This window comes from Salmo salar, chromosome 22 (genome assembly GCF_965601325.2).
Source record: "Salmo salar chromosome 22, fSalSal1, whole genome shotgun sequence".
Lineage (NCBI taxonomy): Eukaryota > Metazoa > Chordata > Actinopteri > Salmoniformes > Salmonidae > Salmo > Salmo salar.
In genome coordinates, this window is record NC_138312.1 from 34,737,524 (window position 1) to 34,881,702 (window position 144,179).

A 144,179-nucleotide genomic window follows, 5' to 3' on the forward strand; every position below is an offset into this window, starting at 1 on the left:
GATTAAGATGGGCAAAAGAACACAGACACTGGACAAAGGAACTCTGTCTAGAAGGCCAGTATCCCGGAATCGCCTCTTCACTGTTGACGTTGAGTCGTGTTTTCAGACCCCTTGACTTTTCCCCCATATTGTTACGTTACAGCCTGCCATTGACTATGTACAGAACCAGCTTGCGACAGAGCTTCAGGAGTTGTGACCCGCCATTTTGTTGGTTGTTTTGACGCAGTTGTGTCTAGGGGTGGATATTGGGGAGGGAATGCTGTCACCTCCGTATAGGTGTTTGCCCCCCTGTGTGCTGACAGTGTCAGGTTCTTGTCCAGTTCTGGCATTTAGGTCGCCACAGACTAGTACATGTCCCTGGGCATGGAAATGGTTGATCTCCCCCTTTAGGGTGGAGAAACTGTCGTCATTAAAGTATGGGGTTCTATTGGGGGGATATAGGTAGCATACAAGAGGAAATTTTTCTCTGTTGAAATAATTTCCCTATTAATTTCTAACCACATGTAAAATGCTCCTGTTTTGATTAATTGAGAACAGTGGGTTGGGTCTGATCTATACCAAATTCACATATCCCTTCCCTGTTTAAATCCTGGCAGTTTGGTGGATAGGACTACCCGCTCTCTTTAACCTAGAGGGCAACCAGTGGCTCCATCTCTTCTATACCATGTTTCTTGTAGAATAGGAATGTCTGTATTTCTGATTTCTTTGGTGAAGTCTGGGTTCCTGTTCTTTAGGCCAAAGGCAGATTACCTCAGACTATTCTAGCATGCGATGGTAAAGCCTTTGTGTTCCATAGTGTCCAGTGTTATTTGTGTGGTTTAGTATTGGACAATTACTTGTGAGCAGAGCATGCTGACCATCTGGTGAATGCCTCTTAGGTCATTGGATGGGGCTTGGTTAGGTCGTTGGATGGGGCTTTGTGTTACAAGGTGGGATTAAAATGGATTTAATTGTCATTTTTTGTTAACGATCTACACAAAGTACTCTGTGACTCTAACATTTGTAAAAAATGTATGATTAGATAAGTATTCAACCCCCTGAGTCAATACATGTTAGAATCACCTTGGACAGTGATTACTTCTGTGAGTCTTTCTGGGTAAGTCTCTAAAAGCTTTGTACACCTGGATTGTTCAACAAAATTCTTCAAGCTCTGTCAAGTTAGTTGTTGATCATTGCAAGACAGCCATTTTCAAGTCTTGCCATAGATTTTTAAGCTAATTTCAGTAAAAATTGTATCTAGACAACTCAGGAACATTCAATGTAATCTTGGTAAGCAACTCCAGTGTATTTTTGGCCTTGTGATTTAAGTTATTGTCCTGCGGAAAGGTGAATTTATCTCCCAGTGTCTGTTGGAGGGCAGACAGAACCAGGTTTTCCTCTAGGATTTTACCTGTCCTTAGCTCTATTCCGTTTCTTTTTATCCCCCAAAAAACTCCCTTGCCAATGAAAAGCATACCCATAACATGATGCAGAAAACATGAAGAGTGGTACTCAGTGATGTGTTTTGTTGGATTTTCCCCAATGTAACACTTTGTATTCAGGACATACAATTCATTTCTTTGCTAAATTTTTTTCAGTTTTACTTTGGTGCCTCATTGCGAACAGGATGCATGTTTAGGAATATTTGTATTCTGTACAGGCTTCCTTCTTTTCACTCTGTCAAATAGGTTAGTATTGTAGAGTAACTACAATGTTGTTGATCCAGGTCTTACAGGTCTGCTCATCGCTTTGTTGCTCCTGTGTAAGGTGCAGGGGCTACGGTTGAGTGCGATGTCTCTCTCTCTCATTATTATCAAGACACTATTCACTTTATCTCAGGGGATATCTCAGAGGGTTGCATGTGTTCCTCCTGTGTGTTTCTCCTGTATGTTCTTCCTGTGTGATCCTCCTGTGTGTTCTTCCTGTGTGATCCTCCTCTGTGTTCTTCCTGTGTGATTCTCCTGTGTGTTCTTCCTGTGTGTTCGTTCATGTAAACTGTGCTGGCAATGGATTACGCAATGACCATTGTTGAAATGGTACAAGATAAGGTGTCATGGCAGATAGGACATGGCAGATAGAAAGATGCAATACTGCAAAGGGCTTTTCAATTTAAGTGCTCCACCCTCCATAGTAGTGTGTGTTGGGAATTAGGGTGCCACCAACCTCGATTTGCATACTGTCATGTGATTGGACCTTGGGAGTTCAGGGCTTCCCTGTCAGAATTTAGCAGTAATATGGACAGCATAATCAACCTGGGTTGCCGAGGGAACAGCATTCAAAAGACACTGTGGGGTTGCTGGATACTGTCACAAACCTGAGATTAATTCATTCACAAGAAGATTGAGTTGACATCAAGTCTGGGAGAGGCAGAGTTCCTAGGGAAATATAATTTTCAGAATCAAGATTACCTCAATTCAAGGGCAATGTCCACTAATCTGATTTTAACCAAGAACAGCATAAACATAATCCATATTTCTTTAAACATAATCTGCCTTTGTATTAATCTTAATCTGAGCTATTTCTGTTTTTTATTTTTAATAAATCAACAAAAATATCTAAAAACCTGTTTTCGCTTTGTCATTATGGGGTTTTGTGTGTAGATTGCTGAGGATTTAACGTAACAAAATGTGGAAAAAGTCAAGGGTTCGGAATACTTCCCGAAGGTATCAGGTTTCAGGTATGACCTAGATGCAGACAGTATCAAAGAAACAAAAGTTTATTTCTAGTACAGGGGCAGGCAAAAGACAGGTCAAATGCAGGTAGAGGTCAGTAATCCAGACAGGGTGCAAAAGGTCCAGAATGGCAGGCAGTCTCAGGGTCAGCGCAGGCGTCAATAATCCAGTGAGGTGGGGCAAGGTAAAGAGGCTCAGGGTCAGGGCGGGCAGGCAGAACGGTCAAAACTGGGAAGGACTAGAAAACAGGAGCAAGACCAGACAGGAGCAGGGAAACAAACACTGGTAGGTTTCACAAAACAAAATTAACTGGCAACAGACAAACAGAGAACACAGGTATAAATACACAGGGTATAATGGGGAAGATGGGCGACACGTGGAGGGGGGTGGAGACAAGCACAAAGACAGGTGAAACAGATCAGGGTGTGAGAGAAGGCACTGTATAGAATTGTTTTAAGATGGTCATACCATGGATCATTTACCTTGTTGATTTTGAATTTTAGGACCTCCGTAGGCATAAAAAAATCTCTCTATATACTACCGGTCAAAAGTTTTAGGACACCGACCAAAAAAGTGTTAAAAACATATCAAAATACATTTTATATTTGAGATTCTTCAAATAGCCACCCTTTACCTTGATGACAGCTTTGCACACTCTTGGCATTCTCTCAACCAGCTTCACCTGGAATGCTTTTCCAACAGTCTTGAAGGAGTTCCCACATATGCTGAGCACTTGTTGGCTGCTTTTCCTTCACTCTGCGGTCCGACTCATCCCAAACCATCTCATTTTGGTTGAGGTCGGGGGATTGTGGAGGCCAGGTCATCTGATGCAGCACTCCATCACTCTCCTTCTTGGTAAAATAGCCCTTACACAGCCTGGAGGTGTGTTGGGTCATTGTCCTGTTGAAAAAACAAATGATAGTCCCACTAAGCCCAAACCAGATGGGATGGTGTATCGCTGCAGAATGCTGTGGTTGCCATGCTGGTTCAGTGTGCCTTGAATTCTAAATAAATCACGACAGTGTCACCAGCAAAGCACCCCCACACCATAACACTTCCTCCTCCATGCTTCACGGTGGGAAATACACATGCAGAGATCATCCGTTCACCCACACTGCATCTCACAAAGACACAGCGTTTGGAACCAAAAATCTCCAATTTGGACTCCAGACCAAAGGACAGATTTCCACTGGTCTAATGTCCATTGCTCGTGTTTCTTGGCCCAAGCAAGTCTTTTCTTATTATTGGTGTCTTTTAGAAGTGGTTTCTTTCCAGCAATTTGACCATGAAGGCCTGACAGACATATTCTCCACTGAACAGTTGATGTTGAGATGTGTCTGTTACATGAACTCTGTGAAGCATTTATTTGGGCTGCAATTTCTGAGGCTGAACTTATCCTCTGCAGCAGAGGTAACTCTGGATCTTCCATTCCTGTGGCGGTCCTCATGAGAGCCAGTCTCATCATAGCGCTTGATGGTTTTTGCGACTGCACTTGAAGAAACTTTCAAAGTTCTTGAAATGTTCCATATTGACTGACCTTCATGTCTTAGAGTAATGATGAACTGTCATTTCTCTTTGCTTATTTGAGCTGTTCTTGCCATAATATGGACTTGGTATTTTACCCCTACTGTGTCACAACACAACTGATTGGCTCAAACGCATTAAGAAGGACAAAAATTCCACACATGAACTTTTAGGAAGGCACACCTGTTATTTGAAATGCATTCCAGGTGTCTACCTCATAAAGCTGGTTGAGAGAATGCCAAGAGTGTGCAAAGCTGTCATCAAGGCAAAGGTTGGCTATTTGAAGAATCTCAAATATAAAATACTTATTTGGTTACTACATGATTCCATATGTGATATTTCATAGTTTTGATGTCTTCACTATTATTCTACAATGTAGAAAATAGTAAAAATAAAGAAAAACCCTTGAATGAGTAAGTGTTCTAAAACTTTTGACCGGTAGTGTATATATTTGATAAAATATAGAATTTGGGCTTTACTAATATAGCCTTTTTTTGTTGGCACAAAACATCCTCCATATGCTTTTTAAACAGGTACCGGGCTACCTTCAGACATATGTTAGTAGGCCAAACCGTTCCTATGCTACAGATGTTTTTATGAGAAAACCTATTTTAGGGATGTCTCCTGCTCATACAAACACCTGTAGTTCTTCCCCAGGCGGATGCTGTGGATTGAGATGCAGCCCATGTAAAGAAACTGATATATCTAGCTTAAACTGACAGATTTTGATGGGAATGTTTTTATTATGTTCATTAGTGCGTCAATAGACTCTTAGGACTTAACCAACAAATTATCTCGCTCTACTAAATTCGAGTTAGCAACAGCATTAGCATGTAGCAGAGTTTCTGTGTGTTTTACAGAGGTGGCTGTGCTGATAACACATAAGGAATGCCAAGCATGCACAAACAGCCCTTCCCCCATCTGCCCCACTCCATATCCCTCCTTCCCGCCCTTCCTTATCCTCCCTTCTCCTTCCTTCCCCCAGCCCTCATCCCCATGCCCTCCTCTCCCTTTCCCTCGCTTTCTCTTTCTCCCTCTCTTCAGTCTCAGAAATCTGTTCCTCAAATGACTTCCATCTGAAGAGTAGAGTAAATACTTAGCTCTGGTGATTCTGGACTCTAGTAAAGAAAAAAGAGAAAGAAAACAGTGTCATAAGTCTAGAACACTGCGTATACAGTAAAGCGCTCCCAAATGCTGGGTGATTTTAACCCACCGGACTCTTCAGGAAAACCTGCTGTCTGGGAAGTTGTGTGTAGAGAAGGAGAGTAGACAGTCTGAATTAGATAGATACTGGTCCCCAAGATCACTAAGCTTGACTCTCATTAGGCTTGACTCTTAAAATCTATGGCAAGACTTGAAAATGGCTGTCTAGCAATAATCAACAACCAACTCGACAGAGCTTGAAGAATTTTTTTAATAATAATGTGCAAATATTGTACAATTCAAGTCTGCAAAGCTCTTAGAGACTTACCAAGAATACTCACAGCTGTAATCACTGCCAAAGGTGATTCTAAAATGTATTCACTTAGGGGTGTGAATACTTATGTAAATTAGGTATTTCTGTATTTCATTTTTATAAATTTGCTAAAATTTATAAAACTCTGTTTTCACTTTGTCATTATTGGGTATCGTGTAGGTGAGAATTATTATTTTGTATTCCTTTTGAATTCAGGCTGTAGCACAACAAAATGTGTAATAAATCAAGTGGTATTAAGATACTTCCGGTTTGGAGCGAGCAGTCGCACCACGCTTCGCTCCACAGGTAATATTACACTTCACTACATTACAACGGCTTGATTTGTTTGATCTGAGCAATTCTTCTTAGCTAGCTACATAGCCGTCTTTGTATCAAAGATAATTGTGTAGTTTAGAGTAATTGAGTAATTATCGAGGCTAGCTATCTTCGTCCTCCTAACGTAGTCAACACTGCTAGCTGCTAGCTAGCTAGTCATCACTGCTAGCTAGCCAACTTCTACCGACTAGCAGCACTGCAGAAACTATTACATTACAACGTAACGACTTGATTAGTGTGGTGTTAGTGTTAGTTAGCCAGCTACATAGTTGTCTTTGCTGTCTCTGTATCTAAGATAATTGCGTAGTTTGAGTAATTATCGAGGTGAGCTAGCCAGCCGCGACGTGGCGCCAGACTTAGTCAACACACCTAGTCATCATTAACCCACTGCCAGCTAGCCAACTGTTACCGACTAGCAGCGCTGTAGATACTAATACTTTACAACGGAACGATTTGACTAGTGCAGTGTTACCTAGCTAGCTACTTAGTTGTCTTTGTCATAGCTTGATAATTGTTAGCTAGCCAGCCATCGAGGTTAGCTAGCCAGCTATTTCCGTCCCCCGCGACGCCATTTTTCCTAACCCAGCCAACTATTACCGACGAGCAGCATTGTAGAAACTAAATACATTACAAGGAACGTCTTGATTAGTGTTATGTTAGCTAGCTAGCTACAAAGTTGCTTTGTATCATGACAAGGTGTAGTACTGAAACTATCGATGTTACCTAGCCAGCTACACGTTCAAAGTCAACAACGCAGCCACTGCTAGCTAGCCTACTCCACCAGCCAGCAGTACTGTATCATTTTAGTCAATAAGATTTTTTGCAACGTAAGCTTAACTTCCTGAACATTCGAGACGTGTAGTCCATTTGTCATTCCAATCTCCTTTGCATTAGCGTAGCCTCTTCTGTAGCTTGTCTACTATGTGTCTGTCTATCCCTGTTCTCTCTCCTCTGCACAGGCCATACAAACGCTCCACACCGCGTGGCCGCTGCCACTCTAACCTGGTGGTCCCAGCGCGCACGACCCACGTGGAGTTCCAGGTCTCCGGCAGCCTCTGGAACTGCCGGTCTGCGGCCAACAAGGCTGAGTTCATCTCAGCCTATGCTACCCTCCAGTCCCTAGACTTCCTGGCGCTGACGGAAACATGGATTACCACAGATAACACTGCTACTCCTACTGCTCTCTCCTCGTCTGACTACGTGTTCTCGCATACCCCTAGAGCATCGAGCCAGCGGGGTGGTGGCACTGGAATCCTCATCTCTCCCAAGTGGACATTCTCTCTTTCTCCCCTGACCCATCTGTCTATCTCCTCATTTGAATTCCATGCTGTCACAGTTACCAGCCCTTTCAAGCTTAACATCCTTATCATTTATCGCCCTCCAGGTTCCCTTGGAGAGTTCATCAATGAGCTTGACGCCTTGATAAGTTCCTTTCCTGAGGATGGCTCACCTCTCACAGTTCTGGGTGACTTTAACCTCCCCACGTCTACCTTCGACTCATTCCTCTCTGCCTCCTTCTTTCCACTCCTCTCCTCTTTCGACCTCACCCTCTCACCTTCCCCCCCTACTCACAAGGCAGGCAATACGCTTGACCTCATCTTTACTAGATGCTGTTCTTCCACTAATCTCATTGCAACTCCCCTCCAAGTCTCCGACCACTACCTTGTATCATTTTCCCTCTCGCTCTCATCCAACACTTCTCACTCTGCCCCTACTCGGATGGTATTGCGCCGTCCCAACCTTCGCTCTCTCTCTCCCGCTACTCTCTCCTCTTCCATCCTATCATCTCTTCCCTCTGCTCAAACCTTCTCCAACCTATCTCCTGATTCTGCCTCCTCAACCCTCCTCTCCTCCCTCTCTGCATCCTTTGATTTCCTCTGTCTCCTATCCTCCAGGCCGGCTCGGTCCTCCCCTCCTGCTCCGTGGCTCGACGACTCACTGCGAGCTCACAGAACAGGGCTCCGGGCAGCCGAGCGGAAATGGAGGAAAACTCGCCTCCTTGCGGACTTGGCATCCTTTCACTCCCTCCTCTCTACATTTTCCTCTTCTGTCTCTGCTGCTAAAGCCACTTTCTACCACTCTAAACTCCAAGCATCTGCCTCTAACCCTAGGAAGCTCTTTGCTACCTTCTCCTCCCTCCTGAATCCTCCTCCCCCTCCCCCCCCTCCTCCCTCTCTGCGGATGACTTCGTCAACCATTTTGAAAAGAAGGTTGACGACATCCGATCCTCGTTTGCTAAGTCAAACGACACTGCTGGTCCTGCTCACACTGCCCTACCCTGTGCTTTGACCTCTTTCTCCCCTCTCTCTCCAGATGAAATCTCGCGTCTTGTGACGGCCGGCCGCCCAACAACCTGCCCACTTGACCCTATCCCCTCCTCTCTTCTCCAGACCATTTCCGGAGACCTTCTCCCATACCTCACCTCGCTCATCAATTCATCCTTGACCGCTGGCTACGTCCCTTCCGTCTTCAAGAGAGCGAGAGTTGCACCCCTTCTGAAAAAACCTACACTCGATCCCTCCGATGTCAACAACTACAGACCAGTATCCCTTCTTTCCTTTCTCTCCAAAACTCTTGAACGTGCCGTCCTTGGCCAGCTCTCTTGCTATCTCTCTCAGAATGACCTTCTTGATCCTAATCAGTCAGGTTTCAAGACTGGGCATTCAACTGAGACTGCTCTTCTCTGTGTCACGGAGGCTCTCCGCACTGCTAAAGCTAACTCTCTCTCCTCTGCTCTCATCCTTCTAGACCTATCTGCTGCCTTTGATACCGTGAACCATCAGATCCTCCTCTCCACCCTCTCCGAGCTGGGCATCTCCGGCGCGGCCCACGCTTGGATTGCGTCCTACCTGACTGGTCGCTCCTACCAGGTGGCGTGGCGAGAATCTGTCTCCGCACCACGTGCTCTCACCACTGGTGTCCCCCAGGGCTCTGTTCTTGGCCCACTCCTATTCTCGCTATACACCAAGTCACTTGGCTCTGTCATATCCTCACATGGTCTCTCATATCATTGCTATGCAGATGACACACAATTAATCTTCTCCTTTCCCCCTTCTGACAACCAGGTGGCGAATCGCATCTCTGCATGTCTGGCAGACATATCAGTGTGGATGACGGATCACCACCTCAAGCTGAACCTCGGCAAGACGGAGCTGCTCTTCCTCCCGGGGAAGGACTGCCCGTTCCATGATCTCGCCATCACGGTTGACAACTCCCTTGTGTCCTCCTCCCAGAGTGCTAAGAGCCTTGGCGTGACCCTGGACAACACCCTGTCGTTCTCCACCAACATCAAGGCGGTGACCCGATCCTGTAGGTTCATGCTCTACAACATTCGCAGAGTACGACCCTGCCTCACACAGGAAGCGGCGCAGGTCCTAATCCAGGCACTTGTCATCTCCCGTCTGGATTATTGCAACTCGCTGTTGGCTGGGCTCCCTGCCTGTGCCATTAAACCCCTACAACTCATCCAGAACGCCGCAGCCCGTCTGGTGTTCAACCTTCCCAAGTTCTCTCACGTCACCCCGCTCCTCCGCTCTCTCCACTGGCTTCCAGTCGAAGCTCGCATCCGCTACAAGACCATGGTGCTTGCCTACGGAGCTGTGAGGGGAACGGCACCTCCGTACCTTCAGGCTCTGATCAGGCCCTACACCCAAACAAGGGCACTCCGTTCATCCACCTCTGGCCTGCTCGCCTCCCTACCTCTGAGGAAGCACAGTTCCCGCTCAGCTCAGTCAAAACTGTTCGCTGCTCTGGCACCCCAATGGTGGAACAAGCTCCCTCACGACGCCAGGTCAGCGGAGTCAATCACCACCTTCCGGAGACACCTGAAACCCCACCTCTTTAAGGAATACCTGGGATAGGATAAAGTAATCCTTCTAACCCCCCCCTTAAAAGATTTAGATGCACTATTGTAAAGTGGTTATTCCACTGGATATTATAAGGTGAATGCACCAATTTGTAAGTCGCTCTGGATAAGAGCGTCTGCTAAATGATTTAAATGTAAATGTAAATTAATATTTTCTGAAGGCACTGTAATTGTCACATAATGACTTATCTAATTACTTAATTGAAGGAACAACAAACAACCTACTTGGGTAACACTTTACTTAATGTGGCTTTTTATGAAGCGTTGCATTGCCTTAACAACATGTACAACACCTTACAGACAGTATTAATGCATCAACAAACTGTATAACAGTACATTAAGGCATGAAAGCTGTAATATTATTAGCTGTAATGTAATACATTCACAATATATCATGGCATCTCTCGCCTCTCTCACGTTACTTCATAAGAAGCTGTTTCAAGAAAGTGTTACCAAAAATGTAAACAGGGTGTTCATTTGACAGTAGGTGCATTCTAGACAGTGATGATTAACATTATGGGACCACAACAAGTCTATAGTCACACCCATTTTAACACAGAAAATCTCTTCAGCGTCAAGAAAAACGTAATATGGATGTCTACATTATTCCACAAACTAGTAATAGTCTATGAACCAGTAATTAACACTATTAACTACTTACAAGCCTTTTATAAACCCTTTATAAATGATATGTTCATTTAAATTGGTACTGAAATATAGTATGTGAATGTTGTGACTAGCCGTTTCAAAACATATGCACCTGCTCAGATGAAAACAACAACATTCCCACTGAGCATACATAAAGAGGTGTGGTTGGCTGTACCTACCTAAATGACAGGACAGGCTTTATACAACTGCTGCCTCTAAAGATAGGGTGCATTTTTAATTCAGACAATGGAAGCGGGAATCCAGAGGAGAGAAGGTTACCATGGTGCAAACTGCAACTTTTTGATGTATGCTCTCACTCTTTGCTTATGTTCCTCTCTTACATTTTCATTAGGATAATATAATACACGGGAATGCATTTACAACACATTAATATGAACCATCTGAATGAACAGCTACAGGGTATATACAGTTGAAGTCAGAAGTTTACGTACACCTTAGCCAAATACATTTAAACTCAGTTTTTCACAATTCCTGACATTTAATCCTAGTGTCACGTCCTGACCAGTAAAAGGGGTTATTTGTTATTGTAGTTTGGTCAGGGCGTGGCAGGGGGTGTTTGTTTTGTGTGTTTCGGGGTTTTTGATTTATGTTCTATATTTTCTATTTCTATGTTTATTCTAGTTTTCTATTTCTATGTTGTGTTTTTCAATGACCTCCAATTAGAGTCAGCTGGTTGTTGTTGTCTCTAATTGGAGGCCATATTTAAGTGTGTTTGTTTTTCACTTGTGTTTGTGGGTGGTTGTTCCTAGTATAGTCTGTGCACCTTACTGGACTGTTTTCGTCGTTTGTTTTGTTTAAGTGTCTTCTCTTTATTAAAATAAAGAAGATGATCAATATACCCACTGCATTTTCGTCCACTCCTTACGACGCCTGTGACAGAACCACCCACCAAAAGAGGACCAAGCAGCAGAAGAAGGAGCAGCAGGATAAATATTTGGAGTCGTGGACATGGGAGGAAATATTAGATGGAAAGGTACCCTGGAGGCAGGCTGGGGAGTACCGGCGACCGAAGGAGGAATTGGAGGCAGCAAAGGCAGAACGACGGAGGTATGAGGCATTATATCCTCCATTTCAGGAGGTGAGGAGGCAGCCCCAAAATATATTTTTTTGGAGGTCCACACGGGGAGTTGGGGTAAGTCAGGCAATAGACCTGAGCCAACTCCTCGTGCTTATTATGGGGAGCGTTTGGCGTGGAGAACACCGTGCTATGCGGCAGTGCGGACGGTCTCGCCCATCCGCACGCACAGTCCGGTGCGGTCGATACCAGCCCCCCGCAAGTGCCGTGCTAGAGTGGGCATCCAGCCAGGAAGGAGTATGCCTGCTCAGCATATCTGGCCACCAGTGTGTCTCCTAGGCCCAGGCTACCCTGCGCCTGCTCTATGCATGGCAGCCATCATTCCTCAGCACAGCCCAGTTCGCCCTGTGCCAGCACTCCGCCCGTGCAGGGCTACAGTGACAACTCAGCCAGGATGGGTTGTGCAGGCTGTGCGCTCCAGACCTCCAGTGCGTTTTCAAGACCCAGTGTATCCTGTTCCTGCTCCTCGCACTAGCCCTGTGGTGCGTGTTACTGTTCTGGCGCCTCCAAAGCCAGCCCCCACGCATCAGGCCTCTAGTGCGGCCTGCCCAGTCCAGTACGTCCTGTTCCTGCTCCTCGCACTAGCCCTGAGGTGCGTGTCACTAGTCTGGAGACCCCACTTGTTTTACTGTGGATATAGATACTTTGTACCTGTTTCCTCCACCATCTTCACAAGGTCCTTTGCTATTGCTCTGGGATTGATTTGCACTTTTCGCACCAAAGTATGTTCATCTCTAGGAGACAGAATGCGTCTCCTTCCTGAGCGGTATGACGACTGCGTGGTCCCATGGTGTTTATACTTGCGTACTATTGTTTGTACAGATGCACGTGGTACCTTCAGGCATTTGGAAATAGCTCCCAGGGATGAACCAGACTTGTGGAGGTCTACAATTGTTTTCTGAGGTCTTGGCTGATTTCTTTAGATTTTCCCATGATGTCAAGCAAAGAGGCACTGAGTTTGAAGGTAGGCCTTGAAATACATCCACAGGAACACCTCCAATTGACTCAAATGATGTCATTAGCCTATCAGAAACTTCTAAAGCCATGACATAATTTTCTGGAATTTTCCAAGCTGTTTAAATGCACAGTCAAGTTAGTGTATGTAAACTTTGTGATACAGTGAATTATAAGTGAAATAATCTGTCTGTAAACAATTGTTGGAAAAATTACTTGTGTCATGCACAAAGTAGATGTCCTAACCGACTTGCCAAAACTATAGTTTGTTAACAAGAAATTTGTGGAGCAGTTGAAAAACAAGTTTTAATGACTCCAACCTAAGTGTATGTAAACTTCCGACTTCAACTGTAGTTCCTTCTACACCATACACAACGCATTCTTAAAGCTGTAAAACACTGCTTGTGGAAGACTATGGTTGGTTGTGTTTAGAGTGATTTCCCAGTGCTGGTGCAGACATAATGCCATCTCTGTCTTCATTTGACATATAAATCACTATCATGTATTCTGAGAACAGCCAGTCTTTTTTGGTCCTCTAAAACATATCTTTGTGCCTAAATGAGCAGCATCTGTGTTCTGTTATTGAGACACTACTCACAAACTCGTCTCCCATATTCAAACACACACACACGCACACACGCACGCACGCACACACACACACGCACACACACACACACAACCATGCATATAATCAACAATGCCCATATGAGTGTTGTTTTTCCTCTGTTAATGACTAAGGGGGGCTTGTGCACCAATTACCCACCTTCCCTTTAACCCTCTACAAAGCCCCAATCCTCCTCTTTCACACACTTTGACAAACACATTCCAGCCCTCAGGAACAGAACTGACTGACTGATGTTGTCTGTGTTTGTGTGTGTGGTCTCTTCTGGAGACGATCACTTTCATCTGGAGTCCCCAATACACATGTTGTCTCAGTCTTTGAAATTCTCTCTGTGCATGTGTCTAGACTCAATTTCTGCTCAATTAAAATGTGCTTAATTTTTTCTGCTTCTCTACCCGTTTCTTCCCTCTCCACCTTTTCTCCATAATTTCCCCCGTTTTCTCTGTCCCTCTATCCTCTCTTTTGGCTTCCCTCTTTCTCTCACTCTGTAGTCAAGGTGCCTGTGTTATGACCGCTTCTCTGCTCTTTCTCCTATTGCTCTGTCCACATTCTGATCTTGATGACAGTCTCAATGACTCAACCCCCTAACCCCTTCCCTCCCCCTCACACACCGACACACATGAACCCCCTGAACCCTGTACTACTGCCATTCACAGCGACGCCACATGCTCCTTCCCTCCCCTTCCTCCCACATCCACCCACTTTAAGGTTGGTGCACACTGTTCATTCCCACAAAAGTGTTGCTTTGAGCTTGGCGTATAGATGTATGGGGGATATGGGGTTCTCCCTGCATGCAAGGAGGGGGTGGTGGAGGTTTTTATCCTGCTTGAGTTGAATTGTTGTCAGAAGCGATAAAGTGTAAATAGTTTAAAATAATCCCTTTCTACATTGTGAAGTCACATAATAAGTAAAGGAGGTTGATCAAAATCAATAAGTTTGAATAAATAAAGATAGTTCATGGCTGTTAGCTGGCACATAAGATATGATCTTAGTTAGATGTATCAGTGGTTTGACCCAGATCCTGACCTGGAAACAACTTTAAGTTCCCTGTCCTGACTGGTGAGACCCAGAGTTCACTCCTTCAAGTGATGAGGCTTTTCTAAACTGTGTTTAGGAGGGTCACAAAACAGTAAGAATTAATGCCACACCCACACTCAAATGCATACACACATGCAAATAGTCTCAAACTACTCTGAAACACACTTAGATAATTCCTTTGATGATGCAGTAATAGCTATACATGGTTATAGCATATACAGGAAAGATATAAATGCAAATTGTGGAGGTGTTGCTATATAAGTCTTGAGTAATATTCCTGTTAGACTGAGGGAGGATCTCATGTCAGATGATGTTGAAGTAATAAGGCTACAGTCATGGCCAAAGGTTTTGAGAATGACACAAATATTAATTTCCACAAAGTTTGCAGCTTCATTGTCTTTAGATATTTTTGTCAGATGTTACTATGGAATACTGAAGTATAATTACAAGCATTTCATAAGTGTCAAAGGCTTTTATTGACAATTACATTAAGTTTAGGCAAAGAGTCAATATTTGCAGTGTTGACCCTTCTTTTTCAAGACCTCTGCAATTCGCCCTGGCATGCTGTCAATTAACTTCTGGGCCACATCCTGACTGATGGCAGCCCATTCTTGCATAATCAATGCTTGGAGTTTGTCAGAATTTGTAGGTTTTTGTTTGTCCACCTGCCTCTTGAGGATTGACCATACGTTCTCAATGGAAGGTCTGGGGAGTTTCCTGGCCATGGACCCAAAATATCAATGTTTTGTTCCCCGAGCCACTTAGTTATCACTTTTGCCTTATGGGAAGGTGCTCCATCATGCTGGAAAAGGCATTGTTCGTCACCAAACTGTTCCTGGATGGTTGGATTATGTGTTGGTACCATTCTTTATTCATGGCTGTGTTCTTAGGCAAAATTATGAGTGAGCCCACTGCCTTCGCTGGGAAGCAACCCCACACATGAATGGTGTCAGGATGCTTTACTGTTTGCATGACACAGGACTGATGGTAGCGCTCACCTTGTCTTCTCCGGACAAGCTTTTTCCGGATGCCCCAAACAATCGGAAAGGGGATTCTTCAGAGAAAACGACTTTACCCCAGTCCTCAGCAGTCCAATCCCTGTACCTTTTGCAGAATATCAGTCTGTCCCTGATGTTTTTTTCTGGAGAGAAGTGGCTTCTTTGCTGCCCTTCTTGAAACCAGGCCATCCTCCAAAAGTCTTCGCCTCACTGTGCGTGCAGATGCACTCACACCTACCTGCTACCATTCCTGAGCAAGCTTTGTACTGGTGGTGCCCCGATCCCGCAGCTGAATCAACTTTAGGAGATGGTCCTGGCGCATGCTAGACTTTCTTGGGCGCCCTGAAGCCTTCTTCACAACAATTGAACTGCTCTCCTTGAAGTTCTTGATGATCCGATAAATGGTTGATTTTGGTGCAATCTTACTGGCAGCAATATCCTTGCCTGTGAAGCCCTTTTTGTGCAAAGCAATAATGACGGCACGTGTTTCCTTGAGGTAACCATGGTTGACAGAGGAAGAACAATGATTCCAAGCACCACCCTCCTTTTGAAGCTTCCAGTCTGTTATTCGAACTCAATCAGCATGACAGAGTGATCTCCAGCCTTGTCCTCATCAACACTCACATCTGTGTTAACGAGAGAATCACTGACATGATGTCAGCTGGTCCTTTTGTGGCAGGGCTGAAATGCAGTGGAAATGTTTTTTGGGGATTCAGTTCATTTGCATGGCAAAGAGGGACTTTACAATTAATTGCAATTCATCTGACCACTCTTCATAACTTTCTGGAGTATATGCAAACTGCCATCATACAAACTGAGGCAGCAGACTTTGTGAAAATTAATATTTGTGTCATTCTCAAAACTTTTGGCCACGACTGTACATGTTCCTCTGCCTCACCTAAAGCCTATTCACGTAGGAAGTGAATCTTGTTTCTCATGGTCTGAGAGTCTTTACGTGCCTTTTGTCAAACTCCAAGCAGGCTGTCATGTGCCTTTTACTCAGAAGTGGCGTCCGTCTGGCCACTCTACCATAAATACCTGATTGGTGGAGTGCTGCAGAGATGGTTATCCTTCTAGAAGGTTCTCCTATCTCCACAGGGGAAGTCTGGAGCTCTATCAGTGACCGTCGGGTTCTTGGTCACCTCCCTGGCCAAGGCCCTTCTCCCACGATTGCTCAGTTTGGCAAGGAGGCCAGCTTTAGGAAGAGTCTTGGTGGTTACAAACTTCTTCCATTTAAGAATGATGGAGGCCATTGTGTTCTTGGGGACCTTCAATGCTGCAGAAATGTTTTAGTACCCTTCCCCAGATATGTGCCTCGACAAAATCCTGTCTCGGAGCTCTACAGACAATTCCTTCCACCTCATGGTTTGGTTTTTGCTCTGACATGCACTGTCAACTGTGGGAGCTTATATAGACAGGTGTGTGCCTTCCAAATCATGTCTAATCAATTGAATTTAACACAGGTGGACTCCAATCAAGTTGTTGGAACATCTCAAGGATGATCAGTGGAAACAGGATGCACCTAAGCTCAATTTCGAGTCTCATAGCACAGGGTCTGAATACTTATGTAAATAAGGTATTTCAGTGTTTTGTTTTAATAAATTAGCAAACATTTCTAAAAACCTGTTTTCATGTGGAAAAAGTCAAGGGGTCTGAATACATTCCAAAGACACTGTATGTGTGAAATGCTCAATAATGCATGTGATATCAACTGAGAGGTATATTTTCTTGGTGACCTAAATATTGCCTGGTTGTCATCAAGCTGTCCACTCAAAAAGAATGAATTAACTTCATGCTGTAACCAATGCCTGCAATCTGGTTCAGGTTATCCGTCAACTTCCAGGGTATTTACAAACAGAACAGAAACTAAATCAACCACATGTATTGATCAGCTTTAGTAATGCGTCAGAAATCTGCTCTACAGCAGTATCCACACCCATCGGATGTAGTGATCACAGGGGCGAAAATCTGATATCAACTTTGGAGGGGACAATTACATGACATTTTCTCAAGAGCAATTCCTGAGGGGGACACCAAAAGTAGTGCTGTAACACATAGCCTACATTGTAATATGGTAAATGTATATTGCGGAACCAAAGAAATAAGGTGTTTGCCGTACTCCTAACTACCGGTACCCAAAACTACTAAACTAATCACAACAGCAATACCATTGCCTTTAACAAATCTTAGTTCAGTCACCAGTTTAATTTGAGAGTGGGGGTATCCATGGCATTTTCCAATTATGTTCCTATTTTACAAGTAAAAAAAATTGAGAACCTTTCATAATGTTGCCAAACAATGACTCAACAAACTTACCTGAGACTCCCTGTCTCTGCCAGTCTGTCCCTGCATATCTGTCCCCAACTCTGCTGTCTGTGTGCCATCTGTTGCCTGCTCTGCCTAATGACATCATTGTGAAACATTTCCATTAGAATTTCATTTCTTTCTTATGAACATTTTATCAACTAGTCTTTGAGATATTAGGCTACTAGGGTTCTTACTTTGTGTTTTGGTGTACTGAAAAATACTCTGATGTCCGTCTTTTATTTTTCTGCCATTTTTCTACCTGGCTGGCTGGCTGGCTGGCTGGTTGGCTACACACACACACACAGTGTGTAGGTTATTTACAGTAGGAGATGGGTTTCTATCATCTTATCTTTTATCATTCTATTTGGGCTTCGATCTAAAAGGTAGCTAGCAAATGTGAAACGGATTAAAATGACAAGAGTTGACAGCTGTATGAGTTCACCATTTACCCAACATATGCTGCAACCTTTTGTAATTTTAATAGTTTGTTTCATATTGGCTGTCTTCCAACAATAGCTGAATTTGCAAAGCTAGCGAGCACCAATTCCGTTTCAGTGGTGTTTGCTATAATCTTTGCTACCCGGGTTAAATAAAGGTGAAATAAAATAAATAAATAAAAGTTCCCTTGCGACAATTTAGCTTTTGCAACGAGACCATTAAATATATTTAAGACAATGGTAGAAGAGAGTGTAGTTCTGTTCAGTTTGGACTTCAGTTTATTTGAGAACTTGTTCTCAACTTGCCTACCTGGTTAAATAAAGGTGAAATAAATAAAATAAAATATCGCTAACCTTATCACAGGGACTTTGAAGCACTAACTTACATCATCTGCGTGCTGATCTTGGAATAAATTGACGATAGCATAGATTCCATCTTTGACGAGGCCACATAAATGGAATAGGTACTAGCTAGCTTAATTGTTAATATTTGCGCGCTAGCTCTGAATATACAGCTAGTGTGTGTGCGCGATTGACTGGATTGACCTCACGTCAGTTACGTTCATTGAGTGCCTTTCAGACAGTGGATACGACCCCTCTGTTACCTTGCCAACTAAGGAACTGGCAGTGGATCAAACCATTGTGAGGCAAAGGGTGGGGGGGGGTCGCAATCTTTTGAAACTTAAAAACGCGCTATTAAGTGTCTATAATCAGCACAATTGCTTTCATTGCGTATTATTAATATTATTTAAATTACATAGTTATATTTCAGTGATATATTGGGGGGGACAAATCATATTTTTCCAGGATGGGGGGGTCGTGTCCCCCCCGTCCCCCCCGGGATTTCCGCCCCTGAGTGATCATAATATACCGCTCAAAAAAATAAAGGGAACACTTAAACAACACATCCTAGATCTGAATGAAAGAAATAATCTTATTAAATACTTTTTTCTTTACATAGTTGAATGTGCTGACAACAAAATCACACAAAAATAATCAATGGAAATCCAATTTATCAACCCATGGAGGTCTGGATTTGGAGTCACACTCAAAATTAAAGTGGAAAACCACACTACAGGCGAATCCAACTTTGATGTAATGTTCTTAAAACAAGTCAAAATGAGGCTCAGTAGTGTGTGTGGCCTCCACGTGCCTGTATGACCTCCCTACAACGCCTGGGCATGCTCCTGATGAGGTGGCGGATGGTCTCCTGAGGGATCTCCTCCCAGACCTAGACTAAAGCATCCGCCAACTCCTGGACAGTCTGTGGTGCAACGTGGCGTTGGTGGATGGAGCGAGACATGATGTCCCAGATGTGCTCAATTGGATTCAGGTCTGGGGAACGGGCGGGCCAGTCCATAGCATCAATGCCTTCCTCTTGCAGGAACTGCTGACACACGCCAGCCACATGAGGTCTAGCATTGTCTTGCATTAGGAGGAACCCAGGGCCAACAGCACCAGCATATGGTCTCACAAGGGGTCTGAGGATCTCATCTCGGTACCTAATCGCAGCCAGGCTACCTCTGGCGAGCACATGGAGGGCTGTGCGGCCCCCCAAAGAAATGCCACCCCACACCATGACTGGCCCACCGCCAAACCGGTCATGCTGGAGGATGTTGCAGGCAGCAGAACGTTCTCCACGGCATCTCCAGACTGTCACGTCTGTCACGTGCTCAGTGTGAACCTGCTTTCATCTGTGAATAGCACAGGGCGCCAGTGGCGAATTTGCCAATCTTGGTGTTCTCTGGCAAATGCCAAACGTCCTGCACGGTGTTGGGCTGTAAGCACAACCCCCACCTGTGGACGTCGGGCCCTCATACCACCCTCATGGAGTCTGTTTCTGACCGTTTGAGCAGACACATGCACATTTGTGGCTTGCTGGAGGTCATTTTGCAGGGCTCTCGCAGTGCTCCTCCTGCTCCTCCTTGCACAAAGGCGGAGGTAGCGGTCCTGCTGCTGGGTTGTTGCCCTCCTCCGGCCTCCTCCACGTCTCCTGATGTACTGGCCTGTCTCCTGGTAGCGCCTCCATGCTCTGGACACTACGCTGACAGACACAGCAAACCTTCTTGCCACAGCTCGCATTGATGTGCCATCCTGGATGAGCTGCACTACCTGAGCCACTTGTGTGGGTTGTAGACTCCATGTCATGCTACCACTAGAGTGAAAGCACCGCCAGCATTCAAAAGTGACCAAAACATCAGCCAGGAAGCATAGGAACTGAGAAGTGGTCTGTGGTCCCCACCTGCAGAACCACTGCTTTATTGGGGGTGTCTTGCTAATTGCCTATAATTTCCACCTGTTGTCTATTCCATTTGCACAACAGCATTTGACATTTATTGTCAATCAGTGTTACTTCCTAAGTGGACAGTTTGATTTCACAGAAGTGTGATTGACTTGGAGTTACATTGTGTTGTTTAAGTGTTCCCTTTATTTTTTTGAGCAGTGTATAATAGCCATATCGAAGAAAAACAAGATTCCAAAGACTGGACCTAAAATTGTGTATAAGCGATCATACAATAGGTTTTACAATGATTCCCATGTCAAAGATGTGAATAATATTTGTTGGTCTCATGTATGTAATGAGGAACATGTCACGACTACTGCCGAAGGTAGTTCCTCTCCCTGTTCGGGTGGCGCTCGGCGGTCGTCGTCACCGGCCTACTAGCTGCCATCGATCCCCTTTTCGTTTTTCTGTTAGTCATGTCTTTACTAGTTACACCTGTGTTCTGTTAGTTAATTAGTGATATTATTTAAGCCCGCCTCTCCACCTGTTCTGTGTGCGGGCTTGTTACGTGTTTTCACTGTGTTCGTGTTGTGTATCGTGTTGGACTTTGGATTTGTTACGCCCTGTTGTGTTTGGGCATTTTTCCTCTTTTGTGGTACTTATTAAATATATATATATAATATATATATATATATATTGTACCAAACATTTTTCTGCCTCCTGCGCCTGACTCCACACCCACGACGTCCAAGCGTTACAGAACAACCTGACGATGCACTTGAAGTGTTTATGAAATTGCTTTATCCGGTTACTGATAGGCCTGCGCCCATCAAGAAACTGACTGTTAGAACTGCCAAATCCCCATGGATAGATGATGAATTGGAAAACTGTATGGCTGAGAGTGATGAGGCAAAGGGAATAGCAAATAAGTCTGAGAACACAGCAGATTGGCAAACATACAGTAAACTGAGAAATCATGTAACTTAACAAAAAGAAGAAGAAACTAAACCATGGAACAAAGATACATGATATAAAGAATGATAGTAAAAAACTCTGGAGTACCTTAAATGAAATTCTACGCAAAAAAGCTAAGCTCCATCCTTCATTGAGACAGATGGGTTGTTCATTAGTGGGGGTGTGGGTCAGCTGTTTGTTCACCCGCACCCACCCGCAAATGCTAATAACCCATCCGCAACCACCCGACTATATGTGATGAAGTGAAAATCTGAGGCCTGCACCCAACCCTATCCTGCAAATCTAGAAAATGCAGTATAGGCTAAAGTAAAAGACAGCAGAACGATTTTTTGACAGGGGGTGCAGGATTTTTTTGTTGCTGCCTGATTTAGATATGTCTCTCTTTTGTCATTATATGTTGCCCTAGAAGACTAAATAAACCCTTGCTCAACAGAATATGTCAAGGTTGTGCGGTACTGGTACAAAGTCAGTTGCAGGAGAGCAGTGAGTTGTGATCAGGCACACTTTATTTGGCAGAGGCATAAAAGACAGACGTAATTGCGTCCAAAAACCTCCTGCCACAGGTAAAAGTAAACAAGCGCGAAAACACTCACAAATATACAAATGTATGACAAATACATACAACGGGTCAAAATACGATACCCGGGGGAAAACCAGTCTAGCGCATCACACTAAACACGTAACACAACAATTCCACACAAAGACATGGGGGGGGAACAGAAGAATAAATACATGCAGTGTGATTAGAGAATGTAAGCCAGGTGTGCAGGGAACAAGACAAAACAAATAGAACGATGAAAAGGTTGAGCGGCGATGGCGAGAAAGCCGGTGACGTTGACCGCCGAACGACGCCTGAACAAGGAGAGGAGCCGACTTCGGCGGAAGTCGTGACAGAATAATGTAATAGATCGATAGAATGAGAGCTTTAATTTACTTGACATCTGTAAGTTTTCTCTGTCATCTTTTGCGGAGTGAAGACATTTAGGGACTGGGGAGAAAATACAATAAAGCAACAACAACAAAAAACTGAAAAGATTTTCTGTGCAAAATGTCTGAATGACATCAGTTTGACCGGTTGTAAGGAAAAAGAAAGCTGTGAAAACGACCCAATATGTTTCTGATGAGATTTCAGTTGGGCTTCCATGCATATTTTATGTGGTTGAAGTACTATCAGCTTTTATGATGAAGACAGCACCTCTACAGATGGCATCTAACTGAGCAGTGCATTCTCTGAAGATGCAGAAAGAAATAAACCATATTTGTCCACTCCTTTTCTCAAGTCCAAATGTTGTGTATCATTTTACTGCAAGAAATGCTTAATTCTGCAGGAGTTATTATTATGGCTATGTGAGAAGTTATAGACCTTCAGTCAGTGTCCAGATTTCAGTTTCCACTTAACCCATCTAAACAGTAGGCTACAGTTCCCTTGACATGCCATGGGCCTGTTTGAAGTCCCATCTTGTGACTGTCGAATTTGTACAGCACCTCACAAGGCCTCCCGGACTGGCGCAGTGGTCTAAGGCACTGTATCTCAGTGCTAGAGGCATCACTACAGACCCAGGTTTGATTCCAGGCTGTATCACAACCGGTTGTAATTGGGATTCCCATAGGGTGGCACACAATTCGTCTGGGTTTGGCCGGTGTAGGCGGTCATAGTAAATAAGCATTTGTTCTTAATTAACTGACTTGCCTAGTTAAATAAAGGTAAACTACACATAGCCAGCACTGCTTTTATCACTTCACCAAATATTTTCCAAACATTACTTTTCTGGGTATCTGTTCTCTTTATTGTCAACTCTGCTTTCGCAACTTTTGTATTATTTAATTAAACTTCGACAATGTCCATTTTGCCTCTGTGGCTTCCCAATGCCCATTCCCAGAAGCATTATTTGGCGATTGGCTGTGTTGGTTATTTGGCGCACGTACAGTTAAGCCCTAAAGCTTAGGCTTATGCATCAATGTAGCCTATATGAATTGCACAAGAATGATACATTTATGGATTTTTAAAGTTATTGTTTCTCTTTATTTAATGTCCCTAAACCCGTCCGGCCCGCAGATATAACCGTGGGAACTGAGGGTTATGAGTCAACCAGCACATTACTATTGTTCATAACAAAATCCTTCAATATTGCCAACCACATGAATCCCTTTTTTATTGACAAGATTAGCAAACTTAGGCATGACATCCAAACAACAAACCCTGAGCCTTCATGTCCATGTATAACTGTCACGTCCTGACCATAGTAAGATGTTATTTTCTGTGGTAGAGTAGGTCAGGGCATGACAGGGGGTGTTGTGTTTTTTTCTATGTTTTGTATATCTATGTATAGGTTCTAGTTTTCTATTTCTATGTTGTTTTTTGGGTGGATGATCTCCAATTAGAGGCAGCTGGTTCTCGTTGTCTCTAATTGGAGATCATACTTAAGTAGGGTTTTTTTTTCCCATCTGTGTTTGTGGGTAGTTGTCTTCTGTTTAGTTTTCTGTACCTGACAGAACTGTGCGCTTTCGTTTTCTCTTTGTTATTTTTTCTTTAGTGTTCTGAGTTAAAATAAATATTCATCATGACTAATCAACACGCTGTGAGCAATCAACACGCTGTGCTTTGGTCCCCTCTCTACGACAGCCGTTACAATAATGGACCAAATAATGAAAGACATGCACTGTAATGCACTGTACGCTGATGAGACTCAACTGTATACAAAACAGCTATGACAGTAAAATAAATAACTGGCACCCTTAACATAGAGCTCCAGTCAGTTTTACAATGGGTAACTAGCAGTAGGCTGGTGCTAAATATCTCAAACTAAAAACATTGTTTTTGGGACATATCACTCACTCAACCTTAAACGTCATCTAGATCTATTACTGAATAATGTGGCGATTGAGCAAGCTGAGGAGACTGCTGGGTGTAACCCTGGATAGCAAGCTGTCGTGGTCAAACCATATAGACTCAATGGTTGCTAAATGAGGAAGAAGTCAATCCATGATAAGGTGTTGCTCAACTTTCTTCACATCTAAATCCACCAGGCAGGTTCTACAGGCCCTAGTTTTGTCGCACCTGGACTACTGCCTTGTTGTGTGGTCATGTGTGGCAAAGAAGGACATAGGAAAACTGCACTTGGTCCAGAACAGAGCAGCAGGTATTGCACTTGGATGTACATGGAGAGTGAATGTCAGTGGTTTGCATGTCAGTCTCTCCTGGCTCAAAGTTGAGAAGAGATTGACTGCTCACTATTGGTCTTTGTGCGAGGTGTTGATGGATTAAAGGTACCAAACTGTCTGTTCAAGCAGTTAGCACACAGTTCGGATACTCATCAGTACCACACAAGACATTTAGCCTCTTCACAGTCCCCAGTTCCAGAACAAAGTCTGGGAAACACAGTATTAAATAAAGTCATGACTAAATGGAACTTTTCCACCCCAGGAAACTCAAGCTAGCAATAAAAATAGATTAAAAACGAACAGATAAAAGAACACCTTATGGCACGACGAGGACTGTGAAGAGATAGACATTTGTATACAGTTTGTATTTGTATTTTGCATTGTATTGTATTATGTAGTGTTATGTATATTATGCATTGTATGTATTTTATTTGTTGTGTTTTGTTTCCTGTTTGGACCCCAGAATCCTTATAAAATACTAAATAATACAAATGTATCTCTCACTTGTGCACACACTTTCATAAACACACACACATACACATATACACTATACAAACACACAGACAATACTTGGGCACCTTAGATGTAATCAGTTTGGATTTACGAGCAAAACACTGGGATAGGAGGGGGTTTCTTAGCAACGGGCCTGTTGCTGTCCAAACAATGTTAGCATCGTCAAAACGACTGGCTGTGCCAGACCGGGGTTTTGCTGAGTGCAACAATGTCACTTGTGTTGTGAGTCCCTGTCTGCAGCCAGTCAGTGGTATGCTCCAACCCAACAGCTGTCAGGCAGACAGACAGCCTACATCTCTGAGACACAGACACAGTGACACACTCTCGCTCACACACACTAGGCTATGCATGCACTCATACACACATGCAAGCATATTTTTTAAAAGGGGTGTTATACTGAGACCAATGTCTCTTTTACAGATGAGCCCTGAATTACATAAATTACATAAAATACACACATGAAAATATAAATACAAAATGCAAGCAGGAAGAACAACACGGTCATAAAAAAACATATTCATCAGTAATAAGGTCCCTAATCAGCTTTCTGAATTGCCTGAGATAATCAGCCCAAGATAATTGCCACGGCTACGGGAAGATGGTGCTGTATTATTCTTCTCTGCTCTGCTGACCAGCATTTTGCACTAATTTGGTAGGATTAAAAAATATATATATTATACTTTTTTTCTCTGATTTAGCCATCCCCATCCCATACTTAGCCCTAAACTATATTTTCAGTTTTTATTTTACCTTTATTTAACTAGGCAAGTCGGTTAAGAACAAATTCTTATTTTCAATGACAGCCTAGGAACAGTGGGTTAACTGCCTTGTTTGGGGTAGAATGACAGATTTGTACCTTGTCTGCTCGGGGATTCGATCTTGCAACCTTCCAGTTACTAGTCCAACGCTCTAACCACTAGGCAACCTGCCGCCCCAACATAGCAATTGCTTCCCCAACATAGCCCTACAGTCTTTATGTTTCGTTCATTCAGTAACCGTTCCATCTTATGTTTCGTTTATCAGTAACCGTTCCATAGACTGTTGATATTGGCGCGCTAGGACCCAGACGTGTGAAAAAGCACCGCTTGGCCGCGACAGCAGCATTGGCGGCAGCGGGACTTGCATCGCTCCCAAGCTTCCCGAGCTGCTGACGTCAGCTGGCAGCCTGGGCTGTACTCGCCGCACTGGACATAGCGCCGAGAAAATGCTGCTCTCTGTACCGCCAAGGGCAGATATCAATCCATACATCGGCTATAACAGCAGAAACAGCAAAAAGGTAAACCCATTCAGGATTTTCTGTTTTTCTTGCGCTCTCGGTCACCCAGTAGGGCATTACGCCACTGTATCAGTTGCGACAGAAACCTATGTAGAGCATGACAGTAGCTTATACAGTGTCCTTGAAAAACAAAGTCTACAAAATAAACTTAAGTCTTTGTAGAGAAAATTGCTGCTCACTATTTTGCACCCCCACAGTGGTATGTGTAAAAACGGCTATTCGATGGTCTGGGCATATATGCATCCTTAATATGCATTTTTTATTTCCTATATGGGAGTTACACCATAGAGAGAAAGGATGTCGATAGGATTATGATCAGTCAGAAAAAGTCAATAGTGGATACAAACTTTTATGAGTAACTGTACCGTATTGGGACAGTGTTGAGCGAATGTGCATAAATGTGAATCCCGAATAGGTGGGGGCGGGGAGAAGAAGAGGGAGAAGGATAATGTGTTATTCAGTGTAGCCTTAACTGATTTCAGTCTCATTTTCAGCATGGTTGTCAATGAACAGTGATATATCAATAGTGTAAAATCAAGTATCTATTGTCTACGCAGCCGCGTTAGTTTGGCAAAGTATTTTTCATTTTTTTTTTAATGAAAGGCACAGTTGCCCCACCCCTTGAAAAACCCCACCATTGTGACGATGCTTACTTTTCCCATACTATGAATAGCCAAACAACACTTATATTACATTTATAATACTGAGTCGTTGTAGCCAACAATAATCAATCTGCAATTGAAACGCTACAAATCATGTCAGGGTTTGACATTATGAACCGTTGTAATATAAAATATATACATTGTACCACGAATGCAAGAGTGAAAATGTGTTTTATAGCCTAACTATTAACTAGATATTACAATGTTGTTACAACATACAGCACCAGTCAGAAGTTTGGACACACCTACTCATTCAAGGGTTTTTCTTTATTTTTACTATTTTGTACATTGTAGAATAATAGTGAAGACATCAAAACTATGAAATAACACATATGGAATCATGTATTAACCAAAAAAGTGTTAAACAAATCAAAATATATTTGAGATTCTTCAAAGTAGCCACCCTTTTCCTTGATGACAGCTTTGCACACTCTTGGCATTCTCTCAACCAGGTTCACCTGGAATGTTTTTCCAACTTGAAGGAGTTCTCACATATGCTGAGCACTTGTTGGCTGCTTTTCCTTTACTCTGAGGTCCAACTGATCCCAAACCATCTCAATTGGGTTGAGTTCAAGTGATTGTGGAGGCCAGGTCATCTGATGCAGCACTTCATCACTCTCCTTCTTGGTCAAATAGCCCTACTAGCATAAATGTTGCGTTCAAAAGAAACACAATACAAGATCAAAGCCAAAGCTATTGGGTTCTATTAATGCAACACCTAAAATATTTGATAAATGATGCTGTAGTCAGAATCGTTTCATTACAAATAGGCGAGAGAGAAATGCAATCATGTGTTTTAATAGTTGTTCTGATGAAGTGACAGGTCACCATCATTTACAGCATTTTAGTCTCTCTCTGGAATATGAATGTAGCCTATGCCTACATTAGAGCTATGCAATTAATATTAATATTAATGTCTTGACATGATTTCAAATGGAACTTGATATTGTAAGGTGTTTTATTTAACTTAACTAAATTACGATTAAGATGTACAGTGGGGTCTGAAATTATTGACAACCTTGATAAAGATGAGCAATAATGACTTACTGAAATAAATAATTCAAATACTGAGCTATATTGTATGCAAAACAAATTGGGAAATTATATTATTTTATACTAATACAATTGCACAGAGAACAAGATTTTGTTTAACAACTAATATTTTTCTTTCTAAAAAAGGTAGGGGTCAAAATTATTGACACCCCTCAAGATTCTTATAAATAAAATAGTCAAAAGTTTAGTGTTTAGTCCCATATTCCTAGCACACAATGACTACATCAAGCTTGTGACTCTACAAGCTTGTTGGATGCATTTGCAGTTTGTTTTGGTTGTGTTTCAGATTATTTTGTGCCCAATAGAAATTAATGGTAAATAATGTATTGTGTCATTTTGGAGTCACTTTTATTGTAAATAAGAATAGAATATGTTTCTAAACACTTCTACATTAATGTGGATGTTACCATGATTACGGATTATCCTGAATGAATAGTAAATCATTGAGAGTGAGAAAGTTACAGAGGGTCAAAGATCATACCCCCAAGACACGCTAATCTCCCTGTTATTGGTAATGGTAAAGAGGTTAGCATGTCTTGGGAGTATGATCTTTGATACAAATTGTTTTATTGTATTATTTTGAGCATGCGATATAACTGAGTATTTAAATTATTTTAGTTATTGCTCATCTTTATCAAGGGTGTCAAGCATTTCGGACCCCACTGTATCTCCTCAGCTTTTCAAATTCTGCACATTTCAGGGTTGGTTATGTGGCTCTTGGATGCTTTTACACATAGTCTTTTTACTGTAAAAACTAGTGATGCGCCGATATGACATTTTTGGCCGATACTGATATCTGATATTTTCCTTGCCAACAAAAAAAAACGATACCGATAACCGATATAAAAAAAAATGTTGCGGCCTTTTAAGCATTCTAGTACAGTTAAATAGTTAACACACACACATGGACTAAGGCACTGCATTTCACTACAGCCCCTGGTTCAAATCCAGGCTATATCACATCCGGCCGTGATTGGGAGTCCCATAGGGCGGCGCACAATTGGCCCAGCGTCGTCTGGATTTGGCAGGGGTAGGCTGGCATTGTAAATAAGAATTTGTTCTTAACTGACTTGTCTAGTTTAATAAAGGTTACACACATACACCACACTGACCAAAACGTTATTTTGTTGGCATTTCCGTATGTCCCCATTACCAGTAAAACATAATCAAAACCTTTTTCTTTCACTTACTTGCTGTGCTGTTTCATTGTTCATTTTTTCAGTCGTTTCATTCTCAACCAGAATTTCTTTGGAACGCCGTTTGGGTCTTTGCGTGTCAAAGAAAATACACGTAAAATAACACTATTTGATGTTTCAAATAACACTATTTGACGTGTCAGCACTATAAGACGTGTCAAATAAGCTTGTTGACCAATCAGGACCTGAATATGACTGCACGTCACATAATAAATTACGCGTTCATCCATTTTTTTACGTAGTTATTACATATAGATTACACTATCACTCGTATTTCATATGTCACAACGATTCATCGATACGTATGCTATGATGCTGGTAAAGTTGTCTCGTGCACCAACTGTGCTGGTCATAAAAAAAAAGCCAGCTAGCTCATGGATGCAAACAATGTTCTTCCCCCAAAACATAGCAACACGACATAATCTGTTTTAGTAGCTATAGTTAGCTAGCTAACTATATAGCTGGGTGTCATCATCAAAAATAACCCTAATTTATAAGACAGTTCTTATTTGATTAATGGTGGTAGGACCCATCTATGTGAAGCTAGCCACAATAAGGATTAGCCACAAGAGTGGACTTTGCGGTTAGCCTTCAAAATAAAAGTATGTCATTGACAGTGAATCAAATAAATACAAATAGTAGAATTATCCCATAATTGAATAGATCATGCTAAACGAGGTTGGAATGTTGTTATATAAAATCAACAAAAGACAATAATTTGTTCATTTGACAAAAATCTGTTGAAATCTCACTGGATGTATTATACTTTAGAATTGAATTGGGGGCATACTTATTTCACTGTACAGACTTACCTATGGATTGTGGATCAATGACATTGGCTATCAGTCTACTCAGTGACACTCAGAGAGCATTAGCATCGTAGCTCTTATTGCAAGACTCTGAAACAACTGTGAATTGAGCCACATTTATTGTCAACCTATGTGTATTGAACACTATTCCCGAGGAAAAACAATACTGCGTGGATGTTTTGGAGTCTGATAACTCTGAGGAGGACGTTGAGAAAAAATATATTTGGTATTGAGTAGACTGGTACCCCATTTCATTGATCCCCAATCCTTAGGTAAAGCTGTACAGTGAAATAGGAATGTCAATACAGACAACAGGCTGACTGGGGAGGTGATTTCACACAGTCACAGTCCCGCGATAAGAGCTACAATGCTAATATTTGTGTAAACTGTTCACAGTTATGTTTTGTGGGTGTCAACGAGTAGACTGATAGCCCATTTCATTGCTTCACATTCTAACCTTGTTTAACATTATCCAGTCTAAATATGGCATGATTCCACCAATTGTAACCTTCTGCATCATTTTCAAATAGTTACTTTTATTATGAAGGCAAACTGCAAATTCCACTATTGTGCCTAATCCTTATTGTGGCTAGCTTCACAACACATAACCCGGTCTGGTCGAGCATCAGTAGCCAGATGAAGCTAGCTGGCTGCTTATAACATTAGCTTTGGGCAACAGGGTTAAGTAGCTGGCTAGTTATTTATTTTCATGAACTGAAGTTCAATTTCAATAGGCAAACAACAAGTGGCAACCTAGCTAATACTTACTCACAAGGATTCCTAAATCATTGCTAAGAATAATGCAAATGACTGCAGTTTTTACTGGTCATTGTTTTCAGGCTGGTTATATTGGTGCTAGCTTATTATTATTATTTTAAGCGTCAAATATTGTTATTTGATGTGTATCTTTTTGGACACGCAAAAACCCAAACGACGTTCCATAGTATATATGTCTTGAAGCTAATAGCAGTCACGCTATTACTGTGTAACTCCGGTAGGGCAACATCTGAAAAATAGTGCACTTGGTAATGTCTACCGGTGCTCGACAAGGTCGACGAAAGCCAACATCATCCACGACAGAGAATGGTTGATTGTCAAGGGCAATGAATTCCATTAACTCGGCATTAATGGATTTTGCCTTTGAGTTGCCTCGCTGAAATTTTCTTACTCTTTTTAAATGACTGCTCGACTTGTTGACTGCTCAAACCACACAGCAGACATTGTGTGGGCTAGTTTAGGAGTGCTGTGTTGCACGTGTAGCGCAACATTTTACGTGGTGTGATTACGTCATGTACCTACGTTATATAGGTATGCACGTCAGCTTTGACATCGGTTTTGCACATTGGCGTTAAACTAGACATCAAATCAAATCAAACTTTATTTGCCACATGCACTGAATACAACAAGTGTAGACTTTACCGTGAAATGCTTAGTTACAAGCCCTTAACCAACAGTGCAGTTCAAGAAGAAGAAATTGTTTACCAAGTAGGCTAAAATAAAAGTAGTAATAAAAAGTAGCACAATAAGAATAACAATATCGAGGCTATATACAGGGGCACTGGTACCGAGTCAGTGTGCAGGAGTACAGGCTAGTTGAGGTAATCTGTACATGTAGGTGGGGGCAAAGTGACTATACATAGGTAACAAACAAACAGAGAGTAGCAGCAGTGTACAAGGTGGGGGGGGTCAATGTAAATTGGCCTGTGGCGATTTTTATGAATTGTTCAGCAGTCTTATGGCTTGGGGGTAGAAGTTGTTGAGGAGCCTTTTGGTCCTAGACTTGCTGCTCCAGTACCGCTTGCCGTGCGGTAGCAGAGAAAACAGTCTATAACTTGGGTGGCTGGAGTCTCTGACAATTTTATGGCCTTTCCTCAGACACCGCCTATTATATACAGTTGAATTCGGAAGTTTACATACACCTTAGCCAAGTACAGTTAAACTCAGTTTTTCACAATTCTTGACATTTAATCCTAGTAAAAATTCCCTGTGTTAGGTCAGTTAGGATCATCACTTTATTTTAAGACTGTGAAATGTCAGAATAAATGTAGAGAGAATGATTTATTTCAGCTTTTATTTCTTTCATCACATTCCCAATGGGTCAGAAGTTTACATACACTCAATTAGTATTTGGTAGCATTGCATTTAAATTGTTTAACTTGGGTCAAACGTTTCAGGTAGCCTTCCCCAAAACTTCCCACAATAAGTTGGGTGAATTTTGGCCCATTCCTCTTGACAGAGCTTGTGTAACTGAGTCAGGTTTGTAGGCCTCCTTGCTCACACACACTTTTTCAGTTCTGCCCACATATTTTCTATAGGATTGAGGTCAGGGCTTTGTGACGGCCACTCCAATACCTTGACTTTGTTGTCCTTAAGCCTTTTTGCCACAACTTTGGAAGTATGCTTGGGGTCATTGCCAATTTGGAAGACCCATTTGCGACCAAGCCTTACTTTCCTGACTGATGTCTTCGAGATGTTGCTTCAATATATCCACATAATTTCCCTGCACCAGTCCCTCCTGCAGCAAAGCACCCCCACAACATGATGCTGCCACCCCTGTGCTTCACGGTTGGGATGGTGTACTTCGGCTTGCAAGCCTCCCCCTTTTTCCTCCAAACATAACGATGGTCATTATGGCCAAACAGTACTATTTTTGTTTTATCAGACCAGAGGACATTTCTCCAAAAAGTACGATCTTTGTCCCAATGTGCAACTGCAGACTGTAGTCTGGCTTTTTTTATGGCGGTTCTTGGAGGAGAGGCTTCTTCCTACGCTTAGCGGCCTTTCAGGTTATCTCGATATAGGACTCGTTTTACTGTGGTTATAGATACTTTTGTACCTGTTTCCTCCAGCATCATCACAAGGTTCTTTGCTGTTGTTCTAGGATTGATTTGCACTTCTCGCACCAAAGTAAGTCATCTCATTTTACATTTTACACGTCTCCTTCCTGAGCGGTATGATGGCTGCGTTGTCCCATGGTGTTTATACTTGCGCACTATTATTTGTACAGATGAACTTGGTACCTTCAGGCGTTTGGAAATTACTCCCAAGGATGAACCAGACTTGTGGAGGTCTACAATTTCTTTCTGAGGTCTTGGCTGATTTCTTTTGATTTTCCCATGATGTCAAGCAAAGAGGCACTGGGTTTGAAGGTTGGCCTTGAAATACATCCACAGGTACACCTCCAAATGAATCGAATGATGTCAATTAGCATGTTCATATTCTGGAATTTTCCAAGCTGTTTAAAGGCACAACTTAGTGTATGTAAACTTCTGACCCACTGGAATTGTGATACAGTGAATTATAAGTGAAATAATCTTTCTGTAAACAATTGTTGGAAACATTACTTGTATCAGGCACAAAGTAGATATCCTAGCCGACTTGCCAAACTATAGTTTGTTAACAAGAGATTTGTGGAGTGGTTGAAAAGCGAGTTTTAATGACTCCAACCTAAGAGTATGTAAACTTCCGACTTCAATTGTAGGTCCTGGATGGCAGGAAGCTTGGCCCCAGTGATGTACTGGGCCGTTCGCACTACCCTCTGTAGCGACTTATGGTCAGATGCCCAGCAGTTTCTATACCAGGAGGTGATGCAACCGGTCAGGATGCTCTTGATGGTGCAGCTGTAGAACCGTTTGAGGATCTGGGGGCCAATGCCAAATCTTTTCAGTCTCCTGAGGTTTTGTTATGCCCTCTTCATGACTGTCTTGGTATGTTTGGACCATGATAGTTTGTTAGTGATGTGGAGACCAAGGAACTTGAAACTCTCGACCCACTCCACTACTGCCCTGTCGATGTTAATGGGGGCCTGTTCGGTCCGCCTTTTCCTGTAGTCCACGATCAGCTCCTTTGTCTTGCTCACATTGAGGGAGAGGTTGTTGTCCTGGCACCACACTGCCAGTTCTCTGACCTCCCTATAGGCCATCTCATCGTTTTTGGTGATCAGGCCTACCACTGTTGTGTCGTCAGCAAACTTAATGATGGTGTTGGAGTCGTGTTTGGCCACATGATCGTGAGTGAACAGGGAATACAGGAGGGGACTAAGTATACACCCCTGAGGGGCCCCAGTGTTAAGGATCAGCATGGCAGATGTGTTGTTGCCCACTCTTACCACCTGGGGGCGGCCCGTCAGCAAGTCCAGGATCCAGTTGCAAGGTTAGGTGTTAAGTCCCAGAGTCCTTAGCTTAGTGATGAGCTTCGTGGTCACTATGGTGTTGAAGGCTGAGCTGTAGTCAATGAGCAGCATTCTCACATAGGTGTTCCTTTTGTCCAGGTGAGAAAGGGCAGTGTGGAGTGCGATTGAGATTGCGTCATCTGTGGATCTGTTGGGGCGATATGCGAATTGGAGTGGGTCTAGGGTGTCCGGGAGGATGCTGTTGATGTGAGCCATGACCAGCCTTTCAAAGCACTTCATTGCTACCACGTGGCGGTAACCATTTAGGCAGGTTACCTTTGCTTCCTTGGGCACAGGGACTATGGTGGTCTGCTTGAAACATGTGGGTATTACAGACTTGGTCAGGGAGAGGTTGAAAATGTCAGTGAAGACACTTGACAGTTAGTCCGCGCATGCTTTGAGTACACGTCCTGGTAATCCGTCTGGCCCAGCGGCTTTGTGAATGTTGACCTGAAGCGAGCATAAAAGGCATTTAGCTCGTCTGGTAGGCTCGCGTCACTGGGCAGCTCACGCCTGGGTTTCCCTTTGTAGTCCGTAATAGTTTTCAAGCCCTGCCACATTGGGCCGATACCGATGTTGGCATTTTTAGCTAATATCTGCCGATTCTAATGTGTTCACTGATTTAAAGTGCATCCCTAGTAAAAGCACAACACAACAGGGAAAACTCACATTATTGAATTACTGATTTTATATGAATATTTTTGCAGTGTATAATGTGGCCTGTCTGTCATTCATTTGCCTGTGTTGCTTGCGTGCCAAAAGGTATTTGAGTAGTTTTTGACATCCCCTCCAAGCTTCTCTGTCCTGTTGTGCAGGTCTGTCTGTGGCTGTTGTGCTTACCTTTCCTCTATGAGAGCCTGAGGTAATTTGTATAGCTTGAAGGAGGAGGTTGTGGAGAGAGAGAGATGTTTACTGTTCATTTCAAATAATTTTTTGTTTATGTTGTTTTGTGTCTTCTCACTTTTGTTTATTGTTTATTTCACTTGCTTTGGCAATGCAAACACGTTTCCCATGCCAATAAAGCCCCTTTGAATTGAACTGAAAAAGAGAGAGAGAGATGCAGGACAGAATGAATACCACAGACTGTGATGATGCTAATTTTAGCAGTGCGTTGTCATGTTTTGACAGTGTCTTTCATTTATAGACAATCATGTCTGCTGCATCATTGCACTAAAACTGAAAGAACTAATATGTTCAGTTATCATACAATTGGCATAATTTTGTTACTGGAGTAAGAGTATTGTGATTGAGAGATTAAGTGATTGAGTTTCCCCTTCTGGACATTCTTAATGGTTCTGTTTGTCAGGAACCCATAGCACTGTCGTGATACTGGAGAACCAATGGGCAGTGTTAGAAATGGGGGGGGACCAAGGGAATTGAACCCGTGTGAACCATTGTGTATGTCAAATATATTATGATACATTTATTGAGAGATGGAATATAATGATGAGAACAAGCCATGAGCACTTCAAGGAGAAGAGAAAAAGTATTTATTCAGTGACAGTTTAAGTTCATTGATGTTGAGATTTGAAAAATAATGACGTAGAGAGAGAGGTGTTTCCCTTGTTCTTATCCCTATTGTTTATTGTCTATTGCGTTTGCTTTGACAATGTAAACATAAGTTTCCCATGCCAACAAAGCCCTTTGAATTGAATTGAATTGAAAATTGATAGCGAGAGAGAGAGAGAGAGAGAGAGAGAGAGAGAGAGAGAGAGAGAGAGAGAGAGAATGGGTAGTTGACACTTTGCATTACTTTTTTTACATATTCTCAGCACAGACAGATTTCTGTTCCCTGTACTTCATTAATACAGAGGTAGGAAGAATGCTGACACACCCACACACACAGTGTCGTGGACCTGGAGTTCACTAAGATGTCAAGTTCTCATGTGGAGAGATTTCTTACATATCATCCTCCCTCTATTCCTCTCTACTTTCCCATCCTTCTCCCTCACTCTCTCTCCGGCTCTCTCTTTTGCTTCTCTATCTCACTCTCTCTCTCCCTTCTCCCTTTCTTTCTCTCTCTCTCCCCCTCTTTCTCTCGTTCTCTACCTCTCTACCTGTCTGACGTTCCTGTATACCTGAGCGTCCAGCAGGAGTATATAAAAGACAAAGACAAAATAAAGGGTGTGCTGAGCTGAGGGGTGAAAAAAGAGCCCGTTGTGTGTGTGAGGTGATTAGCCAACCAGATGGCACCAGGGGTTTGGTTACTGTGGTGCCTCCAGATTCATCCACTCCTCCTCCCCTGCCTGCACTACTACCTAAATTCTTCTCCCAAATAAATATAATTAATGGTCAATTTGTTTTGGTCCTGTCCTGAATTTCCTGGTGGAAAATACAAAACGAGGATGCAGGTTAATCCAAAACCAAGGATCGAATGAGTTTATTCTGTTCTTTTGTATGTGCACATTTGCGTATTTCACAACCAAATTTCGTACTCAAATAATGTGACCGAATGATGATAGAATGGAAGTTGTCATTTTCAAGGCAAGGGTTAATACTGTGTATGCTGGTGTTAAGTGCTAAAACCTGTGATAAAATAAAGTATACAGAAGTCATGTTGCCTTGTCTTTGTAAGAAGACACCTTTCAGTATATACACATGGAGAAATTCTTAAGGTTATTTCTTTACGGTCTCATTTCAAGTGACTAAGTAAAAAAAAATAATATATATATATATATATATATATATATATGACTAAGTATTAGAACGCAACGTGAAAATAAACTTTAGCATAAGTATTTTGAGGGAAAGATCTGTGTGTTTCATCCTAAGATCCCCTGAGGAGGCCTGGTGGATGTGAGGCCCTGCATGCCTTTCCTTTGAATTTATCTATTTCATACTTTCACTTTCAACCCACCTAAACCTTTGAAATATCATCAACATTAAAGGATACTATCCCTAATGCAAACCAGGGCACTTATTTCCAGTTCAGTTTTGGCTTTCAAGTTTCTTTCTTTGATGCAGAGAGATCTGAGTTGGGTAGACATTTTGGAATCTAAAACAATATGCTCAACACAACAACAGGTGTTTGTTCGTATGTCTGAACTGCTCACTGTTGTGTCTCTTGTCCTGACCAGTTTGCCTTCATCCATAAAGTAATTGATTTTACTGCATGTGTAACTGGTGTGAAATGGCTACGTAGTTATGGTGCGCGCTAGTTGTGTTTCAATCAGTGACGTCACTCCCTCTGAGACCTTGAAGTAGTTGTTTCCCTTTCTCTGCAAGGGCCGCTGCTTTTGTGGAGTGATAGGTAATGATGCTTCGTGGGAGGCAGGTGTTGATGTATTCAGAGGGTCCCTGGTCCGAGCCCAGGTTGGGGCAAGGACAGGGATGGAAGACAAACTGTTACATTGATGCTGTTGACCTGGATCACTCAGTTGGGCTCTGCCCAGCTGCTGGGGTTGTTGCGGAGAAGGAAGTAGTGGTGGCTATTCAGCATGATAAATGTCCATCGGGGGCAGGGTAGATGTCTGTTGGGGGGTTCTAATGGGGGAGCAGCAGGGGTTATAGAAGCGGGGATAACTGGCCGTGGCTCGGGTGGCTGAGGTCCCTGATGATTTTCTTGGCCTTCCTGCGACACCTGGTGTTGTAGTAGGTGTCCTGGAGGGCAGGCAGTAGGCACCCAATGGTACTTTCGGCTGAGCGTGTGGATATGCCGTACCAGGCTGTGATGCAGCTCGACAGTATGCTCTTGATGATGCTCCGGAGAACACTGTGAAGGCCCTCGGGGACAGGCCAAATTTCTTCAACATCCTGAAGTTGAAGAGTCGCTGTCGTGCCTTCTTCACCACGGATTCCGTCTGGTTTGACCATTTTAGCTCCTAGGAGATGTGTACGCCGAGGAACTTGACATTTTTGACCGTCTCCACAGCGGCTCCGTTGATGAAGATGGGGGCGTGCTCAACCTGGTTCCTCCTGATGTCTACAATCAGCTCCTTTGTTTTGCTGACGTTGAGTGAGTGATAGGTAACGATGCTTCTTGAGTGACTGTTGTCGATGTTGGCAGAGGGTCCCTGGTTTGAGCCCAGGTTGGGGCAAGGATAGGGACTGAAGTGATTCTGTTTCACATGCACATAGATTCTTAGCAAATGTAGCCTAACCAAATCATCAAAATAATATTGAAGCTTAGTTATATAGTGCATTCGGAAACTATTCAGACCCCTTCCCTTTTTCTACATTTTGTTTTACGTTACAGCTTTCGATCTACAGTCGTGGCCAAAAATGTTGAGAATGACACAAATATTAATTTCCACAAAGTCTGCTGCTTCAGTGTCTTTAGATATTTTTGTCAGATGTTACTATGGAATATAATTACAAGCATTTCATAAGTGTCAAAGGCATTTATTGACAATTACATGAAGTTGATGCAGAGTCAATATTTGCAGTGTTGACCCTTCTATTTCACGACCTCTGTAATCCACCCTGGCATGCTGTCAATTAACTTCTGGGCCACATCCTAACTGATGGCAGCCCATTCTTGCATAATCAATGCTTGGAGTTTGTCAGAATTTGTGGGTTTTTGTTTGTCCACCCGCCTCTTGAGGATTGACCACAAGTTCTCAATGGGATTAAGGTCTGGGGAGTTTCCTGGCCATGGACCCAAAATATTGATGTTTTGTTCCCCTGAGCCACTTAGTTATCACTTTTGCCTTATGGCAAGGTGCTCCATCATGCTGGAAAAGGCATTGTTCGTCACCAAACTGTTCCTGGATGGTTGGGAGAAGTTGTTCTCGTAGGATGTGTTGGTACCATTCTTTATTCATGGCTGTGTTCTTAGGCAAAATTGTGAGTGAGCCCACTCCCTTGGCTGAGAAGCAACCCCATGCATGAATGGTCTCAGGATGCTTTACAGTTTGCATGACACAGGACTGATGGTAGCGCTCACCTTGTCTTCTCCGGACAAGCTTATTTCGGGATGCCCCAAACAATCGGAAAGGGGATTCATCAGAGAAAATGACTTTACCCCAGTCCTCAGCAGTCCAATCCCTGTACCTTTTGCAGAATATCAGTCTGTCCCTGATGTTTTTTCTGGAGAGAAGTGGCTTCTTTGCTGCCCTTCTTGACACCAGGCCTTCCTCCAAAAGTCTTCGCCTCACTGTGCGTGCAGATGCACTCACACCTGCCTGCTGCCATTCCTGAGCAAGCTCTGTACTGGTGGTGCCCTGATCCCGCAGCTGAATCAACTTTAGGAGATGGTCCTGGCGCTTACTGGACTTTCTTGGGCGCCCTGAAGCCTTCTTCACAACAATTGAACCGCTCTCCTTGAAGTTCTTGATGATCCGATAAATGGTTGATTTAGTTGCAATCTTACTGGCAGCAATATCCTTGCCTGTGAAACCCTTTTTGTGCAAAGCAATGATGACGGCACGTGTTTCCTTGCAGGTAACCATGATTGACAGAGGAAGAACAATGATTCCAAGCACCACCCTCCTTTTGAAGCTTCCAGTCTGTTATTCAAACTCAATCAGCATGACAGAGTGATCTCCAGCCTTGTCCTCATCAACACTCACATCTGTGTTAACGAGAGAATCACTGACATGATGTCAGCTGGTCCTTTTGTGGCAGTGGAAATGTTTTTTGGGGATTCAGTTCATTTGCATGGCAAAGAGGGACTTTGCAATTAATTGCAATTCATCTGATCACTCTTCATAATATTCTGGAGTATATGCAAACTGCCATCATACAAACTGAGGCAGCAGACTTTGTGAAAATTAATATTTGTATCATTCTCAAAACTTTTGGCCACGACTGTACACACAAAACCCCATAATGACTAAGCGAAAACAGGGGTTTAGAAATGTGTGCAGATTTATTAAATATAAAAACAGAAATACCTTATTTACATAGGTATTCAGACCCTTTGTGATGAGACTAGAAATTGAGCTCAGGTGCATCCGTTTTCCATTGATCATCCTTGAGATGTTTCATCAACTTGATTGGAGTCCACCTATGGTACATTGACTTGATTGGACTTGATTTAAGGTTCCATAGTTGACAGTGCATGTCAGACAATAACCAAGCCATGAGGTCCAAGGAATTGTCCGTAGAGCTCTAAGATAAGATTGTGTCGAGGCACAGATCTGGGAAGGGTAACAAAAAACTTCTGCAGCATCGAAGGTCCCCAAGAACACAGTGGACTCCATCATTCTTAAATGGAAGAAATTTGGAACCACCAAGACTCCTCCTAGAGCTGGCCGCACGGCCAAACTGAGCAATTGGGGGCTGAAGTGCCTTGGTCAGGGAGGTGACCAAGAACCAGGTGGTCACTCTGACAGAGCTCTAGAGTTCTTCTGTGGAGATGGGAGAACCTTCCAGAAGGACAACCATCTCTGCAGCACTCCACCAATCAGGCCTTTACGGTAGAGTGGCCAGACGGAAGCCACTACTCAGTAAATGGCACATGACACCTTGCTTGGAGTTTGCTGAAAGGCACCTAATGGACTCAGACCATGAGGAACAAGATGGAACTCTTTGGCCTGAATGCCAAGGCTGTAATCGCTGCCAAAGTTGCTTCAACAATGTACTGAGTATAGGGTTTGAATACTTATGTCAATGTGATATTTCTAAAAACCTGTTTTTGTTTTGTCATCATGAGGTTTTGTGTGTAGATTGATGAGGAAAAAAACGATTTAATCCATTTTAGAATAAGGCTGTAACGTAACAAAATGTGGAAAAGTCAAGGGGTCTGAATACTTTCCATATGCACTGTACAGTACAATACCCCATAATGACAAAGCAAAAACAGGTTTTTAGACATTTTTGCCCCCCCCCCAAAAAAAAAACGGAAATATCACATTTACGTACGTATTCAGGTCCCTTTACTAAAAACCTGTTTTTGAATTGTCATTATGGGTTATTGTGTGTAGGTTGATGAGAATTGTATGTAGAAATGATGAGATAATACAAATAAACAAAAACATTTAGAATAAGGCTGTAACATAACAAAATGTGGAAAAAGTGAAGGGGTCTGAATACTTTCCGAATGCACTGTAATTCAAGTAAACATTCCCTCTTTGGATTTTCTCATAAATAGACCATTGCAGTATGTCATTTTAAGATAATGCATGATTTTTGTTTTGTTTTTGAGGTTAACATAAATACAATTACATTGTTATAAACATGCATTTACTGTCTTCGCCGTGATATCAAATACTTCTTATTTCAACATGCAGAAATGTAACATAGATGCCTGGTTCTATACTTTTCTGATACATTGTGCTTTAGAAAGAAACATTTTCATTCTGTTTCAGCAGAAATGTATGCCTAAAATGACACCTTTCTATCTATTTCCTTCTGTTTTCCCCTCCAGTCCTGCTAACATCTATATTTAGTATCTCTGCCAGTAAATCTTCTGTTGGGTGTCTGTGCTTTGTTACAGACTTGGTATATCTGGGCTGTGTTAGATTGTCTCCTTTGTATGCCCTGTATAAAGTCACGTAAAGAAACATGTACAAACCTTTTGTCCCCCAGGGGCCTTCTCAAACATGGATACATTGCTATTTACAGCTACACCAACTACCAGGGGACATTATCAGACACTACACCTTTATGCATTGTAAGCTGGGCAGGTGTAGTAAATGGGTGGGATAGGTGCAGTAAGTTCTACTGGTGTAGTGGATGGGTGGGATAGGTGCAGTAAGTTCTACTGGTGTAGTGGATGGGTGGGATAGGTGCAATAAGTTCTACTGGTGTAGTGGATGGGTGGGACAGGTGTAGTAAGTTCTACTGGTGTAGTGGATGGGTGGGATAGGTGCAGTAAGTTCTACTGGTGTAGTGGATGGGTGGGATAGGTGCAGTAAGTTCTACTGGTGTAGTGGATGGGTGGGACAGGTGCAGTAAGTTCTACTGGTGTAGTGGATGCGTGGGATAGGTGCAGTAAGTTCTACTGGTGTAGTGGATGGGTGGGACAGGTGCAGTAAGTTCTACTGGTGTAGTGGATGGGTGGGATAGGTGCAGTAAGTTCTACTGGTGTAGTGGATGGGTGGGATAGGTGCAGTAAGTTATATTGGTGTAGTGGATGGGTGGGACAGGTGCAGTAAGTTCTACTGGTGTAGTGGATGGGTGGGATAGGTGCATTAAGTTCTATTGGTGTAGTGGATGGGTGGGACAGGTGCAGTAAGTTCTACTGGTGTAGTGGATGGGTGGGATAGGTGCAGTAAGTTCTACTGGTGTAGTGGATGGGTGGGACAGGTGAAGTAAGTTCTACTGGTGTAGTGGATGGGTGGGATAGGTGCAGTAAGTCAGTGAGTAAGATAAACTCTGCTGGTGTAGTGCCTTGACACTGGATCAACTTGGCCGGTGCAGTCTCCTTTGTCCCATTGGCTCTGCTCCCACTGTATGTTTATCTAGCTCTCTGTCATTGTTTAATGCGACAGACTTTGAAAATGGTCTCTCCCTTCATTGCCAATCGCATGAGTAGTCCAAGGAAGAGAGAGAGAAAGAGAGAGAGTCCTTGGAGAAAGCACAACTATCTGAAATATGATGCCAAGCACTGCAGTGATGCCAGGCACTGACTGCCTCACATTTTGTTAGATCTCATAAGCTGCTATGGGCCACTGTTTTAAAGGCAGGATCTGGTTCCCCCAGCCTCTGCCACCTGCCACATGCAGCTAAAACTCTGCATGTGTATATTCTGACATCAGTATGCCTACATGAACATTACGCATGTATGTGGGACAGAAAGTCTAAGAAATGGAACAGAGAGAGAGAGGAAGGAGCATGGGTGAGGGATGCAAGAGAGAGAGAGGAAAGAGAAAGAAGAAGGCGAGAACAGTAGGTGAGAGATAAAGAGGAAGTCAAGATAAAGAGATGGAGAGAGAGATAGAGAGATGAATTAAACATAAAGAGATGGAGAGAGATAAATAAAGCCCCTTTGAATTGAGAGAGAGAGAAAGACAGAGAAAGAGAGAAAGAGAGAGAGAGAGGTTTCATGGACGAGTCTGGACTGGAGCCTGGTGTCCTCCGTCACCTGGTAGAAATGTAGAGCGGCTGGTTGGCTGGCTGATGAAAATGACTGCATGATAAGACAAGGAGCAGACAGAAAAAGTATGTCCTGTCTGCCTCTGTACTCTGTACCAGCCTGCCGACTATAAACCACAGCACAGGAACGTTCAGCCAATTTTCAGAGTAACATTTGCCTGTCACCTGAGGCAAAAATACAGCCAGTTTGGCAATAATTACTTCCTTTTACTGTAATCAACCAAGCCTTTTGCTTTGTGGTTGTACCAGTGTGTTGGCTGGAGAACAGGAGAGGGAAAAACAAGTCTTTCATAAGGTGGATCGGAGAGCACAGTAGTTGAATAGATGGATTGTTATCAGATAAATTATATATTTAAATAGGTAGAATGGTTTAGTTTTAATATCAAATTGACTGATTGGGTTTAACATAGCAAAAGTGTTAAGCATTTGACTATAAGTATTTGGTCTAAATGTACTCAAATGTAGGCAATTTCATTGGATCTGAAAGAGTATTTCTAGTTTATCTAATCCCTCAACTAACCGAATTTTGTATTTTTAAAATAATTTAATCTGGACCCAACTGGAGGCTGCCTCAGTCAGACAGTTAACAAATCTGTGTGTCACTCAGTTGGTCAATCAGACAGACAGACAGACGGTCAGTCAGTGGACTCTCCTTTTGGAGGTGGGAGCAAATGCTCCAGCTATAGGATACAGGAAACTAGCCATATCCCCTGATGACAAGCCCAACAGGAGACAGAGATAGAAACAGACAGACTAGAAGCAAGACATACAGACAGACAGTAAGTAGAGAGTTAGATTTAAGGGAGAATGGGCTTGTGCGCTAGGATTTCCTTAAACTAATTAACAACAGGGAGGTCCTGGCAAGCCAATTAAATGGTCAGTGAAAAGCAGTGGCTTTTTTCACAGGCCCTTTTTCTGCCTATCATGGAGGAAGTGGGGAATATATGAATTTATTATAGGTTGTCTGATTTATGGATCGGGAAGCTGGAAGCATTTCAGTGTAGGCCTAATGCAGATTGGGTAGCCTAGTCTAAGTAGAAATTGTCAGGTTGGTAGCGGAGAAACTGTTGAAGGAAAAAATGTTGAGGCTTACTTATGGTGTTGTCCTGTGTGTGTGTGTGAATTAATGAATGAATTACATTTTATTTTTGTGTCAAATCGCCAGTTCACAACCCATCCCATAATTAATACATATGCAAACATTACAATAATTCACTGCAATAATTCAGTGATAATTATTCTGGTGTTCTGTGCAGTGTGCACCGCATATAGATTGTGTGTGTGTGTGTGTGTGTGTGTGTGTGCGTGCGTGCGTGCGTGCGTGTGTATGTGTGTGTGTGTGTGTGTGTGTGTGTGTGTGTGTGCGTTTTGTTTGTGTACAGTGAGGGAAAAAAGTATTTGATCCCCTGCTGATTTTGTACGTTTACCCACTGACAAAGAAATTATCAGTCTATAATTTTAATGGTAGGTTTATTTGAACGGTGAGAGACAGAATAACAACAAAAAAATCCAGAAAAACTCATGTCAAAAATGTTATAAATTCATTTGCATTTTAATGAGGGAAATAAGTATTTGACCCCTCTGCAAAACATGACTTAGTACTTGGTGGCAAAACCCTTGTTGGCAATCACAGAGGACAGACGTTTCTTGTAGTTGGCCACCAGATTTGCAAACATCTCAGGAGGGATGTTGTCCCACTCTTCTTTGCAGATCTTCTCCAAGTCATTAAGGTTTCGAGGCTGACGATTGGGAACTCGAACCTTCAGCTCCCTCCACAGATTTTCTATGGGATTAAGGTCTGGAGACTGGCTAGGCCACTCCAGGACCTTAATGTGCTTCTTCTTGAGCCACTCCTTTGTTGCCTTGGCCGTGTGTTTTGGGTCATTGTCATGCTGGAATACCCATCCACGGCCCATTTTAAATGCCCTGGCTGAGGGAAGGAGGTTCTCACCCAAGATTTGACGGTACATGGCCCCGTCCATCGTCCCTTTGATGCGGTGAAGTTGTCCTGTTCCCTTAGCAGAAAAACACCCCCAAAGCATAATGTTTCCACCTCCATGTTTGACGGTGGGGATGGTGTTCTTGGGGTCATAGGCAGCATTCCTCCTCCTGCAAACATGGTGAGTTGAGTTGATGCCAAAGAGCTCCATTTTGGTCTCATCTGACCACAACACTTTCACCCAGTTGTCCTCTGAATCATTCAGATGTCCATTGGCAAACTTCAGACGGGCATGTATATGTGCTTTCTTGAGCAGGGTGCTGCAGGATTTCAGTCCTTCACAGCGTAGTGTGTTACCAATTGTTTTCTTGGTGACTATGGTCCCAGCTGCCTTGATCATTGACAAGATCCTCCCGTGTAGTTCTGAGCTGATTCCTCACCGTTCTCATGATCATTGCAACTCCACGAGGTGAGATCTTGCATGGAGCCCCAGGCCGAGGGAGATTGACAGTTCTTTTGTGTTTCTTCCATTTGCGAATAATCGCACCAAATGTTGTCACCTTCTCACCAAGCTGCTTGGCGATGGTCTTGTAGCCCATTCCAGCCTTGTGTAGGTCTACAATCTTGTCCCTGACATCCTTGGAGAGCTCTTTGGTCTTGGCCATGGTGGAGAGTTTGGAATCTGATTGATTGATTGCTTCTGTGGACAGGTGTCTTTTATACAGGTAACAAGCTGAGATTATTTAAAATGTAATAAAAATGTATGCACTCTACTGTAAGTCGCTCTGGATAAGAGCATCTGCTAAATGACTAAAATGTAAAATGTAAAAATTAGGAGCACTCCCTTTAAGAGTGTGCTCCTAATCTCAGCTTGTTACCTGTGTAAAAGACACCAGGGAGCCAGAAATCTTTCTGATTGTCAAATACTTATTTCCCTCATTAAAATGCAAATCAATTTATAAAATTTTTGACATGCGTTTTTCTGGATTTTTTGGTTATTCTGTCTCTCACTGTTCAAATAAACCTACCATTAAAATTATAGACTGATCATTTCTTTGTCAGAGGGCAAACGTACAAAATCAGCAGGGGATCAAATGCTTTTTTCCCTCACTGTATGCTCTGACACCTAGAGGGGTCACAGGATAAGGCAACTACTATGAGTTAGTCTGAGGGGGCTGCATGGTCAGAGAGACATGTTTGGAATGCAGACCCACACTCAACTGTGTAAATGTAAGCAAGCACCTGTGTGGGTATTTACAGTATTCATGACAAGCAGAAAGTTACAGGCTGAGTAGCAACTAGGTTTGGTATATCGGAAGCTGCTCCAGTCCATCAAGCATCCCACATACCTGTCCTGCTGGACTCATAATCCCTAATTTTGGCAAACAGAGAGGAATGTGATTTCTCTGATCTTCCACAGCCCTAGTCTGCTGAATTAAAGGGTACTGTAGTAATCATGTGTTACTCTTACCCTGTGAGATTTCAAGTTCCTATAAAGATGTATAAATGGGCACATCATTCCTGAATTTTTTTCTTTCTCACATAGCTTAAACACACACACCCCAACATATTCAGTCATTTCTAGCGTACATACAAGCATGTAATGATTGGTATTCATGTATTCATTACAAAAAAAAGAGTGTGAAATGTATTTGCTGGAACATGATTGCACACCATTAACACCAACGTGGGTTTGCCAGTGTGTGCGTGTGTGTACCTGTGCATGTGTATGAGAGCAAGAGAGAGAGGAATACAACTCCCCCCTGTCTTATTGTGTATTAATTTGACCAGGGCATGCCTCCATGTCATCTAACATGAGCAAACAGAGAGAATCTTTTCATACTGAATCAGCATCGGAGAAAGAGGGGATTAAGCCTTGGAGAAATGAGCCTGGCAGCCTGTGCTGCAGGGGGGGTGTCTGTCGGGGTGCCAGTGGTGGCTCATATAGGGAGGGGTCAGGGGGGTGTTTGAGGGGACACAAAGGGGGACACTGTGCCTCCATGAATAGGGTTCAATTAGCGAGATTCATCCCTTGCTCTTGACTCGCCCATCTGCGTCTCAACCTCCCCCTTTGTCCCCTTGGTGCAGCTCATCCACTGGGCCTGGTTTAATTAGAACCCCTTCAGGAGAGACAGGCAGCTAACAGGAGAGGAGAGGGCCTCTATAAGAGAGCTATACTGTAGGCAGGATTCTACACAACACCCTGGAATAAGCTACTGGAGAGAGGATGGCAGGGTTGAGGAGCTTTGGGGAATGTTTCATAAATCAGACGATGACACGTGGCTGGTAGATTTTGGAAAAATGGCATTAAAACACAAAAAAAAATTCACACACACACACACACACACACACACACAAACCCCTTCACAATGACAAACACTCTCAGCCTCTACGTCACTGGTGTTAATTTGCTGTTGTAGGAATGTTTATGCGAGACTGTTAAAAGCATTGTGTAATGTTATTGCATCAATATAGTTGTTTTGGAAATTACTATATTCCTGGGAAGAACACTCATTCCAAATGTACTCAAACCATTATTACTGACAGAAAATACACTATTTCAGTCAACAGTTGTGAAATAAAAATGACTGGATTCAATTGAAGCAAAAACATTTTCTCTTGAGTCCAACTATTCCAGACTCATTCATGGGAAAATTCTGTTTTGCCTGTTGCACAATGCTCCATGTTTGTGTTTAGCGACTCACAGTGTGTTGAATAACTGATCCTCCCCATAGGCTATTGTAGCACCATCCAGAATGCTGAAGTGCTATAGGGAGAGTTTTCATAGGCTGTAGTAAAGCTGTTATAAATGCATTAAGCAGCTTGTTATAAACAGTTATAGCAGGTCAGAGAATGGTGCTGTTCTGTGCCAGGCTCAGCTGACGGGGAACTCTTCTCAAATAGTATTTTGTGAATCATCATTGGGAGCTCTCCTGTCTCCTCATTTCCCCTTTGCTGTGACATATGTAACCCCGGTGCTTATGAACATACAGACCTTGGACCTAGTGTGGACTGAGCTGACCTCATTGTTTGAATTGTTTACTTTTTTCCCCCAGGGAGTCGAGCAACAGTTAGCTATGCTGTATTGTTGAGGAGACAATTGACTGAGAGAGAGAGGAGTGAGAGGGAAATGTCTGAACAACTGAGTTAAACCTGTGGTTGTGGAGTAGAGATAAAAGACTGTAAGCCCGACCAGATGTTTGTATCGTGTTTTGAAGTGCTCTCTTTATACAGAGAGTGTGGTATGGGAGAAAAGACAGCTCATGACTTCTCACAAAGAACAAAAGGGATAAATAAATGTTGGTATATGCTGTTCTTTGAATCATTGAGTTTTGCTGTGGAAAGCAGAGGAATCTTCTGTGGTTTTCAAAGTTTTGATAGTGAAAAAAGGAGCAGTTGCCCAGTATGGAGTAAGCAGAAAAGAGGCCCATTTTACCAATATGACCTAGACAGCAAAGAGGCCCCATGTTCACTTCAGAATGCAGTATTGGTGAGTGTTGACATGAGGGCTGTGTGATATCGTTTTACGCTTCTCTCACACAATCGCCTGTCTCTTGAGCCACCATTTTGAAGCTGTGTTCGCTAAAAACCGTGGTTTGAGTTTTAGTCCTTTTGAAAGGTAACAGCTGTAACAATTCAAAGCACGCTGTGAATAATTTATGAAAATGTAAGGTACCTGAACTGAATATACTCCCACACATGTTCTTAACTGGCTAGAAAGAGAAGAATCTTCCAACTCACACTCCTACCATTTTATAAGATTCTTCCATTCCAAAATCATGACTAAATCGTTTATCATCTTCGTGGTCTACCAGAAGACCCAAGGGCGCTTTAGTGCCTTCATGACATAGCCCTTCCCAATATATGATATGTAACAGGCAAATTCAAATCAGGACCTCGTAGCCAGTTCCAATGCTGATTTTCAATCTTCCCCTCTAATCAAGGACTGATTTAGACATAGGACACCAGTGGTGTAATCATTAGTTCTAATGTTTTGAAGCTAAAACAAGAGTTTCTATTGGACAAATTCAGGTAGGTCCCTCCCCGTTTCATACCATTTGCTGCTGTTTAACATTTTGCAACAGAATCGCCGCAATGAATACCCCCCAGGTGGGTGCAAATAATTATCAGGTTAAACAGAAAACCTGCACAAGTCTGGATTTCCAGGATTGAATTTGAATACCACTGATATATAACTATCTCTCTCTCTCTCTCTCTCTCTCTCTCTCTCTCTCTCTCTCTCTCTCTCTCTCTCTCTCTCTCTCTCTCCTCTCTCCTCTCTCTCTCTCTCTCCTCTCTCTCTATAGCAGTCATATGTGTCCTCCGGCCACCAGATGGCACCCCCCAGTCCCAACACCAACAGCAGCAGCAACAGCAGTGTCGGGGGAGTGGAACAGCTGAGTAAAACTAACCTGTACATCCGCGGTCTTCACCCCGGGACGACAGACCAGGACCTGGTCAAGCTATGCCAGCCGTAGGTCTTCTTCTCCTACTTGCCCACTTTCTTTTACACGGGTAGGGTGAAGTTGCCTCTAGATGCTAATTTAAGATCAGTTTAGTATTTTCATCCTGGTGGTTAGGGTTAGGATGGGAGGGGGATAAACAAATCCTAGATCTGTGCCCACAGGTGAATTCTACCTGGAGCTCTTCAATAGGTGCTACTTTGCCACAAAGTGACTACAGTTATTACTGTCAGGTTACCTATATAAAAGTCTACCCTCAGATCAGAACTGGTTGACTTTGCTGCATTATGGTTGGCTATACAACCTACGCGTGTTGCGACAAGGGTTGTTGTGGCTGGATATTCTAAAGAGACTGGTGAGGGTCAGCAGGAGAAAACCCACACCCACCAAGTCACCATCTACAAACAACACACACTCTTACACTGGCCTCGCACACACACACACACACACACACACACACACACACACACACACACACACACACACACACACACACACACACACACACACACACCACACACCACACACACACACACAACACAACACATACAGTCAAAAAAGGCGAGCTTGCATTCACTAACCAAAAACGTAACATCCAGCCCAGACACCAGAAAAACCACACCAGGAGGGTAACAGGAGGTATGGGCTTAGGTGCTGGGGAGTATGGGAGCGTGAAACAGAAACAACAATGTGGACACACACTGAGTGTTTTCCAATAATATCTCCTTTCTCACTACTTCCAACAAATCTTAAAGCCTTAGATTGGTGGAGCCATGGGCTAGTTAGAGTTTCCACCATATTTCTTATCAAATCAGTGAAGGGAAGTGACAATTGCACACTTTGGGAAGAAGGAGAGAGAATTGGTATGCAGACATAGCCTCTGTTAATAGCATACAGTTTCGATGCTTTCTAATTATTGTTTGGATAAGTGAAGGAGTGTAGAGTGAGTGACCTAGAGAGGACTAGGAATTTTTAATTGCTGTTTAAAACAGAAAACTCAGACTTAACAGGGTAAAGCCTGGAGATTGACATCAAGTTGGAGAGGGAGGGGTGGGTTTGTGTAATATGTGTTGGAGGTGTGGGGGATTGGCGGAGAAACGAACCTTGGAGGGGAAACGCAATTGACTGGGAAAAGAATAGCATGGCATGCTGGGTAAAGAATGCCACAGGCCTGTAAGTGGGTTAGAGTTAAGACCTTCTACCCCATCCTCCCCTCCCTACTACACACACACACACACACACACACACACACACACACACACACACACACACACACACACACACACACACACACACACACACACACACACACACACACACACACACACACACAACTGTTGTTGAAGTTGAGGTAGGAGGAAGGTCAGAGAGTTACTGCCACACAACCTTTGAACTGTTCAACAGGATGCATGACTTTGTTAATGACAACACAAACTATTTCTCTCTCTCTCCATTACAAAAGAGGTCACATCCCCACCAAAAAGTTAGTGGGCATTGAGTGTTTATGTATGGCTGTGGTCATATGGCTCAAGGTAGAAATGTCCTCCTATTCACAAATCTAAAATCTGATTACCTAACTTCCAATTGTAACTTAACCAACAGAGGAATGAAAGAAGATCTGACTCTGTGTCAGAGTTTAGGGGCAACTTCATGTGTGGCCGCTAATGCTAACGGCCAGGCTTTAGGACCCAGAGGTGGAAAGAGAGTGTGAGAGCAGAGAACAGTGGAGAGTGGAGAGAGAGAGGGGACAGGAAGGGGTGAAGGATCCAGTTACACTTTACACTCCACCCCAGCACTCTGTTAGGGCCAGCCAGTGGAACACCAGCCGTCCTCGCTGACTGCATTACACAGAGACAGTGGAGGGCAGGACCTCTCTCTCTCTCTGTCTAGCAGAAGTCAGGATAGCCGAGTGGTCTAAGGCACTGCGTTCAGGCCGCAGTCTCCTCTGGAAGCGTAGGTTTGAGTCCCACTTCTGATATCCATTTTATTTCACTATCCTATACCATTGTACTGTAAAGTTACACTGCATACTACTAAGCAGTACTTTAACTTTCCTATTCTACTGCTCTTTGTTTATATTGTTGCAAATTTGGGGGGTAGCCCCGACCGGGATTCAAACCCGGGGCCAGCGACTGTCAAGCCAACACCTTAATTAACTCTATTATGTTTTGCTATATTTTTCTATACTGTCAATGATGGCTATACAGGACAGTCCGTGTCACATTAGACAGTCACTTCTCTAAAGTGCCACCATTTTGGTCGAATAGGCCTGTGTTCATAAATATTTGCTGTGTTCATAAATATTTGCTGTGTGACCTCAAATTTTTATTTGGTAGCACCAGTGCGCTTAGAAAAATATTCACCCAGATAATACATTGAACGGCAAAATTGCAGTTGTGCCTCTGGGTTTGGGAGCAAGCAAAGTTGTTACATTTGTTTGTTTCATGTCCGGTGAGCCCTGGCTGTTGTTACATTTGTATCATCATCAGAGTGGCGTGCATCTTGAGCATGTTGATATGATATATTGTATCATTTCACCTCTAACCTGTGAGAGTGAAGATTAAATTCAGCAACACTTGATGGACAGTAGAAGTTATTTGCTTCTGTATTGATAAAAGCAGGGGCGCAACTTTAGTTTTAGAAGTTTTTTTTATTTTTTATCCTGTCAGCCTACCCGACTGCTCGGAGGCATCTGCATGGTCCTAAAGCACACCGTTGCCTCGTTTTGTATCACATTCAATGATTAAACTGGGGGGGACAAAAATGCAATTTCAGAATGTGGACATGTCCCCCCCCGTCCCCAGTGAAAGTTCCGATCCTGTATAAAAGTAAATACCAATTTGTTAGTCTTCACCTGGATTTTACTACGTGAAAAACGGCGGAGGCTTTTATACGTTTCAAAATTACGTACTGCTTGCCTATTGGTCTGATTTGTGTGTGTGTGTGTGTGTGTGCGTGCGCTAGAGGTCGACCGATTATGATTTTTCACCGCCGATGCCGATTATTGGAGGACCAAAAAAGCCGATGCCGATTAATCGGCCGATTATTATTATGATTATATATATATATATCACACACACACACACACACACACACACACACACACACACACACACACACAGCTCTGAAGTGACAACGATACTGAAGAGTCTGCTTAGGAGACAAATACTCTCAACTGTTTGAATAATAAAAATAGAGTTTAAGTTACCTGTGATCAATGCTGAAAACAAAAACTGTAATTTCTATATGCAGGAAATCCTATTTTAATAATGGCCATGGTAAGAATTGACTACCAAAGTGCGAGTTATAATTCCCATGACACCTTCTAGCAAAATCTGAAAAGCGGTTCCTTCATTTATTCCATTGGATATTTTTAGATTAACTTAAAATAAGGTCTGTGTTTGGTTTAGGCTTACACCACCTTGCCAATTTTATAACTGTGTAGATATCCATAGGATATAACTCTGATCAATATAAGCGAAGATAATTTTTTTTTGTAGAGTGGATTTATGAAAATATGTTGACAAACATTACCTGGTGAGATTTACACGGGTATCAAAACGCTGAGGCGGTTTAAGCACAAAACACAGACCTTATTTGAAGTAGATCAAGACATTCTCTATGGAAGACATAATCGGTAAAATAACGAAGGAACCCCTTTCAAGTTCAGCCGCAAGTTATTACACGAATTATGACGCGTCGACTATTTCTCTCTAAACCATATACCGTAGACTATTACGAGCCTGCTGCTGCCTACCACCGCTCAGTCAGACTGCTCTATCAAATATCAAATCATAGACTTAACTATAATATAATAAAACTTAGGTCATTAATATGGTCAAATCCGCAAACTATCATCTCGAAAACATTATTCTTTCAGTGACATACGGAACCGTTGCGTATTTTATCTAACGGGTGGCATCCATAAGTCAAAATATTCCTGTTACATCACACAACCTACAATGTTATTTCATAGTTCCGTAAAATTCAGGCAAATTAGTTCGCAACGAGCCAGATTCTGTATACCCTGATTCTGCGTGCAACGAACGCAAGAGAACTGACACAATTTCACCTGGTTAATATTGCCTGCTAACCTGGATTTCTTTTACCTAAATATGCAGGTTTAAAAATATATACTTCTGTGTATTGATTTTAAGAAAGGCATTGATGTTTAAGGTTAGGTACAGTCATGCAACGATTGTGCTTTTTTCGCAAATGCGCTTTTGTTAAATCATCCCCGTTTGGCGAAGTTGGCTGTCTTTGTTAGGAAGAAATAGTCTTCACAGTTCGCAACAAGCCAGGCGGCCCAAACTGCTGCATATACCCTGACTCTGTTTGCAAGAGAAGTGACACATTTTCCTTAGTTAAAAGAAATTCATGTTAGCAGGCAATATTAATTAAATATGCAGGTTTAAAAATATATACTTGTGTATTGATTTTAAGAAAGACATTGATGTTTATGGTTAGGTACACGTCGGAGCAAAGACAGTCCTTTTTCGCGAATGCGCACCACATCGATTATATGCAAAGCAGGACAGGCTAGATAAACTAGTAATATCATCAACCATGTGTAGTTAACTAGTGTTTATGATTGATTGATTGTTTTTTTATAAGATAAGTTTAATGCTAGCTAGCAACTTACCTTGGCAACGTAAAGCAGGTGGTTAGAGCGTTGGGCTAGTTAACGTAAGGTTGCATCCCCAAGCTGACAAGGTAAAAATCTGTCGTTCTGCCCCTGAACAAGGCAGTTAACCCACCGTTCCTAGGCCGTCATTGAAAATAAGAATGTGTTCTTAACTGACTTGCCTAGTTAAATAAAGGTAAAAAAAATAATAAAAAAAATCGGCAAATCGGTGACCAAAAAGACCAATTACCGATTGTTATGAAAACTTGAAATCGGCCCTAATTAATCGGCCATTCCGATTAATCGGTCGACCTCTAGTGTGCGCATGCATAATTACCCAGCATTAGGAAGTGTTAGTGTCTAAATGTTAGGGAGGTTACACAAAATGTCAGATAGTCACCTCCTCCTCATATGGTCTGATGATGTCATGTTTATGTGTTTTTGTTTTGAAGGTATGGGAAGATTGTTTCCACCAAGGCCATCCTGGACAAAACCACCAACAAGTGCAAAGGTGAGAGTTCAGAGTTCAACAGGTTGTTTGGTTCATGGCACAGATGCCACTTACATTTAACCTGGAAAGATAGTGTTAGTGTCTAGTGTTGTGTTGTTAACTGTGTCTTCTTAAACAAGCTCATGGATTTATGGACTCAAACTCGATCACAACTGCATTCTACAATATTCGATGGTATTAGGCTATATAATATAATGTTAAAGTATTAGTCTGGTTACAGGTCTACTAATATACTGTATAAATCTATAAATCCACTAAACTTTAGTCATTTTACAGAATGTCTTTAGACTTTAAACACCTGTAGTTAATCTAACAACCATTTTGAATTCCAATCTTACTTATCAATCATGAACATTTTGTACAAATGCAAAAATGTGTGTGTATATATATGTGTTGTGTAGGCTATGGCTTTGTGGACTTTGACAGTCCGACAGCGGCCCAGAAAGCAGTGACCGCCCTGAAGTCCAGTGGTGCCCAGGCTCAAATGGCCAAGGTAAGACACACACTCATTTACATCAACTCCACAAACACACTTTATATATTCACAGTCACACATGATCTGTTATAAACTTTTCTGTTAGGAGTTCAATCACAACTTCAATGTGACTCCTTACATCCTCACTTTCTTTATTTCATTGCCAAACTCATATGAATAAATGCTATTGTATACTATGGTATAAATACTATAGTATTCACTGTAGTGTTTTTGCAGACTTTACTGTAGTATTCATTGTAGTGTATTTACTGTAGTATACTGTAGTATTTACAGTGAGCTATAGTATAAATACTGTAGTATAAGAAAACTGTAGTATATACTATAGTAATTAATGTACTGTTTTGTGGATTGTAGCATACTGTAGTATTTACTGTAGTGTTTTTGCAGACTGTAGCATACTTTAGTATTTACTGTAGTGTTTTTGCAGACATTACTGTAGTATTTACTATAGTGTTTTTGTTTTATTTTCTGTGACAAAGAAGTGGAGGCTTTCTCCTTCAGGAAACCTACTGGAGAAATACTAAAAGAGCATATTTTCCATAACCTGTATGTAGGTAGGACTGGGGTCTGAACGGATAGTTCAGCGCTTCTGCTCTTTTCTATAACTTGTAGGGAACACAATATATATAATTCTGTAGTAAGTACTGTAGAATTCTATAATAAACGGTAGTATTTTTTTATGTGGGAATGTTCAGAGAACCTGAACTTTCAAATAATTTATTTGATTTGATGGTGAATTGACAGTTAGTTCTGCCAAGTTGGCATCTATATTTAACCACAAAAAGGAGAGACAGTGTTCATGCGAACACACTCCCTCCAATATTCCCAGTGGTTACAAAGGTGAGCTCTTATACTGTATGTTGTTATGGCCTGAATGGTGATAAGTGTTCTCTTGGCACCATCTCAAGATCTTCGTTAGCTGGCAGTTGGCTGGGTGGGAGAGAGGGAGGGTGAAGAGGTCCCAGCACCTGAGGAGAACAGGAAGGCTATCAGATGGAATGGAACTGGTTGTTTCTCCTCTTCCCTCTCTTGACTCTTCCTCTCCCCTTCACCTCTATTCTCACATCTCCCCTCGCCCCTTTTCACCCATCCCTCTCTCCCTCTTTCCCTCCTCCTTTGTGTGGCTGGCAATATGTGTGTCCTGCTAAGCGGCTCCTGCTGTGGGTCTTGTCCTGAGCTCTTTGTATGGGTGTTTGCATGGGATGTCTGGGATGTCTGGTGTGAAACGCTCTCTCGAGGTCATGCAACAGCATCTCAATCGGGTTGAGGTCAAGACTGACTGGGCCACTCCAGAAGGCATATTTTCTTCTGTTGAAGCCATTCTGTTGTTGATTTATTTCTGTGTTTTGGGTCATTGTCCTGTTGCATCACCCAACTTCTATTGAGCTTCAATTGGCGGACAGATAGCTTTACATTCTCCTGCAAAATGTCTTGATAAACTTGGGAATTCATTTTTCCGTCGATGATTGCAAGCTGTCCAGGCCCTGAGGCAGCAAAGCAGCCCCAAACCATGATGCTCCCTTCACCATACTTTACAGTTGGGATGAGGTTTTAATGTTGGTGTGCTGTGCCTTTCTTTCTCCACACGTATGTTACCTTTCCTGCCTCGCCTCCAGACCGTAGTCGGGACGGCTCAGGGGAGCCTTCACTTGCTAGCTCCGGGGCCAGAGCAATTTACGGATGCTCTGGGGAAATTCCCACATTTGGGGATCTTATCCGCTACTAATGACAAGTTAGTCTGAAATTCCCCTGAAATAGTTAACTTTTATTAAAACTTGTACATCATTTGAGGTAGTCCGTATGACAAAATAAAATAGTGGTCTAACGGAGCAAAAAGAGCATTGCTCATAGTACGGCTACATCCTCATTACACAATATTGCATTCAAAACCGAACGTTAACTTACTACGTTACCCATAATGCACTTCAGTGTTTTAAAGCTCTTCCCATACTTTATCAACACATAGTGTTGTGTGTTCCTTCCAAACAACTCAACTTTAGTTTCTTCTGTCCACAGAATATTTTGCCAGTAGCGCTGTGGAACATCCAGATGCTCTTTTGCGAAGTTGAGACGTGCAGCAATGTTTTTTTAGGACAGCAGTGGCTTCTTCCGTGGTGTCCTCCCATGAACACCATTCTTGTTTAGTGTTTTACGTATCGTAGACTCACAAACAGAGATGTTAGCATGTTCCAGAGATTGCTGTAAGTCTTTAGCTGACACTCTAAGATTCTTCTTAAACTCATTGAGCATTCTGCGCTGTGCTCTTGAAGTCATCTTTGAAGGACAGCCACTCCGAGGGAGAGTAGCAACAGTGCTGAACTTTCTCCATTTATAGACAATATCTTACCATGAACTGATGAACATCAAGGCTTTTAGAGATACTTTTGTAACCCTTTCCAGCTTTATGAAAGTCAACAATTCTTAATCTTGCGTCTTCTGAGATCTCTTTTGTTCGAGGCAATGCTTCTTGTGAATAGCAAACTCACATTTTGTGAGTGTTTTTTATAGGGCAGCTCCAACCAACATCTCCAATCTCATCTCAATGATTGTACTCCAGGTTAGCTGACTCCTGACTCCAATTAGCTTTTGGAGAAGTCATTAGCCTAGGGGTTCACATACTTTTTCCAACCTACACTGTGAATGTTTAAATGATGTATTCAATATAGACAAGAAAAATACAATAATTTGTGAGTTATTAGTTTAAGCAGACTGTGTTTGTCTGTTGTTGTGACTTAGATGAAGATTGTTATGACCAATTTAGGCAGAAATCCAGATAATTCCAAAGGGTTCACATACTTTTTCTTGCTACTGTATCTGAGAAGTTGGTAGTGGCCAAAACAGTGGAGAGTGCCCTATTAGAAGTCATTTTGGGCCTGTGAGCTACAGTGAGCTACTCTGCATCATGGCCTGTCCTTCTGAACTGGGCTTATGGGTTGTTAGGTTACCTAAGTATAACTCAGTCTGTGATTAAAAGGCAAGGAGAAAACCACAGATACTGACAGTGATGACCACCCTTTTTTGTGCATCCCTGATTTAAACAGTATCTGTCTAAATCTGAAATCAGACACTAAAATATATTTGCATTAGTCAGGTTATTTCCTTGTACTGTCACTGAATGTGGGTCATGTTGTTGTCATGTTTCCAGTGTGTTGGTTCTTTAACAGTGTGGGCCATGCTGAGCATTATCATAACTCCCAGCCAGTCAGTCGTCTCTACGGAGGAGTGTCTATGGGGCTAGCTTTGGGGCTGTCTATGGAGCTGGCTATGGGGCTGGCTATGGGGCTGGCTGTGGGGCTGTCTATGGAGCTGGCTATGGGGCTGGCTGTGGGGCTGTCTATGGGGTGGCTATGGGGCAGGATATTGGGCTGGCTATGGGCTTTCTATAGGGCTGCCTATGGGGCTGGCTATGGGGCTGGCTGTGGGGCTGTCTATGGGGTGGCTATGGGGCAGGATATTGGGCTGGCTATGGGCTTTCTATAGGGCTGCCTATGGGGCTGACTATGGGGCTGTTTAGTGGCTGGCTTGTGGGCTGTCTATGGGCTGTCTATGGGCTGGCTATGGGACTGTCTTTGGGGCTGGCTATGGGGCTGGCTATGGGGCTGTTTAGTGGCTGGCTTGTGGGCTGTCTATGGGCTGGCTATGGGCTGGCTATGGGACTGTCTTTGGGGCTGGCTATGGGGCTGGCTATGGGGCTGTTTAGTGGCTGGCTTGTGGGCTGTCTATGGGCTGTCTATGGGACTGTCTTTTGGGGCTGGCTATGGGGCTGGTTATGGGCTGTCTATGGTGCTGTCTATAGGCTGACTATGGGGCTGGCTGTGGGCTTTCTATGGGGCTGCCTATGGGGCTGTCTATGGGGCAGTTTATGTGACTGTTTATGGGGCTGTTTATGGGCTGTCTTTGGGCTTGGTGGGGAGGGACAGGGAAATAATGGAAAGTGATATAAATCAACAGCTCTTTACTTTCTAGAGAGCCTTCCTTTCTGCGTACAGATGTCAGCTCACACTCACCACCAGCTCGTCGCCATAGATGCATACTGAGCAAGACTAAGGGGTTGTGTGTCACCAGGGGAGAGAGAAAATAGAGAGGGAGAGTTGGATAAAAAGAGAGAAAGAGCAATGAAGAGATTCCATTTCAGATGTGGTGTGCTTGGGTGTGGTCCAGACATAATTTGAATATCAGCATCAGAGGAACCGTTTAGGAGATGTTGCCCCCGCATGCAGAACAGGATTAGATAGATCAGTCAGTCTTATCTATATTATATGACTGGTCACAGTGCCACTGAGTTGTGTAACAAGGAAGTGTCTCCTTAACCACCAATGTGGTTTAAATCCCAGAAATTAGACTTTCCCTCACGTTGAATCCTGGTTAATTTAAGGAGATTTCTATTTATTGTGAGGACAGGCCAACACAGCGTGACATTGAGAAGTGTTTCAGGATGCTGTGTGTTGACACGCTTCAGTACCATAAATCCACCCAGGAATTCCTCATTGTCAGATCAACAAAGTGACAAGCATGGTACAACACCCAGCTCAACTCCTGCTGAACTCCCGGTGCAAACCGAGGGTGTGTCCCAAATGCACCCTGTTCCCTATGTAGCGCAATACTTTTGACCTCAAACTGAAGCTCCAGTAGGCAGCTACCTGTGTTCTTCGGCTCTCGTGTCTATTTGACTTAGGATCAAGCCGACTCTTTGCTTATGAATCAACAGAGATAAGTGTGGACTTACTGGTCTGTTGAATGAACCTATATTTTGGCTCAGTTTCTGTCCTAAAGGAGGGAGATGGAAATGGAGGGAACAGCGGGATGTAGTGTAGTCATATGGGGTGATGTCACTTGTGTGGATGGTGTTTTTGACTGGTGGTGACGAGGTGTATGTGGATCTGTAATTTAGACTTGACTGAAATGCTAGCTTTAAACACTATATCTAAACCTTAGCTCATATCCTTTCTATTCCTCCCTGGGGCATGAACCTGGTAACCTGATATTCACTGTCACATTTCATAACAAGGTGTTGTTTCCTCATGCTCTCTGAAATGTTGCATAAAAACCTTTGTGAGAGGGAAAGAGAGACTGTGGGAAAGACTGTATCAGGAGAGAGAGAGAGACTATTGCATGAGACAGGGAGAAAGACTGTACAGTCAGACATTTTTGTAGTTCCTCCCTCTATCTGCTCTCCCACTGTACCCCCCCTCTATTTTCTTTGCTTTTCAATGCTCCTCATTCCCCTAGTCTCTCCCACCCCCTCTAGTTTTCTCCTTTACCTCCTTCAGTTACAGCAGATTGTCAGATAGAAGCACAACTCCTATGAACAAACCCACTCCTCTCCCCCATCATCCAATTCTCCCCCTTTTCACTCCCTTCCTCCTGAATATTACTTGCCTTTTTCCTCTCCCCTGTTTGTTGAAGCTCCCTCTTCCATCCTTCCTCCCCTCCTTTCCCTGCAATTGGCCCAGCCCCTACTCACCCGGTTGCCAAGCTCCTGTTGTTGTGCGAACTCTAAACTTCACCCCTGGTTTCCTGTATGTTTCTACATAGTCTCACAAGGTTTCACTTTTGAGCCCTGGAATCGTAATCGTCTCTCATTCCTCTTTTATTCATTCTTCAGGTCTGGGCTCTTTTTCAGTCCTTCCACATTTCCACATACTTTTCCTGCATTATTATGCATACATTTCCTAGTAGCTGAATGTGTTTTTAAGAGGTGAAAAGTGCTCTTGTACTCACAAAAGCACTCACATACAACCCACATTCAGTCATAAACCACTGACAATACTAATTTGTTATATCGTATATCTTTCATGACCATGACGTCACAAATATATCTAACAGAATGTAAACAGTGAATGTAAAACCTCTTTGTTTGTGATTACACACTGTGAGTCTGATTTACCCTGTCTGTCTGTTTTCCTTATGCAGCAACAGGAGCAGGACCCCACCAACCTGTACATCTCCAACCTCCCTGTGTCCATGGACGAGCAGGAGCTGGAGAGCATGCTCAAGTCCTTCGGCCAGGTCATCTCCACACGCATCCTCCGCGATGCCAACGGGATCAGCCGTGGCGTTGGCTTCGCCAGGTACACACTACATGCTACACCAGTGGCATCTTTGGCAACATGTTACACCAGCAGCTAAAACTACATCTTACAATAGTAGCAGTGGTGTAGTGGAAGGTATACGCAGGAATATGGCATGTACCAACTTTTTTTTTATTGGGCATTGCGTATACTCACTTCTTAATCCCCATGATGCATATCAAAGTAGTGTAGTGGAGGTATACGTTGTATCAATGAATAAGGCCTATTGAACAGGTCAGAATGTTTAGCTTAACATTTTGATAAACTATTATTTCTTCTCATTTTAAGCACAGCAATGTGCACACGGCGTTAGGCCTACAGTACGCATGCATGTTCCAACACGTGAATATTCCAAAATGCAATCTGCGGGAAAACACTGTTCTAAAATGCACATGTAAACGGTTTCATGGACAGAGATGGAAATATTCATTTGAATATTTGAAATAGGAGAGATCTAAAGATGCAACAACTATTATGGGTTGCTAATATGACTAGGATAATGCTTTTGGCTGCTAGACAATAAAGAAAGTCGATTGACAACCAATAGAACAGGAGAGTGAAAATTATACTGATGCTAATGATAGGCCTAACCATCTTCTGATAGATAGAAAGGCTTTCCCAAAAACCTTCGCTATTAAATGTTAACTAGCTACAAAGTAGTCTACCTGGCAGAATGATATGATTATTTCCATCAATCCAGTGGCCATTTGTTCTACAAACTCCATCTCATGTGAGCTCTATGAAACACCGCCCACCAAACAACAGTGCTAGGTGCCTACACACTTTAATTAAAGGGTAACTACACTTAAAAATATATATATATTTTTTTTCTTGTCATATCTGCAATTTTGTTGCAATTTTGTTGTTTTTCTATAAAACAAACTGTGAATTTATCTAGGTTTCAATCCAATTGCCGAAAGATTTTAATGCGAATATTCTAAAATCAGTATAATATAAACAACATGTGTATTTTCCCACCAGAGATGTTCTTCCATCAAACTGACTTGTGGGTAAAAGGCTATGTGTGATGACGTAGTACACATGAACATTTATTTTGCGGTTAAATTCTGATCATGTACCAAATAATTAATCGTAACTTACTTCATCTGTAGCCTGATAAACTGCATACTTTCCTGAGTCTAAGTGGGAGTACCACACAACATGTCATCGTGTGACTCCAAGTTTACTTCAATATGATAGTTGCTATATCTATATTTGCGCCTAAAAGTGTGTCCACCACCATTTCTCGCATAATTCATTTTACAGACACAAAACGACACACATTGTCTAGCGTATTTTGTTTTTGTCGACATTTGGTGAGTTTACAGACGAATTTGCGGTTTCAGTCAGGCCTGTTGTGCAATTTTTTTTATCCAACATGTTATATACTGGAATAAAAAGGTTGGATGGTAACCTGGTTTTAGAGAGCGCAATAAAATAATTAAGGACAAATCAGAAACCTGTGAATTTCTGACTCAGTTGACAGGCTCATTCATCTAGTTCAATAATAGGCCTAATATTAACCTACTTGCACAGTACACATTTTTTTCCAAATAAGAGTATACCCACTTCTCCAGGCACCACTACACCACTGATTAGCAGAGAGCTAAGTTGAACCTAAGGGGTAAGTTTAGCCACCCTTGTATCTAGGAAACCATAACCAAAATTAATCAAGTGACCAAATATTTTGGAAGAGGTCATTATTTCAAGGAGTCAGTGAAGGAAGAAACCACATGGAAAAATGCTTAGTGTCAAGGTATGCGTGAAGGGCTGTAGGAAGTCAGGCGCAGGAGAGCAGATATTTGGTAGCAAAACGGAGCCTTTTATTTGGCGAAGCAAAAGCACACGTCACAAACAAACACGAAATACAAATACGGGTTGAACATAACCCAGCGCAACCAGCCTAACGTGCGCATACATGAAAACAGATAAACAATACCACACAAAGACATGAGGGAAACAGAGGGTAAATACACAACACATAATGAGGGAAATGAGAACCAGGTGTATGGGAAAACGAGACAAAACAAATGGAAAATGAAAAATTGATTGGCGATGGCTAGAAGACCAGCGACGTCGACGTCGACCGCCGAACACCGCCTGAACAAGGAGAGGCACCGACTTCGGCAAAAGTCGTGACAGTTAGGTCCAAAAAACAGATTTTCACCAAGTCAAATGAATGTATACTGTTAGAGGTTTCATGATGCTTGTATCTAAACCAAAGTAAATCATTTTAAGATTGTTCTATAAATCAGTTGGGGTCTCGATAAGCTTCAATATGAGGTCCTAAACAGAATGAAAGTGCATCCTTGTAGCCAAGGCTATAAATAAGCATTTTTCATTGGTAACACTGTTCTTCCCAACTTTAAAAAGTTAGGAGCACCACATGACATTGAGATACAACCTGTATTGGTCCTACATGAATTCTAGCTACTTTTGAAGAACATGGTGTGCACTAGAAACGAATATCTGACACTGTAAAGACATTCATTTATTATAAAAGCTAAAATGTTGATACAAATACCTGTCATTGAAATGATTAAGTAATTTGTGGAATATTAGGTTTCTACATTGTGTAAAAGAACAATTTTCCGAAGGAGATGCATTACATTGACAATTGTACACTGTCGCTTTAAAAATGTCAGGCTTGTGATGATGACATGCAAGAGATCTCTCATTCATTCATTGCTATGATTATTGATCTCCTGAAGAAGCTAACCATCACACTACCATCGCCATGCTTGACCGTTGGTATGAGGTTGTTACCGTGGAATGTTGTGTTTGGTTTTCGCCAGGCATATGGGACCCATGTCGTCCAAAAAGTTATACTTTTGACTCATCTGTCCATAGAACATTCTTCCAAGAGTCTTGATGATCATCCAGGTGCTTCCAGGTGCTTTTTGGCAAACTTTTTGGATGACATGGGTCCTAATGCTCCCAATGTTTTGTACACTCAGTGTATTTGTTAGAAAGAATACTACATTTCCCCTGGCGGAGTGATGCTGAATGTAAAAATGTGTTCAATTTACCCATCTCTTCCCTACATGCTATATCAGCAACAACAAGGGTCACACCGGGGTCTCTCTGAGTAATGGACTTGAATGTTTGACTTTGTTTCAGGATGGAGTCCACAGAGAAGTGTGAAGCCATTATTCAACATTTTAATGGCAAATTCATTAAGACTCCACCAGGAGTTCCAGGTGAGCAGATCTCTCTACCTGTCTCATCTATGTGTTCTCCACAAAGCCCAGATGTTATGATACCACCTCAGTCATTCACTTCAGATGGCAAATCAAGAGCTGTGTCCAGAAACAATCACTATCCCCTACCCCCTAGAAATGTGTGGAGATCTGAGAGGATTGGACAGATATAAGCAATATGGCAAAACTTCAATCTAGCCTACACTATAAAAAAATCTAGTTGTTTCAACTAAATATTATTAAGTAACTAGTTCCACTGTATTTTTTTTGTTTACTAAACATTTCAGTCAAAATGTTACCTGAATTTAACATTTTCAGTTGGCCCAAACTTAGCTTCAACATATGAAAACATAGGCAAAAATTCTGTCAACTTAAAATGTGTTTATTCAATTTGTCTACAAATTATTATTTTGGAATGTTACCCCAAAAATGACTGTGGACCTAGTTACACACAGACAGTGCTTATAACATACAATGTTTTCAATGTACATTTTTTTATACACGTTGACACAGTCTTACCTTTAGGTAAGATGTCAAAAATGATCATTTCTAGTTTACTCCTTTCTCAATTGAAAATCATTCCCCCCCTCCTCAATCAATCAATCAATCAATCAAATGTATTTATAAAGCCTTTTGTTTACATCAGCTGAGATCAAAGTCCTATACAGAAACCCAGCCTAAAACTCCAAACAGCAAGCAATGCAGATGTAGAAGCACGGTGGCTAGGAAAAACTCCTTAGAAAGGCAGGAACCTAGGAAGAAACCTAGAGATGAACCAGGCTCTGAGGGGTGGCCAGTCCTCTTCTGGCTGTGCCGGGTGGAGATTATAACAGTACATGGCCAAGATGTACAAAAGTTCATAGATGACCAGCAGGGTCAAATAATAATAATCACAGTGGTTGTAGAGGGTGCAACAGGTCAGCACCTCAGGAGTACATGTCAGTTGGCTTTTCATAGCCGATCATTCAGAGTTAGAGACAGCAGGTGCGGTAGAGAGAGAGAGTCGAAAACAGCAGGTCCGGGACAAGGTAGAACGTCCGGTGAACAGGTCAGGGTTCCATAGCCACAGGCAGAACAGTTGAAACTGGAGCAGCAGCACGACCAGGTGGACTGGGGACAGCAAGGAGTCATCAGGCCGAGGCATGGTCCTAGGGCTCAGGTCCTCCGAGAGAAGAGAAAGAGAGAGAGAGAGAGAGAGAGAGAGAGAGAGAGAGAGAAAGAAAGAGAGAACGAGAGAGAGAGAATTAGAGGGAGCATACTTAAATTCACACAGGATAAATACTCCAGATATAACAGACTGACCCTAGCCCCCGACACATAAACTATTGCAGCATAATTACTGGAGGCTGAGACAGGAGGGGTCAGGAGACACGGTTGCCCCGTCCGACTACAGGGCCAACCAGGCAGGATATAACCCCACCCACTTTGCCAAAGCACAGCCCCCACACCACTAGAAGGATATCTTCAAACACCAACTTACTACCCTGAGACAAGGCCGAGTATAGCCCACAAAGATCTCCCCCACGGCACGAACCTGAGGGGGGCGCCAACCCGGACAGGAAGATCACGTCAGAGACTCACCCACTCAAGTGACGCACCCTTCCTAGGGACGGCATGGAAGAGCACCAGTAAGCCAGTGACTCAGCCCCCGTAATAGGGTTAGAGGCAGAGAATCCCAGTAGAGAGAGGGGAACCGGCCAGGCAGAGACAACAAGGATGGTTCACCGCTCCAGTGCCTTTCTGTTCACCTTCACACCCCTGGGCCAGACTACACTCAATCATAGGACCTACTGAAGAGGTGAGTCTTCAATAAAGACTTAAAGGTTGAGACATAGTCTGCATCTCACACATGAATAGGCAGACCATTCCATAAAAATGGAGCTCTATAGGAGAAAGCCCTCCCTCCAGCTGTTTTCTTAGAAATTCTAGGGACAATAAGGAGGCCTGCGTCTTGTGACCGTAGCGTACATGTAGGTATATACGGCAGGACCAAATCGGAAAGATAGGTAAGAGCAAGCCCATGTAATACTTCGTAGGTTAACAGTAAAACCTTGAAATCAGCCCTAGTCTTAACAGGAAGCCAGTGTTGAGAAGCTAGCACTGGAGTAATATGATACATTTTTGGGGTTCTAGTCAAGATTCTAGCAGCCGTGTTTAGCACTAACTGAAGTTTAATTAGTGCTTTTCCAGTTTGCCGTAAAGTAGAGCATTGCAGTAGTCTAATCTAGAAGTGACAAAAGCATGGATAAATATTTCTATTTCAATCATTTTTGGACAGAAAGTTTCTGATTTTTGCAATATTACGTAGATGGAAAAAAGATGTCCTTGAAACAGTCTTGATATGTACGTCAATAGAGAGATCAGGGTCCAGAGTAACGCTGAGGTCCTTCACAGTTTTATTTGAGACAACTGTACAACTATCAAGATTAATTGTCAGATCCAACAGAAGATCTCTTTGTTTCTTGGGACCTAGAATTAGCATTTCTGTTTTGTCCGAGTTTAAAAGTAAAACATTTGCCGCCATCCACTTCCTTATGTCTGAAACACAGGCTTCCAAGGAGGGCAATTTGGGGCTTCACCATGTTTCAACAAGTCATAATGTGCTCTTCACCAAATGTAATACCATTTCATATTTTGAACAAGAGTAATAGTATATTACATTTACGTAAATCATGAATGCTTTTAAAAATATCTATATATTTATTACTTTCCAAATAAACATATTTCCATGGAAATACATGGGTAGCCATGAGAAAGACACCCCCCCGCCCCCCCCCCCCCCCCCCAATAGTGATCGACTATCGAGGATCGCTATGGGGCACAATCGGACGATGTAGGCTTGTACACAATCGCTCAAACTTAACACACATACACACACTCTCTGTGTGTGGTTACAGTAGGCTAACGTATGTCAATGGTTTCAGGAACAGCAGTAACATCAGGCAGGATTTAGGCCACTAACTGCCTAGCCAGTTGTAGCTCAATCTTTGGTGCAATGATCACGTTCCCGCATTGACTGACTGGGACTGGCTGACTGCTCATTGATTTAACGTTACGTTAGCCTACATGATACACCAGTAAAGTAATAAAATATATAGCTGTCGGCTATATTAGCCACAACTTACCGTTCTTGGTGCAGCTTCAAATGTCAAACAAAGTTGGAAATTGTTGCGCCTGTAACGGCCGTCGTCAGAATTAGACCAAGGTGCAGCAGAGGATGTGTTCATCATTAGAATTTTAATTTAAAAAACAAGCGAACAGTACAAAAATGAACAAAAACGACAGCAAACAGTCCTGTTAGGAAAATACTCGAAACAGAAACAATTACCCACAAAACCCAAAGTAAAAACATGCTCCTTATGTGTGACTCCCAATCAGCAACAACGAGCTTCAGCTGTGCCTGATTGGGAGCCACACACGGCCCAAAACAAAGAAATACAAAAACATAGAGAAAGGAACATAGAACGCCCACCCAATGTGACACCCTGGCCTAACCAAAATAAAGAACAAAAACCCCTCTCTATGGCCAGGGCGTTACAGTACCCCCCCCCCCCAAAGGTGCGAACTCCTGCCGCAAAACCTGACTCTGAAGGGGAGGGTCCGGGTGAGCCTTCTTACGGCGGCGGCTCAGGTGCAGGACGTGGCCTCTGCTCCACCATTGGCGTCGCCCTCTTAGGTGGCGCACCTGGCTGTGCCCGGCTGGCGGGTGTCCCTGGCGGCTCCGGCGGCACTGACCCAGGATTCACCAGGCTGGGGAGATATGAAGGAGGCCTGGCCCTGGGCGCAGGCACAGGACTCACCAGTCTGGCGGGCGGCTCTGGCGGCTCCGGCGGCTCCGGGCTGGCGGGCGGCTCTGGCGGCTCTGGCCCAGGATTCACCAGGCTGGGGAGACATGAAGGAGGCCTGGCCCTGGGCACAGGCACAGGACTCACCGGGCTGGCGGGCGGCTCTGACTGCTCCGGACTGGCGGGCGGCTCTGGCGGCTCCTGACTGGCGAGCGGCTCTGACGGCTCCTGACTGGCGGGCGGCTCTGCCGGCTCCTGACTGGCGGGCGGCTCTGGCGGCTCCAGACTGGCGGGCGGCTCTGGCGGCTCCGGACTGGCGGGCAGCTCTGGCGGCTCCGGACTGGCGAGACCCGCTGGAGGCCTAGTCCTGGGATGTGGCACAGGACGGACCAGGATGGGGAGACCCACTGGAGGCCTAGTCCTGGGAGGTGGCACAGGACGGACCAGAATGGGGAGACCCACTGGAGACCTGATCCGTGGAGCAGGCACAGGACGGACCAGGATGGGGAGACCCACTGGAGGCCTGGTCCTGGGAGGTGGCACAGGACGGACCAGGATGGGGAGACCCACTGGAGGCCTGGTCCGAGGAGGAGGCACAGGATAAACCGGGCTGTGGGGGAGCACTGGAGTTCTGGTACGGACGCTCTTTACCCACACTCCAGGCTGAATGCCCACTTTGGCCCGGCACGGGCGGAGAGCAGGCATTGGGCGAACTGGACCCTCCCAGTGCTCTGGAGACACAGTGCGCAACGCCGGCGCAGGATAACCTGGACCGAGGAGGCGCACTGGAGACCAGACATGCTGAGCTGGCACCATCCGCCCTGGCTCGATGCCTGCACTCGCATGGCACTTGCGGGGAGCTGGTATGTAGCGCACCGGGCTTTGAACGCGCACTGGGGACACCGTGCGCTCCACAGCATAACACGGTGTCTTACCAGTACCACGCTGCTTCCGGTAAGCACGGGGAGTTGGCTCAGGTCTACCGCCTGACTCCGCCAATCTCCCCGTGTGCCCCCCCCCAAAACATTTTGGGGGCTGCCTCTCGTGCCTGTTGCGCTCCCTCTCCTCATACCAGCGCCTCTCAGCTCTCGCTGCCTCGATCTCCCACTGCGGGCGGCGATAATCCCCACCTTGAGCCCATGGTCCACCTTCGTCCAGTAATTCCTCCCATCTCCAGGAATCCTGAACATTCCTCTCCATTTTCTCCAAAGTCCATGAGTCCTTCTCCTGGTGCCTCTCCTTCCTCTGCTGCTTGGTCTTCTTGTGGTGGGTAATTCTGTAACGGCCGTCGTCAGAATTAGACCAAGGTGCAGCAGAGGATGTGTTCATCATTAGAATTTTTATTCAAAAAACAAGAGAACACTACAAAAATGAACAAAAGCGACAGCAAACAGTCCTGTTAGGTAAATACTCGAAACAAACAATTACCCACAAAACCCAAAGGAAAAACATGCTCCTTATGTGTGACTCCCAATCAGCAACAACGAGCTTCAGCTGTGCCTGATTGGGAGCCACACACGGCCCAAAACAAAGAAATACAAAAACATAGAGAAAGGAACATAGAACGCCCACCCAATGTAACACCCTGGCCTTACCAAAATAAAGAACAAAAACCCCTCTCTATGGCCAGGGCGTTACAGCGCCTCCATCTGTAATTTTCTTCCTGCATGTTTTGCAAGTTGCAATCCGTTTTTTGTTCATACAGCATTGTCTTTACATCCAAAAATAATAATTTTGGGTATCGTCTTTCCAAGGGCTCCATCTGAATTCACCTGCCAACGTTCCTCTGCACTGCCACACACAACTTTTTCTCAGCTGGCACAATTTGATTGGCTGCTGTCCTATTCAAACTGTAATCCGTTAAATGAACAGTTGATGCGCTGCACACTTTTTAAAATAGCATAATTTTTCATATTTGGGCTTGGGTAGGGTATCAAGTCAGGTCGAGTCATAAGGCTCAAGTCCAAGTCAAGTCATGAGTCATTGGTGTTAAAGTCAAAGTCGAGTTGCAAGTCATCATATTTGTGACTCGAGTCTGACTCGAGTCCAAGTCATGTGACTCGAGTCCACACCTCTGCCAAGAGGTCAAATATATAATGAAAACAATAGACCTCCTAAAACCTTGAGGAACATTGAAATTTACAGTTGATTTGTCAGAGGACAAACCATCCACAGAGACAAACTGATATCTTTCTGACAGATAAGATCTAAACCAGGCCAGGACTTGTCCGTGTAGACTAATTTCAGTTTCTAGTCTCTCCAAAATAATGTGGTGATCGATGGTATCAAAAGCAGCACTAAGGTCTAGGAGCACGAGGACAGATGCAGAGCCTTGGTCTGATGCCATTAAAGGTCATTTACCACCTTCACGAGTGCAGTCTCAGTGCTATGATGGGGTCTAAAACCAGACTGATGCGTTTCGTATACATTGTTAGTCTGCGCAACAGCTTTTTATCAAATTTTTGAGAGGAATGAGAGATTTGATATAAGCCGATAGTTTTTAATATTTTCTGGGTCAAGGTTTGGCTTTTTCAAGAGAGGCTTTATTACTGCCACTTTTATTGAGTTTGGTACACATCTGGTGGATAGGGAGCTGTTTATTATGTTCAACATAGGAGGGCCAAGCACAGCTCTTTCAGTAGTTTAGTTGGAATAGGGTCCAGTATGCAGCTTGAAGGTTTAGAGGCCATGACTATTTTCACCAATGTGTCAAGAGATAAAGTATTAAACAACTTGAGTGTCTCCCTTGATCCTAGGTCCTGGTAGTGTTGTGCAGACTCAGGACAACTGAGCTTTGGAGAAATATGCAGATTTAAAGACGAGTCCGTAATTTGCGTTCTAATGATCATGATCTTTTCGTCAAAGAAGTTGATGAATTTATCACTGCTGAAGTGAAAACCATCCTCTCTTGGGGAATGCTGCTTTTTAGTTAGCTTTGCGACAGTATCAAAAAAATGTAGGATTGTTCTTATTCTACTTAATTAAGTTGGAAAAATAGGATGATCGAGCAGCAGTGAGGGCTCTTCGATACTGCACGAGACTGCTAATTGGAAGATTTACACTTTGGTGTAGCACCATTTCCTTTCCAATTTTCTGGAAGCTTGAAGGGCATCTACAAAATCTTTGGGTTGTCAGAGAATTTATAGCATGGCTTTTGATGATCCTTGGTTGGGGTCTGAGCAGATTATTTGTTGCGATTGCTAACATAATAAATTGGTGGTCCGATAGTCCAGGATTATGAGGAAAAACATTAAGATCCACAATATTTATTCTGCGGGACTAAACTAGGTCCAGAGTATGACTGTGGCAGTGAGTAGGTCCGGAGACATGTTAGACAAAACCCACTGAGCCGTTGATGGTTCCGAAAGCCTTTTGGAGTGGGTCTGTGGACTTTTCCATGTGAATATTAAAGTCATGAAAAATGTTAATATTATCTACCATGACTACAAGGTCCGATAGGAATTCAGGGAACTCAGTGAGGAACGCTGTATATGGCCCAGGAGGCCTGTAAACAGTAGCTATAAAAAGTGATTTAGTAGGCTGCATAGATTTCATGACTAGAAGCTCAAAAGAAGAAAACGCAGCCATTTTTTTTGGTAAATTTAAATTTGGTATTGTAAATGTTAGCAACACCTCCACCTTTGCGGGATGCGTGGGAGATATGGTCACTAGTGTAATCAGGAGGAGAGGCCTCATTTAACACAGTAAATTCATCAGGCTTAAGCCATGTTTCAGTCAGGCCAAGATTAAGATCAGTGATTGGTTCATTGACTATAACTGCCTTGGAAGTGAGGGATCTAACATTAAGTAGCCCTATTTGGAGATGTGAGATATCACAATCTCTTTCAATAATGACAGGAATGGAGGAGGTCTTTATTCCAGTGAGATTGCTAAAGCGAACACCGCCATGTTTAGTTTTGCCCAACCTAGATCGAGGCACAGACACGGTCTTAATGGGGATAGCTGAGCTGGCTACACTGACTGTGCTAGTGGCAGACTCCACTAAGCTGGCAGGCTGGCTAACAGCCCGCTGTTTGGCCTGCACCATATCTCATTGTGGAGCTAGAGAAGTTGGAGCCCTGTCTATGTTCATAGATAAGATGAGAGCATCCTAATTGAATGAACATACAGTACAAGACAAATTGAGCAAACACATCATTTTAAATTGACAGAATTTTTGCCTACGTTTTCTCATATTTGGGCCAACTAAAAATGTTAAGTTCAGGTAACACAGAAAAGTTGAGTAAAGGAAAAAAAGTCTGTGGAACCAGTTACTTAATAATAAGTAGTTGAAACTTCTAGATTTGTGGGTGTTATTTTTAAAGTGTATCAGAGTTAAAGATATTGCTTAAACCTATTAAATCCTCACAGATCTCCACACGTATCTAGAGGTTAGTAGTCTTGGAAACCTAGGAGCACTAGGTCTGGGGAGGATGTCTAAATCTCTTGGACATTTCGAAAGAGGAAAAGCATTTGTTCCAGTGAACGTCCTCTTCAGACAGACAACTCTCCCAACAAATCGTAGGTGGGGCTTAAAATGTGGGCAGGAATTTTGCTCATATTTAGCTAGGGAAAGTATAAGTGGGATTGTGACATCACCCCATTGAAGTTTACATTTTAAACGGTTAAAGGGTTAGGTTATGGTTGTGGTTAAGGTTAGGGTTAGTGTGAGGGTTGGGGTTAAGGTTAGGGTATGGACGTACCCAGGTATTCCACTTAGAATCTACCGTTTAGCTAGGGCAAAAAGCAAATACGGCAGTGACTTCACCGGTGACGCACGTCCCATTTCCAACACCTCTCTGTCCCAACTGATGCTGGAACTTCTAAAGATATGTAAACTGGAGCATTGTTACATTGTTGGAGGCACTCCATCTGTCTACAGAGACTAAGAGGTTAGGGGCTAGGATTTTTGTCTGAACAAGTCCTTGGTCTCTGATCCCAGGCTCCTTGCTTTACCTCTCAACTCTTCCAATGGATTGTTATTCCTAGCCTCCCATTGAATTCACCCTCTGATTTCATCTGTTTCTCTCTTCCACAGTGCCCCCTGAACCATTATTGTGCAAGTTTGCAGACGGGGGACAGAAAAAGAGGCAGAACCAGGGGAAGTACCTTCAGAATGGCAGGCCCTGGGCCAGGGATGGAGAGATGGTGAGTGGCTTGTTTACACGGGTGGAGGATTTCTTTATTTATTTTTTGGTGTTAGAGACTGCATGTTAGTTCCAAAAAAACTTTAAACAAGAGGTCATTGTCAAAGCAAAATAGAGCTGTAATCTGATCTCACATGGATTGTGTGTTTTACCCTAAACATTCATAAAGGGGCAGTGCAGTTACACTCTGAAGTTGTGAAAATGATAATGCCCTTTTTGTGTAAGAGCTGTTTTAAAAAAATTGCTGGAATTTCAACCTGTTCAGGTGGGATGGAACTTTTGGCCCACATCATGACTTCGCAATGTGATCTGATTATAATATACCAATGACTGTTCATCTGGGTAAGGGGATGGGTTCTAGACCATCCTATCAGCGGATCAGCGCTGACCAGCTAGCAAGCATCTTTACTGGCATTTTCAACCTATCCCTGACCCGGTCTGTAATACCAACTGGTTTCAAGCAGACCACCATAGTCCCTGTGCCCAAGAATGCCAACGTAACCTTCCTTAAATGACTCTTGCCCCGTAGCACTCACATCTATAGCCACGAAATGCTTTGAAAGGCCATCATCCCAGACACCCTGGACCCACTCCAATTGCCCCAACAGATCCACAGATGACTCAATCTCTATTGCACTCCACACTGCCCTCACCCACCTGGACAAAAGGAATATGTATGTAAGAATGCTGTTTATTGACTACAGCTCAGCATTCAACACCATAGACCCCTCCAAGCTCAACACCAAGCTCAGGACCAAGCTCAGGACTGAACACCTCCCTTTGCAACTGGATCCTGGACTTCCTGATGGACCGTCCCCAGGCGGTGAGGGTAGGTAACAACACATCCGCCACGCTGACCATCAACACTGGGCCCCTCAGGGGTGTGTGGTTAGTCCCCTCCTGTACTCCCTGTTCAACCACAACTGCGTGGCCACGCATGACTCCAACACCATCATCAAGTTTGCTGACGACACAACGGTGGTAGTTCTGATCACCGACGATGATGAGGCAGCCTATAGGGAGGTCAGAGACCTGGCAGTTTGGTGCCAGGACAACAACCTCTCTCTCAATGTCAGCAAGACAAAGGAGCTGATCATGGACCACAGGGAACGGAAGGGAGAGCACGCCCCCATCAACAGCGATGGGGCTGTAGTGGAGTTGGTAGAGAGCTTCAAGTTCTTTGGTGTCCACATCACTAAGGAATTAACATGGTCCCCACACACCCACACAGTTGTGAACAGGGAACAACCGCAAGCACTACAGAGGGTGGTGAGTACGGCCCAGTACATCACTGGGGCTGAGCTCCCTGCCATCCAGGACTTCTATATCAGGCGCTGTCAGAGGAAAGCTCAAAAAATTGTTAAAGACTTCAGCCACCCAAGCCATAGACTGTTCTCTCTGCGGTAACACTTTATTTGGCTAGTTCATCTGTATATGCTCTACAAACTATCTACAGATTATCAGTACCATTTAAATTAACTACATTGCCTTCAGAAAGAATTCACACCCCATATTTTGTTATGTTAAAGCCTGAATTTAAAACTGATTACGTTGAGAGTTGGTGTCACTGGCCTACACAGAATACCCCATAATGTCAAAGTGAAATTATGTTTGTGAAAAAATTATTATTATTATTATTATTTTTAAACAAATTAATACAAAAATGAAAAGCTGAAATGTCAATAAGTATTCAGCCCCTTTGTTATGGCAAGCCTAAATATATAACATTGCCAAAAGTATGTGCACACCCCTTCAAATTAGTGGATTTGTATATTTTAGCCCATCTGTTGCTGACAGGTATATACAATCGAGCACACAGCCATGCAATCTCCATAGACACACATTGGCAGTAGAATGGCCCATATTGAAGAGCTCAGTGACTTTCAATGTGGCACCGTCATAGGATGCCACCTTTCCAACAAATTTCTGCCCTGCTAGAACTGCTCCGGTCAACTGTAAGTGCTGTTATTGTGAAGTGGAAACATCTAGGAGCAACAACGGCTTAGCCACGAAGTGGTAGGCCACACAAGCACACAGAACACTCACTATCGAGTTCCAAACTGCCTTTGGAAGCAACGTCAGCACAATAACTGTTCGTCGGGAGCTTCATGAAATGGGTTTACATGGCCGAGCAGCTGCACCCAAGCCTAAGATCACCATGCGCGATGCCAAGCATTTGGGTTTGGCAGATTCCAGGAGAACGCTACCTATCCCAATGTATTGTGCCAACTGTAAAGTTTGGTGGAGGAGCAATAATGGTCTGGGGTTGTTTTTCATGGTTCGGGCTAGGCCCCTTAGTTCCAGTGAAGGGAAATCTTAATGCTACAGCATACAATTACATTGTAGATGATTCTGTGCTTCCAACTTTGTGGCAAAAGTTTGGGGAAGCCCTTTCCTGTTTCAGCATGACAATGCCCTGGTGCGCAAAGCGAGGTCCATAAAGAAATGGTTTGTTGAGATCGGTGTGAAAGAACATGACTGGCCTGCACAGAGCCCTGACCTCAACCCCATCAAACACCTTTGGGATGATTTGGAACGCCGACTGCGAGCCAGGCCTAATCGCCTGACCTCACTGATGCTCTTGTGGCTGAATGGAAGAAAGTCCCCTCAGCAATATTCCAACATTTAGTGGAAAGCATTTCCAGAAGAGTGGAGGCTGTTATAGCAGCAAAGGGAGGACCAAATCCATATTAATGCCCATGATTTTGTAATGAGATGTTCTATGAGCAGGTGTCCAAATACCTAAGTTCAGTAGTAAAAATGTGCTTCACAAGTCACTAAATAAGTTGCATGGACTCACTCTATAATGGTGTTTAACATGTTTTTTTTAATGACTACCTCATCTCTATAAGGTCCCTCAGTCGAGCAGGGAATTTCAAACACAGATTCGACCACTAAGACCTATTGGTAGATGAGTAAAAAAAACAAAATCAGACACTGAATATCCCTTTAAGCATGGTGAAGTTATTAATTACACTTTGGATGGTGTATCAATACACCCAGTCACTACAAAGACACAGGCGTCCTTCCGAACTTAGTTGCCGGAGAGGAAGGAAACCGCTCAGGGATTTCACCATGAGGCCAATGGTGACTTTAAAACAGTTACAGAGTTAAACGGCTGTGATAGGAGAAAAGTGAGGATGGATCAACAACATTGTAGTTACTCCACAATACCAACCTAAGTAAAAGAGTGAAAAGAAGGAAGCCTGTACAGAATAAAACATATTCCAAAACATGCATCCTGTTTGCAACAAGGCACTAAAGTAATACTGCAAAAAATTTGGCAAATCAATTACCTTTTTTCCTGAATACAAAGTGTTATGTTTGGGCCAAATCCAATACAACACATTACTGAGTACCATTCTCCATATTTTCAATTATAATGGTTGCTGCATCATGTTATGGATATTCTCATAATCGTTAAGGACTGGGGAGTTTTTTTTAGGACAAAATAAAGAATCTGAATAGAGCTAAGCACAGACAAAATTCTAGCGGAAAAGCTGGTTAAGTCTGCTTTCCACCAGAAAATGGGAGATGAATTCACCTTTCAGCAGGATAATAACCGAAAACACAGGGTCAAATCTACATTGGAGGGGCTTACCAAGAAGACAGTGAATGTTCCTGAGTGGCCGAGTTAAAGTTTTTACTTAAATCTACTTGAAAATCTATGGCAAGACCTGAAAATGGTTGTTGAGCAATGATCAACAATCCATTTGACAGAGCTTGAAGAATTTTGAAAAGAATAATGGGGAAATGTTACACAATCCAGGTTTGGAAAGGTCTTAGATACTTACCCAGAAAGACTCACAGCAGTACTTGATGCCAAAGGTGCTTCTACAAAGTATTGACTCAGGTGTGTGAATTACTTACAGTAGGTAAATTAGATATTTCTTCATTTCATTTTCAATACATTTGGAAAAAATGTCTAAAAACATGTTTGCACATTGTCATTATGGGGTATTGTGTGTAGATGAGTGTTATTCAGGCTGTAACACAACAAAATGTGGAATAAGTCAAGAGGTCTGAATACTTTGTGAAGGCACTGAAACTACGAACCATAGCCCTAAAATTAACCCATATCCTAACCCTAGTCTTAATCCTAATCCTTACCCTAGCCCTAACCCTTACTCTAACCCTTATTCTAAACCTAACCCTATCCCTAATCGTAACCTTAGCAAGCAGCTGCTTATCAACAGACTATCCAAATTAAGTGTGACCCTCTCTGCTACCGCACGGCAAGTGGTACCAGTGCACAAAGTCTGGAACCATCAGGGTCCCTGAACAGCTTCTACCCCCAAGCCATAAGACTGCTAAACAAGACTGCTGAATAGCTAATGAAATGTCTACCCGGGCGACATGCATTGACTCTATTTTGCACTAACTCTCTTCCACTGATTCTATGCACACACACTGGTCTCTGCCCACGCACACACACAACATACGCCCACACACACATAACATGCACACGCATGCATACTGACGCCACACACACATTCACACCACACACACACTCACACACACACACACACACACACACCCACACACACACACACACACACACGCACACGCACACACGCACACACACTCACCACATACACTGCTGCTACTGTTTGTCTATTCTGTTGCCTAGTCACTTTACCCCTACCGATATGTACAGTACATACAGTGCATTCTGAAAGTATTCAGACACTTTTTCCACATGTTGTTATGTTACAGCCTTATTCTAAAATTGATTAAATATTGGGGATTTGACATTATGGGCTATTGTGTATAGATTGATGAGGAAAAAAAACAATTTAATCAATTTTAGAATAAGGCTGTAACGTAACAAAATTTAGAAAAGTCAAGGGGGCTGAATACTTTCCGAATGCACTGTAGCTATCTCAATTACCTGCACATCGACTCGGTACTGGTACTCCCTGTATATAGCCATATTATTTTTACTCGTTATTGGTATTCATTATTCACTGGGTATTTATTCCTCATGTCACTTTCTATCTGCATTGTTGGAAAATGACACGTTAGTAAGCATTTCACTGTTAGAATACACCTATGACGTGACAAATAAACATTTATTTGATTTGGTGTGTGTATTGGTAAGGAGGTGTACTCTAGACCATCATTTCAGCCAATCAGGGCTGTGTATGTACAGTACCAGTCAAAAGTTTGGACACATCCACTCATTCTAGGGTTTTTCTTTATTTTTATTATTTTCTACATTGTAGAATAATAGGGAAGACATCAAAACTTTTAAATAACACATATGGTATCGTGTAGTAAACAAAAAAGTGTTAAACAAATCAAAATATATTTTGTATTTGAGATTCTTCAAAGTAGCCACCCTTTGCCTTGATGACAGCTTTGCACACTCTTGGCATTCTCTCAACCAGCTTCACCTGGAATGCTTTTCCAACAGTCTTGAAGGAGTTCCCACATATGCTGAGCACTTGTTGGCTGCTTTTCCTTCACTCTGCGGTCCAACTCATCCCAAACCATCTCAATTGGGTTGAGGTCAGGTGATTGTGGAGGACAGGTCATCTGATGCAGCACTCCATCACTGTTATTCTTGGTCAAAAAGCCATTACACAGCCTGAGGTGTGTTTTGGGTCATTGTCCTGTTGAAAAACAAATGATAGTCCCACTATGTGCAAACCAGATGGGATGACGTATCGCTGCAGAATGCTGTGGTAGCCATGCTGGTTAAGTGTGCCTTGAATTCTAAATAAATCACTGACAGTGTCAACAGCAAAGCACCCCCACACCATCACACCTCCTTCTCCATGCTTCATGGTGGGAACCACACGTGTAGAGATCATCTGTTCACCTACTCTACTTCTCACAAAGACTTGGCGGTTGGAACCAAAAATCGCAAATTTGGACTGATCAGACCGAAGGACAGATTTCCACCGGTCTAATGTCCCTTGCTCGTGTTTCTTGGCCAAAACAAGTATCTTCTTCTTATTAGTGTCCTTTAGTAGTGGTTTCTTTGCAGCCATTCGACCATGAAGGCCTGATTCATGCAGTCTCCTCTGAACAGTTGATGTTGATATGTGTCTGTGACTTGAAATCTGTGAGGCATTTATTTGGGCTGCAATCTGAGGTGCAGTTAACTCTAATGTAGCAGAGGTAACTCTGGGTCTTCCTTTCCTGTGGCGGTCCTGATGAGAGACAGTTTCATCATAGCACTTGATGGTTTTTGCGACTGCACTTGATGAAACTTTCAAAGATCTTCAAATTTGTCTTAAAGTAATGATGGACTGTCATTTCTCTTTGTTTATTTGAGTTGTTCTTGCCATAATATGGACTTGGTCTTTTACCAAATAGGGCTATCTTCTGTATACCCTCCCTACCTTGTCACAACACAACTGATTAGCTCAAATGCAATAAGAAGGAAATAAATTATTGGCCAATGTGCATTCATTGGAAAACAAACTGGACGATCTACAATTAAGACTATCCTACCAACGGGACACTAAAAGCTCTAATAACTTATGTTTCATCGAGATGTGGCTGAACGACGTCACTCATAATATAGAGCTGGATGGCTTCTCTGAGCATTGGCAGGACAGAGCAGCTATGTCTTGTAAGACGAGGGGCGGGGTTGTGTGTCTTTTTGTCAAGAACTGCTGGTGCGCAATGTCTAATATTAACTAAGTCTCAAGGTATTGCTCGCCTGAGGTAGAATTCTTCATGATAAGCTGTAGAACACACTATCTACCAAGAGAGTTCTCATCTATATTATTCGTAGCCGTCTATTTACCACCACAAACCGATGCTGGCACTAAGATCGCACTCAACAAGCTGTATAAGGCCATTAGCAAATAAGAAAATGCTCATCCAGAAGCGGCGCTCCTAGTGGCTGGGGACTTTAATGCAGGCAAACTTAAATCTGTTCTACCTCATTTCTACCAGCATGTCACATGTGCAACCAGAGGAAAAAAGCTCTGGACCACCTTTACTCCACACACAGAGACGCATACAAAGCTCTCCCTCGCCCTTCATTTGGCAAATCTGACCATAATTCTATCCTCCTGATTCCTGCTTACAAGCAAAAACTAAAGCAGGAAGTACCAGTGACTCGCTCAATACGGAAGTGGTCAGATGACATGGATCCTATGCTACAGGACTGTTTTGCTAGCACAGATTGGAATATGTTCCGGGATTCATCCAATGGCATTGAGGAGCATACTGTACCACCTCAGTCACCGGCTTCATCAATAAGTGCATTGATGACGTCGTCCCCACAGTGACCATACGTACATTTCCCAACCAGAAGCCATGGATTACAGGCAACATCCGCACCGAGCTAAAGGTTAGAGCTGCTGCTTTCAAGGAGCGAGACGCTAATCCAAACGCTTATAAGAAATCTTGCTATCAATACAGGACTAAGATTGAATCCTACTGCACCGGCTCTGATGCTTGTGGCTCTGATGTGGCAGGGCTTGAAAAATATTACGGACTACAAAGGGAAACCCAGCTGCGAGCGGCCCAGTGACATGAGCCTACCAGACGAGCTAAATGCCTTTTATGCTTGCTTCGAGGCAAGCAACACAGAAGCATGCATGAGAGCACCAGCTGTTCCAGACGACTGTGTGATCACGCTCACTGTAGCCGATGTGAGCAAGACCTTTAAACAGGTCAACATTCACAAAGCCGCGGGTCCAGACAGATTACCAGGACGTATACTCCAAGCATGCGTAGACCAACTGGGAAGTGTCTTCACTGACATTTTCAACCTTTCCTTGATCGAGTCTGTAATACCTACTGTACATGTTTCAAACAGACCACCGTAGTCCCTGTGCCAAAGAAAGTGAAGGTAACCTGCCTAAATGATTACCGCCCCGTAGCACTCACTTCGGGAGCCATGAAGTGCTTTGAAAAGCTGGTCATGGCTCACATCAATACCATCATGCCGGAAACCCTAGACCCACTCCAATTTGGATACCGCCCCAACAGATCCACAGATGACGCAATCTCAATCGCACTCCACACTGCCCGTTCCCACCTGGACAAAAGGAGCAGCTATGTGAGAATGCTATTCATTGACTAGAGCTCAGCGTTCAACACCATAGTGCCCACAAAGCTCATCACTAAGCTATGGACCTAAACTAAACACCTCCCTCTGGAACTGGATCCTGGACTTCCTGAAGGGCCGCCCCCAGGTGGTAAGGGTAGGCGGTAAGGGGGTGCATGCTTAGAACCCCTCATGTACTCCCTGTGCACACATGACTGCTCGGACAAGAACGACTCCAACACCATCATTAAGTTTACTTACGACACAACAGTGGTAGGCCTCACCGACAACGATGAGTTAGCTTATAGGGAGGAGGTCAGAGACCTGGCAGTGTGGTGCCAGGACAACAACCTCTCCCTCAATGTGAGCAAGACAAAGGAGCTGATCGTGGACTATAGGAAAAGGAGGGCCGAACAGCCCCCATTAACATTGACGGGGCTGAAGTGGAACGGGTCGAAAGTTTCAAGTTCCTTAGTGTCCACATCACCAACAAACTATCATGGTCCAAACACACCAAGACAGTTGTGAAGAGGGCACGACAACACCTGTCCCCCCTCAGGAGACTAAAAAGATTTGGCATGGGTCCCCAGATCCTCAAAAAGAGAGCATCCACCGGTTGCATCACCGCCTGGTATGGCAACTGCTCGGCATCTGACCGCAAGGCACTACAGAGGGCAGTGCGTAACACAGAACCAAAACCGGCTGCACGCGTGCGCCATCGTGCATAAATGTATTTTGTCCCCCCACACCAAACACGATCACGACATGCAGGTTAAAATATCAAAACAAACTCTAAACCAATTACATTAATTTGGGGACAAGTCGAAAAGCATTAAACATTTATGGCAATTTAGCTAGCTTGCACTTGCTAGCTAATTTGTCCTGTTTAGCTAGCTTGCTGTTGCTAGCTAATTTGTCCTGGGATATATACATTGAGTTGTTATTTTACCTGAAATGCACAAGGTCCTCTACTCCGACAATTAATCCACACAAAAAACGGTCAACCTAATCGTTTCTAGTCATCTCTCCTCTTTCCAGGCTTTTTCTTCTCTTGACTTTATATTGCGATTGGCAACTTTCATAAATTAGGTGCATTACCGCCACTGACCTCATTCGTCTTTCAGTCACCCACGTGGGTATAACCAATGAGGAGATGGCACGTGGGTACCTGCTTCTGTAAACAAATGAGGAGATGGGAGAGGCAGGACTTGCAGCGCGATCTGCATCAGAAATAGAACTGACTTCTATTTTAGCCCTTGGCAACACAGACGCTCGTTGGCGCGTGCGAGCAGTGTGGGTGCAATAATTGATAATATAGATTTTAAAATGTATTTTGCAACGCTCGCGCACGCGACTCGAGCGGTGTAGTCAGCCTGTAAGGCCCAGTACATCACTGGGGCCAAGCTTCCTGACATCCAGCACTTGTATACTAGGCGGTGTCAGAGGAAGGCCCAAAAAATGGTCAAAGACTCCAGTCACCCAAGCATTACCGGAGCGCCAAGTCTAGGATCAAAAGGCTCCTTAACAGCTTCTACCCCCAAGCCATAAGACTGCTGAACAATTAATCAAATGGCCACCCAGACTATTTATATTGACTCCCCTATGCATAGTCACTTTACAAATTACCTCAACTAAGCTGTACCCCCGCACATTGACTCGGTACCAGTACCCCTGTATATAGCCTCGTTATTGTTGTAAAATTTTCTTGTGTTACTTTTGCTTATTTTTTTTATATATTTTTTTCACTTTAGTTTATTTATTAAATATTTTCTTAGCTCTATTTCTTGAACTGCCTTCAATTGAGAGTCCAACACCCAATTACCTAACATAGAAAATCCTAAACTAGAAAGAACATAGAAATACAAAAACATAGAACATAACCCAAACCCAAACCCCGGAAATAATAAATCAAACACCCTTCTAAACAAACCACCACCCCGAACCACATAAAACAAATACCCTCTGCCACGTCCTGACCAAACTACAATCACAAATAACCCCTATACTGGTCAGGACGTGACAATTTCACGGTAAGGTCTATACTTGTTGTTTTCGGCGCATGTGACAAATAACATTTGATTTGCTTTGATTTATTAGACATACAGTGATGATTTAAAAATACATTTACAAAGACTGCATGGGGGCTTTAACATAATTGATTTTATATGTGATTGTGTCCTTTACGTCTTTATTCTGAATTATTTGTGTGGTTTTCCCAGGGAGGGATGACGCTAGCATATGACCCCACAGCCTTACAGAATGGGTGAGTATAGAGAGACAAAAACAGAAAGTCAGCCCACCAACAAAAACAAGTCATGTGTTTGTGGTGAACTATTGACTTCTGGTAGACGCAGAAGACATTGCAACACTACTTTATTTTATTGCAGTCATCTACTTCAATGTTACATTTTGTAGTTCAATCATCTGGCATCACTTAATAATTACTTTCATGCACATACGATTATAAATGCTTATTAATGTAAATGCTTTAAAATAATCTGACATGCATACATCTTGATTTGTGTGTGTTGTGCAGGTTCTATTCGTCACCCTACGGTCTGACCCCAAACCGGATGATCGCCCAGACATCCCTCTCTCCCTACATGCATTCACCCATCTCATCCTTCCAGGTCAAACACTGAACACACACACAGACACACACACACACACAGACACACACACACACACACACACGCACGCACGCACGCATGCCACCACCACCAAACCACCATTCACAAACGCATGGAGAATATCTCTGTAGACGTTGGAGCTATGTCATTGTTATTTTTCTACCCATATTCAGATTTCATCTCCACTCATTCTCCCCTGTGTGCTTGTGTGTAAAGATCCTGTATTTTCCTCATCTCTCTTTCCAGCTACATAGTCCCTCCTGGATGCACCACCAGTCGTACCTCATGCAGCCTGCAGTGAGTATTAAATAGTATTATCTACCTCTGCTGCTGCAGCTTCCTCCTTACTATTCTCTTTACATCTAGTTAGCTTGCAGTTCTGCTCATCTATTTCTCTATCTCTCCTTATTTCTTTGTCATTCTGTCTCTTTTTATATTCCTCTCTCTCTCTCTCTCTCTCTCTCTCTCTCTATCTCTATCTCTCTGTCACTCTCTATAATCATGTCTCTGATTTATTGGCTATTTGTTCTTCTCTTTGTTGGACCCCCCCCCCCCCCCCCCCCCCTCTTTATCCATCTCTCTCCCTCCACTTCTCTCTGTGTCTCACACAACCACTCTCTCTCCTTTCCTCTCTCTCCCTCCACCTCTCTCTCAGGGCACAGTCCTGACTCCGACCATGGACCATGCCATGTCCATCCAGCCCACCTCCATGATGGGCACCATGACCCAGCAGCTCAGCCACCTATCCCTGGGCAGCACGGGCACGGTTAGTACCCTACAGATACTCACTCCACCTCCCACTCCACCCCCTTCAAATACCCACTCTATCCCCCCCTCCTTTGGTCCCCTAGTCTCATCTCAAGACTAAAACACATTGAACTGAATCAAGTTGTACTGAATTCAAGTTGAAAGTGAAGAGAAAAGCAGTTGCCTGTGTCTCAGTTGGATCTCTACACAGAAATAATGACTGATGATTTCTTCTCCTCTCTCACAGTTTATGCCTGCCAACACAACTATGCAGGGGACATACATCCCCCAGTACCAACCAGTGCCTCCCTCCAGTGTCCCTGTAGAGGTGAGACCCCAACCAACACCATAAGCATTAACTATGCAGAAGAAGTTAAGGGGATGACAGAAGGGGGTTTATTTTACAAACGAGTTCAAAACCAAGCATTTACTTAAAGCAATTTTTAACTCAGGGACCTGTTATTACTGTTCCACTCCATTTTCTTCCTTTTCTTGCAGGAGAACGGAGGACAACAGCAACAGGTTGCTATGGAGACACCTGCAGAACACACAAACTACTCATACCAGCACACCAAGTGAAGCTAAGGTAGGGTTATTAACCCCTCCCTGTGCATATATCTGATAACTTAGTTCAATCAATCAAATGTATTTATAAAGCCCTTCTTACATCAGCTGATGTCACAAAGTGCTGTATAGAAACTCGGCCTAAAACCCCAAGCAGCAAGCAATGCAGGTGTAGAAGCACGGTGGCTAGGAATAACTCCCTAGAAAGGCAGGAACCTAGGAAGAAACCTAGAGAGGAACCAGGCTCTGAGGGGTGGCCAGTCCTCTTCTGGCTGTGCCGGGTGGAGATTATAACAGTACATGGCCAAGATGTTCAAATGTTCATAGATGACCAGCAGGGTCAGATAATAATAATCATAATAATAAGTTGTAGAGGGTGCACCAGGTCAGCACCTCAGGAGTACATGTCAGTTGGCTTTTCATAGCCGATCATTCAGAGTTAGAGACAGCAGGTGCGGTAGAGAGAGAGAGTCGAAAACAGCAGGTCCGGGACAAGGTAGAACGTCTGGTGAACAGGTCAGGGTTCCATAGCCTCAGGCAGAACAGTTGAAACTGGAGCAGCAGCACGACCAGGTGGACTGGGGTCAGCAAGGAGTCATCAGGCCAGGTAGTCCTGAGGCATGGTCCTAGGGCTCAGGTCCTCGAGAGAAGAGAAAGAGAGAGAGAGAAAGAGAGAGAGAGAGAATTAGAGGGAGCATACTTAAATTCACATAGGACACCGGATAAGACAGGATAAATACTCCAGATATAACAGACTCACCCTAGCCCCCCAACACATAAACTATTGCAGCATAGTTACTGGAGGCTGAGACAGGAGGGGTCGGGAGACACTGTACAGTACTACAGTGTACAGTACTAGTTATATGTTGTCCTTGCCTACTAGGTCTATGTCAGAACATTACATGTTGGAGCCAATTAATGTTATCATGGTTCACTAAAAACAAAACTTGTCAGATATTGACCACCTTCAAAAAAACATGTATTTATTTATTATTGATCAGCATTCTGTAAATATTATGATTTACACAAATACATTATGATATGGAGAGTATGTAGAATTTTGGACATTACATCTACAGTATTATGTAAAGGGAGTAGTGTGACAGAGGTAGGTGTGTGTTTTGCAGCTGGTGGTCAGGAGGCCATGTTGCAGACTGAACCCCAGAGAGTTGCTTCGCTACAGGATAGCATAGCTCCGCACAACACCACCAAGCCTCGGACTTGATCATGGATAACAAAAGCAACACGTGTGTGCTTTGAAAAAGAAGATATTTCGTTGGGACTTTTCCTCTCTCTTCTTCAAGGCTCGATCAACCAAAGGTGGGAGCCTTCTACAATGGAAGCTTTGATCTCTTTTAATAACTGAAAAAAAAAATTTAACAAAGAAACAAATTAGGAAAGGGATAAAGACAGTGTTATTTTTGTGCATGTAATATAGCAAATTCGTATTTTTTAAAAAACATTCTGGAGTTTCAGAGTGATACAAGGAAAAGAGTAACAACACAATGTGTCTTTAATTTTTGGGTAAAATATGCAAAAATTTATTTTAATTGTTTTATGTCTGTTTTTTGACATTCTATTCACAGCAGTTGGACAATGTTTTGTACAGATTTTAAAAAGTAAAAAAACACATTTAGTTGGTATAATATTTCTAGTGTAGGCTACTTTTAAGAATGGAAAATGCAAAACACACCGTTTAAAGCTACTTCTCCCTTAAACTGATCCAGTAAGGCTAAGTTCAGTTAACTCACTGGCAGATGGTAACATGAATTATTTATCAATTATTTCAAATAACCTCAAACTTAAACCTTATAAAGCATTCCCTTCATAAACATTCAGAATGTGTTATGAGCAGAGGACAATCATGATCATTCTTATTTATGTGTACATCATAGTTCTATTTTTGATATTTGGAAATATTCAAACATGTCACTTGCGTATTGTGTAGATTTTATTTAATTAAATTCTTTATTTAACAAGTCTGGTAAAAGCCAAACACTGGCAATAAACATATTATCACTTGTAAAATAATTCATAGGAGCTAAATTATATAAAAAAGTAAGAAAATCTGATATTATTGTAAAACTTTGTTATGAGAAGAAAATTAACTATTGTTTTTTTGTTTATAATGCAATATGACACATCCAAATTTCACCTTCTATTTAAAAAAAACTTGAGACATATTGGATTGTCTGAAAGTTACAATATTATTTTCAACATTGAATAAATTATTACCATTACTATACTATACAATAACATGGTCCTCTCTCTATATTCAAAGGAAAAATAAGACAGCACATAAAATGCAAACTCTTTTGACATTATTACACTGCAATTATGCTTGAATTCACAGATAATATAATAAGTATTCTACAAAATAGTTGACCTGGTTTGTGTGTTGGGTGCTAGAGTTCATGTCACAACAATGTCCATAAGAAGTGGTTTTAAGCGGTTTTGTTCTGGTAGCTGTTCAGATGTCCATAGTGAATTTGATCTTTTGTACAAAGTAGACAGACAAATAATTGGACATGCCTTAGAATTGAGCAGTTGGATTAATATGAAATATGTGTACAAAAGAGTGCAATTCTTTAAATTAAAAAGCAAAGCAATGAGAGGAGTTAAAAGTAGATCTAAAAAGAGTCCTTAATAACAGTCCTTTGTTGTTGAGAAAGGGAGCTGCAAGTCTTTATCAATGCTGCTGTTGTCTCCTGAGTTTTAATTCCTGACAATGATTTGTATTTTACAATTTTTGTAGAAAAAAGTAAAGTATGTGTTTTCTTTTTGGGCTTTCACTTGAACCCTTCTGAGCTATCATACGTTTTGTTGTTGTTCTAAAACATTTTTAAAATTAATTTCTTTACAGTAATCTAGATTTTATAAGTAGGGAAAGATCTGTCCAAGAGTTTAGATGTAAGCTTTTTTTCTATTGTAAGAGATTCATAGGATTTTTTTTATTGTGTTCGTGCATTTCCACATGGTCCATACAAACAAAGAGATGATTTTATGTTTCTTCAAGTTGATTTCCGTTCCAGAGCACTGTGTTGTTCACTATGATATTGTTTTTCAGGCACGTGTGAAATAGTTTTTAACTAAAACGCGTGCACATCTATCCTAGAGACACTAAATGAAACTCAGTGACAACCATGCCCCCTTGTCCAGCTTCCCAGATCAGTCCAGTGGAGATGTACATGTCTAGTGTAAACACATTGTATTCTATCTGTCAGAGAAAATGATGATGCTACCCAGAAAACACATAACATAAAATGAAAGTGCCATTAAAACAAACTGTCCCATAACAAACTGTTCCACAGAAGTTAACTTAACATTGGATGAATTCATTCTAGTTTCAACAAAGACAAACATTTGTGAAATTGGCAGGTTTTGTTAGGAATTGGAACCAGTGTTTCTAAGCCTTAACTGTAACCTATTTTAGAGCGGGAACCCTGTTTCTCCTCATTGATGGCAATTCCTTTCAATCATGGTTGAGGGTATGGCCAAGAAAAGATCATACAGATGCAATCAATATCAGATGTTATGTTGCCATAATATTATAAAGGGCTGAGTTTACCATACCTTGTTAAAACCTAGTGTTACCTTAGTAAACATCCCCCCATCACACTTGATCTCGGGTTTTCGTCATTGTTCAGGATGGATGACGTCAAAGTTACTGTTTCTTCTTCATTGTGCATCTCTGAACCTCTCTCCACCTTCCAAATGTTTTTTTTGTGATTATTTATGTCTGCAACACCAAAGATGATGAAGCCATCCAACTGTCAGGAAAGCTGTCTGTCAGACTATCTATCGTGGAGACAAATGCTGCTCTCATCTCTATTGGCATACGTAGCTAGAATGATGCTGTAGTAACATCCTGTCAAAGTGGCAGTACCCTGGTAGATGGTAAACAAGCAATATGTTTCATTTAAGTTCTGAATGTGTTGAGTGTTGAATAGAGATTCATAGATATGTGTGTTTCGTTTTATCGACATATGCTCGTTTCAGTTTGGTACACCCAAAGAAAGACCAGTATATGGTGTCTTTAATACTGAGAACAGGGGCATGGGCCTACTTTGCTTTTTCAGTGTCAATGATGAGAGCTCAGCATTTATCTCTTTCTGTAAGTACTAGGAATATTTTATGTGCTATTTTTGGTTGAGCTGTTGTCAAAACCATAGTTATTTCCTGTTTCCGCTTCTGTTGAGTGTTTTGTGTGTCTTGTGATCTGTCCAGAAAATACAAAAGCGATCACTTGCAGGTTTTAAGCTACAGTGCACCTCATGAAGGAACATTTGAGAATGTTGTGAGAATGTAGTACTAGTCAGGTAATCCATTATGTCATTATGATGAATGCTGTTAAAGTAATCCAAAATATATATTTGTTAGTCATCTTCAGACCTAAAAGCAGTCTAATGTCAAGATGACTCTTTCTGTTCTGTAGATTCAAATATAGATTTTGGAGTGAATGATCACTTTAAGTTACACTCTCCACAATGAACTGTAAATCCTTGTCTGAGCGAGCACGCTTTAGGCTATTGTATTTTCCTTGCTGCGTATCTTTGACAGGTATCTTTTAATACTATGGAAAAATACTAAAAACAGGATGTGCAACAAATGTTGAACTTGCACTTATTTTCAATCCATGTTTATGTACATGAAACCCCTAATGCCTAGCATTCTCCTGTCTTCGCTTGTTGTCCAGATCATGTAGCTTCAATGGCTTATGTCATAGTTTCAAAATGTTTTGCTGCTAAAATGGGATGTCCAAGCAGTGGATAGATGGGAGCCAAATTGGATGTTCAAAAATGTCTTACTTAAACCTAGTAAATCGGATACAAGTATAGTTAACATGAACACATTTTTTTATTCTATTTTAGACACATTTTGTGAAAGTTGTACTCAGAGATAACACGCTATTTGATAGTTGTTTTTGAATCTCTTCGGTAATTCGCCAACTTTGTGTGAAAATCGGACATTTTCAACATCTCTCTCACTGCTTGTAAACATTTTCCTTATTTATACTAGAACACATTTTGTACAGATTGTTAGAGGAGAGAGGTTTTGTTATTTGGTTAATTTGCTAGTAAGCTGGTTAGTCACTTGTCTACTTTCGTCTTCCTGTGACAGAGATGCTCAAGTAACTCTTGTTTTTTATTCATTGGAAATATATTTTTTGTTTCCTTTCTTTCTTGGTTTTACTCTTAGAATTTGAATATGTCAATTTTCTTTTTTAATAAAAAAATCTTGTTTTTAATGGTTATATTCCAAAACAGTTCTAAGAATACAATGGGGGAAAATGACACAAGTCAATTACATAAATACCAAGTTTATTTTAGTGTTGAGCAAATTGTATTATGTTTGTTCAATATAAATGTTTCATGTGGTAAGCAAAGTGTTTGATACCCATGAAAAGGGTGCAAGCTCCTTTCTCTTTAGGTTATCATAGTAATACACAAACATAATTGTATTGACAAAGCCTTGACATTGTAATAATGCTACTGCATTCAAAATGCCATACATTGACCTCTCAGTTAAGTCACAATAGAACTTGTAACTGATAAACCAATTTTCTGATCTAATATGATCGGTCATTACACTTCTGATTTAAAGTGATTCTGTATGTATCTGGGTATGTATCTGTATAGCTAAAAGCTACTCCTACAAGATACAGAGCCTTCACGTCCATATAGAAACCACTCTAACCACATTGTAGTCTCAAACTTTATCTTGCCATACCTGGAACCTTAGGAATATATATATATATATATATATATATATATATATATATATATATATATATATATATATATAGCATCATCTATAAAGATTGACAAAATAACTGACAATAAAATAAACTCTAGCAAACATATATGAAGATACTCTGTCGTATCAAAACTACAATTAAGAAAATGAAACTCAACCCTGCTGAGTTCCAAAGACTTCCTGAATCCACTTGATACATGTAGTTTAGGAAAACAGGAAAGAGATATATTTACAGAAAGATTGCATGCTTTGAAAGAGACCGTGTCAGTGGTAACTTGTTTTATTTTCTTTGGGCTGAGTTGACAACAGACAAGAACTGTAAATCTGTTTTCCTGAAGACTAGAGAGATCAATAAGTTAAAGTACCATACTGTCTTAGGCATCGATTCAATCAGGTCGAGTGTTAACCCGCGTTGGAAGAGATCCACGTGGCAGATGTTCTGGTGGTGTTGGAGGTGTATATCTGTCTTATGAGCGGACAAATAAGTGAGCAGCTGCTCTTGTGTGTCACAAACCACCATTCCCTTATTATCCCTATTCTGTTAGAAGTTAGGAACTGTAGGCTAATGCATGTTTTCATGTTCATTTGGATGGGGGGGATTTATAGCCTATCAGTTTAATCGAGGTGCAGACAATAGAACATCACGCGTTTGAACTTGTAAGGTGGTTTCGTTGCGTCCAATGGCAGTGTCCGCGGTAAGGTAACTCTAGAAGCCGCTTGTGGATTTGACAGCTTAACGCAGTTCTACCTCCGACACGCCAAAACAACCACTATACGGGTGTCGGCTAGTGCGAATCGGAGATAATCTAGCCCCTAGGGGACCAGAACATAATTACAAGTCATTTGTAGACTACAAATTCAACGCAAGAAGTCCAAACAGCTATATTTGACTAAACATAATAATTTCAAACCTTGCTTCAGTAAAATTAGTATATTATCACATATACATTGAGTGTAGAAAACATTAAGAACACCTGTACTTTCCCTGACATAGACTGACCAGGTGACTCCAGGTGAAAGCTATGATCCCTTATTGATGTCACTTGTTAAATCCACTTCAATCAGTGTAGATGAAGGGGAGGAGACGGGTTAAAGAAGGATTTTTTTGACTTGAGACAATTGAGGCATTGATTGTGTATGTGTGCCATTCAGAGGGTGAATGGGAAAGACAAAAGATTTAAGTGCCTTTGAACGGAGTATGGTAGCAGGTGCCAGGCACACCAGTTTGTGTCAAGAACTGCAGTGCTGCTGGGTTTTTTACACTCAACAGTTTCCTGTGTGTATCAAGAATGATCCACCACCCAAAGGATATCCAGCCAACTTGACACAACTGTGGGAAGCATTGGAGTCAGCATGGGTCAGCATCCCTTTTGGAATGCTTTTGACACCTTGTAGAGTCCATGCCGTGACAAATCGAGGCTGTTCTGAAGGTGTTGTTAATGTTTTATATACTCAGTGTATCGCTCTATTATGTGTGAGAATACTTTGGAAAAGTTTTCCAAAATTTAAATGTTGGTGTTTTTACAGCCTATGCCAAAAAATAAATAAAAATAACATTTGCTCAGTAAACTCGGGGGGCCAAATAAAATCCCCAGCGGATCGTCAGTTTGGGGACCCTGCCCTAGTCAGTATTAGCCTAGGGCTCTATTCAATCCGTATTGCGGAAGTTCAGCTTTGGCGTAGACTGCATTCACAATAAATGTTGCATATGTCAGCTCAATCGGAAATTACTTAAACATTTATATTGCGCAATCTGTTACGCTTCAGCGATACAGATTGAAAAGAGCGCCTTAATGCTGTTTATCTTTATTTGCTTTCGTAAACAAAATGAGAACCTAGAACCGAATCTTGTGTGCTCGCTCCCCAGCTACTCAATTGAATGGTAAACAGTCTGTCACGACATGAGACTCTTTTATTGATCACAGAAGAGCCAGGGTCGTTTGAGAATAAGACGGAAATGAAATAATCTCTTAAATTCTAAGGTTGAGGGAGATTGGGCTGAGTATAAATGAGAAACAGACAGATTGAGAGACAGCGGGTAGACAAATAGATAGAAGAATTAGTCGCGGCTCCCTCCAAAACATGAAAGTAGGAAGCTGAACAGGTATATAATGTCCAGGTAGAGGTTCAGGGTGGCAAAGACGTACTCCTCTGGACTCATAGTGTAGCGCTTGTTGCCTATCAGCAGCTGGGTGTCAAACGCCAGGAACTAAGAGAAAGAGAGAGAGAGTGAGGGAGAAAGAAAGAGAGCGATGGAGGACACAGAGAGAGAGAGAAAAGGGTTTTATTGTCACATACACCATTTTGCTACAGACTGTAACCCAATGATTAGGGCCAGGAGTTTGTCCTGACCACGTAACCTTGACCAGAAGAAACTCTGGGCCTTCCCAATGATGTTGGATATCTGCCACTCACCAGAGTGAAGAGGATAGCTCCTATCACAGCGTAGATGGCTTGTAACCAGGGAACCTGGGGGGGGGGGGGGGGGGTAAGAATGTTATCGAACAGCGCTAAGAAGATACAGGCCACTAATTTAGGAAAGACACTGGGACTCTTCCAGATCATCTATGAGATTAAGTGAAAACCCTTCAGCTAATCCTTCTTATTCATGCTAGTATGCTACCCACCCGAATAGGGTGAGCGAGGGCCAAAAGCCTTACCATCACTCTATATATAAACTCACTGTCAGAGTCACAACTATTCTTATTGCGGTCTGGAAAGGTACGCACAGCCATTACACCATCAAGATCTAGTTCTGCTTATCTACAGTGTCAACTCTAATGGAAGCTAAGCAGACAAGACGGGCTACTTACATATCCAAAAGGGATGACGATGGAGAGTATGATGCAACAGTACAGCATGACCATGGTCAGGACAAACAGGACTCCCTGGTAAGACGTGAAGTCAATCTACAGTAGAGAGAGAATAAGGGTGTGTTGTTAAAATGCACTCATGATCAATCAATTGGATTGTGCCAATGTTATTAAGATGGGGTCATTTTTCTCACCTTGGTCTGGAAGCTGAAGATGGTGACAGACATACACACCACAGCAGTGATGCCCAGACATAGGACCACAGACTTGGTGTTGTAGAAGCTGGAGAGAGAGAGAGTAGAGAGACAGACATTGATTAATCCATCAATTAGTTAAAGAAATAATGCAATAACACTTGCTTGTCTTTTCCTACTTGCACTGACTTTGTTGATAACTACTTTCATGAGGAAAAATGTAACTACTATGACTGTGATCTGTGGTTGTCTCACCTAGACGTAGCTATCTAAAGATAAACACACTAAGTTAGTCTGGATAAAAGTTTCTGCTAAATGACTAAAATGTGAAATGTAGTCATCCTACCCATCCATGTAGATGTTGATGATGTGTTAATTCATTCTTATCTTCATACATCATTTGTTTCAACATATGTTTCTAACTGTGCCAGGAGTTTGTCCGGTTCATGTGACCTGGCCAGGAAAAACTCCTAGCCCCACCTATGTCAACATCTGAGTCCCTCAACCAACCCTACCCACACATGAAACACGAGTTAGTCATTTACCTGGACACAAAGCCCATCATGCAGGCCAGGCTGAGAGTCTGAGAGAAGGAGAGAGGAAGGCATGCAGGCAGAACCAAGATAGGTATAGAGCAGAGTCAATGAGGAACACAGACAGACGGAGGGGCAGGGAGAGTGTTGGGTACATGCTATTCTCTTGAATTGCTCTAATATTTGTTCCTCATTATACTCACAAAGAGAGACAGCAGAATGAGGTTCCAGGGAAACTGCCTCCTGTTACAGAGATAAAGAGTATTCAGGTTGGTAAATTCACTCTATAATATTGCATGTTATCATTCTACCATCATTGTATGACTACCATTTACTATGGATGATCACAACCATAATCTATGAAGGATGTTAGAAATACCATATTAACGTGTTATATGTGCTTAATACATGTGTAAAGTGTTGGTGTACATACATATTAAAACTACATTTAACTATTTGATTTATTGAATATCCCATCTGTTTTTTGACGTGACAGTCAAGATGTGACGTAAGTGCAGTGTACTACCCAGATTGTAATTTTCATAGGAGGGAAACTATTACCTGATTTGTTCACCACAGCAGTTCAGTGCAATGTAGGTGGCCAAGAACATCATGCTGTCGAAAAGCAAAAATAAACCAGTTCATTATTAACACAATTACATGGCTGAATCCCAAATCACCCCCTTCCCCTCACCCCTTCATTTGTACGGTCACGTACGCCTCCGCCGTATGCACAAGTGTCCCAAAACTGAGGGAGTGAAAATTATGGAGGGTGCAGGGGCTAATTGGGTCGTTCCACAAAATGAGAGTCTTTTGCATCCCTGTGATATTTTAAGCAGACATTGTGTACTAATATTCAATTAGAATTTTGAAAGCCTATTATATTAAATTAAGTGTCCTCTAATATAGACAACATGGGGAATTAAATCAATCAGACTTTTATATGAATAAAAACGTGCTGAAGTGCCAAAATACAGCATTTTGACATGTCCCTCTGTGACTTCAAGGAAAATGTTTACCCGCTTCATTTAACTCCAAAATTTCTCCTAAGTTTTCACCATAATTGTAAAGCTCTAGTTATTTTGCTTATTTGACAGTCATTTCTGAAGATTCTTATTTAATGTGGTTAGTGATTCATTTACGTCTATCCCTCATTTTAAGGTCCACCCTGTTACTTGAGCTGAACTCTCGTTTTAATTGTGAAGACCCTCCCACTCTGTCTGCCGTATTCTCGCTCTTTGCTTTTGTTTCCTTATTAGGATGCCGGTGGGCGGAGTTGGGAGGGTCGTCAGCTACATGGGAAACACCTGGGCCCGGGTGTGTCCCAGGATAAATAGACCTCTTCCACATTCATTGTAGAGACTCTCTCCATGCAGACACACTATGTTTTAACTTAGTTAATAAATATATATTTTGTTATTCCTTGTCTCCATGTTGTCTCCCTTTTGTTACGAACGTTGAGCCGGTTCGTGACATAATATGGTGAAACTATTCCCTTTAAAAAATTTTTTTTAAAAGAAACATCTAATAGTCAAATCATAGTGTAAAAGCATGTGAACTGGTTCATCTCTTGTTACCCATTTGGTGGTGTTTTGTGGTGAAAAACTAAGCGGGTCGAGCTTAACATGTCAACCCTGTTACGCATAGATAGACGGGCTAGAAATGTTTTAACAAAAAAAAAAATGGTGAAGCTTGCATTCAATTGCCACTCCCTGTTCCACACAACAAACTTCCATTCCCTGTCACAAGGGGATTAATAGCTGATTTATGAAATCTTCAACCCTGTTACGGTCAACCTTGTTATTTTATTTGACACTTAATAGGCACTTATTATAGTATTTTTATTTATTTAACCCTTTTGAGATGGGAAAACGTAGTTTTTTTGTTAAGTTAAACATGCTTTTTTATCACAGAATGTTACAATTAGTTAAAGAAATGTTGTTGACCAAGTTACACTTCTCAGAAGACACTGAATTAGTGGAACAACCCAATTAGACCATCCTTCGACCGAGTCAGCCATGCTGCCAGTTTCAGAGCAAAGTGCTATCACATAACGCGTCGCATTATTTTGGAGTTTGCGCGATTTCACACAAAATAATGGAGAGGCGTGCCTAATTCGGAGTCACCTGTATTTGTTTGTCAGATTTTGAGGCTTGGTACATGTAACATATGAAATACCACCCAAATTAAGTGTTAACTGCTACTGAGGTGTATATCTTGTAAAACGACAGGGGGGAACTTTCTCATTTTATTTTGTGCTTGTTTTATTGATGTGGATCATGAATTGCATAATTAAAGTCTCGAGTGTGTTCTGAAGTGAATGGGTTTATTTGATCCCCTTGCCGCTCTTGAAGTCACCCTATGAGATCCGCCAGCAACACGTCACAACAGAGGGCCCTGCGAGCGAGTTGATAGGGGCAAGGGGCTGGTTTGGGATTCACCGTCTGATGAAAAGTGAGGGCATGTCAATTAAGATGTTTGTTGTCACTTACTATGAGCACATGTACAGGTGGGGGTGTGCCTGAATGTAAAACCTTACTGGTGCACTGTGGAGAGATGAGAGAGTGTTACACTATGTAGAGTACACACACACACACACACACATTTTGGATATATTTACAATGTAATGGATATGATACACACCAGAATGTGAAGAGAGCAACAATGGCCACAGTCACAAAGAGTTGGATCATCAGGATGGCATAGACCTATAACAATACAAAGAGGAGGAATAAGAGGGGATGGCCCAGATATACGCTCAGTATACTATACTGCATGCTGGATCATGCATGGGTGACATGCTTAAAGAAGTCAGTGTAGCTCAGTTACAGTAATATTATTATCTGGATCGTATTTATTTGGGCACACAGTGGAAAACCGTTTTGCAACGGAAAACGAAAACGAGTGTTTCTAATTAGAGTAGTATTTGTTATAAGTTCAGGTTGTCTCTCCCTGTTTCAGTACCTTTCTGATGAAGATCCTCCTGACAGCCTGGTCGTCCCAGGAGAACTGGGTTTGCATCTCCTCATAGTCTGACAGGGAGGGAAGACAGAGGGTTAAACATCTTGTTAAAACAGCAGATGTGTGTAAGGATTCACCTCTAACCTCCGGTTACATCACATGCTGCAATGTTCGTTACTGCCCATCTGTCTTTGTTCTATAGTAAGGGGGGGGGGGGGGGTGTGTGTGTGTGTGTGTGTGTGTGTGTGTGTGTGTGTGTGTGTGTGTGTGTGTGTGTGTGTGTGTGCGCGCGCGTGTGTGCGTGCAACTGGATGTAGAAGAAGAGCACTACATAATGTAGCCATAAAGGTGCCCATTGTTAAAGGGGATGAGATATTCCTGTGTAACTGACTAGTTGAGATACAAAGACGTTTTGATATTACCTGCAGTAGCCTCTTCATAGCTGGGTGGGTACTCTTTGCCTGTCTTTGGAGACACCTGAATATATGGTGAGAGACACAAATGGTCAGAGATACCAGTCTTTAGAAGTAGTATCAAACTGAAAGACACTTTTAATAAACACTTTAACAAAACTTCAGAAAACACTTCACGCTTACAGGGCCGGCTCGTCCTTAACACGGATCACGTTGTGCATGTAGAGCCCCGATTGCTAGGGGCCCCACAATTTAATAACATTTATGGAAAACACTTAGGCTATGGATGAAAGTTTGAATAGTAAAATACACAAAGTGTACATTTTATATTTAGTAGTGCATAAGCAGGTTTCCTCTTGTTATGTCAGTCACTGAGTGACATAGCCATGAAGCATGGCTTGAAATGGACTAATGTTCTCTTGAGTCATGTTTTGTGTCCATATAAAAAACAACTTTTCGCAAGAGGTGGGGTGGCACCCAACCAAATCTCAATGGGGCCCGCAAAAGGCTAGAGCCGGCCCTGCACTCTTATAGCATAAAACTCACTTCATCCAACTCAACTTCTTTCAACTCAACTTCCTTTTGCTGCTATAAGACAAAATGGCCAGGTGAAGGATAACAGTTGAAGTTTAACAAACAATTTATGAACTTGCTATATTGTATTCTATTCATGCATTCAATTCCTCATGATCCACTGAAAATCCAGATAGGCTACATGTAGAGGCCTGTATCAGTGTAAACAAGCCTCCATGTTTCATCAGTGTTTAGGATAGGTTAAGGATTAGGATACTCTTAGTAGGCAGCCATCTTAGTTTTGCCGACTTATGCTGCATTCGTAACCTAGTGGGAGGTGGGAATTTACCCATTTTGATGTCACAAATACCAGTTGGATGCATTCATATGCTTTAAACTCGTTCACAAATGTTGATTGGCTACAAGCTGCGTAAACCATAAACTAAAAGTACAGTTGTCATGCTTGTAAAAAAATATATAGTTTTCAAAAACCATATTAATAGATTGCTTTTTATAAATAATGTTTTGTCGTTGCATTTAACTGCTGAAAATGCTGTTATCGCAGTAATTTCCTTAGTTGGTGATGTCAGAGGTCAGTATGTGGGAGAAGTGAGAGCTCAAGATGATAGACGAGTTTCCCACTAGTAATTACCAGTTGGAGGGTCATTCAAGTGGATTTTTCCCAGTCGTATGTGGTAAATTCCCAGGTGGTTATGAACGCAACAATAGATGGTGCGTTCCTCTGCCCAGGCGTTGCTGACGCATGCCAGATCTTACAATGACTGGATAGGTATTTAACATATAAGCTAACCACATATTATGTTATAGCAATCTGGTGCCTGGCGGCACAGTCGATGACGTGGCACGCAACCATTGGTTGATCCATGTAACGTCTGAGCAGGGGAACGTGTGTACAGTGAATGAGTATAACATTATAGAAAGATAAATATTTGTCAGTCTCTCTTTCTCAGTTTTTTAGATTATAGTTTATGATGATATTCACAGTATATCACAGAGAGGAAACCACAAATAAGGTCTGGAATTGGAAATTCAGAACAGCAACCAATTTCTGTTCACCTCAGCTTTGAAGCACTAATTTGGTGAGAAAGAAATCTTTACCTTTCCCTTGGTCATGTTTGTGTCTTTTTTTGAATCCCTTTAGCGTTGACTTTCTGTTGTTTATGGTGTTGTTGTTGTTGTTGTTGTCCTTTTTCTTAAGATGTCATTCAAAGGCTTGTCAACATCAGTAGTAGATTTCCTTTTATATGATAAAGCTCCCTTTTTGTCCTTTTCTTTTTGTGTCCCTTACGTCTTTTTTCTGTTCTTTTCTTTTAGGTTTCCCTCAGTTGTGGTACAGTAGAAGAGAGAGATTGAAGTTGTTCTTACAGTGGCTGTGGTGAATCTGTCTCCACTGTGCAGATTACAACCAACCAAGCCCTATATAGAGCACTATTAGGAGGTTAATCCCTTTCCAACCCTGATCCCATTTCCCCCCATATCTCTGCTCTAATGAGGCCGTTCGAGCAACATCCAGGTAAGGTTCCAGCATTGGGACGTGCAGGAATGTACCACTGCCTTAATCCAAAAAGGGGTGGTTGATATCTTTGAAGTAACGGGGGGGGGGGGGGGGGGCTAACATATCTGAATTACATGTGTGTTATGTAGCATACTGACCCCCATAGTAGAATTGCCAGTCAAACCCATCCCACACATCATCCAAAACTATTTTAATAATACACTTTAGAAACCTTTTATAAAACCATCAATAATATCCACCTCTTTGTCTCTCTGTCTGCCTGGCCCTCTCCTCCCCCTGATTCTCTCCTCCTCTATCTAGACCAGCAGCCCCCAACCAATTCCACAATTCTGTGAATGATAGACCTCAAGAGCCATTAGAAACATTATTTCATATAACTTATTTTCTAATCAATCATGTATTTTTCTGAATGAATTTCAAATAATACGATAAATAGATAGGAAAAACACAGCTCTTGTGAAACAGTGACATCATGTCTTTGTGTAAGACTAGTTTAGTAACAGCCAGGTAGGATTAATGAGATAGAGGTTAAGAACATTATGTTTCTGAGACGACCCACACATAGAATCATAATGGGATTTACCTGAAACAGTCATACCACAACAACCTTTGATCTTGAGCTGTAATATTCATTAAGATCCTTTTTTAGAACCTATTGTCTTATCTAACCTCTAGTGTCTCTATTACACTGCCATCGCACAGTATCTACATGGAAAGCATAAGTCAACAACAGTATGGTTATTGTGAGAAACTCCTATCTGCTTTCCTTGTGGCTCAGGTATGACATAGCTTGACTGAAACTAGGAAATCAGACAAGGCTTTCGTTTCTCACAGTTATGCCTGTCTCTGGTTATCTATCCTAGTCCTTGGTTGCCATCACTGTGCTTTATTTCTTGAGCAATCATAAGAGCCATACCACCAGCTTATTTACAAATGCTGAAGTATTCAAACATGTCCATGACACACACAACATAACAATTGTTTATGAAGTCAAATATGTTGACACACACACATTATCATAATAAGATTTAACAGAGTGAGAGGGAGTGGTTTGAAAGAATAGATACTCTACTGTAATCTACTCTAATCTACTCTAATCTACTCTTGTAGCACTGTCTGGAACAGGACTGCCAGCACAACCTGGATATCCCTGATGGAAAACAGTGATTGGATTCCTGATTGGACTGTCCTGTTAGTAAGTGTGAAGGGCACAGCCTAGAGTTTAGACAGTACATTTCCACTTCCACATCCCATGCCTATAGAGGGCAGCAGAAACCGGGTCATGTGCTGAGAGTGCCAGTAGACTTGAGAATGATCAGCAGGTGATTGCAGATTGAGAGGGGGCTTGAGTAGCTTATCTTATGTTATGTTATGGCCTTTTAGTTTATAATTTTTTATTATTTTGATCACCAACAATTGAACGTCTATGAACTGCTTAGGATTGCTGACTACAGAGCCTGGAAGGAGCTCACCCTGGACACATGTAGCCAAAACCCTGTTCACTTTTGTGTAATAAATCAGACTGTGATACCAATTCTTGGTATACAGTCTGAAACAAAGCACTGCAAAAACTTGGAAAATGTTCTTACAAGTCAGAATGTTGGATAATATTACATTTGAACTTACCAGTTGTTTGTGTGGTTCAGCTGGTCAAAATTTGAAAAACAATATCCACAGGAAAAACATTTTTACCCAACTTTTTTGAGTGCTGGTACTGGCGTTGGGATTTCCTGGCACATGCCCAAAACCATGTAAACACCTGCAAGACTTCCGTTAGTACAGTGTCTTTGGAATGTATTCAGACCCTTCCCTTTTTCCACATTTTGCTACGTTACAGCCTTATTCTAAAATGTATTAAAAAAAAAAAATTGTCATCAATCTACACAGAATACAACATAACAACAAAGCGTAAACAGGCTTTTTAATTTTTTTGAATCAACAGATACCTTATAGCTATGAGACTCGAAATTGTGCTCAGGTGCATCCCGTTTCCATTGGTCATCCTTGAGATGTTTCTACAACTTCATTGGAGTCCACCTGTGGTAAATTCAATTGATTGGACATGATTTGGAAAGGCACACACCTGTCTATATAAGGTCCCACAGTTGACAGTGCATGTCAGAGCAAAAACCAAGCCATGAGGTCGAAGGAATTGTCCGTAGAGCTCCGAGACAGGATTGTGTCAAGGCACAGATCTGGGGAAGGGTACCAAAAAATGTCTGCAGCATCGAAGGTCCCCAAGAACACAGCGGACTCCATCATTCTCAAATGGAAGAAGTTTGGAACCTCCAAGACTCTTCCTAGAGCTGGCCCCCCGGCCAAACTGAGCAGGGCCTTGGTCAGGGATGTGACCAAGAACCCGATGGTCATTCTGACAGAGCTTCATTGTTCCTCTATGGAGGTCGGAGAACCTTCCAGATGGACAACCATCTCTGCAGCACTCCACCAATCAGGCCTTTATGGTTGAGTGGCTAGACGGAAGCCAATAAAAGGTACATGACAGTCCGCTTGGAGTTTGCCGAAAGGCACATAAAGGACTCTCAGACCATGAGAAGCAAAGATTCTCTGGTCTGAAGAAACCAAGATTCAACTCTTTGGCCTGAATGCCAAGCATCACGTCTGGACGAAACCTGGCACCATCCCTGCGGTGAAGCATGGTGGTGGCAGCATCATGCTGTGGGGATGTTTTTCAGCGACAGGGACTGGGAGTCTAGTCCAGATTGAGTAAAAGATGAAGGGAGCCAAGTACAGAGAAATCCTGGGGCAAAGGTTCACCTTCCAACAGGACAACAAACCCAAGCACACAGCCAAGACAACGCAAGAGTAGCTTCGGGACAGATCTCTGAATGTCCTTGAGTGGCCCAGACTTGAACGCGATTGAACATCTCTGGAGAGACCTGAAAATAGCTGTACAACGACGCTCCCCATCCAACCTGACAGAGCTTGAGAGGATCTGCAGAGAACAATGGAAGAAACTCCTCAAATACAGGTGTTGTCACGCTCGTATGGACCAAAGCGCAGCGTGACCTGGGTTCCACATCTTTATTCGTGAAACGCACAAAACAATAAACAGCAAACGAAACGTGAAGCAAATGCAGTGCTCACAGGCAACTACACACAAACAAGATCCCACAAACACAGGTGGGGGGAAAAATAGTTAAATATGATCCCCAATTAGAGACAACGATTACCAGCTGCCTCTAATTGGGAATCATACAAAACACCAACGTAGAAAAAGAAACTAGAACACAACATAGACATAGATATACTAGATCACCCCCTAGTCACACCCTGACCTACTACACCATAGAGAAACAATGGCTCTCTATGGTCAGGGCGTGACAGGTGTGCCAAGCTTGAGGTGTCATACCCAAGAAGACTCAAGGCTGTAATCACTGCCAAAGGTGCTTCAACAAAGTACTGAGTAAAAGGTCTGAATACTTATGTAAATGTGATTTTTCAATTATTATTTTTTTAATAAGTTTGCAAACATTTCTGAAAACCTGTTTTTGCTTTGTCATTATGGGATATTGTGTGCAGATTGATGAGGGGGAAAAAAAACATTTAATCAATTTTAGAATAAGGCTGTAACGTAACAAAATATGGAAAAAGTCTAGGGGTCTGAATACTTTCCGAAAGCACTGTATGCATGTATCGCGTGCATGTACTTCCGTCTTGTGCACTGCCTTAGCTGATGAGCGAACAAGTACTGATTGCCACACACAGAGACCCACATTTTGAAGTCAATTTAATAATAATAATTTCCTGTGGATATTTTGTCTGAAATTTTGACCCGACTAAAAACCAACCCCTTGGACAAATGGCAGAGAAGATTTAGCATCTGCGGATTGCCCCTTTAATCATTAAGGGGGAAAAAATCACTAAACGGACTTTAGATCAGTACCCAGCAGCAATCCTACTCCAATTGAGTCAGCAGCTTGCTGTGTCATGCTCATTATGGCCGCTAGATGGTGTCAGTGTACTATCTGTAAAGTTATGATCATAGATAAAAACGTTCTACATCTATGGTTATGGTGTCATACTCTGCAGTATGGTTCTTTATCCACTCATTACTGTAAGAATACACAAAACCCTGAAGGGAAATGGTATTATCTGTTAAAGAGGTCAATTTGATCATTGCAATATCTAGAGACTTTTGCAAGATGGATACCTATAGTTATATTCTGTTGAGGTCGAAACATTTTTAAAATGTTCTTTATTTGATTTATTTCACCTTTATTTAACTAGGTATGCCAGTTGAGAACAAGTTCTCATTTACAACTGCGACCTGGCCAAAGTAATGCAAAGCAGTGCGACAAAAACTACAACACAGAGTTACACATAAACAAACGTACAGTCAATAACACAAAATAAAATAAAAATAGAAATCTATGTACAGTGTGTGCAAATGTAGAAGAGTAGGGAGGTAGGCAATAAATAGGCCATAGAGGCAATTTAGCATTAATACTGGAGTGATGGATGTGCAGATGATGATGTGCAAGTAGAGATACTGGGGTGCAATCAGAGCAAGAGGGTAAGTGATAATATGGGGATGAGGTAGTTGGGTGTGCTATTTACAGATTGGCTGTGTACAGGTACAGTGATAGGTAAGCTGCTCTGACAGCTGATGCTGAAAGTTAGAGGGAGATATAAGACTCCAGCTTCAGAGATTTTTGCAATTTGAGACCATGACCATGATATTGCCGGGCCATATTTAGTGTAGTTGTCTGTCTGTCTGTCTGTCTGTCTGTCTGTCTGTCTGTCTGTCTGTCTGTCTGTCTGTCTGTCTGTCTGTCTGTCTGTCTGTCTGTCTGTCTGTCTGTCTGTATGTATGTATGTATGTATGTATGTCTGTCTGTCTGAGTCCCTCTGTTGTTATGTCAACTGCTTGTTTCTCTTTTACTGTGCAAAGAGCAGATAAAGGGGGATTCATAAAATATGAATAGCTACTACAGGGGATATTTACCATATTGGTTCATAATTGATGCACAATTGACTTTTCGTAGTTTAGTCATTCACAGAATTGTTTTTCTTACTTGATAAACTTCAGTTCTAGAATTACATCATTCATATGTTATGTAGTCTGTGACGCACTTGCTATCGCTTCAGCTGTAATCATCCACTAGGTGGCGCATGAAGACCTGTTTTCGTGCCGTGTGTTCTAGACAGTGCAGTGTTCTACACTGTACATTCTGTTCCCAAAGCTTGGTGCTATTTATACCTTACAAATCTGCTCTCTCTAGCTGAAAAACATTTGGGAGGTTTTGGCTTCCTTCCTTGACAAACTGCAGTATTTTAGGGTAAAATCAGGTAAAGAAGCCATCAATCTGCTGCCAGACTGAATATGTACCTTCACTGACAGCTAGCTGGCTGGTAATTCTATGCAAACATTTTCAAAAATAAAACCGCTATAAAGTACTTTAATTCATATCTGTCTGATTTGAAAGCACTACATTATTTTTAAGGGACGGGATCAATGACTTACATCAACCCTGGAATTCGGATGCTATGTATTGGCCAGTGAGAGGTTTGAGCCACTGTTGTGTTGGCCACATTGGCACTCCCCAGAAGAAGCAGTCCTCCACAGGAATTAATCAAATTTCAATTGAAACAAAATTACATATATATTTAAGTATTTTTGTAGTTGTAGTGAAGACAGTAACATTAGTACTTTCTAAATAATTATACTTGAAGGAAAATGCTTTTATATATATTATTATTTTTTATGTTTAGCTCACATAATATCAATTAAAGTTATGCATTAAGGTATCTGTAATAGAATAATAGAATAAATGTGTCAAACACAAATGTAGACATTAATAAATGCATTTTTTATAGCTTCCAAAATATATTTTACAATGGTGGGTGAGTGCCAAGATCGAGGCGAGTATATATACAGTACCGTTCAAAAGTTTAGAACACCTACTCATTCAAGGGTTTATCTTTATTTTTACTATTTTCTACATTGTAGAATGATAGTGAAGACATCAAAATCCTGTAGTAACCAAAAAAGTGTTAACCAAATCAAAATATATTTTATATTTGATATTCTTCAATGTAGCCACCCTTTGCCTTGACAGCTTTGCACACTCTTGGCATTCTGTCAACCAGCTTCATGAGGTAGTCACCTGGAATGCATTTCATTTAGGTGTGCCTTGTTAAAAGTTAATTTGTGGAATTTCTTTCCTTCTTAATGCGTTTGAGCCAATCAGTTGTGTTGTGACAAGGTATACAGAAGATAGCCCTATTTGGTAAAAGACCAAGTCCATATTATGGCAAGAACAGCTCAAATAAGCAAAGCAAAATGACAGTCCATCATTACTTTAAGACATGAAGGTCAGTCAATCTGGACCATTTTAAGGACTTTTAAAGTTTCTTCAAGTGCAGTCGCAAAACAATCAAGCGCTATGATGAAACTGGCTCTCATGTGGACCGCCACAGGAAAGGAAGACCCAGAGTTACCTATACTGCAGAGGATAAGTTCAGTAGAGTTAACTACACCTCAGATTGCAGCCCAAATAAATGCTTCACAGAGTTCAAGTAACAGACACATCTCAACATCAACTGTTCAGAGGAGACTGCATGAATCAGGCCTTCATGGTCGAATGGCTGCAAAGAAACCACTACTAAAGGACACTAATAAGAAGAAGATACTTGCTTTGGCCAAGAAACACGAGCAAGGGACATTAGACTGGTGGAAATCTGTCCTTTGGTCTGATCAGTCCAAATTTGCAATTTTTGGTTCCAACCGCCAAGTCTTTGTGAGACGTAGAGTAGGTGAACAGAGGATCTCCGCATGTTTGGTTCCCACCGTGAAGCATGGAGGAGGAGGTGTGATGGTGTTGGAGTGTTTTGCTGGTGACACTGTCTGTGATTTATTTAGAATTCAAGGTACACTTAACCAGCATGGCTACCACAGCATTCTCAAGCGATATGCCATCCCATCTGGTTTGCGCTTAGTTGGACTATCATTTTATTTTTCAACAGGACAATAACCTCTAGGCTGTGTAAGGGCTAGGAGAGCGATGGAGTGCTGCATTAGATGACCTGGCCTCCACAATCACCTGATCTCTCCTTCTCCGTGGCCGGCGTGAGTAAGACATTTAAACGTGTTAAACCTCGCAAGGCTGCCGGCCCAGACGGCATCCCTAGCCGCATCCTCAGAGCATGCGCAGACCAGCTGGCTGGTGTGTTTGCGGACATATTAAATCTCTCCCTATCCCAGTCTGCTGTCCCCACATGCTACAAGACGGCCACTGTTGTTCCTGTACCCAAGAAGGCAAAGGTAAATTAAGTAAATTATTATCGCCCCGTATCACTCACTTCTGTCATCATGTGCTTTGAGAGACTAGTCCAGGATCAAATCACCTCCACCTTACCTGTCACCCTAGACCCACTTCAATTTTCTTACCGCCCCAATTGGTCCACAGACGATGCATTCACCATCACACTGCACACTGCCCTATCCCATCTGGGCAAGAGGAATACATATGTAAGAATGCTCATTGAGAATGTTCATTGACTATAGCTCAGCATTCAACACCATAGTACCATCCAAGCTCATCTTTAAGCTTGAGGCCCTGGTTCTCAACCCCGCCCTGTGCAACTGGGTCCTGGACTTCCTGACCAGGTGGTGAAGGTAGGAAACAACACCTCTACTTCGCTGATCCTCAACACTGGGGCCTCACAAGGGTGCGTGCTCAGCCCCCTCCTGTACTCCCTGTTCACCCATGACTGCGAGGCCATGCACGCCTCCAACTCAATCATCAAGTTAGCAGACGACACAACAGTAGTGGGCTTGATCATCAACAACGACTGGACAGCCTACAGGGAGGAGGTGAGGGCCCTCTGAGTGTGGTGTAAGGAAATCAACCTCTCACTCAACGTTAACAAAACAAAGGAAATGATCGTGGACTTCAGGAAACAGCAGAGGGAGCACCCCCCTATCCACATCGACGGGACAGCAGTAGAGAAGGTGGAAAGTTTAAAGTTCCTTGGCGTACTCATCACAGACAAACTGAAATGGTCCACCCACACAAACAGTGTGGTGAAATTTGGCTTCACAAACTTTTACAGATGCACAATTGAGAGCATCCTGTCGGGCTGTATCACTGCCTGGTACGGCAACTGCACTGTCCACAACCGCAAGGCTCTCCAGAGGTTGGTGCGGTCTGCACAACGCATCACCGGGCAAACTACCTGCTCTCCAGGACACCTACAGCACCCGATGTCACAGGAAGGCCAAAAAGATAATCAAGGACAACAACTACCCGAGCCACTGCCTGTTCACCCCGCCACCATCCAGAAGGCGAGGTCAGTACAGGGGCATCAAAGCTGGGACCGAGAGACTGAAAACGGCTTCTATCTCAAGGCCATCAGACTGTTAAACAGCCATCACCAACACAGAGAAGCTGCTGCCTACATACAGACTTGAAATCATTGATCACTTGTCACTTTAATAATGGCACTTTAATAATGTTTACATATCTTGCATCACTCATCTCATATGTATATACTGTATTTTATACCATATATTTATGTGAATATACTCTTCGTCCATTCTTTTACTTAGATTTGGATTTATTAGGTAGTTGTTGTGGAACTGTTAGATTACATGTTAGATATTGCTGCACTTTCGGAACTATAAACACAAGCATTTCGTTACACTCGCAATAACATCTGCTAACCATGTGTATGTGACCAATAAAATTTGATTTGATTTGAATTCAGATGGTTTGGAATGAGTTGGACCGCAGAGTGAAGGAAAAGCAGCCAACAAGTGCTCAGCATATGTGGGAACTCCTTCAAGACTGTTGGAAAAGCATTCCAGGTGAAGCTGGTTGAGAGGATGCCAAGAGTGTGCAAAGCTGTCATCAAGGCAAAGGGTGGCTACTTTGGAAAATATCAGATAGGTATGTTGGACACAGATACATTAACAAAAAAAGGTAGGGGCATGGATCATAAAACCAGTCAGTATCTGGTGTGACTACCATTTGCCTCATGCAGCGCGACACTCATTGGCATAGAGTTGATCAGGCTGTTGATTGTGGACTGTAGAATGTTGTCCCACTCCTCTTCAATGGTTGTGTGAAGTTGCTGGATATTGGCGGGAACTGGAACTCGCTGTCGTACACGTCAATCCAGAGCATCCCAAACATACTCAATGGGTGACATGTCTAGTGCGTATGCAGGCCATGGAAGAACTGGGACATTTTCACCTTCCAGGAATTGTGTACAAATCCTTGCGACATGGGGCCCTGCATTGTCATGCTGAAACATGGTGGCGGATGAATGGCACGACAATGGGCCTTAGGATCTTGTCACGGTATCTCTGTGCATTCAAATTGCCATCGATAAAATGCAATTGTGTTCGTTGTCCGTAGCTTATGTCTGCCCATACCATAACCCCACCGCCACCATGGGGCACTCTGTTCACAACGTTGACATTAGCAACCGCTTGCCCACACGACGCCATACACACGGTCTGTGGTTGTGAGGCCGGTTGGACAAACTACCAAATTCATTAAAACAACGTTGGAGGTGGCTTATGATAGACAAATGAACGTTAAATTATCTGGCAATAGATTAGATGGACATTCCTGCAGTCAGCATGCCAATTGCACTCCTTCAAAACTTGAGACGTGGCATTGTGTTGTGTGACAAAACTGCACATTTTAGTGTGGCCTTTTATTGTCTCCAGCACAAGGTGCACCTATGTAATGATCATGCTGTTTAATCAGATTCTTGAAATGCCACACCTGTCAGGTGGATATATTATCTTGGCTAAGGAGAAATGCTTACTAACAGGTATGTAAACACATTTGTGCACACAATTTGAGAGAAATATGCTTTTTGTGCGTAAGGAATATTTCTGGGATATTTTATTTCAGTTCATGAAACATGGGACCAACATTTTACATGTTGCGTTTATATTTTTGTTCAGTGTATATTTACAGTGCCTTTGGAAAATATTCACACCCCTTGACTTTTTCCACATTTGTTAGGTTATAGCCTATTCTAAAATTGATTCAATTGTTTGTTTTTTCTCATCAATTTACACACATAATGTGAAAGCAAAAACAGGTTTTTAGAAATGTTTGCTAATTTATAAAAATAAAAAAATGAAATATTACATTTACGTAAGTATTCAGACCTGTTACTCAGTACTTCATTGAAGCACCTTTGGGAGTGATTATTGCCTCGAGTCTTCTTGGGTATGACGCTACAAGCTTGGCACACCTGTATTTTGGGAGTTTCTCCAATTCTTCTCTTCACATCCTCTCAAGCTCTGTTAGGTTGGATGGGGAGTGTTGCTGCACAGCTATTTTCAGGTCTCTCCAGAGTGTTCGATTGGGTTCAAGTCTGGACTCTGGTTGGGCCACTCAAGGACATTCAGAGACATGTCCGGAAGCCACTCCTGCATTTTCTTGGCTGTGTGCTTAGGGTCGTTGTCCTGTTGGAAGTTAAACCTTTGCCCCAGTCTGAGGTCCTGAGCGCTCTGGAGCAGGTTTTCATCAATGATCTCTCTATACTTTGCTCCATTCATCTTTCCCCAATCCTGACTAGTCTCCCAGTCCCTGCCGCTGAAAAACATTCCCACAGCATGATGCTGCCACCACTATGCTTCACCGTAGGGATGGTGCCAGATTTCCTCCAGACGTGACGTTTGGCATTCAGGCGAAAGAGTTCAATCTTGGTTTCATCAGACTTGTTTCTCAGAGTCTTGTTTCTCATGGTTTGAGAGTCTTTAGGTGCCTTTTGACAAACTTCAAGCATGCTGTCATGTGCCTTTTACTAAGGAGTGGATTGCTGCCACCACCTGTTCTCGGGGTGATGAGAGGGGTTGGGTTTGCACCAGACATAGCATTTTCCTTGATGGAAAAAAAGCTAAATTTTTGTCTCATCTGACCAGATGATCTTCTTCCATATGTTTTGGGAGTCTCCCACCCAGGGGCGAAAATCTGATATCCACTTTGGAGGGGACAATTACATGAAATTTTCTCAAGAGCAATTCCTGAGGGGGACACCAAAAGTAGTGCTGTAACACATAGCCTACATTGTAATATGGTAAATGTATATTGAGGAACCAAAGAAATAAGGTGTTTGCCGTACTCCTAACTACCGGTACCCAAAACTACACAACTAATCACAACAGCAATACCATTGCCTTTAACAAATCTTAGTTCAGTCACCAGTTTAAGTTGAGAGTGGGGGTATCCATGGCATTTTCCAATTATGTTCCTATTTTACAAGTCAAAAAAATTGAGAACCTTTCATAATGTTGCCAAACAAAGACTCAACAAACTTACCTGAGACTCCCTGTCTCTGCCAGTCTGTCCCTGCATATCTGTCCCCAACTCTGCTGTCTGTGTGCCATCTGTTGCCTGCTCTGCCTAATGACATCATTGTGAAACATTTCCATTAGAATTTCATTTCTTTCTTATGAACATTTTTATCAACTAGTCTTTGAGATATTAGGCTACTAGGGTTCTTACTATGCGTTTTGGTGTATTGAAAAATACTCTGATGTCCGTCTTTTATTTTTCTGCCATTTTTCTACCTGGCTGGCAGCTGGCTACACACACACACAGTGTGTAGGTTATTTACAGTAGGAGATGGGCTTCTATCATCTTCAATCATTCTATTTGGGCTTCGATCTAAAAGGTAGCTAGCAAATGTGAAACGGATTAAAATGACAAGAGTTGACAGCTGTATGAGTTCACCATTTACACAACATATGCTGCAACCTTTTGTAATCTTAATAGTTTGTTTCATATTGGCTGGCTTCCAACAATAGCTGAATTTGCAAAGTTAGCGAGCACCAATTCAGTTTCAGTGGTGTTTGCTATAATCTTTGCTACCCGGGTTAAATAAAGGTGAAATAAAATAAATAAATGTTCCCTTGCGACAATTTAGCTTTTGCAACGAGACCATTAAATATATTTAAGACAATGGTAGAAGAGAGTGTAGTTCTGTTCAGTTTGGATTTCAGTTTATCGCTAACCTTATCACAGGGACTTTGAAGCACTAACTTACATCATCTGCATGCTGATTCCATCTTTGACGACGCCACATAAATGGAATAGGTACAAGCTAGCTTAATAGTTAATATTTGCGCGCTAGCTCTGCATATTCAGCTAGTGTGTGTGTGCGCGATTGACTGGATGAACCTCACGGCAGTTACATGCAAACTAAGGAACTGGCAGTGGATCAAACCATTGTGAGGCAAAGGGCGGGGGGGTCGCAATCTTTTGAAACTTAAAAACGCGCTATTAAGTGTCTATAATCAGCACAATTGCTTTCATTGCGTATTATTAATATTATTTAAATTACATAGTTATGTTTCAGTGATATATTGGGGGGGACAAATCATATTTTTCCCAGGGTGGGGGGTCGTGTCCCCCCCGTCCCCCCCAGGATTTCCGCCCCCTACTCCCACCTGCCTTTTGGCGTACACCAAACGCATTTGCTTATGTTTTTCTTTAAGCAATGGCTTTTTTCTGGCCATTCTTCTGTAAAGGCCAGCTCTGTGGAGTGTACGGCTTCAAGTGGTCCTATGGACAGATGCTCCAATCTCCGCTGTGGAGCTTTGCAGCTCCTTCAGGGTTATCTTTGGTCTCTTTGTTGCCTCTGAATAATGCTCTCCTTGCCTGGTCTGTGAGTTTTGGTGGGCGGCCCTCTCTTGGCAGGTTTGTTGTGGTGCCAAAGTCTTTCCATTTTTTAATAATGGTGCTCCGTGGGATGTTCAAAGTTTTGGATATTTTTTTATAACCCAACCCTGATCTGTACTTCTGCACAACTTTGTCCCTGACCTGTTTGGCGAGCTCCTTGGTCTTCATGGTGCCCCTTGCTTAGTGGTGTTGCAGACTCTGGAGCATTTCAGAACAGGTGTGTATATACTGAGATCATGTGACAGATCATGTGACAGTTAGGTTGCACACAGGTGGACTTTATTTAACTAATTATGTGACTTCTGAAGGTAATTGGTTCACCAGATCTTATTTAGGGGCTTCATAGCAAAGGAGGTGAATACATATGCACACACCACTTTTTCATTTACAAGTAATTTTTTAAATTTCACTTTTCTAATTTGGACTATTCTGTGTATGTCCATTACATGAAATCCAAATAAAAATCCATGTAAATTACAGGTTGTAATGCAACAAAATAGGAAAAACGCCAAGGGGATGAATACTTTTGCAAGGCACTGTATCTTGTGGGTCCTCAAATGTTAGATGAGCTCTGAATGCTCACTGTATCTTTCTCTGATCATCATCTTTTTACTATCAGGACACACACACACACACACACACACACACACACACACACACACACACACACACACACACACAGATTCTCTCTCTTCACTAATCATAATCACTGTTCTCATTTCTTAATCTCCAGAAAAGCACAGATTTCAGTTACACTGTGGACACATCCCATTGTATTAACTTTTATCTGTATGTATCTAGCTATGCGGAAAGTAGCGCTGGGCTGGGTCATATAACTTACCTCATCTACTCAAAGTCAAGTTCAGAAACATTTCACACATTTACCCACATTATATTCTATCAAATATATTTTGACACGGTTCGCATTCTAAGCATTCTGTCTCTGCATGGTTCATTGTTATATCTGCTCTGTGAGGATGAGTGTGTTTATCTGTAGGTTGTGTGCTTATATATGTACTGCTTCCAATGCCCTTAACAGCCTGCAACAAGCCACTTAATCGATCTAACGATGCCCCTTATCGTTCATTTTGGTAATGGACAACAAGAGCTGGAACATCATTGATAAAGGTGCCCTTATTTTGCTAGGTTACTGCTTTGTCTTTATTGTATAGCTTGATATGTTTGGTAGAGTTAATGGTAATAGTGTTTTTTATATAAGTCGATGACACAAAAAAACTCATAGAGTTAAGAAGAGTCATACACATAAAGTACGGTATATAATGTCATTTAATATTGGTTCTCTATGGAAGAAGTTTAAACATGAAGCATTTACAAAATATACACAAGGTGATGCATGGATCAATTAACAATAGTTATATTTCAATAATATAGGTTCAAATCAAACACTTTTTTTACATGGTTTGTGCACATGGTTCCATCGGTTGCTCTCTTGTTGCGGTAAGAATGAGGGTTGGGGTTTGTAATGCTCCAGGGAAGACCAATGGACACATACAGTAGATGTACACCTTGCATAACCCAAACAATCGGGCACCTCTTGAACATAGCACCCTTGCTTTGTCTTCAATGGTGCTAACATCATACAGCAATCAACTCAAACAAATGGAGTAGGAACCAGTCAGAAATATTATATCCAATATGTACAACAATAGAATACCTTAAAACATATAACCCGACAAATATGGTCTAAAATGTCCAAATAGTATCTCCCTGATTACAGCATACAAATACAATCCATCCTACTCTCAATTCTTACAAATGTAAATAATACATTTTCTCATCAAATCCCAAATATTTGATTTCCAAAAAGCTTGATGACGTGATGTTGAAAATAGCTTAGGTCATTATAACAGTGTATAACACAGTCAGTTAGGGATCTAATTGTGTGTTTTATACATTGCTATTGCTCTATCATATGGGTTGATTTCAGATGTGTGTTGATGTATGGAAAGTGCTTTGTTATTCATTGAACAGCCTGTGTAGGGTGAATGTGTAGGAAGAAAATATATAGTTTGTGTGTATTTCCCTTTCTCATATGAAGAGGGTGTCCTTCCTTCTTGCTGGTTTGCCCCTGTTTGTCTGTTGCGGACAGAAGGACATAGTGAAGCGTGGAATCAGAGAGGAGGAATGGAACAGAATTTTGGTCTTCAATCACTGTCACCGGGAGTTATGGGTAATGGAGGATTTTTAGACCCTCGTTCCTCAACTTTGGGAGTTGAGTTGGTCTAAGATGGTGCTTTGCCATTTAACTCACAGCACACCGACTTGTTCAGCAGACTATAAGTCTATGAGTCTTTTAGAGATTTTACCAGCTCTGGGTATTGTTCATGAGGTCATAGTTCAAGTCTCCACCCTCCTCTTTTCCTCCATCTTCCTTTGAGATGCCTCTCAGTCCACTCATTTACCTTGTCCAACCCTGCTTCTGCCCCAGTCCCAGCTCCAGCACACACAGCTCATCGAAGAGAGCCTGATGTTGACTGGCTGGTGGCTTATGGCTGGAGTGAAGGGATCATTAGGGTGTTTCCCAAGAGGACTGCCCCTTTCGGGGGTCCTGTAGTCAGTGGGTGTCCCTGTGGGCTGTGGTTCCTCCAGGCCCTTAGAGGTCGATGCTGAAGGCCAGCAGTTTGTCGGAGTGCAGGTTGTTGAGGGTGCGCAGGTCGGGCAGGCGCAGCAGCAGCTTGGGGAAGAGGGCGCTGTCGTCAGGGCGACGGCGGGTGATGAGCGAGCGCAGGGCTTTGATCAGACTCTCCTGAAGCTGCTCCACTGCAACAACGTCAGCCATACCTGAACGGTCTGCGAGACGAGAGGAGAGAGGGTTAGATGCATCGCGAAAAAGCAAATCAAAACATATGTGATTTTTTAAAGAGATCTAGAGTGTGTCTCTTATGAGTCTCTTACCAGCAGACACTAGCACCACAGCCATGAAGAGGGCCATCTCATCGGGCTCCAGGCCCAGAGCTCCCAGCTTCTCACTGAACTCAAACATGGCGTCCAGCAGAGTGCCCATGCCCAGCGCCCGCAGGGACATCAGGGGGTATGTTTGGCCGTTCAGGAAGGTCACCGTCTTCTCCTTGGGGTCAAACAGCGAGCAGAACCTGACCATCAGCACCTGGAAGGTGCCGGCCTTAAGCAGCATGACCTGGTCATGCTGGCTGAGACTCTGGAACCCTGGGATGCTCTTGGCAAACTCCACCACCTCCTTGACGGCCGGGGTGAAGCACTGGGAGAAGGCCTCCCATATCTGCTGGCTGGAACGGTCACGGGGGGCCACAGGACATGCGTTCAGGGGACACGCCTGAGACAGAGGGAGAGGGTTAGAATGGCTCTATGACACTCCTACAATCATGTGTGTATTGTATATATAGTAATACTAAGGAAATACACAGCATTTTAATGAGACTCACCAGAACTTTGGCACCTCCACTCAACTTCCAGGGGCAGGTGGTCTGGTTTTGAGACTTGCCGGCTGGAAAGCTGTTTTGGTTGGCTTGGAAGGTCTGAGCGGACTGGCTTCCATTGGACATTGGGCATTGACTCTGATTGGATGATGGTTGGTAGGTATACTGGGCGTTGTCAACATTGTTGTTGCGTGGGCAGCGAGAGGGGGTCTGGTAGCTTTGTGTGGGGTGTGACTGGTACCCCTGAGAGGGGTTGGAATGGGAGTGGGTTTGGTGTGCCGGGTAAGAGTAGCCAGACTCATGTGCTGGATTGTTGCGGATATTGTTGTTGTTGATGTTGACGGCCATCTTGATTACTGGCTTCACATCCTCTTGGGCGAAGATGTTGTGGTAGGCAGAGGAAATGGAATCTCCAGATTCTGGACTGGCTGGGGCCTCAGAGGAAGAAGGTGAGGAGTCAATCTCCATGGATGCTGATTCGTTGAGGCTGTTCATGTAGCTCTGCATCTCGTCCAATAGCCTCTGCTTCTCACGCTTGGGGATACGCCCAAAACGCACAGCTGAGGAGAAGGAGGACAAGGGGAAAATAAGTTAGCTAATGAATTGATAATGCCGATGGCAGTTACTAGAGCTAGTATAGCAGTGGCCTGATACTTATCTATCTAATTCAATCTTTTACTCCCTGACACTGATTGGGAGTGCAATCACTGTATGGCATGATTACTGACTAAACCTACAGGGTACAGAGAGCTGGGGGAGATTTCTCTCCTCTCTATATAACCAGTCTGTTTCAATCAACCATCAAATGCCATGGTATACCACCCCCTTTCCTCTCCTCATTTGACTTCTTCATCCCCCTCTTTATCTCTCCAAACTTCCCATCCCCCTCTCTATAGCGCACCTCCTCTGCCAAAGCTATTTATAGTCTGCTTACTGTATGCTACACCCCTTCCCCCAATCTCTTTCCCTCCTGCTCCCACTATCCTGATCACTCTCTTTCTACCTCGCCCCTCGCTCCTCTCTGTGTTTCTGTTAAGCACTCGTTCTTTTCTCTATGAAAATAGGTTACTGGGTCAGCTGGAGTAAACATTGTCATTGACTGAGTGACACAGTGAGGGAGGAGAGGAGATGTCAATGTAGAGGAGAGTGAGAAGGTAAAGGACTGAGAGGGTGAAGGAGTAAGAGGGTGAGGAGGTAATATGGTATGAGTAAAGGGGTGAAGGAAATGAGAGGATGATTGAATGAGAGTTAGGGATTAAGGGAATGAGAATGAAGGGTAAAAAGCTGGAAAGGGAAAATGGGTTAGATGAGTGATGTCAAAAATGTAGTTTTAAATGAATGCCTTGTATTCATACATTAAATCTTCAAATATCAAAGGTATCAAAAAAAGGTCTAACACCTATGCTGTGATAATAGTGCCTTTTCAGTAATTGGCGTAATGGTGGGTCATTTTCCTCCTCACTAGCGTTTTCCTTTTATAGGTCACCTCAAAATTTTTGCTCCAGAAAAGTAGATGATTTATTATCACCTAGTTTAGAGAGATCTCAGGAGGGTACGGTGGCCTGTAGGGAAATGATGCCATACAGGAGAGGGATGGAGCTGAGCCTCTAACTGTACCAACTGTACTATCCTCCAATAATATTTGAATAGTTTACCAGTATTAGAACATGCCCTATTAAATGTATTTTTTATTGTTTTTCCTTTATTTAACTAGGCAAGTCAGTTAAGAACAAATTGTTATTTTCAATGACGGCCTAGGAACAGTGGGTTAACTGCCTTGTTCAGGGGCAGAACGACAGATTTTTACCTTGTCAGCTCGGGGATTTGATCTCGCAACCTTTCGGTTACTAGTCCAACGCTCTAACCACTAGGCTACATGCCTGTATGTTATACACTTTAGATGGGCAAACACTTTCAATCTGACACAGATGGTATAATGAAGTGGCCAGGGACCTAATTGACAAAAATAAACTGTATTTGCAACAGTTTTTCCCATGACTGATGACTACTGGGACTCCTCAGCTGCTTCTGTCATCAATCAGAGATGGAGAAGGAGTAGAAGAAAGAACAGGAGAGATGATGGAGAGAGAGAGAACGGATGGGGCATTGAGGAGGTGTAACTGAAGAACGAGAATGATGCCAGATATAGATGGAATGTTCTCTTACCATCTCTGGACATGCCCACGGAGAGACACTTCTTGAAACGGCAGTGCTGGCACCGGTTGCGGTTCATGCGCATGATCAGGCAGCTTTCATTCTTCACACACATCTTGTAGTGGATGTTCTGCTGGATGCTGCGGCGGAAGAAACCCTTGCAGCCTTCACAGGCGTGAACGCCGTAATGGAAGCCAGATGCGATGTCCCCGCAGACCTTACACAGGAGCACCATGCCTCCTGTCTCTGTGAGGTACACAGAGAGGAATGATTGGTTAGACATTATAATAGACAAATATAATAAGAAAAAATAAAGACTGAAAGCCAGTAGAAGTGGTACTTACTGGTGAAGGTGCCAGTGAAGCCGCAGGGCCTCTTGGCCACCATAGGGTGGGCGTAGGTATTGCCAGAGGATGTAGTGGTTGTAGAGGCACTGGCTTCAGGGAACTGGAAGACTAGTTTGGGTGAAGGTCCTCCCCTGTTCTCCCCTCTTTCTCTCTTCAGAGGGCCGATCTCGGGGAAGGAGACAGGCTCAGGAGATGAGGATTGGGAGTGGGAGGACCGGGGGGACTGGGTCTGGTACCCGCTGGAGGGGCTGCCAGGGCTGGGGCTGGCACTACCAGATGAGCCAGCATACAGTATCACACCACCTGGAGGGCAAAGAGGACGAGAAGAGAGAGGGGCAGTTAGTGTCACTGCTGTCACCGTGTCACAAGGAAGCAGACAGAAGGCTATGCTGCCAGCAAACTATCGGTGCAAAGATGCATAGATCAATATCTATATCTGTGTTGAAATAGTTCCACACGCACACAGACAGGCACACAATGTAGGTAGGTCAACTAACAGATACGTGTTGAGCAATAGGCTACTTTGATTAGGTGCCTGTCTTTACTTAGCTGGGTTACCAAACATGAACACACCTCCTGCTTGTGTAGTCGACATTTAAACCATAGTCAGTCTCAAAGAAGACGATAAAAGGTCAAAGGTCAGAATGTGTCTGGAGAATGAGGTCAAATCTAACTGGGGACCAACTTGATATTTGTCAATAGTCTTTTTCCAAAATGTGCATATAAGACTTCAAAACAAGCATTATAATTCTAGCTTTGACTAATTCAGTGTTAGATGATGTGGGACCTTGAATTTATACAAAAACAAAATAATAAAACAATTCCAACAATGGCCAGGTTTTGTTACAAATATTTCTTGGCTATATAAGTTACTCAAAGTTCTCACTCAAATTCTTCAATGTTCGAAAGCAAGTTGGGGATGTAAACTCGGAAATGTCTCATTACTGCCTCCCTCCCTCCCTTCACTGTAAAGATCGTGCTCTGTGTACGAAAAGAGCGACAGCCCCTCACGTGTACGCTGAGCCAGCCAGCCTGGAGCCAGCTGCCTCCTCGCTCTAAAAGCAAGCCTTGCTTTTCCCCCTGGCGGCGCGCCCGGAGCTTGTTCATACCGCCAGCCACCTGACCGCCGACTCACATGGACTCCTGACACAGTTCCCGTTAGGGCTCACAAGGCGCTTTCCGCAGTCCCGTGTAGACAACAGCCGCAGTACAATAACAGGCAGCTGGGAGCTCACGTTTGAAAGAGAGGGCTTTAGTACTGTACGTACAGAGGGAAGGCAGGGCAGTCTACTGTGTGTATAATGCCATGCATTCCACTGAGTCTCCGGAAACCCAGAGGGGGTGACATACAAAGCTGTTTTGTTGGTGTTTTACTCAGTCAAGGGAAGTTATATGTATCACAAACCCGTGCCCACATAGATTGAATGATTTTTTCAGTGACTGAACAAGCAAATTAAAGCATTCTTACACATAGGCTATGTCCATCAGCATCCCATAGGTGTTACATCAGTTCCTTTGAACCTTATTATGTGAGTTACAATTCATGCAGTTACAGTTGAAGTCGGAAGTTTACATACACTTAGGTTGGAGTCATTATTAAAACTCGTTTTTCAACCACTCCACACATTTCTTGTTAACAAACTATAGCTTTGGCAAGTCGGTTAGGACATCTACTGTGTGCATGACACAAGTAATTTGTCCAACAATTGTTTACATACAGATTATTTCACTTATAATTCACTGTATCACAATTCCAGTGGGTCAGAAGTTTACATAAACTAAATTAACTGTGCCTTTAAACAGCTTGGAAGATTCCATGGCTTTAGAAGCTTCTGATAGGCTAATTGACAGAATTTGAGTCAATTGGAGGTGTACCTGTGGATGTATTTCAAGGCCTACCTTCAAACTCAGTGCCTCTTTGCTTGACATCATGGGAAAATCAATAGAAATCAGCCAAGACTTCAGAAAAACAATTCTACACCTCCACATGTCTGGTTCATCCTTGGGAGCAATTTCCAAACGCACGAAGGTACCACGTTCATCTGTACAAACAATAGTACGCAAGTATAAACACCATAGGACCATGCAGCCGCCGTACCGCTCAGGAAGGAGACACGTTCTGTCACCTAGAGATGAACGTACTTTGGTGTAAAGTGCAAATCAATCCCAGAACAACAGCAAAGAACCTTGTGAAGATGCTGGAGGAAACAGGTTCAAAAGTATCTATATCCACAGTAAAATGAGTCCTATATCAACATAACCTGAAAGGCCGCTCAGCAAGGAAGAAGCCACTGCTCCAAAACAGCCATAAAAAAGCCAGACTACAGTTTGCATCTGCACATGGGGACAAAGATAATACTTTTTGGAGAAATGTCCTCTGGTCTGATGAAACAAAAATAGTACTGTTTGGCCATAATGACCATCGTTATGTTTGGAGGAAAAATGGGGAGGCTTGCAAGCCGAAGAACACCATCCCAACCGTGAAGAACATGGGTGGCAGCATCATGTTGTGGAGGTGCTTTGCTGCAGGGACTTGTGCACTTCACAAAATAGATGATATCATGAGGTAGGGAAATTATGTGGATATATTGAAGCAACATCTCAAGACATCAGTCAGGAAGTTAAAACTTGGTTGCAAATGGGTCTTCCAAATGGACAATGACCCCAAGCATACTTCCAAAGTTGTGGCAAAATGGATTAAGGACAACAAAGTCAAGGTATTGGAGTGGCCATCACAAAGCCCTGACCTCAATCCTATAGAAAATTTGTGGGCAGAACTGAAAAAGCGTGTGCGAGCAAGGAGGCCTACAAACCTGATTCAGTTACACCAGCTCTGTCAGGAGGAATGGGACAAAATTCACCCAACTTATTGTGGGAAGCTTGTGGAAGACTACCTGAAATATTTGACCCAAGTGAAACAATTTAAAGGCAATGCTATCAAATACTAATTGAGTGTATGTAAACTTCTGACCCACTGGGAATGTGATGAAAGAAATAAAAGCTGAAATAGATAATTCTCTCTACCATTATTCTGACATTTCACATTCTTAAAATAAAGTGGTGATCCTAACAGACCTAAGACAGGGAATTTTTACTAGGATTAAATGTCAGGAATTGTGAAAAACTGGGTTTAAATGTATTTGGCTAAGGTGTATGTAAACTTCTGACTTCAACTGTAGTTATCTGACTGATTACACATCTGTCACGTCCTGACCATCGTAAGTTGTTATTTTCTATGGTAGAGTAGGTCAGGGCGTGTTTGTTCGTTTTTGTATTTCTATGTTTAGTTACTAGTTTTGTATTTCTAGGTTGGTTTTTGTTTGGCATGACCTCCAATTAGAGGCAGCCGGTTGTCGTTGCCTCTAATTGGAGGTCATATTTAAGTTGATGTTTGTGCCACTTGGTTTTTGTGGGTGATTACATTTTGTGAGTAGTGTTTGTTCCTCCTGCGTCACGGTTTATTGTTTTGTCCTTCAGTTTATTTTGGTATTGCATTAAGTTTCACAGTTTAATAAATATGTGGAACGAAACAGACGCTGCATTTTGGTCCGATCATTCAGACAGCCGTGACAACACCTGATCGAAATTATATGCAAATCAGACTTTTATGTTTTCAATACAGGTCAGACAAATTTGCAAATTCAATAGCATATGACTCCAATATCTTGACTGTCAGTTTTTTTCATATTTGCATCCTTTACCCCCCTTTTTCCCAGGGACCTTGAATTATCTATGAAACATCATGTAGATCTGCCTCCTGCCTTCCCTTCTTTCTCTCTCTCTCTGCTGGAGGAGACACGTGCTGCTGGCTGGGAATGTCTGTTTAGCTTAAATTGAGTGTGCCTGATTGTAATTCCTCTGCCAGCACGTGTCAACACTGACTGGCGGAGATTAACTCTGCTGGGGCTTCACTGTTTGCATGTGGCTTCCTCTACGCTACCTGACAGTCTGACTTTAAATCCCCCCCCCCCAACACACACACACTGCCCTATTGCAGTCCTCCTCTTTATCCTCTCACATCCTCACATGCATACAGCCCCATGTGAAGTTTAGGCTCCACACCCACCTAAGTTGTTCCCAGTGATTCTCACATAGTCCTGAGTTGTTGGTTAGGTTTCCAGTGTCAGCCCAGTGAGGGTAACCCAACCCCTGGCCTTCTCTATGGCAGAGAGTCATTTACCAGGAACCTGAGTGTGGCCTGGAGCACTACACTATGACACAGGTGACGACATGTGATATGTGGGGTAGGGCTGTATGACACAGAGCTAGCATAAACAAATAGACAGTAACTAACCCCTCCTTCCTTCCTCTCTCATGGGAGTCCCATCCACCCTTAGATGGGAATCAGCCAGGTGGCATGTTTGCCATATGCGATATGTATGGCAAATCTATAAGGAAACGCCCTTTACTAACTTCCTTACCCTCTCGTGTAATGGGGTGGCACGTGGACCACTTGGCCATGAGGTAAGAGTCAGGTGGGAAAACACTCAGCTTGGACAGAAATACATATCTTTCAAACCAAATATGAATTTTATTTGATTTACCTCTAACCCTAATTGTATAAAGACCAAATAGCTCATAAACCATATTGTAATTATGTCCTTTATAACATGACAATCTAATGACTATGAGATTAGTTTATTCAAGGTAAAGCCCACATCCCTTCCCATCTGATAACCAGGCTTCTCACCTTCCCCCCTGTCCTAAATCACATATATAATGGTACCATAGCCACTGCTGTTGTAGAACCTCCATACTCTGTCACTGAGGTTGAGGTCAGCTTTATCTCCAGTGCTTAGAGGGAAGTCAGCTAAACGGCCAGGGTTTAAATCAGGTGAGGAGACTCGTGTGTGAGCTAATCTGATAGTGGGCAGGGCTGGAGGGGAGTGCCACAACATGAGTCACACCAATGCCCTCCCTCTCTCGGTGACCCCTAACACCCTTACTCACTCCCTCCTTCCCTCCAGACACTGTCTCCTTGTGTAATCTATAATCTCATTGGCCTTCATTTGGAAGTGTTTGGTGCTTTAATGAAAGAGTGACTCTATAAATAAATTACAGTGAATAAGACTGATATTCTGAGGTGAAAAATTGGTTAATAACAAAAATACATTGAATACCAGTAGAGTAATAATAATATATTTTCCAGTTACTCATAAACAGAATAGCCTGTGCAATTATTGGCAGAAGTAGGGCAATACAACAATTACCTTGGAGTAGAAGCTTATAGATACTTTGACATAGTAAGCAAACATAGTATAGCTATATTATACAGACAGACTAGACGACCATTCAAACAGAATGTTCGAGGTTTTGAGTTCGCTAGTTAGGTTTACTTGTCAGGGTCATTTGTGATATCAATGAGTGGACTATTGCTACAATGTAGGCTATCCTCAACACGTGACATTTTGGCTATTGATACGATGTATAAGAAATCTATCACAATATCCGCTATATTGGATATACTGTACAATACGTCATACTATTCAGTTGTCTTTCCCAAAGAAAATATATCGGCGTGAAGAAATAAACACAAACCTAGTTAATAGGCTGATAAACGTTCTGACACACTGACCAATCTCTTGCAAAGGCATAACAGGAGTCCCCCGGAAAGGCTGTGAGTACGCCAGGAGCGCGCGAGAAAGATGAATAAATTCGGGAGGGCGGGGTGAGAATCACGCGCGGCACGTGGATGCTGAAGTAAATGCACGTGATGTCGTGCTAGGCATGCACGGTGGGCACTCGGGTAAATCAAGAGCATGATGTCCACCATCATCAGACGGTTGACATGCATGTAATGGCTGAGATACTTATTAGACTCGAGGACATGGCAGTAAATAGGGGGCGCGGTAATTCCATACCAATGCCACAATCCCGTTACCTGCTGTCTTCGGGGAAATACTGTATCTTTGGCAATGGAGTTATCCCAGCCTCAGTTGTGTACGTTAATAACATTACGTTTATGGTAATTGCTTCATATTATGAGTGGCGCCTGACTCAAAATGCAATGCTTGTGTATTGAATATTTAATTAATGCTATTAGAATATCTTTCACTTTAGAATAGTGAGTGGTAAATTTAGTCACCCAGTACAGGGATTTCCTTTATTAGGGAACTACCCCCATATTGTGTCCTGCCAGAGATGAATTTACTGCTATGAATGAGGCAACTTGGTCAACATATCTGTTGAAATGAAGGTTGACCACTACCCATTATTGAGAGTGGGCTTATGGGCATCATTCCACCGATGCCAGTGATCCATTAGCCAATAGGATATGGTTGGCACCCAAACATATATTTAATTTAACTTAGTGTAATTCATATTTGCATAAATACCTTTTGTATTCCATACCTTGTATTTTTGAATATCTTATTATATAGTATTGGTAAAATTGTTTTGACTAGCTCTGCTGGCATGTGCAATAGATCAGGGAAGATAATGATAAAACAGTTTTTGTGATCTATTCCCCATCTATTTAATTTGGATCTGGCTTAAATAGCTGTTTGTTCTTAAAAGTTGGCCTTCAAGTCTTGACCAGTTCATTAATAAATTGCTTTGGCTCACATGTCTATGGAATAGGCGTGATAGGTTCTTGACACACGTGTTGAGAGAGCAAAAAGTTGCGCAGCAGCTCTAAACAAGAGGGGAGTCACTAGACAGGGTGCGTGACCAGTTCTGTCAATGAATCACAGACCTGTAAACACGCAATCTCAGGTCAAAGAAGGGAACACCTTTCTGGAGTAGTGCTGATGAAAGGATTCGAATGGCTTTGTTTTCCACACGTCATCCGGTTTGATTAGATTGCGCCAACAATTCTAAACTCTCCAAGTCAAGGCAACTTTAAGCACAAAGTGCATCTGCGCAACAGAGAATCAAAGTTGTTCCAAATGATGTAAAGTAACAATATATCCCTAAAATAATATTGTATGATTAGAAACTGACTAGGCACATGAAGGACAGCCCAGCTACAGCACGACAGAGCATGTAAGGTCGGACCGGTGTGGCACATGAAGGACAGCCCAGCTATAGCACGACAGAGCATGTAAGGTCGGACCGGTGTGGCACATTAAGGACAGCCCAGCTGTAGCACGACAGAGCATGTAAGGTCGGACCGGTGTGGCACATGAAGGACAGCCCAGCTATAGCACGACAGAGCATGTAAGGTCGGACCGGTGTGACACATGAAGGACAGCCCAGCTACAGCACGACAGAGCATGTAAGGTCGGACCGGTGTGGCACATGAAGGATAGCCCAGCTACAGCACGACAGAGCATGTAAGGTCGGACCGGTGTGGCACATGAAGGATAGCCCAGCTACAGCACGACAGAGCATGTAAGGTCGGACCGGTGTGGCACATGAAGGATAGCCCAGCTATAGCACGACAGAGCATGTAAGGTCGGACCGGTGTGGCACATGAAGGATAGCCCAGCTACAGCACGACAGAGCATGTAAGGTCGGACCGGTGTGGCACATGAAGGATAGCCCAGCTACAGCACGACAGAGCATGTAAGGTCGGACCGGTGTGGCACATGAAGGATAGCCCAGCTACAGCACGACAGAGCATGTAAGGTCGGACCGGTGTGGCACATGAGTTGTAGCCCAAAGGCCATCGGTTGGCGATATTGAGTCATTTCATTTTATCATCCAAATGAAATGTATGCAGCCAGCTATTACACCCGCCATCCCCCGTGGGCCGGTTCTTACATAAAACATTCTCCATTCAGGATGCAAAGGCGTTGATTTCATCCTTCACTCGATTTAATGGTGAGAAGGCGGAAAATAAAAACATTTTCCTCCACCATGCTAAAGTGGCTAATGCTATTCCCGGTTGTTGCGTTTCGCATTCAGCCAATCAGGTTGCAGCAGTCTGCTACGACACCAGGGGTGAAAAAAACAGACTGCTGCAACCTGATTAGATTAATGCATCGTAGGGTCGTTCAAGTGGATTTGTCCCAGTTGTATGTGGTAAATACTACCTTCCCACTTGGTTATAAATGCAGCAAAAGACTTGATGATTAGTTGACAAGATGACTCCAATGTTGTACATAAACCCTGGATAACTAATATTGGCACTCCCCAGTAAGAGCAGTCCTCCATAGGAATGAATGGAATTGTACAGTATTTCAATTAAATGCTTCAAGGACAAAATTACATGTATTTATGATTGGTTAGTAATCTCTTGGTTAGTAACCTTTATTTAACTAGGCAAGTCAGTTAAGAACAAATTATTATTTACAATGACACCTACCCCGGCCAAACCCTAACCTTTAAGGAAAATATTTGTATATTATTTTTTATTTCATGTTTAGCTCACATAATATAATTTAAAAGTATGCATTACAGTGTCTGTAATATAATACATGTGACAAAAACGAATGTTGACAAATAATACATAATACATTTCTATAGCTTCCCAAATACTTTTTACAACAGTGTAGGTGTGCCAAGATGGAGGCGAGATGGCTTCAACACAGCGCCCCTATTAGTCATCTAGTGTATATATAAATCATTGCTTGAATCAGGTGTGCTAGCTCTGGAATAGATCAAATACATGGAAGGACTAGGGGTCCCCGAGGAGAGGTTGGAGAACCACTACAACTCAATGAAGGCTTGGCAACCTTCAGGTTTATGGATCAAGCTTCATAAATTACATTTCATTCATGTATCCATTTATATGGATATGCAGTGTAGCCGCTGGCAATACATGATGACATGAACAATCAATTCATTCATTCTCAAATAATAACATTTTAAAAAGAGAATCACAGGAACTGCCCTGGGTATTACCATTACGCACGCAAGGTATAGCCTATGTACCAAACACATTGAAGGAAAATGCCCAAATAGTTCACATTACATTTACTCAGTAGTGTTAATTTACAAGTACAGTATAGGCAAATATATTGATACTTTAGCCTAAAACTGACAATACCATAGATTGGTTATAACGTAATGAAACTCACCAGGGCTGTTTTCCATGTTTTCCGATGGTTGGTTGATTTATAAACGGTATTAAAATTATTTAAAGTTGGTTTGTCTCTGCGTCAATGAGGAGTTTCGTTGATATAGGTCATATAGTCATGAACCGCCAAGGAAGCATAGAGTGGGTTGCCAATCCCAATGACAAAATCAATGAGACTGTGCGCACGTCCTTCAAACCCGTCAAGTGTGAAAGATATCAAAACTGATTTAAAGTTGAGCAAAACCTAAACAGGTTTCGGTTTGGCGAAATAGTTACAAATCGTCTCCAATGTGCGTAATTGCGAACAGGTTCAGTGCCTTTGTTGTCCGTAGCCTGATTTGCTTGGTGTCCGTAGGTCGTGTGATGTACAGTAGGCTGAACTAAACGTTCTTTGAAAATAAATTCCAAGCATTCAGCTCTAGTGCCAGTGTAGTCACCATCAACATCTCCAAAGACATACGTGTGGGAGTAGTTTAAGCACACCCACCCATTAATAGGCAATCCACTTCGCCCACACTAACCAGCACGTTTTCAGGTGTCTGAGAAATGTGACCAGTTTTTTTTGGCCCCCGTTTTTTTGTTCCTTTCAATCTCTGTCGTAGGTTTTGTATGCTAGGGATTACACACTCTCTCTCTCTCTCCTTTTTTCTCTCTCTCTCTTTGTATGCCTATGTCACGCTCTATTAGAATATCTCATCCACCTCTTTTACTCCACCTTTCTTTATTCGTTCTCACGTTTTCATTGGTGGGGAGCTAGAGTGGAGGCGAGACAGTTGGACTCACTCGACATTGGAATGCTGGTAAAGCTCCGCTGCATGTGCGCGCGGCATGTGAGCCACCGAACACGATGTCCTACTGACACACATTCTATGCAAATGTCAGAGGCCTTGTGATAAGAAGGGAGGAGGGAGGGGGCTAGCACATTGAAGTAGGCGGAGCTCACCGTGACTACCGCTCCCTCCACCCTTCCTCCTCTCCACCACGTTCTGCCTTCAGAAGCGATTCTGTTTTTCCTAGAATCTCAGCATCGGATATTGGCATCGGAAATTGGCATGATGAGAATGTGGGTCAACATCAGTTATGAAAAAACACATCAAATAGCAAAGTCAGTTATGAAAAAACATCAAATAGCAACGTTTTCTGTAAAGGCACCTCGTAGGCATCCCGGGTGCCCACGTTTTTTGCGCATAAACATGGATCTGAATTTAGGTCATTGAGCTCCGCTGGAAGGACTCATCTCAGTACATGCGCCTCAAGTTTTCTTATCATATAGCTGGTTTTGAATAAATAAGTCATGATGAGTGACGCAGATGTATACAACTAGGTTATAAAATATTATTATACAACTGGTAAAATAGGGGTTATTTGTGTTATGTTTTCTCTGTGGCAGCTGGTTAGATTTGGTCAATGCTGATAGGCTGCTAGACGTCATCACTTTTAAACCATTGTAGGCCTATAATAGCCTATAGCCAGAGAATGTCCTCACGTGTTATCCGTAATGAAGCAGCGCCACTCCGCGGTGGAGTTCACTGTGCCGCGGCTCACTCCTGCTGGCCAAACGTTATGGTTTGCAGGGGCAGTATGTGAATTATATATGCGTCATATGGCACAAGCTTTAGACCACGTTGCTTCTGATTCAAGAAAAGATTATAGCCTAGAGTCATTCGTCATTATCATGTTTCAGACATTGCTCATTGTTGGTCATATATGAATACATACCATACATGAAACTGGGTCGTCTGGGTATTACTGTAGTCTCGAAAACCTGACCCTAGGCAACACAGGAACTACTTTACTGCCCACATTACTACTTTATCCGCTTTAATAAAATACAAAATAGTACCTAGCAAGATGGAGATTGCCGAGGTCATTTTTAATATATGCATTTCGCAAGTGTCTCGTTTGCATCAACTACCTTAACTAAAACCATTGCAAAGGTTTAAACTTGACCTCGTATTTTTCCGAGTTGCTAGTTGTTTTCCCAGTTGTTTTTCATGACTTCAGTGATCTTCAGGTCGGAAAGTCGGAGCTCTATAAATAGGCCCGAGTTCCCGAATTGGATGACCGTTAAAATCGAGTTTTCCAGTCGGAGCTCGTTTTTTCCCCAGTTTCCGCTGAAGTCGGAGATTTCCGAGCTCCCAGTTGTTCTGAACGCGGCAAGAGTCCCCGGATTTATTCCACCCATTATCGACGCAGGCGGTTTTCTAGACTAGTATTAATGTGTAATTACGCACACAATTTCACGAAAGTACTTCAGTTTACAGTAATACAAAAAATATTTATATCAACTCATATTTAGAATCGGTAACTGACACGTTATTAAGCACAACATAAATGTGGCATAACATTATTTTTAATGGAACATCAAAGAAGTTTGTAGGATTTTGAATAAATAAGTGGTGACAAAGTTGATTGGTTATGAAACACTTGACCAGAGTTGATTGGTTATGACAAACTTGACCAAAGTTGCTTGGTTATTATGACACACTTGATCACACATAGCCACTGATTTCATTGCTCAGTGTTTGTATAGGCTACTGTAAGTAGGCCACAATATATTGACTGTTTCACCAACTGTAGTTGCGAGGGATTCATTATTGGGTTTTATTTGTAGGGTAATAGTATTTGTACATGGTCTTTAAATGGATACATGGTGCTGTCTCTCTCTAGTGGACTGACTATTCCCTTCTCTGCCCTGGCAAGGGTAGCCTTTGACACGACAGCCAGATCCATGTCCTCACGTGTTTATTGTAATGAAGCAGCGCCACTCGCTGGTGGAGTTCATTGTGCCGCCTGCTCACTCCTGGTCAAACGTTATAGTTTAGCAGGGCAGTAGGTGATTTATTTATGCATCATATGGCACAAGCTTCAGACCACGTTGTTTCCGATTCAAGAAACGTGTGTAAAGTTAGTAGTCATTATCATGTTTCAGATATTGGTCATATAACTAACTTATCATGAAACTGCTCCCTTTGTGTATTGCGCAGAATTACACTTAATTCCTACAGTTTACAGAATTTAGAAACTATTTTTATCAACTCATGTTCAGAATGGGTAAATTACACATTCATAAGTACAACATATACAGTACCAGTCAAAAGTTTGGACACACCTACTCATTCAAGGGTTTTTCTTTATTTTTTGGTATTTTCTATATTGTAGAATAATAGGGAAGACATCAACACTATGAAATAACACGTATGAAATCATGTAGTAGCCAAAAAGTGTTAAACAAATCAAAATATATTTGATATTTGATATTCTTCAAAGTAGCCACCCTTTGCCTTGAGGTAAAATACTAAGTCCATATTATGGCAAGAACAGCTCAAATAAGCAATGAGAAACAACAGTCCATCATTACTTGAAGACATGAAGGTCAGTCAATCTGGAAAATTAAAAAAAACTTTGACCGTTTCTTCAAGTGCAGTCTCCTAAACCATCAAGCACTATGATGAAACTGGCTCTCATGAGGACCGCCACAGGAATGGAAGACCCAGAGTTACCTTTGCTGCAGAGGATAAGTTCAGTAGAGTTAACTGCACCTCAGATTGCAGCCCAAATAAATGCTTTGCAGAGTTCAAGTAACAGACACATCTCAACATCAACTGTTCAGAGACTGCGTAAATCAAGCCTTCATGGTCGAATTGCTGCAAAGAAACCACTACTAAAGGACACCAATTAGAAGAAGAGACTTGCTTAGGCCAAGAAACACAATCAATGGACATTAGACTGGTGGAAATGTGTCCATTGGTCTGATGAGTCCAAATTTGCCATTTTTGGTTCCAACCGCCATGTCTTTGTGAGACGTAGAGTAGGTGAGAACGGATGATTTCCGCATGTGTGGTTCCCACCGTGAAGCATGGAGGAGGAAGTGTGATGGTGTGGGGGTGCTTTGCTAGTGACACTCTCAGTGATTTATTTAGAATTCAAGGCACACTTAACCAGCATGGCTACCACAGCATTCTGCAGCGATACGCCGTCCCATCTGGTTTGCGCTTAGTGGGATTATCATTTGTTTTTCAACAGGACACTGACCCAACACACCTCCAGGCTGTGTAATGGCTATTTGACCAAGAAGGAGAGTGATGCATCACCTGACCTGGCCTCCACCTCAACCCAATTGAGATCGTTTGGGATGAGTTGGACTGCAGAGGGAAGGAAAAGCAGCCAACAAGTGCTCAGCATATATGGGAACTCCTTCAAGACTGTAGGAGAAGCATTCCAGGTGAAGCTGGTTGAGAGAATGCCAAGAGTGGGCAAAGCTGTCATCAAGGCAAAGGGTGGCTATTTTGAAGAATCTAAAATCTATTTTGATTTGTTTAACACTTTTTTGGTTACTACGTGTTATTTCATAGTTTTGATGTCTTCACTATTATTCTACAATGTAGAAAATAGTACAAATAAAGAAAAACCTTTGAATGAGTAGGTGTGTCTAAACTTTTGACTGGTACTGTATGTGGCATAACATTCATGATGTGACGCAGTTGCTTTACACCTAGATTATGAAACACTGGACCAAAACGAAATGGTATCCATAATGTTTTATAGGACCTCTCTTTATGATCATATTGAATATAACATGAGCAATAAAGATATAGGCTACATTGTCTGTTAAATCAAACGCAGCCATTAAAAACATTTTATAATTAGCTACAGTATGTATTGTAGCAGTTTGTACTGAGCCTATAGATGTGTAATTCATTATGATTACGAGAGTTATTTTGAATCGAGAAATGTTTCGAATGTTAAATTAATTGAAGGTAATTACATTTAATCAGTTAATCATTTATGTTAATCATCGTTAATCACGATTTACAAGAATGTCACAGCATTAATGATTGAAACAATTTTAGCCATTGATTTCATAGCTCAGTGTGCATACACTGTAAGTAGGCTACAATACATTTACTGTTTCACCAACTCCAGTCTATAATTGCGAGGGATACTTATCGCGATTTATTTGTAGGGTCATCATGAGTTTTCCGTCACATGCCCAGGGACTACTTTGGTCTAGTTATAGACAAGGCCAAGAAATATTCTTGACCTATAGTTACCTGGCCAGGAACAATTATTTGCCCTAGTTGGCATGATGCACTAGAGTGGAAATTCTTCTGATGTATTTTCACAAAATATTGTCATTTACTTGATACTTTCTGATTAATTGGGTGATGATTCATGGAAAGAGTATGTACATTCAGTATATAGTACTGCTTGTAAAGCTGTACATGGACACATGTTGCTCTCTCTCTCTTTCTCGCTGGTGGACTGATTCTCTGCTCTTCTTTCTGACGTGTGCAATTGTTGTTTACTCCCGTTCATGGATTTAAAGCATAGGATTGGTGTAGGGCTAGATGGAGTTGGATTGGTGCAGGGCAATGTAGAGGGAGTCTATTCTCAATGGAAAAAATGCTGTGTGTTATATATACATGGTATTTCTTACACCAGTCCATTCCTTTTGAATCCACGAGGGGGAGTGAATAGGGGCATACTTCAGGGAGAATGGTAGAAACGGACCCTAGCCATTCACATTGGGAAGCCAGATGCAATTCCTCCTCAATTGTGCAGTTCATCTTTCTGATACTAGAGGTCCCTGTTGGAATATAAAAAGAAGAAAGAAGTACTACTGTGCAACAAGCAGTAGGTTCTACTGAAGTATCCAGAAACAAACTAGTGTGTGGGAGCATATATGTGTTTATGGGTGATGGTATGTGTTGTGTCTGTGGTGTCCATTAATGTGTTCTTTTTATATAGTGAGGTGTAATCTATTATATTGTCAATCTGTTGCCTTAGTTTCTTCTTTGTAGAGTCTGGGTGTGATTTCCTCGACGTTGTGTGTTAGTGTGTATTAGTGTGTTTGCTGTTTTCCATGCATTGATTGATGTATTTGTGCTTTTAGAGATGTTGGTAAGTGTTTTGTGTGTGTTAATCAGTATGTTCATTGATTAGTTAGTTTCCTCTTTGTTATGTCTAGGGGTGTCTTTCTTATATGTGAGTCTTTTTTCTGTGTGTGCATGTGCGTGTGTGTGTACGTACACATATGCGTGAATATGTGTGTTTGTGCTGTGGAGACGCTTTGGGTATGTGGTTTGTCAGAACAGGCTGTGACAGGGCATGCTCATGATTACAGAGGGCTGTGTGTTTTGTAACTGAACAGAAACTGCTGCCAACACACACACCTTCAAAACACCACACACACACCCCTGCAAAACAACACACACCTTCAAAACAACACACACACACACACACCCCTGCAAAACAACACACACCCCTGCAAAACACACACACACACAAAACACACACACACCTTCAAAACACACACACACCCCTGCAAAACCACACACACAAAACTTCAAAACACACACGAAAAACCCCCACACCTTCAAAACAACGCACACACCTGCAAAACACCCTGCGCCTCTAGCTCTCCCGGCTTGCCATTTCTGCCTATGCCATCACACACACACACACACACACACCACTTCACATATGCAGACATGGAAAAGACAGCCATACAAATACACAATATAAACATGTAAAATTTAGAAACTTACATTTGAAGAGACCCATGCAAATGCTAGCCTCGTAAATACCAGATTGATGATATCCGTGTAGCGAACATCCATGTAAACTCGTGAGATCAGGCGAGGCTTACATGAAAACAAAATGCCAGCAACCAGCACTCACTATTTCTCTTGCTCTCTCTCACGCTAAAGTAAGTGTTTCGAGTGTTAATGGTGTTTAGTTTTTCCCAATTGCTAAATCACAATTTTGCAAACTAGGCTGGTTTTATTAAAATGCTTAACACAATTCACAAAACCACACACCCAAACTGCAAAATACCTCATATATCCTGCATAATGAAGCACTGCAACCAAAACTACATATAGCATTAGCATAATCAAAATCAAACGTTTGCACAAAATGGCACACACTTCATTCATAGTACCAGATTTCTGTCTAACCAACTACACACTGTTGGGCATAATGAAAAGCACTCTCATCTTTAGTATGCTTTGCCATAATACTAAAATAGTTCAAATTGTAGAAAATTCTTCAGATGCACAGAAATATTTGCAGATACACACATGCTGTTGAAACAATTTTTTTTTTTTTCACCAAACAAGTCAGTGCAACATATGCACAACAGATATATTTACATTGGACTGAACAAAAATATGCTCACAAAAAAAAAAAAAAAAAAAAAAAAAAAAAACAGTAAACTGAAAAAGAAAATAAATGTATATATATATATATATATACACACACACACTATATTATTTAAATATATAAATAAATAAGAGTCAAGAAAAATAATTAGGCAGCATCTTGCCGCACAGCTGGGTCTGGCCACAACGCCTCGTCCACGTCACAGGTAATATCTTCCCTTGCCAGCCATCGAGGGAAGAAGCGCCTTGAGTGCCTTATCCATCCCTGAATCGCACCCACATCAATCTCATCACATGCCTCTTCCATAGCCTGCACAAGAGGCATGCGCACAAAGGGCTGCCGGTCGTATACCTTCCACTGCCATGCCAAAAATAACTCTTCTATGGGGTTCAGAAATGGTGAGTATGGTGGGAGGTATTGCACAAGAAATGGTTGGTGGTCAGCAAACCAGTTTCGGACTGGGGCTGCAAGATGAAAGCTCACGTTGTCCCATACTACAATGTACAGGGTTCATTGATGGTCTGTATCATTCATACGCTCTGGTGGTATGAGAATGTTGTGGAGTCTGTCCAGAAATGGGAGAATATGGCCTGTGTTGTATGGTCCAAGGTTGGCATGACGGTGGAGGACACCATGCGTATTGGAGATGGCAGCGCACATTGTGATGTTCCCACCACGTTGGCCAGGAACATCTATAATGGCTCTGTGGCCAATGATGTTTCTCCCACTTCTTCTGGTCTTTGCTAGGTTGAACCTAGCCTCATCTATAAAGATGAACTCATGTGGGATTGCATGAGCATCCATTTCCAGTACTCCCTGAAAACAAAGAACAAAAGCAGTCAATATGGTGTTATTCAGTACACTGGGAAACAATGTTGCGTGTAGTGTACTGCAGTCAATATTGTACTTACATCCACATGTGCTCGTCTGACCTCTTTGTTTCTGAGAGTTTCTCTCAAACGGCACCTTATAAAGTTGTTTCATTCTGATTTGGTTTCGCTTGAGAATGCGAGCCAATGTGGACAGACTGACTCGTTGAATGTTGTTGAATATGGTGTTGTCTTGGATGATGTGGCTTTGAATTTCTCGTAATCTGATTTCATTATTTTCCAAAACCAAGTTTACAATGGCAGCTTCCTGTATCCCGGTGAACATTTGGCCCCTTCCTCCACCATGGTTGTGTCTCAGTCCTTTAGAAATAAATAAATAAAATAAATATAGGGCTTGGACAATGCAGCCTAAAGATATTTTCCCCACAGTAGAGTAAATTCTACAGGAAATTTGTGCAGTTAGTGTATGACATCAGCCATTCATGAAGTAAACAGGTGTCACCCAACTGATACACTATGACATGGTGTGTACTACATAGTGTGAAATAAATGTTGGTTACATACCTGTACTCCAGTCTAAATGTCCGGATGACACAGGCGACAGTAAAACGGCTCAAGTTGGGCTGCACTCTCTGTCCAGCCTCTTGCATTGTCAGCCCATGGTTGATGACATGATCAACTAAGGTTGCTCTGATTTCATTTGAAAGTTGTTGTCTTCTTCAGCCATGAACTCCTCTACCAGCTCTACCCCTACCTCTCACTCCCCCTCTCATTCTCACTCCCCCTCTCATTCTCACCCTCCCTCTTCCGCTTCCTCTCTCTGCAACAGCTTCCATTGTTGTTGTAAAACAAAAGGTGCTCACCTGTGTTCTTTTCATAGTGCTTACTTCCTGATTGAAGTGGTAGCAATTAACCAATGAGGTGTTTGGCCAGGTGGCACATGTATTGGCCAATTAGCTCATGTAGTGTCATTTTGAATGGCAGTGTTTTGAAATGGCAAACATGTGACTTTATGTCAGATTGTTGTGTGTTATGCAGAGAACCGTGTGCAGTGCATTTAAAAAGTGCCATTTTGAATTGCAAAATGTGTGTAAAGCAGAAAATGTGTTTAGACTTTTGGAGACTTGAGAAGAGGTTTTGCTCTCTATGTGTCAGTTTAAATAATTGTGCTGTGCATGTAATTTTAGTGTGTTAGCAATTGGAAAAAACTGTAATGTTGTTTCCTTTCCCTCAGTAGAGACAAATAGTCAGACAGACAGACAGACAGACAGACAGACAGACAGAGATGACTATTCTGGGTGCTTAGGATCTGTTAAAATCTGTTGACAGCGAGCCTCTTGTGTGAAGGTGCCAGATTTGCCTGAGGCGACAAGAGATTGAGCAACTTCATTCCTACTGAACCCTAGCGATTTAATTTGTTTACCTTTGTTTTGGTGTGGTGAAGAGAATATAAAAATTATAAACATCTTAAAAAGTATTTTGCGTTTGCCATTAAACTACTTTTTTTAGAGAAGAAAGTTCTCTAGTATTTGTGGAAAAAGCACAATGAGAGTTACATTGTTATTGTGTTTTATATATCTACTGTACAGGGTTGGTGAGTAACTGATTACATGTAATCAGTTGCATGTAATCAATTACGTTACCGGAAAACAAAATTGTAATCAGATTACAGATACTTTTTAAAAACTAGATGATTACTCCTTGGATTACTTTTAAATTTAGAAAGGATTTTTGCATTAATTATTGGGCTCCCGAGTGGCACAGCGGTCTGGGGCACTGCATCTCAGTGCTTGAGGCGTCACTACAGACCCTGGTTCAATTCCAGGCAGTATCACAACCGGCCACGATTGGGAATCCCATAGGGCGGCGCACAGTCGTCCGGGTTAGGGTTTGGCCGGGGTAAGCCATCATTGTAAATAAGAATTTGTTTTTAACTGACTTGCCTAGTTAAATAAAGGATACAAATAATAATAATTACAATTGTAACGGATTACATTTAGAAAGTAACCTACCCGACAATGCTACTGTATATGCAGTGATGTCATTCAGCACATATGCATATTTTGTTGTTCTTCACATCCAACAACACATTTCTATTTGTGCCCAATCCCCCCTCCAATACTTCCCCCACCAATCACCTCCTTCCTCTAGCAAGGCCTCTACCAATCACGTCCTTCCTCTAATGAGGCCTCTACCAATCTCTGTTCTCTTGTACTGTCTACTCCAATCCCGTCCCTCCACTAGTCCGTGGTGCTCACACAGATCTGCTGTAATTAGACAATCATATCCACATGTGGATCAAACTGCCTTTCAACCATTCAATCCCTCCCTCCCTCCCTCCCTCCCTCCCTCCCTCCCTCCCTCCCTCCCTCCCTCCCTCCCTCCCTCCCTCCCTCCCTCCCTCCCTCCCTCCCTCCCACTTAATTCTCCTTTTTCCTCCCTCTGTTTTTCTCAATCCCTTATTTTCCCCTTACACTCACTACCCTCCTCATGCCCCTCTCCGCCAACCCCCACTATTTCTTTCTCTCTCTCTGTTTTTCTAGCTCTCTCTCATTGAATTACCATAAGTGCAGCTCGCTGGCAAAATGTGCCAGGTTGTTCTGATTAAGAGTTCTGTAACAGAACTTTCCAAATGATCTCGAGGAGTTACAGAGAGGAGAGAGAGAGCGCGAGAGAGAGAGAAAGAAAGAAAGAGTGATATGTAAGGGAGGGATAGGGGTATCGGGTGGGTGAATGTTGGAAGTAAGAAAAATTGTTTCAGAGAGACTTGAAAAGAAAAATGGAGCTAGGTACATGCAGAGAGTATGGGACAAAGGGAGAGTAAGGAAAAGGGACCAAGTAAAGTGAGAGATGTGAGGGGGAGAGGGAGAATGATAGCAGAGAATGGAGAGAAAGAGAGTTGGAATAAGACCGTAATGGTAGTTGACAGAGGTGGGTTCAGCACAGGTTCACAGTGACATCATGGCTGATTTCTGAGCAGCGTTTATATAGGAAAACTATTCACCTCTCATTGGACACACATGTAGAGGAATATGCACTCCCTCCTCACGCACACGCACACGCACACACACAGATTGTAAATCCGCTGGCCGTATGCTGACCCATACTGGATGTAAAACAACACAAAGTCATGTATCTCAATCCATCAATAAACTCACTCTCTCTGACATCCATTTCTCTGCTATTTAAATTGCACTGCATCTTGGCTGCAGCTAAATGTATGTGTTCTTCAGCAGTATTTCTCTCTCTCTCTCTCTCTGTGTGCGTGTAGGTGTGTAAGATGCACAGTGTTGGGCTGCAGTAGAATGAATGAACTCCTTCATCACTCAGGATGTGTGTTTAACTTTATAACTCAAAACTGACAACTGTTCCCCTGCTACTCTCTCTCGCTGTCTCTCTCTCTCTCTCTCTCTCTCTCTCTCTCTCTCTCTTTCTAGGATTGGTGTCCTTAAACTGGGATCGTTGTTGGTAATCTGCGCTAATGTGACTAGAATGACGTTGTATACAACAGCCAACTTTCCGGGACATAGACATGTCTTGTACGGGCAGAAAGCTTAAATTGTTGTTAATCTAACTGCAGTGTCCAATTAACAGTAGTTATTACAGTGAAACAATACCATGCTATTGTTTGAGGAGAGTGCACAAAACATTTATCACGGGAACTGGTTTGATACATTCACCTCTGAAGGTAAATAATGTACTTACATTCAGTAATCTTGCTCTGATTTGTCACCCTGAATGTCCCAGAGATAAAATGTAGTATAGTTTTGTTTGATAAAATGCATTTTTATGTTCAAATGTAGGAACTGGGGTCTACAAAAAAAAATTATGAAATGTATTCACTACTGTAAGTCGCTCTGGATAAGAGCGTCTGCTAAATGACTAAAATGTAATGTAAAATGTACAGTTTGACCCCACTACTGTCTCTGGCTCCACACCCACCCCACCTGGCCATCCAGATGTGTGAAAGTTACTGTATAAGCTAATGATCCATCATGTATGACATTCCTGGGTGTGTGTAAACTTAAATCTTTTATTACCATAGCATTTTTGTATTTTGTCTATAGTTATGTACTTGAAAATGTATCAATTGACCAATTCGGCACATTTGGGAAAACTCCTGGCAGACTTGATACAAAATGTTGTGCAGTAATGTAATCCTTCACTGGATCAGTCTGAAACTTTGCACACACATTCTGCTGCCATCTGGTGGCCAAAATCTAAATTAAACCTATATTCCTATCTTGAAGTATTGCTTTTTTATTGCATTTCAAAGATGATGGAACAAAATAATTAAAAAAAATAGGAGTTTTTTGTTTGTATTGTCTTTTACCAGATCTAATGTGTTATATTCTCCTACATTAATTTTACATTTCAATGAACTTCAAAGTGTTTCCTTTCAAATGGTATCAAGGAAATACATATCCTTGCTTCAGGTCCTGAGCTACAGGCAGTTAGATTTGGGTATGTCATTTTAGGTGAAAATTTAATAAAAGGGTACGATCCTTGATTAAGTCTCAGCCTCTCTCTCTCTCTCTCTCTCTCTCTCTCTCTCTCAATTCAATTCAATTCAATTCAATTCAAGGGGCTTTATTGGCATGGGAAACATATGTTAACATTGCCAAATCACTCTCTCTCTTTTTGTCTCACCAAATCTCTTGGACTCTCTGCCACTGGTACAGTGTGTTCTTTGTATGTGTGTGTGAGGCTGTGTGTATCTGTGTGAGGGAGTTCAAGTGTATTTGTGTGTGGGGGTGTGTTTGTTTGTATTTGTTTGTGTTTGTTCTTGTTTCCAACACTTAACATACCTGCTAAGAGTTGAACACAAAGGCTAATAGTGGTTAGTGAAAGTGTGTGTGTATTTAGAATGTATGTGTGTGCACGTGCATGAGTGCATATACTGATGCAAGAGTGTTTGCATATCTGTGGACGTGGGTGTTTCTATTCGTGTGTGTATGTGTTTATTTGTGTGTGTGTGTGTGTGTGTGTGTGTGTGTGTGTGTGTGTGTGTGTGTGTGTGTGTGTGTGTGTGTGTGTGTGTGTGTGTGTGTGTGTGTGTGTGTGTGTGTGTGTGTGTGTGTGTGCATGTCTGTTGTCCTCAGCATGCCTCTCAGAGCTTCACATGACATCAATCTGAGAGCAACGGGATAGTGATCTCATTACCAACAGCCTGCTGCTGATTAAAACCTGCCGTCTACACTCCCTCCCTCCTTTCCTCTCTCCTCCCTCCATCCCCCTATCCCCTCCCTCTCCTACCCCGTCCCTCCCTCTTTCCAGCCTGGGGCTCACACCCTTCTGCGGTTTCTCCACTGCTCACGTCCAAATGGGGCCCCATTTTAAGTTCTCCAAAAAGTCACTCATGCGCTCCCTCTCTTTTTACCTTCTTCTGCCTTATTTCTAGTTCTCTCTCAGCTTCGGCCTTATTTCCATTTCTCTCTCAGCCTCTGCTTTATTTCCAGTTCTCTCTCTGCTTCGGCCTTATGTCCAGTTCTCTCTCAGCTTCTTCCTTATTTCCAGTTCTCTCTCAGCTTCGGCCTTATTTCCAGTTCTCTCTCAGCTTCTTCCTTATTTACAGTTCTCTCTCAGCTTTTGTCTTATTTCCAGTTCTCTCTCAGCTTCGGGCCTTATTTCCAGTTCTCTCTCAGCTTCTGCCTTATTTCCAGTTCTCTCTCAGCTTCAGCCTTATTTCCAGTTCTCTCTCAGCTTCTGCCTTATTTCCAGTTCTCTCTCAGCTTCGGTCTTCTTCTTCTTGTTTCTCTGCTGTCTTCCTTTACCTGGAACAAACATAGCTGTAATGCCTTTCACATTTCCTTTACATTATCCAGGCCCTCCCCCTATTCTTCTCATGTTCCATCCTGACCCAATCCCCCTTTTGTTCCTCTCTTTCTCTCACAGCCTGTAGCAGATGTACATAATGCACTTAGGTTCATTTATTTATTGTTTGTTTGTTTCTTTGGCAGCAGCTAATCTCGCTGGAGTCCACACGAAGTGCAAAATACAATACAACACAATCACACAATTAGACAGAAACCGACCTGATCAAGGAAACGGAAATTTGGTGAATAGTTGTGGATAGCGAACAGAGGGTGATGGTAAGGTGTGTGTGTGTGTGTGTGTCAGTGAATTGTGCAAAGAACAGGGGGAGCAGATTTATGGGTTGAGTGTGTGTGGGTGTGTGTATGCAGTCAACAGAATTAGGTATTAAAGGCAGATAATAGGTAAATCTCTATTTCCTATCCCCTTTCCGCGTGTACACACACACAGACAGACAGACAGACACTCAACCCATAAATCTACTCCCCCTGCTCTTCGCACACTTCACTGACACTGAAACACAAACACTACTAACCTTTAACCTCCCTGATGCTACTGCCCACAGACAGTAATATGCTCACACACGCATGCAAGCACTCACACCACACACACACACACACACCACACACACACACACACACACACACACACACACACACACACACACACACACACACACACACACACACACACAAACATCTATTGCATGGTGAGACACTTTCTTACATATATATTGAAGGTAAGGTCCATCGGCCCTATGATAGAGTCTTCATTTGATTTGCTGATCAGTTACCAGCAGTCTGCTAAAGTTAGTTTCAGTCTTTATTTGATATGCTGGAATCCCAGCAAGCACATTTGCTTCCTTAGAAGTTGTGGGAACATACGTTTTTGGTTCTGGGAACGAAGCCATACGTTTCTAGAATGGTAAAATGGAATGTTATTTAAACGGAATAAAACATTTAACCTATTCTGTCAAAGTACATTTTTAGGTTGCAGGAAGGTTCTGAGAACGTTTTACTATGGTTCTCTGAAGGTTTTCCTGGGAGCTTTCATTAACGTCCTGAGAACGGAAATTATTGGTAATTTGAAGGTAGCTAAATAATGTTCTGAGAACATGTTTCAGTAAGAGTTTTAATAACACTGCTAGGTTAGGTTAACTGTTTTGCACAGATAGGACACATGGAAATGAATTTGCTTAGGCATTAATCTTGCAAACACATTTCTTTTTTATTGTGGCACTGTGTCAGTCAGATTCAAACCTATGAGCTTCTGTTCTTTATCCATGGAATTAGTCAGCTGCGCCACCAGGATGGAGCTAGAATGCCATGTTCTTTTAACTCATACAAAGCTGTTCATTCTAGGTCTGGATTCAATCAGATCAAGTTTTACCCGGCGTTAGCCGTTACCTGCATAGCTGATGTTTTGTCGGTGTCGGAGGTGGAAATGCGCTGGAGCTGTCAAATCAGTTGGCAGCTTCTCTTGATCATTGTGATAAAGCCACACCGTCCCACTCGCGTTAGAAGTTCTGAACGAGAAAGTGTAGGCTATATAGAAATAATGACACTCAAGTTGAAAATCATTAAACCTAATCGAGGTGTACAGTATATTACATCTCACATTCCAGTGTTCGAAACAAGGCTGCATGGGATTTCTCTTAAAGCGACTCGCAATGCCTGCTTTAGGTATAATGCCAGAAGTCGCTTGTGGATTTGACTGCTCTAACGGTATCACTTCCGACACTGCCAAAACAACCGCTATGTGGATGTCAGATAAAGCAGATCAGATTGAATAGAGCTCTTAGTTTATTCAAACAGACCCCATTTCAAAGAAACAAGCACTCATTAAGATCAGGTGTGGCCAATTAGTGGGCTCGGCCAACACACCTGAACAAACATAAAGAAAAAATATTGTTTGGTATTTGTTTCATTATTTCATTGTTGATATAGTCCCAAAATGTTTTGAATGTCAGCAAAACGCAGCATCATATGATGCAAAATCACTTTAAATATAACCATGAGGAAACCTGTAGAAAACTTTACGCTAAAGTACTGAAATTCCCACGGAAAAATATTGTTTCTTAACCTGTTGGGTCTAGGGGGCAGCATTTGCACGTCTGGATAAAAAAAATGTACCCGATTTAATCTGGTTACTAATCCTACCCAGTAACTAGAATATGCATATACTTATTATATATGGATAGAAAACACTCTAAAGTTTCCAAAACTGTTTGAATGGTGTCTGTGAGTATAACAGAACTCATTTGGCAGGCAAAACCCTGAGACATTTTCTGACAGGAAGTGGATACCTGATGTGTTGTATTGACTTTAAACCTATCCCATTGAAAAACACAGGGGTTTAGGAATATTTTGGCACTTCCTATTGCTTCCACTAGATGTCACCAGCCTTTACAAAGTGTTTTGAGTCTTCTGGAGGGAGATCTGACCGAACAAGAGCCATGGAACGATGATGTCCCATTAGACACCTGGCGCGCTAGTTCATGTTGGGTACCCTCGTTCCAATACGTTATAAAAGAGTATGCATTCGTCCACCTTGAATATTATTCATGTTCTGGTTAAAAAAAGGCCCTAATGATTTATGCTATACAACGTTTGACATGTTTGAACGAACGGAAATATATTTTTTCCCCTCGTTCATGACGAGAAGTCCGGCTGGCTTACATCATGTGCTAACGAGACGGAGATTTTTGGACATAAATGATGAGCTTTTTTGAACAAAACTACATTCGTTATGGACCTGTGATACCTGGAAGTGACATCTGATGAAGAGAATCAAAGGTAATGGATTATTTACATAGTATTTTCGATTTTAGATCTCCCCAACATGACGTCTAGTCTGTATTGCAACGCGTATTTTTCTGGGCGCAGTGCTCAGATTATTGCAAAGTGTGATTTCCCAGTAAGGTTATTTTTAAATCTGGCAAGTTGATTGCGTTC

General features: G+C 42.4%; 4 protein-coding genes and 1 non-coding gene across 8 annotated transcripts; 2 read left to right on the forward strand and 3 right to left on the reverse strand.

Moving 5' to 3' along the window:
* Window positions 1–5,863: 5,863 nt before the first annotated feature.
* Window positions 5,864–9,858, forward strand: LOC145862629 (uncharacterized). Its single transcript, XM_082967498.1, has 4 exons — window positions 5,864–5,937; window positions 6,927–7,542; window positions 8,358–8,837; window positions 9,033–9,858. Exons 1-4 carry the CDS (start codon window positions 5,864–5,866, stop codon window positions 9,825–9,827), a joined length of 1,965 nt encoding a protein of 654 aa, XP_082823624.1. The 3' UTR covers window positions 9,828–9,858.
* A 16,059-nt stretch (window positions 9,859–25,917) lies between these two features.
* On the forward strand, window positions 25,918–86,547 carry LOC106583304 (RNA-binding motif, single-stranded-interacting protein 2). 2 transcript variants are annotated; one of them, XM_045705116.2, is made up of 14 exons: window positions 25,918–26,082; window positions 49,202–49,365; window positions 54,431–54,489; window positions 54,891–54,982; window positions 60,899–61,056; window positions 64,177–64,256; window positions 73,080–73,189; window positions 83,422–83,465; window positions 83,739–83,832; window positions 84,079–84,129; window positions 84,488–84,598; window positions 84,827–84,907; window positions 85,078–85,165; window positions 86,271–86,547. In XM_045705116.2, the coding sequence occupies exons 1-13, from the start codon at window positions 26,011–26,013 to the stop codon at window positions 85,156–85,158; spliced, it is 1,197 nt and encodes a 398-aa protein (XP_045561072.1). In that variant the 5' UTR covers window positions 25,918–26,010; the 3' UTR covers window positions 85,159–85,165; window positions 86,271–86,547. The 2 variants fall into 2 exon arrangements, with proteins under 2 accessions (XP_045561072.1, XP_014022818.1); XM_014167343.3 differs by having other exon boundaries at window positions 25,920–26,082; window positions 49,199–49,365.
* Window positions 55,469–55,523, reverse strand: LOC123729733 (U7 small nuclear RNA). Its single transcript, XR_006761441.1, has one exon. It is a non-coding gene; the product is annotated as a U7 small nuclear RNA (small nuclear RNA).
* A 6,256-nt stretch (window positions 86,548–92,803) lies between the features above and the next one.
* Window positions 92,804–99,724, reverse strand: faim2 (Fas apoptotic inhibitory molecule 2). Its single transcript, NM_001141360.2, is given in 14 exon segments — window positions 92,804–93,109; window positions 93,316–93,369; window positions 93,714–93,754; window positions 93,757–93,809; window positions 93,908–93,995; window positions 94,453–94,490; window positions 94,644–94,683; window positions 95,002–95,055; window positions 96,933–96,986; window positions 97,084–97,148; window positions 97,405–97,472; window positions 97,824–97,878; window positions 98,361–98,399; window positions 99,447–99,724. Coding segments are annotated over 14 exon segments (678 nt in total). The 5' UTR covers window positions 99,462–99,724; the 3' UTR covers window positions 92,804–93,095.
* A 14,080-nt stretch (window positions 99,725–113,804) lies between these two features.
* LOC106583303 (nuclear receptor subfamily 1 group D member 2) lies at window positions 113,805–129,527 on the reverse strand. Of its 3 annotated transcripts, none has more exons than XM_045705202.1 (6): window positions 129,365–129,527; window positions 118,450–118,755; window positions 118,118–118,351; window positions 115,958–116,511; window positions 115,452–115,848; window positions 113,805–115,346 (listed from the first exon to the last, which is right to left on the reverse strand). In XM_045705202.1, exons 2-6 carry the CDS (start codon window positions 118,490–118,492, stop codon window positions 115,150–115,152), a joined length of 1,425 nt encoding a protein of 474 aa, XP_045561158.1. In that variant the 5' UTR covers window positions 118,493–118,755; window positions 129,365–129,527; the 3' UTR covers window positions 113,805–115,149. The 3 variants fall into 3 exon arrangements, with proteins under 3 accessions (XP_045561158.1, XP_014022816.1, XP_014022815.1); XM_014167341.3 differs by lacking the exon at window positions 129,365–129,527 and adding an exon at window positions 129,134–129,157; XM_014167340.3 differs by lacking the exon at window positions 129,365–129,527 and adding an exon at window positions 127,416–128,260.
* Window positions 129,528–144,179: the final 14,652 nt, after the last annotated feature.

What these genes read in the sequence shown, in the direction of transcription:
- LOC145862629 (XM_082967498.1), top strand. Translation starts at nt 5,864, where the DNA reads ATGTGTAATAAATCAAGTGGTATTAAGATACTTCCGGTTTGGAGCGAG. An exon ending in CACCACGCTTCGCTCCACAG is followed by an intron (nt 5,938 to 6,926) that starts GTAATATTACAC and finishes TCCTCTGCACAG; the next exon opens with GCCATACAAACGCTCCACAC. An exon ending in TGACTGGTCGCTCCTACCAG is followed by an intron (nt 8,838 to 9,032) that starts GTGGCGTGGCGA and finishes TCTGACAACCAG; the next exon opens with GTGGCGAATCGCATCTCTGC.
- LOC106583304 (XM_014167343.3), top strand. Translation starts at nt 26,011, where the DNA reads ATGCTGCTCTCTGTACCGCCAAGGGCAGATATCAATCCATACATCGGC. An exon ending in CCCAGGCTCAAATGGCCAAG is followed by an intron (nt 54,983 to 60,898) that starts GTAAGACACACA and finishes TTCCTTATGCAG; the next exon opens with CAACAGGAGCAGGACCCCAC. An exon ending in GACTCCACCAGGAGTTCCAG is followed by an intron (nt 64,257 to 73,079) that starts GTGAGCAGATCT and finishes TCTCTTCCACAG; the next exon opens with TGCCCCCTGAACCATTATTG.
- LOC106583303 (XM_014167340.3), bottom strand. An exon ending in CTTCACTGGCACCTTCACCA is followed by an intron (nt 118,352 to 118,449) that starts GTAAGTACCACT and finishes TGTACCTCACAG; the next exon opens with AGACAGGAGGCATGGTGCTC. An exon ending in TGTGGTGCTAGTGTCTGCTG is followed by an intron (nt 115,347 to 115,451) that starts GTAAGAGACTCA and finishes CTCGTCTCGCAG; the next exon opens with ACCGTTCAGGTATGGCTGAC.